We start from the raw sequence: 134,423 nt of genomic DNA, 5'->3' as shown, positions 1-134,423 counted from the left end.
AAAATCGATAACCGACAGTTATGCAGATTATGACAGACGAAGCAACACAGCTGTCCTCAGATCTGTATGCATCAATAGGAAAACAGGGTTGTTGCTGAAGCTTGAGAGGAGCTCATGAGCTGTGCTCCGTTTCCCATAGTAACAGTGTCCACTTCAGGTCCAGGACATCCCAGTTGTTGGTGTTGCTGCAAACCGCTCGAAGGCTTTTTCTCAAGTGAAGGGTCATGAATTGTGATCTTTGGTGTTTGGTGATCCCCTCCCTGTGAGGACACTGTGTCCTCTAATCTGTTTGGACCACCTGTTGGCCACCAGTTCTGTTGTATACACACCAACCATCCTCCTCCAGTAGTCTGAAGACCTCTGGGCCTGCAGCATGGAGCCTTTCAGAGGACGACAGTCCAGGGACACGAAGCCATGCTGTTAAGTTTATCGTCTTTTTACACCACAAACATGTGACTTTTTTAACGGGTTTTGGTCTAATCAACTGAGCCCAAAGCTTTCTCTGTGTGGGACAAACAAACATGGATCAAAATTCTCTGACATCCATTTAGTTTATACTTTCAGCAAAATTCAAACTAGAATAAAATGGAGCCAAAAAACAAAATGTCCCAGACATGTGGTGGTTAGTCTCCAGAACTAGAAGCAGTGATTGAAAACACAGAGAGCATTTTGTTCCACATTCTGACCTACTATGGTGTGACCCCGAGCTGTTGATTATACAATACATTATATATTGATGAATATATTGATTAGAAGCATTGTATAATCGTGACTGTGCTGTGGGTGTTGTCTTGTATGTACAGTAGCAGCGTGATGCTACAGAGGTGCCTGGTTCACCGACTCCTGTTACACTTTTTACAGTAAAAACAGCTAAAGCTTGAAGAGGTGTTTGTGACTGTTTCTGTGTCTGTTTACTACATCCAGGGCCTTCACCATTCAGCTGAAAACTATCTTGTTAAAGTCATACATGCTAGGGATTAAATGCTATTAGGATTTAGAAAAACATGTTGGGATCTGAGATGCTAATCAGCATATTCAGCATCGTTAAATCCGACCAAGTCATCAGGGTTCGATCCAAAAAGCCTCTCAAACTCTGATGATACAGTCATGACTGTGTTAAATATACAGTAAGCAGTGTTTTCCATTTATTTGTAAAATGACTTGGAAGCATTATTAGCAATCTTCCTTCAAGACAGTGAACGCCGACAGCCTTTAGTTTACTCACCAGTAAAAAGATCTAGTTGTTATTTACAGTGTTTTTATTGTATTTCATCACTTTTACGTGGGATCGTCCCGCTGATTAAGCAGTAAATACACTGTAAAACTTTTTCCTGTAAAATTACAGTAACTTACTGGCGAAACTGCTGCCAGTATTTTACTGTACAATTTACAGTATCTACTGTATCAAAGAATACAGCAGCTTACTGTAATCAAAGCATAGTCATTTGCTGTAATAATTCCAAATAATACAGTAAAATACTGGCAGCAGTTTCACCAGCAAGGTACTGTACAATTTACAGTATCTCTACTGTATCGGAGAAATACAGTAAGTTGTTGTAATCAAAATGTCCAATAATTTCCTGTAATAATTCCACAAATTACAGTATTTTAAGCATCTATAAAAACTAACAAGCAAATGAAAAATAACAATTCAGAACAATAAACACAACAACATGGCATATTCATATTATTCTTGTTTATTATAATAACCTGAGTTTGACGGCTGAAAACATTTGTACTTTTAAAAAAAAAGTTTCTGTTTCAAAATGAAATAGCCTCCCCGTTACACTGGGGGGGGTTCACTAGACAGAACCATGCTGTTGAACAATACTGTGTGCTGGCTCAATGTTGTCAATATTAAACATAGAAATAATGCCAGTTTGAACATTGTAAACAAAATGAAATAACAAATACAATTAAATAATTAAAGCCGCAAGCGGCATTTCACGGGTTATAGCCTTTATCGCTCAAAGCAACCCCCTAGTGGTCGATTTGAATGAAACTTTCAGCGGATGTTTCAACTACTCTTGTGAACATATGCTGCAAGTTTGGAGATGATGGGCCAAAGGCTTGTGAAGTTAGGTCTATTGATGTGCTGAGGCACGTCTCTTAGAAATGTATTGGTCAATATCTTCACAACGCAATAACAAATCAACAAGCTTAATGCAACTTTTGATGAGCCTGGTCCAATAATGATTCGCAGAAAATATTCCAGCAATCGGACCTACGGTTTAGGAGGAGATGTCAAAAATGTGTTTTTCAAAGAATTCAACATGGCGGAAAATCTAGTCAGTGGACTTTCGTGGTCCAAGAGACTTTTTTGTAGAGCACCATCAGCAGCACATGTCTGTCAAATGTCTAATTGATGGGACTTATGGTGTGAGGGGGCTGGCCTTGAAAAATGTTATAGCGCCACCATGTGGCCAATTGTTTTCATATTTTATGTGAAGCATTATGACATCATGTACAGTTATGGTACCAAGTTTCATGTCTCTAGCTCGTTCCAGCTCACAGCAAATTGAGCAAAGGCATAATTTAGCATAAAATGCTGAATAGGCCACGCCCACATGCACCGATCAATATCACACTTCAGATCTTGGTTAATACTTGCTCCCAGAGCATGTGCATCAAATTTGATAAAATTCTGTCCACCGGATCTTGCGATATAAGTTTTTGACAGTTTTGGCGCCCCCTATGGGTCAAGCGGACAATGCTTTGGTACGCCTATTCCCAAACACGTATTGAAGATATCTACCAAGATTTATGATGATTGGATTAATGGTCAATGAATTATGGCCAATTTCCTGCTAAGCTCCGACCATTGAAAAGTTTGTTGGTCAACAGCTTCATAACGCAATGAGGTATCAACACACTTTATGCAACTTTAGATGACATTAGTCCAATAATGATCCATTGAAAATTTGGTAGCAATCAGACCAACGGCTTAGGAGGAGATGTCAAAAATGTGTTTTTCAAAAAATCCAATATGGCGGAAAATATTTCCAGGTGCACTTTGGAGGTCCAAGAGGCTTTATTGTAGATCACACGGAGTTGCACATGTGTAACATTTCAAGTCAATCGGACTTACGGTTTGAGGGGCGTGGCCTTTCCAAAATCGCATGTTTGGGCGTTAATTACAGCGCCACCATGTGGCCGATTTGAATGAAACTTCAATCGGCCCCTTCGGGGCTATAACCCTAACAATAGCCCTTACAAATCAAACTACCATTGTGAATGAGTGAGACAGACATAAAGGGATTGTCAGTGATTGAGTGAGACACAGACATAGAGGGATTATCAGTGATTGAGTGAGACACAGACATAAAGGGATTGTCAGTGATTGAGTGAGACACAGACATAAAGGGATTGTCAGTGATTGAGTGAGACACAGACATAAAGGGATTGTCAGTGATTGAGTGAGATATGGAGGGTTTGTGTCTGTGCATTTGAACTCTACAGACGGAGTCAGGGATCTGATTGTTAAACTCACAAAGTCCCACTCGAAATCCATGAGCTTCCGCAGGAGGGTGCACACATGAGGATTCAGGGATGTCACTTTCTTATGGACCATTTTCCCGCTCTTCTTGCTGGTCACCTTTCCCTGTCGTTCCTTTGTCCCTCTCTCTGGGTTGATCCCGACACAGCTTCTACAAGGCATAGCAAGGTAAAACAAAAAGACACAAATGTGAATCAAACCACCTCTTACTTAATATTAGACCACCAAATATTGTTAGTATAAATAATACCTGATTTATTATAAGTCCCCAAATCGTTCTTTTTCATGCTTTATGTTTGTAATGCATAATATAGTAGATACACGTGGACATGGTGAAATATTTCTTGCTAATATAGCTTACTTGCCTGATGTTTTATGAGTGTCACACTTTTGGAATATGCATATAACATTGAGTGTTTTTTGGTAACTTGATGACTCTGATAATTATGTACATATGTACTAGGGCTGGGCGATATGACGATATATATATATATCATCAAACGATATAAGAAATGTCTATCGTTTAGATTTTATTGTTTTATTGACTATATTGTTTCTATCGTGATGTCAAAAAACGAGTGGTTGAACTGTTTTACGGCAATATTGATGTCATTTGGACGACTCTTTACGTCCCTAGCATGTGGGTGCCGGGCGCACATGGGAGAAGTTTGTCTTCAGGGCTTTCTGCCTGAAATATTCCTAGGTTTAGGCAACAAACAAACTTGGTTAGTAGTAGTTTGGGTTAAAATAAACCCTTTATTGTAGAAAGCCCTGAAGGCAACCTTCTCCCATGTGCGAGCCAGGCGGAGTTGTAGCTAACAGCTGTTTTACTTTGAGAAGGCACAACATGCAGAAACTCAGACTCAGCCCAACCAAAACAAGAAGAGCTCGTAAGAACGTCACACACAGACCCCGAAACAAGAAGAGCTCGTAAGAACGTCACACACAGACCCCAAAACAAGAAGAGCTCGTAAGAACGTCACACACAGACCCCAAAACAAGAAGAGCTCGTAAGAACGTCACACACAGACCCCGAAACAAGAAGAGCTCGTAAGAACGTCACACACAGACCCCAAAACAATCTTCTGCAAAGAATACCACAAGCAGAGTTGGAGTGCAGGCTATCTGTTGTCCGTAAAGTTCTTTATAAAATGATCAAATACTGGGTACATTTCATTTGTCAAGTATTTAATTCACACAGGAGTATACGAAAATAGACTTTACTATGTGCTTATTTCATATGGACTTTTTATTTATTGAATTACCAGAACATGTGCTACATTGTGATATATATCTTTATCGAGATATGAAATGATCTTTATCAGGGTAGAAGATTGTGTCCATATCGCCCAGCCCTAATAAGTGCATGTCTTTATTACATTTGCAGTGTTTCGCCATGTGCCGTTTTCAGTGCTGCAGTACATGCTATTTGTCCACTAGAGGGCTCTGTTGACCACAGTATTGCTCAATCTGGCTAAACCAGCAATTGAGTTGAAGTGTATTTCACATATAAACCAGAATGCCTACATTTAACTTAACCAGTCTATTTCATTTAATTATTCAAGACTAATAGCAATGGGTTATTAATTTATATATGAAATTATATTATTGAAGGCTAATACTGTTTTTATGTTTCTTGTCTATATTTTAGAACCACACATACACACCCAAACATCCAAGTGATCATTTAAGTTTATTTTGGAATGAACTCTCCATACCCTACTCTCTGATCGTATGTCTATCACACATAGATAGATGCAAGGATGGCTGCAAGGCCCAAACATCTGACACAAATGACTATATGGAATTCAAACTTACCTCTGTATGAATTCAAGTGTGCAGGCAGCGTGATCTTGATATTGGAGGTTGAAGTTGTGGTCCAAACAATGCTCCTTCACACACCAGCTGACCCTCGATGCTTACCATCCAACGCTGGTCGGAAATCATTGGACCTGAAACACAATGCACAAAGCTTTAGGCTGAATACCAAATTGACTATTTGACGTATTATCAAGTGGCCACTTACCGCTTTATTGTTTTTGTATGGTATTGGCATTTCCAACTGATATTTGAAAATCTTTCTAAAAAAATGGAAGCCTCTGCTAGATGATTCAGGATGTGAGATGCTCCTCATCTACTGCACTGCTCTTTGATGGATCCAGGTAGACATTTACATACTTGTCCAGACAGAGAGAGAGAGAAAAGATCAAACAAACTATTTACATATCAGAGAAGAATCAGAGAAATGATATTCCATAGCCTGCTGTGTATGTATTATAGAGTCAACTATTTATTAACCATCTAAAACTATGTATTTATTTATCCATTTCTGTATGCACAACTGTCAGTAGATTGATAAGAATGTAAAGGTGTGTGTATTATATACAATATAGAAGACATAACCATAGAAACTCACTACAACTGAACTCCCACTCCAGCGGCGAGCAGCGTCTTCCTGCCTGCCCCACACCTTCTGACTGCCTGCTGACAGGCTCAATAGAAAGACTCTGCCTATGTGCACTAGTACAGTGTAAGTAGAAACGTGGGGCTTAGTGCTTACCTAGAATGATCAACCAAGGGCTATCAGGAAGGGTGAGGGATGTCTTCACAGTCGCCGCTGTGTCTGACACCTATATAGGAGACAAAATAGGCATTGCAATTCTAAGTTAATGTTAATACAATTAAACAATGCTTTAACTATAGTTGTCATCAATTTCACTTTTAAAGAAATTATTTTAAAAATCCTACTGAGCTCCACTCATTGCATTTCAATCATTTCAAAGTCTTAATCTGAAATAAACTACATCAGTTATACTCACATCTGCCTGCAAGGTGAGGGCATCTCTCCTCTGTTTGAAGTGTGCCATCAGCAGATCCAGAATGTAGGGGAACGTTGGGAGAGGACCTTCTACACTTCATCGTTACTGGGATTTGCCTTGAAGTATTCTGAGATGATTCTGCCCCGGTCTTCAGGATATGCCTCCATTATTCTCAGGATCTGAATGTCTGGGAGCAGTTCAAAGTGTGCACACATGCTCCTCGGCAGAAACTTTTAATGTCCTCCAGAGGGGCGGCTGGTGTGGAATTGATCGATTTGCGTTGCAGATAATACGTTTTCTCCATCAAATTGTGTATTTCCCCCCTTCCTGCACCCCCCAAACCTTCATGTTTGAAGATATTTGTCATCTTTTGTTGCAGACCTTCAAGGCTATCTTCAGATTCTTCAGGTGGTAGCTCTGGCTGCCATCTTGTGCACCCATAGCTGTCTGCCGGTCCTCGGGCTGGGATAGCCCCTGTGGCATCCTTTGATGCTCTATGTCGAGTAAGGGTGTTGTTCCTGTTCAAGTGCTCTACACCTACTTTAACCTGGCTCAGAAGTGATTCATAGCCTCCACCAATCATTGTCTTGCCATCGTCCATGGTATCGGCAAAGGATTGGGGGTATTCTCTTATCCCGTTTCTGGTGATGATGAGGCATTGTGGTCTTGTAGGGTTAGCTTCGTGCTTTCTCATTTCATCGACTAGCACTCTCACAAACTGCTGTCTGTCAGATGGCGAGGGCCTCTTACCGCTCATAACCGTAGACAGCAGCTCCGGAGGCATTTTAGTTTTTCTTAATATGTGGACGTGGAGATGGTTGAGGAGAGGACGTGGAACTACTTGACAACGAAGGGCTTGTAACAGATGAGTTGCTGGAGGACAACTGCCTGGGTGGGGTCACAGCACTGCTCATTGGATCTGAAAAAGAGAAGAACACCAAGTCTTATTCTCACCAACTGTTCATTTTTTTGTTGAGAGAAATGATATGCACATTACCAGCATCAACTGAATTACTCCAGATAATTACCTTGTGATTTCCAGCAATCAAGGAGTTTCCTACACTGGATGGGCCTGATGAACTCCACCATATCCTCCTCTCGAACATACTTCAGGTCTTCTCTTCTTTCTACTCCCTGCAGTAACAGCTTTTCGGCCAATCATTTTATTTTTCTCTTCTGGAAGACTCGGGACTGTGGCCTGGATGAACTCCCAGATCCATGCAACAGCGTCGTCAGACATTACGCTATGGGACAGAATGGTGCAATGCAATTACAGACAAGCCCAGCATACTGTATTCTGGAAAGGGTAATAGTCTGCCAGCTCTCCCTGTTCAATACAACAGTATTGTGCTGTTGTATTCTCTGTGTTGGATAGACAATGCACCCCTTGGTCAACTAGACAGACAGATTGGCATTTTTCAGTCACAAAATATACCTGGGTACTTTTAGTAATGAGAATTAACTTAATTTTACCAAATACCAGTCCCTCGTCATTTTGTTCCAGAACAACACACATGCTCTTTTTGTAAAGTGTACCTTTTACTTGAACTTCGTGTGCAGAGACTGTGTTACCTGGTAGCAAACTAAGGTGGGCAACAGATTGTTTTATCTTGTCGTTGTAGTCATTCACATAGAAATCTGTGCTTCTTTCAACAACTATAGATGGTGGGAACACAGCACCAGCGCTTAAGTAAGCTTGTAGTAGTTGATGCCTTTCACTTAGAGTGGAGCACAAGTTCTTGAAGTTGTGCAGTTTCCGAGCACACTGTTTAAAGTATGTGTGCTTATTTTCAAAACGTAGGGTCCACAAGCGAATAAGTGGCCCGAAACACATTATGAAGTCTGGGTAATGCATTACATAATGGTGCTTTGGCTTAAAGGGATGGCTAGGGAAAGTCTCCTTTCTACTGACAATGTACTCATCTATCAGTACTTTCTAGTAGGCTATCTGGCCCGTGGTGATGGCAGGTGTACAAATTAGTTCGACAATTTGTCTAAGCTGCAATACAAGTTGCCACACTTCATTTTCCACTGGCCTGTCAATCTTGGCCCCTATCAAGACTGGCAGGACTTGGAGCAGTGTCCAATTCTGGACAGCGTGCCCACTTAACTTCTCACCTCCAGGATTAACATCACATGGTTTGTTATTGGCGTCATTGCCAAGATACCTGAAGTGATGTATGCGCTGATTTAATTGCAAGTAAGTGAACTCCTTCTGTTTAACAAGATGGCTGATATACAGTGCGAGGTCATATGATACGATGCCTTCAAAAAGATCATGGCCCAAGCAAGGAGGTAAACCAGGGTTACAAACATGAATGAAAGCAAGTTCATTAAACTTGGAATTAGATTTAATACCAACAGATTACCAACAGTAGGTCATTTGCAATTATCTGCTGCAGATTATTTTTATAGGACTCCACTGTTCGGGGAGAGGACCTTGCCAGTGGTGTGGAAATAAATGTTACACGATCTATGTCACAAAATCTGCAAAAGTAAGTGCTCCTGCTGAAATCTTCTACGAAACCGCCAATGCCGTGTGATCCAAGGTTATCTCCAGCAATGGCACATAGTGTTCCTTTCACCTGCCCATCAAGTGTAGCTATGCCATTTTCCTCTAGATCTTTGAGATCTGTAACAAGTGTACTGAATACTTTTTCTTTGCCAAGATACAAAGGCAATGGTTCAACATATCTGAACTCATTTCTAAAAAACGTTTTTCTTCTTTTATCCGTTTTTAAAGTACCAGTGTTGCAAGCCCAGAATAGATCCTCTGATTTCAAGGCATCTAATACATTCTTTACGTCACCATCAGGAATCCCTAAGGTTCCTAATTTTTCACTCAGTTTACTGATAGTGATCAAACAGCTGATAGTGATCAACCGCTGATAGTGATCAAACAGCTGATAGTCATCAAACAGCTGATGGTGATCAAACAACTGACAGTGATCAAACAGCTGATAGTGATCAAACAGCTGATAGTCATCAAACAGCTGATGGTGATCAAACAACTGACAGTGATCAACTGCTTGATAGTGATCAAACAGCTGATAGTCATCAAACAGCTGATGGTGATCAAACAGCTGATAGTGATCAAACAGCTGACAGCGATCAAACAGCTGATAGTGATCAACCGTTGATAGTGATCAACCGCTTATAGTGATCAAACAGCTGATAGTGATCAACCAGCTGATGGTGATCAAACAGCTGATAGTGTTCAAACAGCTGATAGTGATCAAACAGCTGATAGTGATCCAACAGCTGATAGTGATCAACAGCTGATAGTGATCAAACAGCTGATAGAGATCAACCAGCTGATAATGATCCAACAGCTGATAGTGATCAAACAGCTGATAGTGATCAACAGCTGATAATGATCCAACAGCTGATAGTGATCAACCGCTTATAGTGATCAACCGCTTATAGAGATCAAACAGCTGATAGTGATCCAATAGCTGATAGTGATCAAACAGCTGATAGTGATCAAACAGCTGATAGTGATCCAGGAAAGGAAAGTCATTTTCTCTGAATGATAAACCGACAGCGCACGGGGAAAGCGCCTGTGGGTGAAGCCGCCATCGTCTCCTGCAGACCACTGCTCATCTCCCTCCAGCCGCTACCGGGTGAGAGAGGAGGAGTCCAGTGCTCTGTACGTCTGCATGCACGCCATGGATGCGCGCTCGCACTGCAGAGGGCAGAGCTGATGCATGTCTGGAGAACCGGAGTTACGTTTAACATTTCTTGACTAATACAAGTGCTAAAAAACACTTTCATATAACGTTTGTCGTCCTTAAAAACAAGGTGAACATTTTTGCGTTTCAAATCGATTTTATATCGATATACGTCTCCCGTGAAGGACAACTTGCCGAGTACCTATCGATGTAGTTGTATCGTAGGAATATAAATCGATCCATTGATGTAGTAGATGAATTGTTACACCCCTACTTGATACCATTACAGGTACACTACAGGTACAGGCACCAACACAGAGGAAAGGGATTGTTTTCTAATGTGGGTGAACTGGCCCTTTAAAGGGACTGTTTGTAACTTTCAGAATGTCTTGTTAACAGCGACACCTGTGGCCGTTAAGTCAACGAAAGTCAGCGTCGGGCTCGCACTTGCTCACTCTAAATAGACATGAACGAGCATCGCTCAAAACACACGTCAGCTAAAAGCACAATATCACTCTATATTTCACCTGCATGGCAGTAATGTTAGCTGACCAGACCAAGGTCTCTCCATGAATCACTGCTGATCCTAGTGTTGGCTTTTCCTGCTTCAGCGTCAAAGAGAAGCGTTATCGTCTCCGACTGCGCCCACAGGGAGACACCGGCACCCGGTCAGAGACGATAACGTTTCTCTCTGCAGAGCCCCGTCACTTCACAAGACACGGGAAACCTCTGTTGGTCTGGAGGAGCTGCAGCAGTTATTTATGCACAAACGTCCACTGAACATTCACTAGATATTCTCAGAGCTAAACTAACTCTTCTGCAGTGTGGAGTGAGCAGCATACACGTGAGGTGGAGCGAGAACGCGCGCGCTGTGTGAGTGAAGGCAAGCAGGCAGAGGAGCGTTCTGAACAGCGTAGCCACACGTGAGCGATGCGAGCGATGCGAGCGATGCGAGCGATGCGAGCGATGCGAGCGCGCATATGCGAGGGCCCACGGGAAACCGACCCGGTAGATTTATACGTGTAAAAAGTTACAAACAGTCCCTTTAACTTTCCAACATAACAACGACCCAAAGGCTCCTCTCCCCCCCCCAGTGTAGTTTCATTTAGTGGCCCAGCCAGAGGTACTTTACCTGAGTATTACCAGGTAGTTTACCTGAGTATTACCAGGTACTTTACCAGAGTGTTACCAGGTACTTTACCTGAGTATTACCAGGTACTTTACCTGAGTATTACCAGGTACTTTACCTGAGTATTACCAGGTACTTTACCTGAGTATTACCAGGTACTTTACCTGAGTATTACCAGGTAGTTTACCTGAGTATTACCAGGTACTTTACCAGAGTGTTACCAGGTACTTTATCAGAGTGTTACCAGGTACTTTATCAGAGTGTTACCAGGTACTTTACCTGAGTGTTACCAGGTACTTTACCTGAGTGTTACCAGGTACTTTACCTGAGTATTATATTACCAGGTACTTTACCTGAGTATTACCATTATACACTACTTTATATTTACTCCACTACATTTCAGTTGAACATATTTGATTTTGTACTGCTATGAACAGATTATAGGCTACATTTCTTCACGTCTAATACAATTTTTTCACGATAATGGTAAAAATGAAATGAAATGAATCCTCTTAAATGATGTAATGCTTAAAATGTCAGTTCTGGTTGATTTGACAATCACACACACACAAGAGGAGAAAACATCTGTCCATCAATAAAACTATAATGCAACCCAGAAAGAGTCTAAGCCTAAACTCTGACTGGACTAATCCTGAGGAGAGAAACTCAGAACTCAGAGGAGGTTGAACCTGAACATAAAAAGCCATCATCAATGGAGCTCTGATACTACGATTCACCATGGCAACAGATCCTCTATTGTAATCCAGTCAATGTAGACCAGTGGTCTGCACCCTTTTTTCCTCTGAGAGCTAATTTGACACAATGAAACTGTCCCAAAGCTCCACACAGCGCCACCAAGTTGTACATCCTTAATAGCAGACATCATTTCTGTCTTACTCTCATGGTCCTTGAATAGCGTTTCAGTCACCGCAGTCATCGCTTCTATTACAATCCCTCCATCGGTGAAGGGTTTTGTGCTTCGTTAGGATGTGTCCCCTTTCAAAGAAAGCCTCTGCTGCCGCGCTGGCCTTCTTCTTCGTCGGTTTGGTAAACAGAGACTGTCGTCTTTTAAACCTTTGACTCAGCTCCTTTACCTTCTCTGCTCGTAGACCGCTACCAGACGGAAAGTCCTGTGAAAAGTTGCCGTGGACTTTGGTGATGTGGCGCTCAACGTTACATCTTCTACCGACTGACACGCTCACACCGCAAATGAGACACACACATTTGTTGTCATCAACCATTCCTCATTAAATTGGTATATTTTTTGCCTTTTCTTGGCCTGGCTATTTTCTGCGGTCGTTGTCAGATCTGGTGTGTGCTCGCTGGTCTGCTAACATCGCCGGATGTTACCGCGTCGCTGATGTCTTGAAATCTGAAAGCAGTTCAACTTCTTTAATTGTGGGCCGATCAGCAAATAATCCTTTGGTGTCAGAAGGGGGCGCGATGTCTGTGAATTTGATTGGATGGACATAAACTGGTTTACAATGTGACTTTGTGTGATCAAATGAATGTCCACATTCTTGTAACCTTTAGCGAGCCACTCAGAATCAGGTAGAGCTACTGGTTGGAGACCCCTGATGCAGAGATACCAGTGCATGTACTGAATATGTGTAGCAGTTGTGTACTCTCTCTTTGCGTTGTGTTATTAATGATGTCCACACACCGTCACGTTTGGCTCCAACTCGCCATTTATTCTGATAATACAGAGATGATGTTAGATCTCCCACAGTCAGTCTCACAGCGGCAAAGATGCACGGAGACGGCACATGCAGACTGTTTACAAGTTATTTACATACAAGCTAACATTAATACAAATATAAAAATATACAACATGTACCTGATAATACAGAGATGATGTTAGATCTCCCACAGTCAGTCTCACAGCGGCAAAGCTTCTCAAAGATGCTAAAACAAAATGATATCAGTTGAAGTTGCTGTTGATTAGCCAGCTAGCTTTAACTAAGCTAGCAAAGTCACCGACAACGTGGCATGTTCAACAAAGTACAATCAAAGAGGCAACTAATATCAACATTCAGCATTTTCTCTAGTACTTTGTAAGCTTAGCTCGACATACAATTTACAGAAACACAATTTTACCCATAAAAACAAGGCTTATGCTCTTTATATTTACGGAGCTAATTCAAAGTCAACCTACCACGGAGACGGCACATGCAGACTGTTGACCAGATGCGGGGTGCACCTGTCAAGTCTGCAGGGGCGCAGTAGAGGGCGCTAATGCTACGTACACACAACGGTCTCCATGGCAACCTCCATTATAATCAGATATCAGAGTAAATAATATATAAAATGAATAATAATAATTAAATAATAAAGTAAATAATATATAAAATGAATAATAATTAAATAATAAAGTAAATAACACAATATTGAAACAGATGACATATAATACATTCATTCAGTGTACGTACATATAAACATATTAAGACAGAGTTAGTAATGGCAAGTGTAATCATTAACTCCGCTACATATGCTGACTGTGAACATTTGCCTGAGTCACAGTGGGGAAATAGTACAATCAAGTTTCATTCAGTGTTGTTCAGTAATTCCCGGACTGACTGACTGAATGAGGAAGTAAAGCAGCGTGTCTGACTGGTTCTGTCAGAGGGAGGAGACGGAGAGAGCAGGTTGGTCCACAGAGGCCCAGAGCTGAAGTTAGCTCTCTTTCTGGAAGTATAAAGTCAGAGTTTCCCTCATCTCAGCGTTAACTAGTTTACAGTTTTCACTAATCCTGCTCTCTGAACCAGGGCCCAGTACTGGTCCCAGCTGCTCGGGGATATGCAGCAGCTCCATCACTCTGACTTCTCTCTACCAACGTGTGTGTGTGTGTGTGTGTGTGTGTGTGTGTGTGTATGCGCGTGCGTGCGTGCGCGCTTTGGTCCTGTAAGAAAACAAATGGTGTAGTGAAAAACTGAATGAGTGAATATTAATAATATGAATATTATCCACATGTAACACTGTTCTGTCAAACCCGGATGATCTTGAACGAGTGCAGATGTGTGTGCAGTAGCTGCTGGTGAGCAGCAGAAGGAGCTGTTGGAGCACATTCTGATTGGAGCTTCTTCACTAATCAGGTCTGTCCCTGGTCCAACTGGGGTTAATGTGTCCATTCTGTCTTTATCAAGGAAGTCTCTCTCTCTCTCTCTCTCTCTCTCTCTCTCTCTCTCTCTCTCTCTCTCTCTCTCTCTCTCTCTCTCTCTCTCTCTCTCTCTCTCTCTCTCTCTCTCTCTCTCTCTCTCTCTCTCTCTCTCTCACACACACTCACACTCACACTCACACCCCGCCGTCCCTCCCTTCCGACCATCTGCAGCCCGCTGGCAGTGACATGTAGCCGGACCTGGGTGCGACATGAACGGGGCTCAGCTCAGTGAACTCCCGGACGACTCGGAGCAGCTCGGGCCGTATGTGAGAGGCCTGAGGCGGAGAGCCCTGCAGGCCAGCGAGCTGTCCGCTGTCAGGACCTTCTCCGACCGGTTCCTCATCAGGTTCCTGCGGGCCAGAGACGTGGACGTGGAGCTCTCTGTGAAGGTACAGCGTGTTCTCCCGCACACATCCACACCTCACTCAACTAGTCCGGGAGAGTGGGAGAGATATGGACAGATTAATAACTCATAACAGAAATGTAGTTCAAACACCAACGAGGGCTCTTTCTAACCGCAGTGAGGTAGACAACGAGCTACAAACTCATTTATACCACAACGAGCCTTTAGTCCTCCAAGCTGGACACATTACATCGGTCTCTATGTGCAGCCGGCTGTGAGACGAGTGGTCAGGGACCGTCTACAAAGTGCAACGCCGAAAAGAGATGCTATAAAAAATATTCAATAACTTCACTGTTATACAGTGTAGTACCACCAAAATTACTTCACACATCAATGGTCTCCTCATAGTTGCACTACAACACTTAGTTTGGAATTATTCTTTTTTTTTTTTATAATTTTGGTGAATTTTTATTGGGAAAATAATTCAATAACTTCAGCATTATACAGTTTAGTCCCATCAAAATGACTGATATATTTGACTTCAGGTTAACATAAATCGTGATAAATCGCAATATCGTATCGCAATACTTGTAGAATCGCAATACTTAAAAATCGCAATACATATCGAATCGGCACCGAGGTATCGTGATAGTATGGAATGGGTAGATAGGTGTATCGTCCACCCTATCGGCTAATAGTGAATTGTTACAAACAAGCTAAAACAGAAGCTGTTTGTCTGGAGTCCAACTGGCAAACTGTTGTAAACTGATCAGCTGGCTTAGACAAAGACTGCTGTTGTAAACATTACTGTTGCTGCTCTAGAAACAACATTTAGCATAGTTATATTTAAAATATGAATAAATTCTAATCCTGAATTTATTCTTTTTTAAAATCATATATATTAAATAGTAATTATTTAGTTATGAAAAAGAACTATCGCTAAAGAACTGAACTGATGAGGAGTATCGATAATAGCAGTAGCATCGATAAAATCCTAACGATACCCATCTCAACTTCTGTTATGAATACAAAGCGCTATGATGTTATTTTGTTATTGCCAATCGTTCTGGACCTCTGACCTTGAATAAAAATCAGATGGGGACCTTTAAAGGGACTGTTTGTAAGATTCAGAAATGTCTTGTTAACAGCGACACCTGTGGCCGTTAAGTCAACGAAAGTCAGCGTGCTGTTGCTGGCACTTGTGTTCGCTCTACATAGACATGAACGGGCATCACTCAAAACAGTGAGGCGACACACGTCAACTAAAAGCACAATATCACTCTATATTTCAGCTGCTTGGCAGTAATGTTAGCTGACCAGACGAAGGTCTCTCCATGAATCAATGCTGATCCTAGCGTTGGCTTTTCCTGCCTCATAGTGGTTATTTGCATAAAAAACACCCAATCAAAATGATGAGAAAATAAATGATTGTATTTTTATTTAAATATGTGCCTTGATTAAAAAAAACCTTGGCATTAGTAGTTTAATGATGTATTATAATCTGTATAGAGCTAGTGTTAGGGAGTTTAAACAGGTCATAATTCCCTAATATCTATTTTATATTGCTGTGAAAACTTCTCCTTCAAACAACTGGATTTATTCAAGTTTCTCACCAAAGACTACATTTTACAGGATTACATTTGAACACATCATGATAGCGTTATAATTTACCTTTGCCCAATACTCATTTTACTGAATAGAACCTGAACACATCATAATGTTACTCAATGCTACCTCCGTTGAAGTTAGCTGTTAGCTCCGTTATTTAGCCAAGCAGGACTGTGCTGCCCACCGACATGTTTGGTGTGTGTGTGTGTGTGTGTGCATGCGTGCTTGCGTGCGTGCATGTGTGAGCGCACGCATGCGCTCAGCTGAGAGGTTGTGTCCCTGCCGAGTAGAGAGTGGAGAGTTTTCTTCAGTGACAAATATTAGCAAAATAATTGATGACAAAACACAGAATTGCATTGATTTCACAGACGGGACGTCCTCATTAGACGCGACGTCCTCATTAGACGGACTACTTCGTAAAAAACATCGGTGGCAGCAACTTGAAAAGCGCTGCATTGTCCATATCTGCCACCCAGATGTTTATTGGCCTAATGAATGAATGAATTATATTTATTCATATTAACCATCATTATGGCATTTCTTGATAAACAGTAAATAATAAATAATATCTAATGATTCTTAATTCCAAAAGTTTTGATCAGTCAGGAATAGGTGTGGTTTCAAATATGAATAGCTATATACAGAGTGTGTGCGCTAGAACGCACTAGAAGCCTGTTTCTCCTCTCACAGTAATTCACTACATGTTTACAATCAGGCAGGCAAACTCATTCAAGTATGTAACAATTAAGATCAGTGTATATGATGGAATAGTGGCATTAAAACGTGCCAGAGGAACCAAATGTGGGCTTTTACAGCCAGAAGTTTTCAGGGCATGCCCCCGGACCCCCCCTACTTTCTCCCACTGACTGGCTCAGATACTTGTACAGAGCTCTGTTGATCACACTGGACTATACCATTTTTCAACGCCACTTGTTGGATGTATTTATCATGTGTCCTCTGTCTTCTTACTCATTACACAGCGTTAGTGTTTTTAGGGAGTGGCTCGGTTGGTATACATACAGTAGGGGAGCATGACGATGGATGAGTGTGATCCATTATAGAACGTCTGGAGGGAATTTCTTCACATTTGGCACAAACATCCACTTGGACTCAAAGATGAACTGATCAGATTGTGGTGGCCAAAGGTCAAAGGTCACTGTGGCCTCACAAAATAGTTTTTTGTCCACTACTTAAGAATTCATATGGTAATTATGACAATTTCATATGAGTGTCCAACAGGATAACAGGAAGTGATGACCTTTTGGACAGACATGTACAGTATGTGAACTGACTGGTTGGCAGAGGCAAACTATTGCATTCCATTTAGCTGCTTCAGTTTCAGGCTCCTGGTACTGTGCATGTTGGTTCCTTGTCACACTGTCAGGACTCAGTGGGACACTAGAATAGAGCAGAGACATTGTTAAAGGGACTGTTTGTAACTTTTTAAGCGTATAAATGTACCGGGTCGGGACACATGCGCGCTCGCATATGCGCGTTCGCGTGTGGCCTCGCCCCTCCTCCTCTGCTTGCTTGCCTTCACTCAGACAGCGCGCGTTCTCGCTCAGCTCGCTCCACCTCTAGACGTGAACGCGCGCTCATTCCACACTGCAGAAGAGTTAGTAGCTCTGAGAATATCTAGTGAATACACAGTGGACGTTTGTGCAGAAATAATTGCTGCAGCTCCTCCAGACCAACAGAGGTTTCCCGTGTCTTGTGAAGTGACGGGGCTCTGCAGAGAGACACGTTGTAGTCTCGTTACCGACCGGGTGCCGGTGTCTCCTCTGCTCTCTCCTGCTGTGGGCGGAGAGAGCAGGGAGACACGCTGCAGAGCCTCGCTGCTTCAGCCTGCGTTGAGGCAGGAAAAGCCAACACTAGGATCAGATCTAAATCATGTTCATGGAGAGACCTTGGTCTGGTCAGCTAACATTACTGCCAAGCAGCTGAAATATAGAGTGATATTGTGGTTTTAGCTGACGTGTGTCGCCTCACTGTTTTGAGCGATGCTCGTTCAGGTATATTTAGAGCGAGCACAAGCGCGAGCCCGACGCTGACTTTCGTTGATTTCACGGCCACAGGTGTCGCTGTTAAGAAGCATTTCTGAAAGTTACAAATAGTCCCTTTAATATTATTAGTAACACCTACTGTGACAAGTCAAAGAGTCTGATGTCAAAAAGGTCTGTTAGGAACTAAAACACTAAATACTGCATTTGATTTCCATCTTGTGTCTCTTGGTACATTCACTTATAGTGTTGACTCTTTATGAACAAATATCAAATATAGATACACACATTGAAGTAATGAGTACATCCTGTATGTCTGTTTGCTGCGTCCTTGCCCTCTCACCGATGTGTTCAGTCATATCAAACCACACAGCTCAGACAAACAGTCCAGTCTTTTGCTCCAGTACTTTTGTCCCGGTTGGCAGTTGATTGACTTTCCTTTTACAGATCCAACGTTTAAAAACCCGTGAGTGTGAAAAGCACATTCCTTTTTAAGAAATAGTGAACCAGGGGTGTATTTGTTTCAGACTATATGGGTGTGCAGTTGCTGAAGTTTACAGAGACTTTATCATACTTCAGAGTATTGTTGCTGTATTATTCCAATCATTTTTAAGACTAATTGTAAAATCACAATGGTTTTTCATGTGAGCATGTTGAGTGTGTCAGTGTAGGTTATACACAGCTGGCTCAACAGGAAGGCTTAGTTGATTATTTTCATTTGAAAGCCGCTGGAGCTCACCCAACTGGGTCTAAGCTCAGCTGTCTGGATCACTGATAACATGCACAAACTGACTCTTGACTTCTACCACACAAATAGTTGAACTTGTTTTTATTACAACCTCACAGCCAGTGTGATCTCCAACAGCAGGAACATTTGCTGTGAAGGTTTAACAGGGTAGATTAAAGGTTCTAAACCATTTCATCTGTGTCAACTCCTGGAGGCTTATTGTACAAACCGTATATTCTTTAGTGCACCAGTATGTCAACTGCAGTCACAGGTGAAGATAATATAGTAGAATCCTATGAAATCCTCTGAATGTTGCATGTGTCCTGCAGCTCTTACTGAACTACCAGCGATGGAGGAGGGAAAATCCTGAGATCAGCACCTGTCTGTCTCCCTCCTCGGTGCTGGGCCTCCTCAACACAACGTACCATGCTGTCCTCCCACAGCGGGACCACACTGGCAGCAGGGTGCTCATCTACAGGATTGGTCAGTATACGTGTGCGCGCACGCGGCCCTGTTCAGACCAGAGGCCTGTACTATGAAGCCAGTTCAACATAGCCAAGCTATCTCCTCGTTATCTGGTTTAACTAACCCTAACAACCGAGATCACGCTTAGCGGTCCTACGACGCTGGTTATCAACTCGGTAAATCAACCCAGGGTTTCTCAGTCTGGCTGTGAGCGCGTTCACATGAACGGGGAGATCTTTGCAGCATCTGACCAATCACAGACATGGACAAGTCCACAGATCTGCAGAGGGAAGAGTAAACTATATTAGACAAATAGGAAGAAATTAAACACTTAATCAGACTAAAAGTAACACAGCTGAAGCTGCCAAATGCAGGAAGGACAGCTGGCTAAGGAAAAAACTCCCGATGTGTGAATGCGTAAATTAACAGACTTATTAATTTAACGGAACACTCAAAAGTAAAATATAGTTGTCTAGATATAAATAGCTTTTAAATGTAGAACGGATGACTGGATTACACCCAATCATGCCCAGTAATTATAATGTGGCGTGTATGACTAATTGAACCTTCTTTCAGCTGCGTCCCCGTCTCCGGCAGTGTGAAACAGACTCAAGAGGAAGTTAAAAAAATAAATATGAAAGTATAATTCAAAGTGGTAAACATCCACAGCATACATCCAGCTGTCCTTCCTGCATCTGTCAGTTTAAACTACTGTTTTCAGTCTGGGTTATGACTGTAACTTCTTCATATGCCACAGCGCGCTTGGTGGGATCTCTTGTTGGGTCTCTAAACTATGGTGTACGGTCTAAGACCTTCTCTATATATAAAGCGTCTTGAGATAACTTCTGTTATGATTTGACGCTATATAAAAATGAATTGAATTGAATTGAATATATGTGTAATATTATCATACGATCCGCGCATGAGCTTTGATTGGTCAGTAGACGGTGCTTTTATACGAGTTGATCTCTTATCTGGAACATAACCTGCTCCGGAGCAGGTCAGGTGTTCAGCATCAGTTACCATGGCGATCTACCCCGGTAAGAAGGGATTCAGCTCTGTAGGACGGAAAACCCTGAAGGGTTAACCCTGAAGTTACCTCGCTAACCCCAAATCCTGCTTCGTAGTACAGACTTCTGGTATCAACATGCGTCCTCAGTGATCCGATCACAAGTGGACAGCTTTAAGTACGTCTGTTCACACCTGGCATTAGAATGCGTCTCCAGTGTCCACCTGTGATCAGATCTCACTTCTGCTCTATATTCAAATAAACACACAGTAAACACACGGTTAATACAGCAGACGTTGTGATGTCATAATACATGAATGACAGTAGTAATATCCTACATATTCCTGAATTTGGGTACAGTTTATTAACATTAAAATATAAGGTTATTGTCCCCGGGGACATCGCCTCCTTTCCCAGGTAACAGAGCTTCAGAGAGCCGGCGATGAGGGCGAGCGAGCTTGTTTCAGCTCTGTGCAGAGCAACGGAACATAAACAGCAACACATCTCCGACAGTGTGATAATAAAGCACCTCCTGAGGTCTGATAGTCTGTAGACATGTAGCCTATACATCAGAGATCTTTGAATAAACTACAGTTGTACCGACAGGAGACAGCACAGCACAGACACCGTTTCCATGCTGCCAGGCAGACAAGCGCTCGCATTTCACCTGAGGAGCTCAGAGACCCAGAGACTCAGAGACCCAGAGACCTGCAGAACTGGGCTGTTTCAGGAGGGGTCTTAAAGAGACAGGCCTCTGAACCAGAGTTTTCAGACAGAGGGTGAGAGCGGCTGTATGCAGGCAGACAGTATGAGAAGAATAAAGGGTATTTTGAACATCACAGCATGTTAACATGTTCTAGTGGGGAATTCAAATACACATATGAACCTGGAAATGAGCATATGACCTTTAAGTTGATTACAGCTGTGTGAGGAGACTTAAATATGTTTTGCTGCTGCTCCCGTCCACAGCAGTACATCTCCTGTCTGTTTCTCTGAACCATCATCTACTGTAGGTAATACACTGACTATAGATGAGTAGCTCATACAACCACACTCCAAACAATCTGAACTATCCCTTTAAAACCTCATTGTACTCCATGAAAGTACAGGAACAAGTCTGTCTTCTCTGTCTGCAGGGCAGTGGAACCCAAAAGACTGGTCGGCCTTCCAGGTGTTCAGGGTCAGCCTGATGACATCAGAGATCATCTCCACGGAGACGGAGACGCAGAGACGGGGTCTGAAGGCCATATTTGACCTGCAGGGGTGGAGTTTAGGCCACGCCCTGCAGATCACCCCTTCCCTTGCCAGAAAGATATCCTCTATACTGTCGGTATGTATAACATCAAGCTTCAGGTTAGATTTACTGTCAATACAACTCCTCCTATGTGCTATAAAGCCCGACTCTTAACTCTTCATATGCTATGGTGCTATGCTTCATATGGGTCTTCATCCACAATAACGTTTTGTATTGCTATGCAGACGACACCCACCACTTTACAACAGACTCCCTCAAAAAAGGGAGAACTTGAGGTCTCAACTAACCATATTATGACAGCATGTTACACCACAGGAAGGACATCTGAATGTCATCACTGTTACTTTCCAGTCACATGTAAGGAACACAGCTGGAACAACGCACAATTACAGTCAGATTCTTTCTCTCTTTAACACATGCATTTGTTGCACAGTGGCTCGATTATTATAATGTGTAGCTTTGAGATCTGCCGAAATATTTTAAAAGAAAGAAATGAAAAAAAAGGATGAAGAACATTCTGATTGCATGGAGATTGTGGCAGTAACGTCCCTGTTTGGAAACATCCGCATTGTTTCTCCACTCTTTTATTCAGATTGTTCCTTTAAAATGTAACTCCTCTGCATATATAACCAAGACATCTTTATTATCATAGGCACAATCAACACAGTTCCATTTTTTCACATTTTGCAGAATGCCTTGTGCTTGTCCTCATTGATTGTGTATTTACCAGCACCCTTTGCTCCATAGCACAGCGTTTTTAACCTCTAAAGTCCCTTTCACACATGCACTGCAGCCCTGAACTCATCTCTAGACAGTACCCGGCAGAGCTGTATGTGACAACGCAAATGTCCCAATGGGTTGGACCGGACATTAAACAGACTTTACCCTGCCAGCTCCCTAGAGCAAAGTCTGACTGTACATAAAGACGGGCGACCTGACTACTCCCCTAAAGTGAAGCCCAAACATCTGGATGGCCCCATGGTGGCTGGCTGCAGTACAGGTCATAAACCCCGCCCCCTCCATGTTAGCTGATGGGACATGGGCCAAACTAAAAAGTCAAAGTACACGTCAAATAAATTTTTCCCGAAGATGGTTTCTGTCATTTTAGGTAGTTCTGATCACGCTGATGTTTGTTCAAGTGTTCACTTTTCTGATAAGTTTGGTTTTAGATGAGACGTCATGATTGACAGCTGCTCTGAGTGAAGAAGTCGCGGAGCCGAAGACTTTAACTTTCCATAACCGTCACCAGTCTGTGTAATAGAACAAGTGTCAGTGTGATCATAGATGTAGTTGTAGAGATATTAGGGTTAGTTGTTGTGTCTTTCTAGCCAGACAGGTACCGTGATGCTAACGTAGCAGCTAGGTGTCTCACACTAGCAACATGCAGCCGTTCTTGGCTCGTTGAGTGGGTGAGACCTCGATACCGCGACTTCAGCTCCCCGATCACTGCTGCACAGACTCTGACTCCAAATGACATCAAAATCTCAAGATGGCCGCTCTCGTATGAGTATATTTTGGCTTCACCTTTGTACAGTGGGATGAAGTGGAGAAGTGTCGTCCATCTATATACTGTACGTCTATGGTGATGTCCCATTGGGCCCGTGTGTGAATAGAACCGGTCGTTGTGCAGAGAATTCACAGCAAGCAAGTGGCCGTGTTGACGTTTCTATGTGACTGGTGCAAAACTGGAAGAATACAAACATCCGGGGGTGAAGAAAGGGCAGTTTTGCCAACTTGGCAACTTCGACACTAGATTTAGTGACTTTTCAGACCCTCTTATTGACTTTATTTCTAAAAATGATAAAAAACATATTTAGCAACTTATCCCCATGAAGGAAAAAGAGAGAAAGATGTTGTAATTCATTCCCACGCATGCTGCTCAGAGTAATGACAGTCCACGGCTCTTCTGCCAACAGCAAGCTTATGCAAACAGTGATGTCACCAATATGCAAATGAGTGTACGACGTCATCTGGTGACTTTTAGCGACTTTTGGTCGTTCATTGGAAAAGAGTTGTCAGCACTTGTAGAAGGTCATTTACACAAAGGTGCCGATGGAAATGTCTAACTGGAGAGATTCAGGGACTCCTGACAGGAAGGACCAACGGCCAAACCGTCAGACACTTCAACAACCGGCAAGAGACTCGGTTGTTTATGACCAAATTACAAGCCGGCTACGTGAGCGTGGTGTTTTTGTGTCCTACGTTCTGCATGCTGTACCCAGGTATCCCCCCTCGCCTTAACTAAACGGAGCATTTCCAGTAGGTGAAAAGGTGTCTGTTGTGTGCTACATGTGTGAAAGGGCAACTCTGGACAAAGACCTGATTCTCCAGACATTGCCCAGAGCTATATGAGAACTGCAGGGCTTGATTTGACCATTATTAGCTGTTACATATAGTTATCTTACTCACTTTGTTTCTACACCCGTGTGTGTGTGTGTGTGTGTGTGTGTGTGTGTGTGTGTGTGTGTGTGTGTGTGTGTGTGTGTGTGTGTGTGTGTGTGTGTGTGTGTGTGTGTGTGTGTGTGTGTGTGTGTGTGTGTGTGTGTGTGTGTTCAGGACGCTTTTCCACTGAAGGTCAGAGGAATCCATCTGGTTAACCAGCCGATGTTCTTCCGGCCAGTCTTCGCCATGATTCGTCCCTTCCTGCCAGATAAGATCAAACAGAGGGTCAGCATCCTGGTCACACTGCACTGCACAGACACTCATCTCTGTTCTCAGCATCCTGGTCACACTGCACTGCACAGACACTCATCTCTGTTCTCAGCATCCTGGTCACACTGCACTGCACAGACACTCATCTCTGTTCTCAGCATCCTGGTCACACTGCACTGCACAGACACTCATCTCTGTTCTCAGCATCCTGGTCACACTGCACTGCACAGACACTCATCTCTGTTCTCAGCATCCTGGTCACACTGCACTGCACAGACACTCATCTCTGTTCTCAGCATCCTGGTTACACTGCACAGACACTCATCTCTGTTCTCAGCATCCTGGTCACACTGCACTGCACAGACACTCATCTCTGTTCTCAGCATCCTGGTCACACTGCACTGCACAGACACTCATCTCTGTTCTTCTTCTCTCTTTCATATACAAAAACAGAGTGGAAAGGCCTTTAAACACCTCTCTCCCCACTGTAGATCCATATACACGGTGCTGATTTCCACGACACTTTAAGCGACTTCTTCTCACCGCCCGTCCTACCTCCAGAATATGGAGGGGAGGGGCCTGGCATAGAGGAGGCCTGTCAGGACTGGACCAATCAGCTGCTTCAATCAGAGAAGCTCCTGCAGCAGATTGCCACTCACCCAACAGGTGACATCGCCATTTCTCCTCAGGACTCCTTGATCCCAGAGGAAGTAGAGACGGAGCAGGAATGATGTGTTGGATCACACATTGACACTGCTGTATTTAGCTTTGGATCAAAACAGCCCAGCACTGTCTGGCAGCCATTTTGAGGCCTTAACTCGCGATTACTCACTGTGCAAGTTGTTGGCTGCATCAGGAGAGCTGTCTGTGCTGCTTTCAAACATTTCAGCACTGGTCCATCTGTTTACATGATGTTTGTCTGTTAGCTGACTTCCTGGTTACATTGCTCAGTGAAATCTGACCAAATGGAGAAGTTGCATCTTCTAACTGATTTACACATATTTGCTTTTTTTCCAAGGTTGACATGAAGAGGCCGATGTCAATCTTGTGTCTGTGTTTTAAGTACTAGGTTTGAGTCCCGATGTAGTTAGCCTAGCTTAGTTTGAAGACTGGAAATATGAGGAGACATCTAGCTTGGCTCTGTACGTAAAAAAGAAAACTAGCAACACCTGGACAGCGTACTAAATATCTCGTTTGTTTAACCTGTACTCAAAAAGAAATGGACGAAGAAGAAATGGGGCAACAAGAAAGAAAGTTGGGAGACAAGCTGCACAGAAGTGCTGGGTGTCATTTGTCAAGAAATAGTTCCAGCATGTAACTCTCTGTTTTGACATTTCTCTTCATTTCAATGTGGACCCAACAGGATGTAGAGTATTGTGTAAATAAGAACGCTTTTCTTTCCCTCCTGTTTTTACACTAAGCTAGGCCAACCATGTCGTGATGCCAGCTTTGTACTTAAAGCACCAACATGGAAGTGGTACCAATGTGCTTACAAAGCATATTTTTCACAATGTTGAAGTATTTTTATATAATTAATACATTTTTAATTCATGTATAAATTTGACTAGTACCTGCAGGTAGCTCAGTGTTAACAGTTTGTTCAGCTTAACTGAGACTAGATCTAAAGGTTCCCCAGTTTACTGTCACCTCCACTTGGAAACACACCTACCTTATCATGTCTGTCACAGCAACACAGGTTTATTCATGGATCCCTCTGGTTTAGTCCTTCTATAGGTAGACATTCACAACCCACAGCCGCTTCCCCAGTGGACCTCAGGGAGGGAGAGGAGGAGATTTGTGTAGCAGCTGCAGGGCACAACCTTCATCCAGAGGACCGAGCAACAAGCCCTCATCTGACTGTAAAATCCTGTGAACTCAGTTTAAGCAGCGCTGGGAGATGTGATGCTTTGTGGAAGCCAAACGGTTTACAACTGTGTTTTCATGTCACCATGGACAGCAACGCTGCAGAGGAGCATGAACTCTGACTTCCCTCCAGCTCATCACTCCATCCAGACCTTCATCTCATCAGTCAGCCAAACCAACCCCCCCCCACTCCTCTATCTATCCATGGTTGATCACTGGAGCTGTCTCAACGTTTACCAAATGTCTTCACTTCATGAAAAGAAACCTTTGACTATGTTAGTACACATATTATGCACATATCCCATAAACCCAGGTATTGTTCCAAAAAATATAAAGTTACTGTTCACACTGAGTTCATCATTATTTGTATTAATTGTTGTAAAACCTAGAATAGGTTCATAATAACCCAATGTTTAGGATGATTGCAGGTAGCCTGCATCATCGATGTCCACTGGTCAGACATGTCAATACATCAGCTGATTCTACTGATCAACATGTCAATGCATCAGCTGATTCTACTGATCAACATGTCAATGCATCAGCTGATTCTACTGATCAACATGTCAATGCATCAGCTGATTCTACTGATCAACATGTCAATGATCAGCTGATTCTACTGATCAACATGTCAATGATAAGCTGATTCTACTGATCAACATGTCAATGCATCAGCTGATTCTACTGATCAACATGTCAATACATCAGCTGATTCTACTGATCAACATGTCAATACATCAGCTGATTCTACTGAAGTATTGATCAACATGTTAATACATCAGCTGATTCTACTGAAGTATTGATCAACATGTCAATACATCAGCTGATTCTACTGATCAACATGTCAATACATCAGCTGATTCTACTGAAGTATTGATCAACATGTTAATACATCAGCTGATTCTACTGAAGTATTGATCAACATGTTAATACATCAGCTGATTCTACTGATCAACATGTCAATACATCAGCTGATTCTACTGATCAACATGTCAATGCATCAGCTGATTCTACTGATCAACATGTCAATGATCAGCTGATTCTACTGATCAACATGTCAATACATCAGCTGATTCTACTGAAGTATTGATCAACATGTTAATACATCAGCTGATTCTACTGATCAACATGTTAATACATCGGCTGATTCTACTGAAGTATTGATCAACATGTCAATGATCAGCTGATTCTACTGATCAACATGTCAATACATCAGCTGATTCTACTGATCAACATGTCAATGCATCAGCTGATTCTACTGAAGTATTGATCAACATGTCAATGATCAGCTGATTCTACTGATCAACATGTCAATACATCAGCTGATTCTACTGATCAACATGTCAATACATCAGCTGATTCTACTGATCAACATGTCAATACATCAGCTGATTCTACTGAAGTATTGATCAACATGTTAATGCAGAAGAGGTCATCACATTGAGGGGGCTTGCCAATGGACCGAGATGAGATTTAAATCTCAGAAAGCAGTTGACAGTGTCCCCTAAAGAGAACCTTTAGTGACATTTCCATACAATGAGCTCTTTTAAATATATGCAGTTGTTATCCATAGTGTATTTTACATAAAAAGTAATCATTTTGTGTCAGATGTATAGCTGATGAGAACAATAAGACTGAACAATGTGTCATGAGACCAAAATGATAAGCTGAAAAAGGCTAAAAAGCTCTTTGCAGAGTTGCATTCGTCTTCTCCACCACATTTATTTGTCAGTTGTAGTTACTGAAGATTTTAAAAACCTATAATGAGCATATGAAATACAATGCATTGTTATACAGTAAATGCAAAAAAAAACAACAGATTAGATATAATTGTTTTTCCTGCAGCCAGCTGCAACACCAAAATGCAGCTCTCATGTTACTGCATCAAAAAGAATACTCATATATAGTATAATATATCATGTAAATAATAACACTGACAAACCCAATTTGGCTGTATACTTTTACTTTTATAATTTAGTAATTTTTTTCTGATAATAATTTGCTACATACTTTTACTAATGTAAGATTTTGAATACCAGACTTCAACTTGTAACAGAGTGTTTATAAAATGTGGTATAGCTACTTTTACTGAGGTAAAAGCTCTTAATACATCTTCCACCACGGGGATAAAAACTCCTGCCACCATCGTTAAAAAGCTGTAAGCTTACTGTTTCTCTCTTGGTGCACCGTCACTGTTACAGACCTTTGGTCAGTAAACATGATCTACAACACTCCCTGGGATCAATCTGCAGCGTTAGCTCAACTCTGGTTCCCTGTTGACCAGATCAATAGAAAGAGAGTTACAGGCCCTCTGTCTGCACCGCTCAGTCTCTACATATTATTAGAGATCTCCTTCACTCCCCTCTTCACCTGGCTGTGGTACTTTATTGGGCTCTAAACCCTGCTAAAACTGGGACAACAGAAAATCTAAGTTATTTTCCAAACATTACTAGATTTGAACTGGCTGACGATGTTTCCTTCCTTACCAATACTATGATTGAAGATCATAACAAGACTTCTATATTTGAAGAGTTATGGACTGTATATGAACCGAGAAACTTCCCCCAACTCATTCAGACTTCTGATTCATACTTTCTAGACTTTCTAAAACGTACTTAGGAAGCCCTGTGTTGCTGACTACCGGTCAACAGACTGAAAATCATGGAGTCAACTGCAGAAATCTCTCCAACCACTAACTTCCCCTTAAGGCCACATTGCAATAGTGTTGGGTTGACGTTACACCACCAACCATACATACACAACTCCCTGAAACAGGCAACTGTTCTCTGTTTGAACAGCATAGTGACCCAGTGCACACCCAGACAGTTAATCATTAGACACCGTTAGAAACAGAAAGCATGCTGATGACAGAGCTTGCTCACCTGTGTACACTTATTGGTTTCAAGTGCCATGCTGAGTATCAACACCTACAACAGTAATTATCATATTTGTTTATAAGACTGGCAGCTTGTCTGGCTCCTACACGCTTCTAAACTCAGTTGTCTCATGTAAACACCCTTTCAATGGGAATAATTCACATACAATAGATGTGACTTTTGGACCTTCATATATGTCACATGTGAGAACAACAAATTTGCATTTAGTATCACGTGTGAAACAGCTTTGTGTGATGAATTCAGATGCAATTATAGTATTTTCCATAACTTGATTTCAACTTTCATTTCCAAAGTTGTATAAATGTGTGTTCATGCTAGATGTTCCATTTGAGCAGAGTGCTTTAATAGACTGGGACAGTTTCCATTTGTCACTATTGTCTTTTGATGTGATGCAAATAGACTTGATGAAATCTACAAGTTCATCAACAGCTTCCTGTGTCCACACGCTTCCTCTTAAAGACACTCACTGAGTTTCCTTTAGTGTATTACAAGGTGTACTCAAAATACCTGATAGAGATCCCACATTATTGTTTTATATTTTGAATGCATGTATCAATTATTGTTTTAAAGCAATACATTTACAGCATTATTCATCATATGTAAGATTGATAGCAGGTCCCTTCAATACAGCTTACTGTCTGTCAGAGGCTGTAGCAGGCTCACTTTTAGAGCTGTAGTGCAGGTAGTGGTGTCATATGAAACTAGAAACCATAAGTAAGGAGATTAAATAACTCTCCAAAGTTAGGCTACATTTTAGTGAGGAAAAACTGGCATGGTCATTTTCAAAGGGGTCCCTTGACCTCTGACCTCCAGATATGTGAATGTAAATGGGTTCTATGGGTACCCACGAGTCTCCCCTTTACAGATATGCCCACTTTATGATAATCACATGCAGTATAAATGTGTTATTGTCTCCTATTCTAAAATGGTATATCTGAATATTTCTGAATACTGGGGTCCCTAAACAGTGTTGAATTATATAAATTGGGTCTCACTGTAAAGCTGAGACTCTTGTGGATCCAATGAGCCCAACTGTATTCATGTGTGATGATGTTAGTCCCCATAGGAGACATTTCATTGACCTCCCTGTATAAAATGACCTGTGGTGACCTCTAGGATAATCACAGCCTCATGAAACTTTACAGCCACAAACTAGAGACCTAGAGCATTCAGAGGATGGATGGATCAGACTAGAGACCTAGAGCATTCAGAGAATGGATGGATCGAACTAGAGACCTAGAGCATTCAGAGGAGGGATGGATCAGACTAGAGACCTAGAGCATTCAGAGGATGGATGGATCAAACAAGAGACCTAGAGCATTCAGAGGATGGATGGATCAAACTAGAGACCTAGAGCATTCAGAGGATGGATGGATCAAACTAGAGACTTAGAGCATTCAGAGGATGGATGGATCAGACTAGAGACCTAGAGCATTCAGAAGATTGATGGATCAAACTAGAGACCTAGAGCATTCAGAGGATGGATGGATCAGACTAGAGTAGAGCATTCAGAGGATGGATGGATCAGACTAGAGACCTAGAGCATTCAGAGGATGGATGGCTCAAACTAGAGACCTAGAGCATTCAGAGGATGGATGGATCAGACTAGAGACCTAGAGCATTCAGAGGATGGATGGATCAAACTAGAGACCTAGAGCATTCAGAGGATGGATGGATCAGACTAGAGTAGAGCATTCAGAGGATGGATGGATCAAACTAGAGACCTAGAGCATTCAGAGGATGGATGGATCAAACTAGAGACCTAGAGCATTCAGAGGATGGATGGATCAGACTAGAGACCTAGAGCATTCAGAGGATGGATGGATCAAACTAGAGACCTAGAGCATTCAGAGGATGGATGGATCAAACAAGAGACCTAGAGCATTCAGAGGATGGATGGATCAAACTAGAGACCTAGAGCATTCAGAGGATGGATGGATCAAACTAGAGACCTAGAGCATTCAGAGGATGGATGGATCAGACTAGAGACCTAGAGCATTCAGAAGATTAATGGATCAAACTAGAGACCTAGAGCATTCAGAGGATGGATGGATCAGACTAGAGTAGATCATTCAGAGGATGGATGGATCAGACTAGAGACCTAGAGCATTCAGAGGATGGATGGATCAAACTAGAGACCTAGAGCATTCAGAGGATGGATGGATCAGACTAGAGACCTAGAGCATTCAGAGGATGGATGGATCAAACTAGAGACCTAGAGCATTCAGAGGATGGATGGATCAGACTAGAGTAGAGCATTCAGAGGATGGATGGATCAAACTAGAGACCTAGAGCATTCAGAGGATGGATGGATCAAACTAGAGACCTAGAGCATTCAGAGGATGGATGGATCAGACTAGAGACCTAGAGCATTCAGAGGATGGATGGATCAAACTAGAGACCTAGAGCATTCAGAGGAAGGATGGATCAAACTAGAGACCTAGAGCATTCAGAGGATGGATGGATCAGACTACAGACCTAGAGCATTCAGAGAATGGATGGATCAAACTAGAGACCTAGAGCATTCAGATGATGGATGGATCAAACTAGAGACCTAGAGCATTCAGAGGATGGATGGATCAAACTAGAGACCTAGAGCATTCAGAGGATGGATGGATCAAACTAGAGACCTAGAGCATTCAGAGGATGGATGGATCAGACTAGAGTAGAGCATTCAGAGGATGGATGGATCAGACTAGAGACCTAGAGCATTCAGAGGATGGATGGATCAAACTAGAGACCTAGAGCATTCAGAGGATGGATGGATCAGACTAGAGACCTAGAGCATTCAGAGGATGGATGGATCAAACTAGAGACCTAGAGCATCCAGAGGATGGATGGATCAGACTAGAGTAGAGCATTCAGAGGATGGATGGATCAAACTAGAGACCTAGAGCATTCAGATGATGGATGGATCAAACTAGAGACCTAGAGCATTCAGAGGATGGATGGATCAGACTAGAGACCTAGAGCATTCAGAGAATGTATGGATCAAACTAGAGACCTAGAGCATTCAGAGGATGGATGGATCAGACTAGAGACCTAGAGCATTCAGAGGATGGATGGATCAAACTAGAGACCTAGAGCATTCAGAGGATGGATGGATCAAACTAGAGACCTAGAGCATTCAGAGGATGGATGGATCAAACTAGAGACCTAGAGCATTCAGAGGATGGATGGATCAAACTAGAGACCTAGAGCATTCAGAGGATGGATGGATCAAACTAGAGACCTAGAGCATTCAGAGGATGGATGGATCAGACTAGAGACCTAGAGCATTCAGAGAATGGATGGATCAAACTAGAGACCTAGAGCATTCAGAGGATGGATGGATCAAACTAGAGACCTAGAGCATTCAGAGGAAGGATGGATCAAACTAGAGACCTAGAGCATTCAGAGGATGGATGGATCAGACTAGAGACCTAGAGCATTCAGAGGATGGATGGATCAAACTAGAGACCTAGAGCATTCAGAGGATGGATGGATAAGACTAGAGTAGAGCATTCAGAGGATGGATGGATCAAACTAGAGACCTAGAGCATTCAGAGGATGGATGGATCAGACTAGAGACCTAGAGCATTCAGAGGATGGATGGATCAAACTAGAGACCTAGAGCATTCAGAGGATGGATGGATCAGACTAGAGACCTAGAGCATTCAGAGGATGGATGGATCAAACTAGAGACCTAGAGCATTCAGAGGATGGATGGATGGATCAAACTAGAGACCTAGAGCATTCAGAGGATGGATGGATCAGACTAGAGACCTAGAGCATTCAGAGAATGTATGGATCAAACTAGAGACCTAGAGCATTCAGAGGATGGATGGATCAGACTAGAGACCTAGAGCATTCAGAGGATGGATGGATCAAACTAGAGACCTAGAGCATTCAGAGGATGGATGGATCAAACTAGAGACCTAGAGCATTCAGAGGATGGATCAAACTAGAGACCTAGAGCATTCAGAGGATGGATGGATCAAACTAGAGACCTAGAGCATTCAGAGGATGGATGGATCAAACTAGAGACCTAGAGCATTCAGAGGATGGATGGATCAGACTAGAGACCTAGAGCATTCAGAGAATGGATGGATCAAACTAGAGACCTAGAGCATTCAGAGGATGGATGGATCAGAGTAGAGACCTAGAGCATTCAGAGAATGGATGGATCAAACTAGAGACCTAGAGCATTCAGAGGATGGATGGATGGATCAAACTAGAGACCTAGAGCATTCAGAGGATGGATGGATCAAACTAGAGACCTAGATCATTCAGAGGATGGATGGATCAAACTAGAGACCTAGAGCATTCAGAGGATAGATGGATCAAACTAGAGACCTAGAGCATTCAGAGGATGGATGGCTTTCCTTGCTCGACTGACAATAAGGGGGTTTCTGAGCACATGGTTCATTCACGTGGAGTATTAACATTCAAATTTCCCTTTTCCAAAAATAAAAGCAAGCAGGAATCTTTTTTCACGTGGACTGACTTAAAAAATACATGACTTGAGAAAGACTGAAAGAGTCTTTATAATTTATAAGGTTAAGATCAAATTAAGAGCACAGCAGTGCTGTTTCTCATTCCTACAGAACATTTACTCAAGTATGTGTTTCAGTACATTTTTGGTACTTGTTCTTATACATATTTTAATTTTCTGCTACTCCATTACATTTCAGAGGCAAATATTGTAGCCTATTTTTTACTCAACTACATTTATTTAATAATTGAAGTTACTAGTTACTTTTCAGTATAATACAAACTATAATCAACAAATAAATGATGATGCATTATTACAGGATATAAGATAAGATTAAACATTTGATGTATATTTTAGCTTATATTTCAATATCAATGTATGAAGCTTTCTGTGTTTGTGTGGTTATAAAAATGCATTTGGAACAGGGGTTTTCTGCACAACAGGATAGTATGATCATGTGTTTCTTGCCATGGCTACTATGCCACAAAGTACATAGAATAAAAATCAACTATAGCTATATATTATATTATATTATATAGCAGCTCGGCCATGAAATAGTGGGGCATCTTTTCAGACTGACTGGGCTCCTGCTGCATCTCCTCAGTATGGATCTGGTGGTCAGCTGTGAACAGCAACGTTCCCTTAACTTGTCCTCCAAACTGATGGAGGAATCTGTGAGCAGATCCAGAGAGAGCACATCCACGTTGTGATGGCTGGAGAACAGCCACAGGTTGGCCCTGTATGGATGAAGTGGGTCAGAGAGGCCAGGCCTGTGCTCTGTCAGTCAGCAGGGGGCACAGAAGAGCTGCTGGATAGAGTGAGAGATGTAGAGACCATGGTACAGACCCAGAGTACACACTCACACGTCCACATACACACAGCCCAGTTATCTCATTGGTATTTTTTGATTCAGTTGTTTTTCTTTATTTTCTATTGATAATAAAATGGGCTGTTTGGACTAAATCAGGGGTCAGCAACCTTTACTATCAAAAGAGCCATTTTAGGCAAAAAAAAATAAAAAATCTGTCTGGAGCTGCAAAACATGTGATCATTGTGATGAAGGTAACACAGTTCATAGTCTAAGTATATAGTATATAAGTCTAATAGAGTGATGGCCAAAGAGACAATGTACTACGTAATATTAGGGCCTCATTGAGGGAAAAAACATCTGAGATTTACAGAATAAAGTCATAATATTACGGGAAAAAAGAAAATAACACGTAAAATTACTACTTTATAATATTATGACTTTATTCTTATAATACTAAAACTTTTTTTCTCTTAAACTTATGACTTTAATCTCATATTACAACTTTTTTCTTGTAAACCTATGACTTTAATATCATAATATTACGACTTCCTTTCTTGTAAACCTATGACTTTAATATCATAATATTACGACTTCCTTTCTTGTAAACCTATGACTTTAATATCATAATATTACGACTTCCTTTCTTGTAAACCTTTGACTTTATTTTCATAATATTACAACTTTTTTCTCGAAATCTCAGATTTGTCTTTTTTCTTCAATGTGGCCCTAATACTCCGTCATACCGTCGTACCATAAACCTAAAACAATGATGAATAAAAATGAAAATGTAAACAAAAAACTGTTCATTTCCATTTTTAAAAATCCACAGGGAGCCACTGGAGAGAGGCTCCAGAGTCGCAGGTTGCAGAACCTTGGACTAAGTCTTTGGAGCAACAGCTAGTTTAGTATATGCCATACACAACAGAAATGGGGAATTCTGTCATTAAACAGCCTGATGAACAATTCAAGTAGAAGAAAACCACACAATGTGTTAGGAAGGCTATAGGACCACATACAGCTGGCTGGCTATACAGTGACTGTGGCTGCTGCAACGTGCTGCCTTTTCTGTAGATCATCTTGTGTCAGGAAGGATACTCGAGAGCAAGAGCAGGAGAGGTTGATGCATTCCCTGTCAAAGCCTTGCAAAGATAGAAACATAAAGCTATGGACCTTCATTTGATAATAGTCTGCAGGTCCTGGAGACCAAAGCTACGGTCTCCCCCGCGTCCTCCACCCACGGCCAACACTGTTTAACAGACGGGCTTCACTAGATACAACTTAATGGTTTTGGTGCTTCCGTGTAGTTTGTGTTGGAGTCTGAGTCTGAACTGCGTAGGCACACGCGAGCGCATATGCGATCGCGCATGGGACACCGACCCGGGTGATTTATACGTCTAAGAAGTTACAAACAGTCCCTTTAAACTAAACCCACTACAACCTCTGAAAAAGTTAAGTCACAGAGGGCGCCCTCAAGGAGTGGAAGAGGTTAAATATTAGTTAAGCTAAGTACGTTTAGTTAAAGGTTGTATGTGTCTCTGCTCAAGGGGAAGCATTTGTGAAGCCAGCTAGCAATGATAAAGTTTCAGGGAGTCCTATAAACATCAGCTGACGTGGAGGTAATCATATTACTGGCAGCCAGCATTAGCTGAACTTTAACATAGCTACAGAAAAATACTAGATATCCATAAATCTTCTTGGTTGTTAAAAATATTGTTTCTCAACCAAAGGAAAATGGCTGTACTTCTCCAGAGGAAGAATAACCAATAAAATATAGATTATTGATTGGGTGAATTAGCATATGATCAACAGCAAATGACAGTGGTGGTCTCATGATGAAGAATTATTGTAATAATTCTCATTTAGCTGCTCTTGTTTCAGGGTCCTGTTGTTGTGCGTGGACCCGTCAGTAACACCTGGGAATCCTACAAGAAGTCTGAATGTGTTCAGTGAAAAGGCCTACTGCCCATGGCCTGCAACAATAGTCAGAAACACTTGTGATGCAACGTCATGCATTATTCATAAGTATTCATCGTCATTAAAAGCCGATAGACCTACTGGAGGCCCACATCAAATGAAGTGATTTTAAAGGTTGTTGTTTTAAAAGATTTTGACTGCAGTATTATATCCTCCATCAATTACGAAGGCCATAAATCTATATGCTGTAGCTGTGACATGTTTCTGTGTTTCTATATGTGAGATTATAATCAAAGTAGGTGGTGAGAGCAGAGAGAACAGGGAGCAGGGATGTAGCCATGGATGTGGCTCTACCCTGGGTCTACCATGTTGCCACGTCCAGAGGAGCGGAGGGGGCGGGGCTAAGATAACACTAACCACACGGATGAATAAACGCGACGCCTCTCGGCGTCTATTGGTCAGAAAGCTCTCCTGCTCCGCCTACTGTTATGAGGCAGGTCTGTGATTGGTTTAGAGAGCTGTCGGCCCCAAGGTGGATGGGTGCTTCTGGCTTTTATGAGGCAGGAGAAGAGATTGTGATTTCTTTCCACTGCTAGAAACACTAGCTGCTCTCCTCTCCTCTCAGAGCTCCACCAGCCCACTGACACACACTCAACATGGCTGCAAAGAAGAACGCTAAAGTGCACGTCAAGTCCAAAGGTAGGTCGCTGCTTTGGTTCCGTCGCTGGGTCGAAGCTCTGGGTCTCTGGGTGGAGGTGGTTGGATGGTTGCAGCCTGCAGCGCTCACAGGAAGAGAAGAGAGGAGAAGAGAAGGCCTTCACAGTTAATCTGGTGGCAAGCTGCTGCTTCTCTCAGGGCCCTGCTGCTAGCTGCTGCTAATACTACTAAAGCTAAAGCTCCAGTCAGCTAGCTGCTGCTCGGCTAGCTGACTGGAGCTTCACTCCATGTTATCTCCGTGTGTCGCTGCTCCGTGCTCCAGAGCTGGTTGAACGTACTGAAGCTGTTTTTTTGGAGCATGTAAACACTTTATTTAAACCCAGCCTGTCTCCTGTTAATGCCTTCATGTAGTGCACGTTAAATCACTGTCGTTTACGCGCAGCGCGTTCGACGTCAACACAGATCTAGTTCCATCCTACCGGGAGCAGAGTTCCTACCGAGATCCTGCCTTCAGCTGGCCAATACCACTTTATTGTATATGATCATGACTTGCCAGAGGCTCTGTGTAACACCATGTCCTGGTTAAAAAGCACCATGTCCTGGTTAAACAGCACGATGTCCTGGTGTCCTGGTTAAACAGCAACATGGCCGTGTAGGGATCAGCAGCTGTTGTCCCGTCTGGTTGGTCATGGCGACTCTGGGATTAACGTGGAACACTGGTTAACGTGTCTCTCATGTGGGTTTCTAGCCCTGTGCAGAGCCCTGCCTGGAGGCCCGTCCGCCGCCAGCTTCTTTGCTTGAGAGGACGAGTTGGACCAGATTAGCCAGAAGTGTGTGTGTGTGTGTGTGTGTGCACCCCCCCGGGGCGCAGAGCACCCCGCCCCCAATCTAGTCCAGTCCCTCTTCTAAATGCTCACGTGTCACTATGAGAAGCCGTGGGTGGGGTTCTACGTGGCTCTCGGGGGTCTCCGTTAGTACCTGGGACCCGGTGGCGGGGTTCTACGTTGCTCTTGGGGGTCTCCGTTAGTACCCGGACCCCGGTATTGGCTCTTGGAGAGAGCATTGCGCGCGGATCCATTCAAACAGCGCGTGATGCTCCTGAATGTTTCATCGCTCTGCACACATCCAATGCGTGACGTCACTCTTGAAACCATTAAACAAAGTGAGCATGTTGCCTGTTGAGTCTCCTGCTTAGACAGCAATAGTGACCCGTAAAGGCTCCTGATGACGCTGAGGATCCCTCAGGACGATCCGACGTGTGGCTGGAGGAGCAGGGAGCCATGTTGTGTGTTCATACAAACTATACGAGGAAAGTGTGGTTCAACTTTGAGTACACTGTGTCCTCTACCTACTGCACAGGACACAGGAGCCCCCCTATAGTAGATGTGAATAGGATGCTATCTGGATACCACAGCAACACTATATGGGACAGTAGAGTCTCCACAGCAAACATGTGGCTTCTGTAAGCGTTGGCTGTATTTGTTGATAGTGAAAGTCAGACCTACACCAACTTCCAGATTAATGGGAGCTGAAACTGACGGCATACAGAAAAATGTAATGCAGCTTCAAAATGTACACTTTTCATCAGATGATAGCCTGGTCTGCAGAGCCCAAACTGTGTCCTGTTGTAGCAGATCAAAGGTGTTACAGTTGAAGTCCAGGGAACAAAATGTTCTGTTTTTCATGTCTTCTTCCTAACCCCGCCCACCACGGGCCCTATGCATGCTGTATGGTTCAACAGGCTGTGAACAGCAGCTAGTACAAAGGATCTGATCTATGAAGGAAGACTGGTTTTGGAACAATGCTCATTTTCCAGCAGTGGATGAGATTTTTTTAAATTCAACTTGGATAGAATTGTATATTTGTCATTTAATTGATGAATGAAATCTATGGCCTAATGTTTTATTCTTTCAAAGGGATAAAAAGCTACTATAGCTGTATTTCAGACCCAGTATTATATTTACAAGGAGACATAATGACAGGTAGTTGCTATCTGTATCAGCCAAGTAGGTTCTAAGTAGCGTAGCTCCTAACTGTGCAGCTTTGAAGGTTGCAGACTGGATTGTGTTGATACGTGGGAATGACAGGCTGTGTCAGTATGTGAGAGCCCCGCCAAAGGTGGATGCTGCAACACCCCTGGGGACCGTTTTAATGTCGGTCCGTCCTCTGTCAGGAAGTTTCTTTCCTCGAGGGCGTTTCAACAGGTGATTCCTTGCCCTTTGCACGGGTGAAAATCAAGTGGGGTTTTCTGGAGAGGTAGTGGGTTAACTAGGCTAACCCACAACTGAAAGAGAAAGGCCTGTGTGTACTTTCTTTGTTTATTTGAGTTACATCATATGATCAAACACTGAAAAAGGCTTATCAAATATTGATTTAGTCTTGATAGGAGAGTGTAAACAGTGAGTTTTATGCCAGGTGTTCTGAACATCCCACTAAACTGTTTACAGGCATTCAGTGTGAACTAAGATGTGCTGATCTTATGGTGGATTGAATCATGGACATCAAAGAACTAGCGTGAGCCGATTGTTGCGTCGGCTCACGTCACTTTTTTTGGCCTAAAAGTCAAACAAACACACCGCAAAGACGACAGCCGACGGCCAGTTAGCACGTACGTTCTGCGCCTGCGTGAGAGGAAATGACACTCCACACCAGCAGGCGGCGGTAGTCTGTATTCATCATTCAAAAGGAGGACGGCGAATATACAAGCTCTTGTTATGATGCGTACAGATAAAGAGCCTTCTGTGTGTTTCCTCTTGACTTTACTCGTTGGCTTGCTTTCCTCATCTATTTCTCTTCTCGTGCACTGATTCCTTTTAAGCTGAACAGCCAATCAGGGATTTCTCTCACCGACTGGTGCGGGACAGACATTTTAACTAAATCTTCATATTTCACCCATTTACTTTATTGTTTTTTGTTTGTTTGTCCCTTTTTTCACTTTTCTGAATCATTTCAATCCCTCAGGCCTCCTCCCCCCCTCTCCAAGTGGCTGGGAGTTTCTGAAGTGTGCGCAGGTGGAAGGGTAAAAGCCTGTCTGTTCCTCTGGGACTGCTGTGTGATGCTGTGTAGTGTTCTTTGCATGTGCACAGTGTGCTCTTAACTAAATCCTGTAGATGGAAACCTCACCATGTTTTGGCCTAGTGCTGCATCATGATGCCTGCTGTTGAATCAAACCTTACAGCACAAGTATAGTAAAATATGAGAACAGGAACCTTTTAAAAGTGTGATGATCAGACCAATCTTCATGATGATTGGTGTTAGGATGCTGAGACAATGTGATCTACAGGATTTCATTGTTGAGCTTTACTGTGACAACTCTGGGAGTGAGTTCCCAGCTGCCATACAGACCGTACAGAGTAGGCCAGCCAAAGTATTTGGGAAAAGGACAGGGAATTTTGTGATCCGTCCTGCGAATGCAGGTATTGTTTTCTTGCATTTTTAAATACTTGCCATTTAAACAATGTGTTGCATGATTTAAATACAGTGTAAACGACGGTGGGAATATATCAGAAACGGCACATGATAAATAAAAAGTCTTGTTAAAATGCTGAAACTACTGTGCTGTTTATGATCAGCTTGTTTGCAGTGAGCCAATGATATGATCTAATTAGCGTGACAGTAGCTCAGCCAACAACAGCTCTGGCTAATACTAGAGCCTTTCTGGGGATTTCTCCCAACAAAGCCAATCATGTTATTTGTTTCCTGCCTTTTTTGTAGTGCCTAGATCACAGCCTCCATCACTGGAATGTACTGTGCTATGTCATAGATCCTGGTGCCATGAAACTGAACCCATCAGGTCCCTATCAGTAAAGTTCTGCACTATTAGTGGGGCAGTTAAGCATAACAATTGTGCATTTTGCATTAAAAACAACACATTTGGCACTGATGTAGGTTTATATGTTATGAAAAGATATAGATATTAGGGCACAACAAATTTGGCTCATGCGGGCCCGGCAGCCATTTTTTTTTTGCTGGTTGTCATTCTATCATGAAGGCAAAGGGGTGAAGTTTGACCCTGAAGGGACCTTCATGCTCCTTTTATTTGGTTTTAACATTTTTCTTTAAAAAGTACCCTTAAAAGCATCTGATCTAATCAGCTTGAACACATCTTGGAAATCATCAAGACTCATCAACTCTTTTTTTTTTTGCAACATTTAGGAATATTAAGCGCCTCTGTGGCAACCATTTTGAAAAATGGCTGCCACGGCCCCTCAGTGGCCAAATTTGAATATGAATATTTCAGTGTAACTGCCCCACTATAGTGACTGTGATTGGGGGCTGTGGCAGCCATTTTTCAAAATGGCCACCAGAGAGGCGCTGAATATTCCTAAAGGTTGCAGAAAACTGATTTTATGTCTCTTAATGACTTCCAATATGTGTTCAAGCTCATCAGATCCGATGTCAGAAGATCACATACATGATTTTAAAAGCTTTTAACCTGAGGAAAATGTGGAAACTAAATACAAGGAGTATGAAGGTCACTTCAGGGTCAAACTTCACCCCCTTGCCGTCATGATAGAATGACAACCAGCAAAAGAAAATGATTGCCACGGCCCTCAGGGGCCTGCTAAGATACTGTAGTAAGAGTTGACTTTCACTTTGACATCAGTAGCAGGGCAGTTAAGCATAACAATTGTGCATTTTATGATAAAAGCAACACATTTGGCACTGATGTAGGTTTATATGTTATGAAAAGATATAGATATTAGGGCACAACAAATTTGGCTCCTGAGGGCCGTGGTGGCCATTTTCTTTTGCTGGTTGTCCTATCATGAAGATATGGGGGTGAAGTTTGACCCTGAAGTGACCTTCATGCCCCTTTTATTTGTTTTTTCCCTTAAAAAATAGAGGTAATAAAAACCTGAGATCTTCTGACATCTGATCTAATCAGCTTGAACACATCTTAGAAATTATCAAGAGTCATAAAATAATTTTTTCTGCAACCTTTAGGAATATTTAGTGCCTCTTTGGCTGCCATTGCCCTCAGGGGCCAAATTTGCAGCGCTCTGATATCTATATATTTTCATAACATATAAACCTACATCTGTGCCAAATGTGTTGTTTTTATTGCAAAATGCACAAGTGTTTTGAATATTTCAGTTTAGCTGCCCCACTATAAAGGAGTGGATGTAGTTGGCTGCTAGGTGGATGTCAGTCATCCACATGTTTGCTGAGCTGTTCCCCACAGTGAGAAATGTACCTGATTGGTGTCAGGAGGAGGATACATATTGATTCCATTAACATTGTCTTAAAGGGTATTTGGAAGACAGAAGTTCTCCTGGGCCTCACTTCTCCAAAGCAGCTGACCTAAAGTTGGATAAGGGTCAGAGGTTGGCATTAAGACCACAGTGTCAAAGCTCAGTGAATGTGAGTGAGTCAAAGGCAGACAAACCTGCATTTGTGTGTACACACATGAACATACAGGTTCGTTGAAAGCCAGAGGGAAGAGAAGTCCGTTTGAAGGAGGTGCACAACAGTCATTACATAACTCTTAGGAGGAGTTGCTCTGACTGAACAATGTGTACCAAGCTCCACACACACACACAGAGAGAGAGAGACACAGAGAGACACACAGAGAGAGACACACACACACACACACACACACAGAGAGAGAGAGATGCGGTCCGATGACAATGAAGTATATAGAAGAACAGAGCGGTATGTTCGTGCATGGTTTCTATGTTCTCTTTTGATTTGTGCATGAAGGAGGTGTTAGTATTGGCTTGTGTGAGATGTGAACTCGGTTAACACGGTGTGAGTTTCACATTGATGTGTCTAATTGGTCTTAATTAAAGCAGCAGTCTTGCTTTGTATTCTTGAAAACAAGCCATAATAATTCATTCTAGGTTGATCGAGTTATTTATGAGTTGTATTCCTTTGTTTTATATTCACTGTTCAAAGTGTTGCTGATTTGAATAACAATGACCTTAGAGTGTCAAATACGTCACCATGCAGGTAGTGTCTTCAGTAACCGTATGAGCCCTGTGGATTGTCTGTAGCTAACAGCCCTCCTGCTACAGCAGTGGCAGACGATGATATGGGAGTTTTATCAGCTCTGTAATTTTGCAGTTTGTTATTGCTGCACTTTAAAAAGTATATCCTTTATCTCAAACTCTTGTCAAATGGGGACAAATATTTAGTTTGAATGTGCGACCACACACATATTGCTAATGCCTATGGGTTTGTATGTGTTCTCTGGTAAAACCATTTACTTTTCCCATAAGTCAAGCTTTAGAGGCTGACTGACTCATCATGTCAGAAGAAGGTTTATAGTTGGTGGTTTAATCTAGTCTGTGTGAGCAGGTACTGTATGTGAGTATCACCTGTAGAGCACAGAAACAACCCTCGTACCCCCTCTGCTATGTTAATAAGTGAAGTGGGCTTGTGAGTGCCCCAGGCCACAGAAACCTCATATTAATGGCTGACGTAGCTGTGAGGAGGTTTGGGTTGTCTTAAGTTTTCTGAAACTTTCAGCATGTGCAGGAATTGTCCGCATTTTATCAATGCAGATACTACTTATCGATACTTATTAGTACTTATTGACACTCACCCATAATTTTGCAAATAAGAGGGACCTGTTCAGAAAGCAATGGAGTCCTTTTTTTATTTTGGCATTTTCAGTCCAAAATCGCATCGATGTTACCGCAGCGCCATCTAGTGGTGGTTGTCAGAGTTTTGTCCCTTTGCTTCTATACTCTTTGGTATTGGAACTCGATACCTTGATAACCCAGTACCAAGTAGTATATACCAGTATCAAAAGTTCTCCAGTCAAACAATACCCGCTATCGGCTCAGGCAGAGGAAAGCTGGCAGTGTCCGGGCAGCCTGTTCTTCCCTCTCTCTGTGTGTCAGGGCCAGCTGGTCTAACAGCACTATAAATAGCTGTCTTTGACCTCCAGAGCCTTATCGGGCTCAGAGAAAAAAGTGACAGAGCAAGGATTACTGACAGATGAGCATGAGAAAGAAAGCCAGTCAATAGAGAAAGAGGGAGGGACAGAAAGAGCCAGAGAGGAGACGAGGCGAGTCCAGGAGGCCCTTAGCTCGGACTGCATGCTGTCTTTGTGGCCAGTTAACCTGTTATTAGCTTAGCTGGCAGGGATGGGTGATCCATCGAACCCGGTCGAGTCCGTCACATCTCCTGTCGTCACGGCGATACCCACGGTGATAGCTGGGGAAGTGCAAGGTGAGGAAAGTCTCCGTTCAAGGGCTGCTAAGGAGAGCTGAGAAGGACAAAGGAGCAGTGTGGAGGTCATTGTGTGGCCTGGTTGGTTGGTTGCTTGCTTGCTTGGTTGTTTGGTTGGTTGCAGGGTTAACGTTTAACCGCCATTTCAACTTATTCGATGTGTTTAAGTTTTCAATCTCTTTAGCTCAGTGAGTGTTGTGTCAGTAGTGCATAAACACATACTATTGTACTACACAGTATTTTGATGGGAATATATAACCAAATGGTGTTTTTTACAGATTCTTACGTTTGGTAACATTCAGGTGAGCCAGATCATTTCAGTTTAACTTCAAATAGTACCTGTTTCTGTGCACTATTACTGTGCTTCCAGCTGCTCATAGTGTCTTTGATAGCCCATATATCCCTGCTTCAGTATTTGTGCTAAACACTGAACAGATGAATCTGTAATAGATGTGCAGAAACAACAAGGCTGATATTAATATTCTCAGCTGACTGGGTAAAATGACAAACAAAAGAGGATTCCCCACAATGTTGGAGGCTTTAAAGATGCGTTTCCACCAAGCAGTTCAGTTCAGTATCGACACACACACACACACACACACACACACACCTACAGCTACCTTACATTAGAACGGGTGTTTTTGTTTTTCCATTGGAAAGCGTTGTGGACAGTACCTGGTACTTTTTAGACTTGCATTTCAGTGTATTTCAGGTTTTTGGTGGATTTTGAGCTGTACAATTGAACTAGAAAAGTCTGTAACTCAAAGTTTGATCATGGTGTATTGAGTTTATCAAGCTAGGGAATCAGTTGATTTTATTTGTTTGTTCAGAGGTAACACCGTGTGTGCAGATTGAGTGTTCGACTATATATATTTTATTATACCTTGCTATGTGAGTATTTTGAACTATGCTCTTTGAGTGTGTGTCTGAGTTTAACCTAGCACCATGTAACAGACTTCAACACCTGTTCATCCTTTCTGCCACTATACTCCCATCATGCATTGTGGGGTGTCGCCAGCCATGGAATAGCTTCTTGGATGTGGTTTATTTTTCAGTTTCCATCAGCTCTGCTCCTTTCCGCAGAGACATTCTGAGGGATTAGTGCAGATACAGATCATCTCATACGATTCCTAATGGATTATAAATTCATAGTATCTTAATGTGCTGTGTGGTCTGTATCAGGTCTGTCCACCTGACACCTGGTTGGTTCTTTTCTTAGGAGGCTGGGGTCAAAGTGTTTTGCTTAGGAGCGGAGTAGGGATGCTAATTTTGATTATTTATTCTTTTTAACCAATAACTTACCCTCGTCAACCCACTATTAACCGTTAACCAGCAAGATTAGTGCGTCTCATGCAGCGGTGCGCCAGCTGCAGTGTATGAGCACAACAGACAACTGAGTCTCCAGTTCACCGTCAGGAGAGTTACTGTAGCAGCCACGCTGCTGCGTGAGGACACATGCAGCCGCTTTAGTCTCCACCACATTATTTAGTTTAGCTGTGAGGTTGTCAGCTTTGTCTGACCGCCGTAACATTACTTGTTCTGCTTTGTGTAACTTTAGCGAGTGTTCGACAGACCGTGTGTATGTTTGTGCTACGTTAGCAGCTGTAGCATTGCCGGTGGCTTCGTGCTCGCCGTTGTCGCACCACGGTCTGTCAACGCAGCGTAATGTGTCTTGTGTGGCGGCGGTGAGTGTGGGGTTGTTGGTGGCGTTCTAGCTGTGAACGTAGCTGTAGCAGTGTGAGTACAGTTCATTTGTTGGTGAATAAATGCTACAACTCCTCAGATCCGAGCCAACTTCCTGTATCTGTAACTCCGGCTCAGACTCTCTTAAGGTGGACTGTTAAGGTAGACCAGCTATTCTCCTTTAAGTGACAAGCCACTCTTCTGAGTTTTGCTCAGCTTTTTATTTAATTTTTTATATTTCTTTTAACCGGTTAACAGATAGTGTTAATCGGTCAAAAACAGTTAATTATTAACACCCCTCATGGGGATGAAATCTGTCCACAGACGGAGAGAAATATTATCACCTGGCAAAGTCCTCAAAACCTGCTCTGTTGTAGTTCCTGCTACAGTAGGTGTCTCCAGGACCACATTGCCATGTCATCACGTTGCCATGGTGACACACACACTGACTCACAAGGTGAAAACATAACGGCTGGTAATGATGCATCTCAATGACACGGTACATTCTTCCAGCTCTGGTTTTTCATTTGTGTTCCCCGTACTGCCAACTAAATGGGATCACTCACCCAGCTGACATGGTTTGACTAAAAGATAACTGTTCCATAAAAGCTGTCCACCTTTGACCTTCTGTTCCGCCCACATTAAGACTTTGACATCTATTAGGTTAATTCAACTGTAATTACTTGTTTGCCAGGGCATACCCAACATCTCTTACTGAATGGATAGGGATGAATACATATACCATTCTACTGCTGCATCCAAGTCCCGGCTCCGTTGCACTGGCTTTGATTGTGCAGGGTTTTTCCTGCATAATGAATAACGAGGGGGCCGCCTCCGTCAAATTTCATCCTGCCTCAAGCTCTGGACAAAACTGTGACGCGTGTCCTCATGAAAGCGTTGCACTTGGTGGATTTCTGTCCTTTTGTAACGGCAAAGGTTGCAGCGGTGTTTCTGCTGGTAACATCTGCACAACAGCAAAATAACATCACTCCCTTTCCCTGCCGTTTGATGTTTTAATATAGTTTTATATCTCCAGCTGGCATTGAATACCGTTGCATTGCCTCTGCGACAGTGTGCTCACTGTGCAGCGACCGTCTCTAGCTCAGTTTGGTTCGGAGGCGTGGACTGGTGCTCACTGTACCCTCTCTCCCTGCGGGGAGGGACGGGTCCCCTGCACCGGGCACGATTGTTTACTGGGCGGACATTCCTCAGTGCGTCAGGGTTCTGCAGCGATGACCGCAACCGACCTGTCTTGAAACACAAACTCGTTTACCATGCTTTGTGGGTGACTTATTTGTATTAAGAGCAAAGTAGCTAGTAACTAGTATTGCCAAATTAATGTCTTGAAGTTAAAAGTACAACATTTCTCTCTGCAATGTAGCAGATGTAGCAATGTAGTGGAGTAGAAGTGGGCTAGAAAAGTACAAGTACCTCACTACAGTACAAAGCCTAAATGTCGGCTACATTCCACCACGGCGAGAGCACAAGATCTAGCCTAGACTCTTCATAGATTTAGCCTAGTCTCATCATAGATCTGGCCTAGACTCTTAATAGATCTAGCCTAGTCTCATCATAGGTCTAGCCTAGACTCATCATAGGTCTAGCTTAGACTCTTCATAGGTCTAGCCTAGACTCATCATAGGTCTAGCCTAAACTCTTCATAGATCTAGCCTAGTCTCATCATAGATCTGGCCTAGACTCTTAATAGATCTAGCCTAGTCTCATCATAGGTCTAGCCTAAACTCTTCATAGATCTAGCCTAGTCTCATCATAGGTCTAGCCTAGACTCTTCATAGGTCTAGCCTAGACTCTTCATAGGTCTAGCCTAGACTCTTCATAGGTCTAGCCTAGACTCTTCATAGGTCTAGCCTGGACTCTTCCAATGATCTAGCCTCTTAATTTTGCTCCAGTGCACCAGATTGATTCATTTAACTTTAAAAAAAATTCTTCTGGGAGAGCATATAACATTGGCTGCCAGCTTATCACAGTCTAACCACTGACAATACTGCTGTTTATGCAACACAAACACACACACACACATTGTTTTCTGCTGTTCTCTTTTTCATAGACGTTATGTCATTATTTGAAGTGAACCTGACCTCATATACTGTCTTTGGGTTGCAGATGGTACTAAAACCCAATCAGCCAATAAGAATGGAAAGAAGTCTGACTCTGGGTCCAGCAGCAGCTTCTTCACCTGGTTCATTGTCCTGGCCCTGCTGGGTGTCTGGACGTCTGTAGCCGTGGTCTACTTCGACCTGGTCGACTATCAGGGAGTCCTTGGTGAGTACTTTGCAACACACACACACTTGTATTAATGAGTAGCTGAATGTGTACTTCCACTTTCTGTAGTATTTTCCACCTCATGCACCTTGCTGGAAAGGTATGGTAGCAACTAGTTTGGCATTGGTCTTTAAATGCTTGTATATAGTCTGTCTACAAACACATGCCCTTGTCATCTGTCCCTGAAGTCAACTTCAGCCCTGAATAAGAACCAGTGATATTTACCATTGTCAGAAAAACAAATGTCACATCAGCATTCATTACCAACCTGACCTGAGTCTACTTCAATCCACTGTCCAAATACAATACTGGCAGCAGATGAGTCAGTCAAATCAAGTGAGAACATCCGTTAATTTAAATAGATCGATTGTCGTGGGTCCTGTTTCAGAAGACCTGAGGCCTGTACTACGAAGCCAGTTCAACATACCGTGTATCTTCTCCTCACCTGGCTTAACTAACCTTAACAACCACAAACATGGACAAATGTACTGTCAGCAGAGCGGCACATTTTACTAACTAAAATATTAGACAAACACAAAGAAGTTAAACACATAATCCAGAATAAAAGTAACACAGCTGAAGCTGCAAAATGCAGGAAGGACAGCTGGCAAAAGAAAAAATCACCGATATGTGACTGTGTAAATTAACAGAGCGATAATATCACTGCCCATCTAGAGCACGATAGATCTGACTATAATTATGTGTTTGTGTATTCTGTTAAATTAATATGATGCTTATAGATATAATAGAATAAACTATATTATTCCCTTTAGGGAAATTGGGTCGTGTATGACACTTTTATCCTTCTGTCAGCTGCGTCCCGCCTCCGGAGATGTGAAACAGACTTGGGAGCAAATAAAATAAATATACTGGAAAAACAAAATTCGTAAACTTGTGTTTGGTGGATTATTTCTCTGTTGTTACAATGCTAATTGGCATTGTATTTTACATCGTTGGAAAGCCTGTTTATTTACCTTCGCAATGATGTCCAACTTGTAAGGATCATGTATTTGTGGGATGAGCAGCACAGCTGATTATGTGGGTAGTGCCCAAGAAAAATGTTCCAAAATGCTCTGCCAATGGTAAACAGTGTATTCTCATAAGGCTACCAGGAAGCCTGCAATGACTGCCCTTCACCGTCAGGCCCGTTTGCGCTGGTGTCGACAACACAGACAATGGAACCTGAACATGTGGGGGAATGTCATGTTCAGTGATGAGTCCAGGTTCTGTCTACGAAAGTTGGATGGCAGGGTCAAAGTATGGAGACGACGCGGAGAACGCTATGCTGATTGTTGAACCGCTTTTGGTGGGGGCAGTGTCATGGTGTGGGGCGGCATCTCCCTCACTGGCAAAACAAGGCTTGTCATCATTGAAGGCCATCTCAATGCAGTGAGATATCGGGATGAGATTCTGCAGCCAGTGGCGATCCCATACCTCCAAAATCTGGGACCTAACTTCGTCCTCCAAGATGACAACGCTCGCCCCCACAGAGCCAGGGTTATCACAGACTACCTCCACAATGTGGGAGTAGAGTGAATGGAACGGCCTGCCAAGAGTCCACACCTCAACCCAATTCAACACTTGTAGGATCAGCTTGGGCGTGTTAGAGTGACCAACACAACCACGCTGGCTGACCTGCAACCAATCCTGGTTGAGGAATGGAACGCCATCCCACAGCAACGTGTGACCAGGTTGGTGACCAGCATGAGGAGGAGGTGCCAGGCTGGTGTGGCTGCATATGGATCTTCCACCGCTACTGAGGCTTCTGACGGTGTATTAAATGAATAAAGTGTAAAATAGCCAATATGTCTTGTTTGTTCCTTGTTACTGATAGAGTTCAATCATCCAATCCACCAAACAACTCAAAACAAGAGTCAACACCAACAGGAGAATACACTGTTTACCATTGGCAGAGCATTTTGGCAAATTTTTCTTGGGTGCTACCCACATAATCAGCTGTGCTGCTCATCCCACAAATGCATGATCCTTACAAGTTGGACATCATTGCGAAGGTAAATAAACAGGCTTTCCAACGATGTAAAATACAATGCCAATTAGCATTGTAATAACAGAAAAATAATCGACCAAACACAAGTTTCCGAACTTTGTTTTTCCAGTTTATAAGAAAATAATTCAAAGCAGTATGCAGGCTTACTTTCATATCTTATCTTATCTTATAATCAGCCACAGTCTACATAAAAGTACCGGTAACAAAGTAACCACGGCAATGCATACAGTCTCAGGACTGTCAGCGCACGACTCAACGTATTTATTATTTCATTTTTTTTAATTTGCTCCTAAATCTGTTTCACACAGTCGGTGATTTTTTTGCCAGCTGTTCTTCCTGCATTTATCAGTTTAAACTGTTGTTTTTAGGGATGCACCGATACCACTTTTTGTCAGCCCAAGTACAAGTACTTACATTTGGGTACTCACCGATACCGAGTACCGATGCGAGTCCTTCTCTGAGCCAAAGACCCTCGTTAACAGCCAGCTGGAGGGTGTGAGCGACACGTCAGGCTGGGGAGTCCCGCATACGAGGCGGTGCGCCGCCACCGACTCTAGGTTGGCTTGGAAAGGCTCGGGGTGAGGTGCTTCCCGGGGCCGTGGCCAAAGTGTCACCGGGGCGGACTGTCCTTAGTGCGACCCAACCGCGTCGTGCCCCCATAGCGCGGCGCTGCCCACGTAAAAGGCGTCATTGAATTAGTGAAAACTCTTTTTAGTTGGTTAACCCTGAGATGAGGGACACTCTGGGTTTACAGCTCCAGAGAGAGAGCTAAACTCTGGGTCAGTTACCATGGTAACTGACTCTGTGAACCTAATCTTCTCGCTGGCAGGTTTTCTTCAACCAACTGAGTTTCTCTCTGTCTCCTCCCTCTGACAGAGCCAAACACGCAGCTTTATTTCCTCATTCATTCAGTCAGAGGTTGACCGTATGTCAGAATCTAAATCCTGGTTGGATATTAGTTTGTTACTCTGGACTGTCTAAAGTGACTCTTTTATGTGTTGTCAGTCATTTCTTTGAACATTCAAATATCACACGGCATCAAGTCTCCCTCAGCTCAGAATCAAACCTCTGCATGTCCTTCTTCTTTATAACACTGTGACTCTGAACACAGACAGCTGTCAGTCTGTTAGAGCAGCTCCACTAACATGTTTATTGCTCATAATGTGTAATCTCAGTTTAAACAGTAAAGATCAGCATGAAGCTCAGACGCGTAGGATCAATGAATATGATCTCTCTGGTCCCACTGATGGAACAGAATTCCTCTAATATTGTATATGATGTGTTAATATCTGTGAGTGAGCAGGATGGTGGTGCAGCTGCAGAACGGAGTTGGAAAGAGTTTTTTAAATAGGCTGCGTATAGTCTGAACAGGTTTTAACAGCATTTCACTGACTGGGTTTAAATTGAAACATTTGTTGAAGTAGCTGATATATATATATATATATATATATAGTCACTGTTGAGCCGAGATCCAAACAGATGTCTACTATTTAACATCTACTCTATTTAACCTTTAAATCACCAAACACATTATTACTGGATCAGGCAGCTGTCAATCACTCGTGAACTCCAGTCAAACTAGGCAGCGCTGATCAAATATGAATCAATATTCTGTTACTATAATGCTTTTTTTTCCGGCCTCAAATGTTTTCAGAAACATCTTGTAGTGTACTGTTCAGCTGTACATTTATTTATTTATTTATATATATAAATAAAAAAAACATTTGTCACATTTGATTGTAAAGTGTTTTTGTTAACAGTAAGATGGTTCAATTTATTACAGTGCCATATCATGAACAACATACAGCATTGTTGTGTCATTGGTGTGGAGCAGTGTCTCTACTGCAGCTACCTCTCAACTACTGATTGGTTCTGTTAGATGCATGTCTGTTACCTTTGATCACAGTATACTCTCTGTCACTAATCTGCACCTGTAATGACTGATGTTGAACATGTGTAGTACTCAATTACTTATGTGTGAATTCTGATTCTAGCTATTGTTCCAATATCTATGTTTTGTGTTTGCATGCAGACAAGGCTAAGGGCTTACAAATTAACCTGTCTGAGGCCTTGCAAGGTAAAAATCCCAATGCATACTTCTCTTCCAGCCTGTATTAACATCAATGGGTGGTGTCTTGTGCCTTTTATTGTTGTGCTCTCCAGATACTTCCCTCACTCTCTCACACCCTTGTCTCAGAGCCCTGAATCTAAAAACATGAAGGCAATAAATGTTCCAGATGTGTCAGACTAACAGCTGTCAGTCACAGGCCTTATTGTTCTCTGGTCCTGAGTGTTGTTGAACCTGGGTCAGTGTATTCTTCATCTAAGCCTGTCATACAAATGTAAACTGTCTGCATTTTATTTTTGTAAAATTACAGACAGAAAAAAGTCATGCAGTTTAAAGAAATGGATCGATATCATTTAGCACAAGTCATGGTAAACATGTCATCCTCCTTGTTAAAGTGATGGAAGTTGTGTTCCTTGTTCAGCTGGAACAAATCTGCTGCACCGGAACAAACCTTTTCTCAGCTGGTTTAGATCCAGGGCTTCTGTCAGACATCCTGTCCATTCTGTCCTTCACTCACTCTGTAGCTGGCAGCGCTGATGCTACCATCCTAAACCTAGAACACGAGTTCACAACAGCTTTTTGGGGGGTAGGCTCCTCTAAAGCCTAGTTCACACTATACGACTTTCAAAGTGTTCAGATCTCTGTACTGTTCACACAACTCAACTAGCTGTCTTGTAATCAGGAGTCTTTAGTCGTTGTGGTTTTCACACTATATGACAGAACAGAGACAGGAGGTCACACACTACAAGATCTTTCACCCTGATGAGTTCTCCAAACTACGTTGTCGTGAAAACACGCATGAAAAATACACGGTAAATGACGTGATGGCATGCACGAGACATTTTGCTGATTTTGTCGGCACGTGTTCATAAAATGGCCTGTTTCCACACGTCTTTTTTTACCTTTTATTCCTCTAGGAGAGGTGTCAGCAACCTGCGGCTCCGGCGCCACATCCGTCTATTTAGCCCCTCCAGTAACTCCCTGTGGATTTATAAAAATGGAAATGAATAACAGTTTTGTGTTTACATTTTCATTTTTATTCATCATTGTTGAAGGTCTATGGAACGACGGTGTATTAGGGCCACATTGAGGAAAAAAATAAATTGGAGCTTTAGAGAATAAAGTCATAGGTTTACGAGAAAATAAGTCGTATTATGAGAATAAAATCAGAAGTTTATAGTAGTAATGGTAGGAAGTATAAGTAGTAGTTTTGTGTTATTTTCTTTTTTTTTAGTAAAGTTATGACTTGATAGTAAAGGTTGCTGACCCCTGCTCTAGGTGCAACAGGAACTTTGCTCTGTTGTAAATGCAGCACATACAGTAGGCTAAGTTCCTGTTGTTCCAGGAGACCCCTCCTCCCCCAGGTTTACCCTCAACCCATGGGGAAAATCTGGGCTAAAGCTGTGTAGTGTGAACTAGCTGTGAGTGTTTGTTAATGTCACTAAAACAAACGGTGTTCCTACAGGGTCATGTTGTTTCTTCTTCTTTAGTAATAGAAATTCTAGCTAAAAAGCCCTGACTGTTGCCATCTCCTGTTTTCCCCTCCTAGACTCAGTGTATCCCGTATCCCCTCACATTTAAAGAGCTCCACCAAGCTTCACGCTGACTGTAACCTTTGCCAACCTTCCCATTTAAAGTGGCAATCTGGAAGAGTTTCATTTAAATAGATGCCTGTTAAGTCACCATCTTTGGCCGCAGGAGGTAACACAATGGTGATTGAGCCTACGGCCCACTGATGAAAGTTTAGCAATATTTATATTATTGCAGTATTATGAACTGGGTTCCTGTGCTGATATTCCCTGAGAAAATGCTGTATTACAGTTTTTCTCAATTGTATAAAAATAGAACTATGCACACAAGGCTGGAAACTTGAAGCTCCTATATCAACAACGAGACTCCAGACTGCTAAACTCTAAGAACAATTCAAATAGAGACTCAAAATCAACCAGGACTGCCACTTTAAATAAGGAGAGCACAGACACAATGAGCTTGTTTTATGAAGGAACAGTTGAAAACTCTATGATGAGAGACCGAAGATAATCAGTGGCCAGTCTCCTACAAGCTTGGTCCATGTCTTTAAGTGTCTGTCTGTGTTGAATGATGCATGTAAATGTCCAGTTATCAATGTGTCTTTGTAGTTCCTGTGAGAACCAACAATAAGTCCAACTGTGTGTTTGTTACTGCTGTAGGTAAACTGGTGGCATACGATACAGATGGCGATGGTGATTTTGATGTCGAGGATGCAAAAGTTCTTCTAGGCAAGTAGATTTATCTCTAATTTACAACTCATTTTAGTGTAGTGTGTCTAGTGTACTATCAGTGTCTGTCTCCAGTGCCCAACATCTGGAAATCTCCTCTGCATTTATTGGTGACATGGGACATGATTTCCCACTCATGATGCAGTTGGAACTGCTTTGTTTTGAGTTTGAGCATTTCTGCAGGCCACTGATAAAGTGTGTTTTGTGTTTGTTAATTCATTAATTCAATGGCAGTTTGGGTTTATTTTGCATGACTGACCGCTGCCACAGAGGCAATCTCATCAATGAAAAGCTGAGCTCCCCAAACACTTCTGACCTTAGTACGTACGTCTGTGAATGTTTGTGTGTTTTCATAACTGGTTTGTAATCTAAAATGTCCCCACATTAAAGAGTATGAAAGTTTGAATTAGTCTAAGACCCCTGAGGCTTAGGCCTCTACCAAAGAAGGTAGTTGCTTCGTAGTATGGCTATAACGAACTAATGTCATTCGTTAAACAACCTGTTATTAAAGGATGGAACTCGTGAGGTTCATCAGGATCAGAGGTTGGTTTAATTTACCCGAACTAGGGATTTTAATAATTAACTGTTTAATCGTTAACCGACATTAAGCATTTTAACCGATTAACACCATCGGTTAAAACGGTTAAAAGAAATGTTAATAATTAATAAAAAAGTTGAAAAACTTGTCACTTAAAGGAGAATAGCTGGTCCACCTTAACAAAAAAAAAAATATCCAATTGCGATTATTTTGACTGATATTGCAATTGCGATATGATTTGCAATATTAGAGGGGATTTTAACTTTTACGTCAGTATTCTCATTTTCATTGAAAAACATGAACCTGATTGTGGTGTAATTTTTGCAGGGATCTGTACCAAACAAAGATGTTTTCTTAAGTCTGTAGAATAGGGTGTGTAAAGCCAGGACATCTCTGCAGCACTACAATATTTAATTTAAAATGGTATTTTGACACATTTGCCTTTAACAAATATTGCACCTCCTGCAACTTGAGAATTGCACTAGGCCATATTGGGATTTTGATTATCGATTGAAGATTAATTGTGCAGCCCTCCTCACCTCTGTGTGAAGCTCAAAGCATTCAAGACAGCTGGGAGCTTGATAAGAAAGTTCCCAGTTGTCGTCGGTGCTGTTACTCCCCATGTGATGTCTGCTGCATGTTGCATGGTTTTATACAAGATCAGCTTCAAGTCTTTGTTTTTCTATCTTGTTTCTATAACTCCCAAACCTACTGAAAAGTGTACACTAGTTTTGACATGTTGGACCACAGCTGTATGCCAACGGCTTAATTCCAACAGAAGACTCAAGATTTTGAACTTGGCATGACAAGATGCCATTCGCAGAATCTCAGAGAACCTGAAAACATTTTTTGTATCACTTAATATTAAGTACCCAGTAAAATGGCTGAAATTCGACCGCCACGAGAATCACAAGTTAGGGTTTGTCTTTGTTCACGTTTTTAGATGGAGGCTGGTGAGGATCAAAAGCAGACAGTTTGTTCTCGTCTCAATCTTTGGATGGCATACTTGTACTATGTGTGAATCTACACTCTTTGCTGTTTTTTTAATATTCAAAATACTCACCATTTTGCTGTTAATAGAAGCATTTAGGATGCTGCCATTACACGCAGCAATCTTTGCTTAAATGTTCCCGTTCTCAAGTGCTCTTACGTGACCGTTTTTGCTCCATACTATCAGTTCTTTAGATGAAGCTCTAGGCAGTCTGATCTGTCACCAAAGTTCATCCGTCTTCAGAAAGGTGGTTCTTTACTCTCCCACTAGCAATCCATCATCCATGCCTCTGCAACCACCCTACCCTACCTATTGGCTTTAACAAATTGTTAAAAACTTCAACTTTCTGTTTGCTTCCTGGATTTCTAGTGCATGCTCACACGCATATGCTGTACTTCTCTCGCCCTTTTCTTATGATCCCTTTCTGAATCTCCCCTTTGTGTCTTCTTTGTCTCACTCTTATTGTGTGTTGGAGTTGGTCTCTCTTAAGCTCAGTATCCTTTCATTGCCTTTTATAGAACCGTAGGAGCTGTCTGTATCAAATTGCACTGTAATGGCTGACAAAAGTTGCTGTGCAGTGCAAAGTGATTTATCATTGGAACATTTTCAACACACTCTTAAAGGGTAATGTTGGTATTTTTCAGCCTGGAGCCTATTCTCCCATGTTTCTGTGTCTAAGTGACTAATGGGAACAACACTTTCTGAAGCTGGAGACGGCAGTAGCTAAACGGGCTGTAATGTAATCGCTGGAGGCAACTCCTCACCGTCAGTTTACGTCCACTAGAAGTTGTTGTTGTTGCCGCTGACAGGCTCAGACTGTTATTAGAAGTGTCTGACAGCATTATGGAAAGAACCCTACAGAGAAATAAAACATTTCTCTGACCTTTCACTTGATCCCGTCTGTTCGTTTGCTCTGAGAAGTCTCCTTCTGAAACCTTGCATCTCATCCACATTGTGGAAATCCTCTAAATACTCAGCCATGACAATGGAAATCTTTTAGATACCACTAAGCTACGCTCTCTGTACTCCAACTCTCACTCACGCTTCCACCGTTGTCTTCTGGCAACAAGTCACATGACACAATGACAAACAGGAAGTGAAAGGTCAGAGAAATGTTTTATTTCTCTGTAGGGTTCTTTCCATAATGCTGTCAGACACTTCTAATAACAGTCTGAGCCTGTCGGTGGCAACCCAGTAGCACAAAGCACACCCACTGAGCTGAAGAATGATAGCCGATTCAAACTGAAATTGCAAACGTTACTTTTGTGACGGCTATTTTGCTTTGTTTATATGATTGTTGCATGTAATGGAGTTGTTTTTGGAGTTCTATTACTAAGAGAGCTTATGAAACGTAGTGAACTACCCGTTAACCGATTTCCCAGCTGGAGATGCGTTCGTGCGGTGTCGGCCAGCCTACGTCCCTTCAGCGTCCCTGTTGGCGGTGTGAATGCAAATAGGAAAAAAAGGCTCTTGAAGGTATGTAGTTCTTAGGGAGTCCCCAGTGGGCAGTTCCTCTTATGGAGTCCCCAAAGCCGTTTGATCCAAATTAGACACAAAAACATGCAAAAAATAGGGTCCAGGTTGAAGAATACTGAAGTTGTCCTTAATAGTTTACAATTAACCCCTTTGAAACTTAAGTATCACCAGAATACTGTTAACAGTTGAGCATGTCCCACTGTCTGCTGACAGATTCTAGCTTTCCACCATAGCGCATGTGTATTTACTGGCATGTGGCTGTGTCCACATGGAAATCCAGCTTGAGTTTTTCTCTGCTTTAACTCTTGTCTGTTATTCTAAGGCTGTCTCCACCAGCCAGGAGTGTGACCCGAACGGTCCGGTCAGTGCAGAGAACTCCGCTAAAACCAGGTTCAGGATCACTGCTCTGCATTTTGAAATGATTGCTCAAGTTGGCACAAAGACATTTTGTTGGTGATCATGTGTAGACATCAGGACTCCAGCTGCTTATGATAAAGCCTTAGTAGTTCCCTCGCTGCCTAACATACGCTTAAAACTTCTCTTACCTTCTCCTCTTGTTTCTTTCCCTCTTTCCTCCTCTGCTCTTAACCCTCTTTCATTACATTTCTCTCTTTTCTCCATTTGATTCCACCTTTCTCTCTCGCTGCCTTTTCATTAGTTTTTTCCACTTCTTTCCCCACACTGTTCCATCTCACTTCCACATGTTGTGCTGCCAAACTTTACCCTCCATCCACCCATGCCCCCCACCACCACCTCTTGTTTGCGTAGGCCTGACCAGTGAGGGCGATGATCAGGGTGAATCCGAGGTTCTGGATTGGTTAGAAGAAGTGGAGGGCGGCGGCTCTGATTGGTTAAACGGTTTCTTCACTTTCCTGTACGGTCTGATAAACCCCCTGGAGTCCCTGGAGGAGGAGGAGGAGCACAGTGCCTCAGGAGGACTCGTAGAGGCACAGGAGGAGGACGAGGAGGACGAGGATGAGGGAGGGTTCAGAAAAAGAAGAGCGAATGATGATGGAAGTCAGGGGCAGAAGATCGTCATAGTTGGCCTCCATAACCAATAGCCTCAGGCCAACTGCAGCACCCCAGTTATCCTCTAATGCACTTGATTTCAACCAAAGGGCCTCAGCATCCAACAGCCCAAGCCACAGTGTCTGGGAAACTGTTCCTACAATATGTTCTCTGCTGACTTTGGCAGGTTTTGGAACCTGAACCCAGCCAGTAGCTTTGGATGTGAATATCTCACCTTGTGTTGTAGGCCCCACCCATCCCAGGTTTCACCTACTGGAATCCCCAAATATTGTCAAACTTGACATACAACTTAATTCTTGTATCAGGAGGGTGAAAACCTTTTGAAGAGTTTTCTATCATGTTGATCCCTGTGCTGGGATATGGACGTGATACTCAGGAACACTTTTTGAAGTCTTCTCTTAAATGTTTTTTTTAGAATCTATTAGCATTATTTTTGTGCACAGACCCGTTGGAGACAGCCAGCATGACTAAACAAGACAAAATGCATAGATAATTTGCACTCGGACAGCTGCTCCGTCGCCCCTTTCTCTGACATTTTGACTTTTCCTATTGCTGCATGCCCTACATGTTGATCCTCAACATTTACTCTGGATTCTGGGACTATAAGCATGGATTTGTTCTCTTTTAAACCTCAAGTTTAAGGCACTTGGTTTTGTCTTGGACTGTATTTCTACCTGGTATTAACATGTGATCTGGGTACGGAATGCATCGAGATAAAGAGAACACCTCACCAGGTGAGAAAGCACAGCCTTGATCAGATACTAATACCCAGGTAATGTATCCACATACAGATTGCATGTTGATACCAGGTGGGAATAGGGTCTTGAACTCATGTATGAATGGCACTGAAGGTTTGTAGGATTGCCTTTTCTAATGTGTCAGTATATATTGAGCCAAGTTGACGCGTCCTATGCCTCAGGTTCCTGTGTATTCTATAGGAGTTGTAGTTTGTCTTATGTCATCCCTCTGCTCAGCCACACCGTATATAACTGTATAGACCTTTTTCATGGCAGACATTTTGACATGCCATAGGAGGAAAAGCACACATATAAATAATATCAATTTCATGTTTGATTGTGCTTTTCCTACTATGACAAGTCAAAATGTCTGCTGTGAAAAAACATGCTTCAAATGTCTTCCACCCTAAGTAGTTGTCAGCCATGAAGCCAACTTGTTTAATCCCAGGCTCAGGTTTGTGACTATGCACCGGCAGAATCCATTCATGCCATTCCAGCGTGTTTGTGTTGTGGCTTATCGATGAGAGATGAGTGCACTGCAGTAGAAACAGGGATGTTTGATTGATTACTTGGACAGCTGAAACCAACAGAAGGTGTATTCTTTTTTTGTGCACGTGAGAGAAGGTGTGTTCTTATGTGTTAGCAGGTATGTCATGAACTTGATGGCTGTTATGAATGCATGGATGACACCTGATTTAGAAACAGGCTCTTCCTGCTCTGTTGTGGGGTGAGTCTAGCTGGGACTCTTTAGAAGAATGAATGTACACGATGCTACTGGAAGATACAGGACATGCATAAATCCATAGCTACTGTTATGCAGCAACATTTCTGTCCCCATGAATAACTTCCTCATATATTCTTTAAAATGTGTCAAATATTCATAACAAATGGCTTGAATTATAGATTAAGGTCTTATTTATAACAAACAAAGAATAATGCATGTTAAAAATACTTTTTTTCCCCAAAGTCTTGAGGCTGAAATGTTGCTGTGAATCAGGAATAACCCCTCTGTAACTTGAGTAACTGGTGAGAGAGCCCTCTTCTTGTACAGTCAGCCTGAAAATCCCTCTGCCTCCAGTCCCAGTCCTACTCTACCATACTGGTTTTGTTACCAGTTGTCCTGGCGTCGACATCAACTTCTATCCAATATCTGCTTTGTAATCGGTTTCTGGCAAACCCCGACTTTATTCTGGCTATCTAAACTTAGACTTTTCTGAGGTTCTATTTACATACTGACATAAGCTAACATGAAATCAGATGCCCTCTTTTGAAAAAACTGTGGCCTCTGACTCTTGTAGATATGGTGTTGTGTGCTGTTATAACATCAAATCAGGTCATGTAACTCCAGTGGCTACAGTTCAAGTTACTACGTAGTTTTTGTCAGCAAGAGCTATAACGTTACTCCGCTGTGTGGCATAAAGTATTATTAGTATATGCTGGTCATGGGGTGAATTGTTGGAAACTGTCATAAGAGAATTAGAATGGCTTTATTGACCCAGTATGTGTGCACATACAAGGAATTTGACTCCGGTTTTTCATTGCTCTCAATGAGCGCATGCATATTAGATTAGTAAAGAACTACCAGTGAATCATGCCCTATTCTAGCCTTGGCTTGCATGTGGTATAGGATGAGTATTTTCTATTGAGCTCGTATGGTATGGTTCTATCCTTTCTTCTGTCATCCCCGTGTGCGTGTGTGTTCATATAAACACCAGCTGAGCAGATTGGAGAGCATGAAGAGAGGAAACGAACTAGACGCAGAGGTAGCACACATCACTCCTCCTGCCTCTGCCTCCACACGCTTCATTCATCCAGACTAGTGTCCTCCACTTAAAAAGCAGTTTACTATTCACCACTGAGTTGTTAGTGGCAATATTGACCTTTTATGGTCATTTTGATCTCATATGGCATAATTGTGAAATTCCTCATGTTTTTTTTTACTAATTCTATTTACTCTGGCTAACTAGTGTCGGGGATAATGCTTTTGTGTGTTGTTACTCTGTGTGTTCCCAGTCCGACCTGAACTCCCAGTGCCTATGTTCAGGAGGAGAGAGAGGAAAAAAGCAGGCACCAGAGGAACTAAGTATCTGGCAGGAATGAGAGCAGTGTCTCTGGGCTCAGGTGCGCCGCTGGCTGTGGCCTGTCAATATGAACATGTACAACATGATGTGATGGGGAACACAACAGTGGTGATCACCATTGAAACATTTTTCAATGTACAGTATGCAAATAGTTAATTAATTTGTCCTACAACTTCAGTCATCATTTGATAGAGGTGAAAATGTGTGTGTTCTCCACTACATCCAAGGGTACCCTTTTTTTAATCTTGCAAAGTAGATGTGTGTGTGCTGCTGCAGAAGGGGGTGTGACAGTGGAGACAAAAGCATTATTTTCTGCAAGCCTCAGGTTGTCTCACAATTTGGCTTCCAATCATCTATCAGAGTGCTATAGACCTTTTTCACACTGAGCACAGCTCTCATTGATAGCAGTAAAAATGACTGCATTTCATTCAGGTGAACTAGTTCAGGGTCCTGGTATTGTGCATGCTGGCTTACTGTCATGGGACTTACTGGGACACCTGATGGAACTGAGCCACAAATGTTTCAACTGTGCTTTTCCTGCAATGACGAGTCCAGATGTCTGCAGTGAAAAAGGTCTATGGCTGCAATCACACCAAATAAATCCAGTCCTCCCGTTCATTTGAGTGTGGGTAGTGTGTTTAACCTGCGGTGGTGGGGGCTAGAAGGGATGCTGAAAAAAAACATACGCAGCGGGCCTGCAGCAAAAAGTTGAAACGGACTCAACTTTTGGAGAAACGCAACTTCACGTCACGTAAGCGGTATTCCAGAGCTATACAACCCAGCCATGAGGGAACCGGAGACGTTAATGGTCCGTTAAGTGACACCACACCACCCTGTGCTTTAACGCTGCAACGCTGCAATGCCTGATTTGGTGTGAATGCTGCCTACACCAGGCTTAAGTCAGATTCTGCACAGCTGGACTTGAGTTTTGTCTCTCAATGTAAAGCCAGGCTTAGTTTATACAGCAACAGTGCCTCTGCTACAGTCAGTCAGTGTGGTTTGCTGCAGCGTGAGGCTGAGAGTGGCTTCATGCAGTATTTCTAGTGGACTTGATAGTATTTGGAGCTGTGTAAATGGCTTGTGCATAAAGTGCAACTGGCATTGGACCGTAGGAATGATGAACAGTTGTGTTCATGGACTGACCGCTTCATGGTGTGTAACAACGACAAAGGTATAACCTGTAAAAGAACCCCGTGTTGTAACTCTTGCCTTGTTTGTGTGCAATAATCAGATGAGAAACCTGGAGATGCAGCCAGGAGAGGAGCAAAGAAAGGTATCGTCATGCAGCCACATGCATGAAGCGGTGTGATGTTGCAGTGTGAGCCAGACTAATGGATGAAGTTTCATCTACTCACAACTCATTGTGATTTTAAATCCTGCTGAGTTTGTTTTTATGAACGAGTTATTAACCTGCATTGAAAGGGTTGATTTGCGGTGATTTAAATAGCTATCTAAATGCTGCTGTGTTTAACTTGAGTAGTTTCATGTAGGTCATTTATGTTTTAAGAAAGTGGTGTAAATCAGTTTAATACTGTTTCACACCAGTTTAAACGGAGTATAACGGCAGTGTGGTTTACACACTGCTTGCAGGAGAAAGTGAGAGGAGTATGGCATGGAACCGGTCTATGGTTCGAGTTCATCCTGACATGCACCCTGATGTGTGGCGATGTCCAATAACAGAGTGAATTTGAGCATGGTCTTTGTCCTATAAAAACTCATTTTAAGAGGTGAAACACCAAACAGTGTTGTTGCTCATCCATCCCAGAAACCTCTCCAACCAAGGATGTGGGCTGGAAGCTTCGGGAGGCTCTAAAGCAGCAGCTGGCCATCATCCACGAACGTGTGGAGGCCAAGAAGCTCGCCAAGCTGGCTCTGGCTGAGGTCAGACTGCTCCTGGCCAAAGAGGAGGAGGAGAAGGAGCTGGAGCTAGGGAGAAAGGAAATAACAGCCAGAGTGAAGGAAAGAGTAGCCACCAGGCTGCAAGAGGAAGAGGAGAAAATAGAAAAAGAAGAGATGGAGAAGGCTCTGAAGAAACTAAGGAAAGAAAAAGCAAAACAACTGGATGAGGAAAAGGAAAAGGAAGAGGAGAGCAAGGAGGAGAAGGAAGGGGAGAAGAAATCCCAGAAAGGAGTGGAGAAAGAGGAGAAGTCAGAGAAAAAGGTAAAGGGGGAGGGAAAGAAGGAACAGGAGGAAGACAAGGGGAGAGGGAAAGAGTCTGCCAAAGAAAGACGAAAGAGAAACAAAGCTGAGAAATCTGACAGAAGAGGCAGGAAATGAAGTTAGAATATTTTCATCCCATAGGAAGCCGTTTTAACTTCAGGGCAGGGGATCGAACATTATTTTGGTTCTGACCAAAACGTGTCTGCTGCACCCAGGTATCAAAAAGCCCCATTCATAATCTTGTTACTTCTTCTTCAGTTCCTGATTTAAATCAACATGTTTCCATTGGAAACGGTTTAGCGTGTGTTTGGACATCATTCAACCCAACAGGATAGACGTTTGGCTTCTTTTGTCAAAAGAAGGTAAAAAGGAATTTGTAGAAAAATGTTTATCCTTCTCAAAGTTCTGCATAGAAACTCAGGTATTCTATCGGCACTATAATTCAAAGATTTGAAATGATGCCCAGCCCTGTTTGGCCTGTGTTTAGATGGAGTAGTTCCCAACTGGTCCATCCTCTCCTCAGTCATAGTCATGGAGCACGCCTCAGCTAATTCATCACTTAATGAATATTATTTCACAAACTTCAAACAAAATAATGTGCAGTTAACCCACAAATGAAAAGGTATTGTAGCAAAGTAGATGTTAATAGGCCTAACGACAACCATGCTTTGGTGTGTGTGTGTGTGTGTGAGCCAGTTTGAGTAGTGAGCAGGGATGGGAGTGATGTCGGAACAAGCACTGAAAGATACTGGAGTGGTGATACCCAGTGTGATGTCGTGTTCATGTCTAGATTTGATTACATTGAAAAAAATGTCTATTAATAATAGTGATGTGAGTTTTTATCAATTTAGGGAGATTTGTGTTCTATCATAAATGTGTCAATAAAGTTTCTGGATCCCCGTTAGTGCCTCTTTTCAATGTGAAAGCCAATTGTCTGTGTGTGTGGTTCCACCAGGATGCATGCTGGGAAGAAGAACAGAGATGGAGATCATACTGTGACTCTTTATGAACTCAGGAAACATCCAGTTTAGACTTGCACTGTTTTTTAAAGGTTACTTCTCTTGGGATAAAACTAATTAATTTCCAGCACATTGCATTAGTGACCATTCATTTGAAAATGTAACACAAATGATGAATCCTTATGACAATATTGTGTTTGAGATATCCAGAAAAGCTCCGTCAGTCAGCAAAAGAAACCCTATGCCTTACTCAGTGGATATGACAACCTTATTTGCTGCACAAATTGCTGTACGATCACCTACATGATCACGCCCCATTGTCAACTATCTTTATGTATTGTATCCTCTTCATACGTACATGTGTGTAGCACGTCCATTAATGTGGCCAGTCATTAAATATGGGCTGATATTTTTCAGTATGATCCAGGACTCTGTGTACACACGTACATATCCTGTCTATAATGTACACATACTGTATGATACCTGTCAGCAACATGTGCATTCATCTCATGTAGGGCTGAAAGAGAAGGCTGTTGTGGTCACCTCCCGTCATGAAGAGGCCGCTGCCCCGGTGGAGACGGCTGAACCAGAAGGTACCACTCACTCACTCACTGGTAGACAATGATTGGAGAGGCAACACCGCTGTTGGATGGTGACACATTCCCACTGTTTATTGGGCTTGTTATCGGAGAGCGTACGGCAGCACCGTCCATCTCATTGGGTGGAATAGAACCTGAGTGGTCTTACATTTTGGCTTATTTTGAGAATGACATCAAGAAGTTGTTTAAATGTGTAATTGTATAAAAAGTGAAAAGATGTACTGTAGTTTAACATCTTTATAGTTCTACTCAGTTGGGGACATTTGCCTGTGTCTATGTATAGCAATGAATAATCTCACCACTGTAAATATGTGATGATAAATGAGTTGAGACTGACTGTAGAGATGATCAAATCAGTCAGGTCAGACCTGTTTGAGTCGTCTATTCATCTGTGAATAGCATGTTTTGTTCAGAGTAACAACTTAATTTAAATATCATGTAGAGACAGTTTTTAGACTTTTTAAAGCATATTTAAATGTTGTCACTGATTTGCAGTAGCATACATAGATATTCAATGAAAAGGGCACCAACATGAGCTGGGATTAAATCATGTAAAAAGACCATTTCATTCCATTTTCTGCTGGTTCTTGGCAGTTTTATACTTTGTTATATTAAAACTTTTAGCAAACTTGCAGGTGGGATTGATGGAAAAGATGCTAACCAGATAGAGAAATGCAGTGTTGGCAAAAATGAACCAAAATGAAGCTGGACTCCGCTCAGCAGTTGTACTGAAGAGGCCCTTTTAGCAGACGTGCTCCCTCATATACAGTATACCCTCTGCCAAAGAGTCCTAGGAGGAAATGCACTAAACATGAATGGATCCACTCTTTGAAAAGTGACCAGCATGTCATCAAGGTCTTAATAATGTTATAAGGTACATGTGTGTTTGACAAGTCAAAGGTCATTTTGGCTAATGTTTGATAGGTGGACAATGAATTCGATTTAATTAGAGAAATTGAAACAGAAATAAAAGCAACACAAAGCTGAAGCTCATTCTGCTGCTGTGTGAATGAATGAAGGATATTCCTATCTTATTGAAATACTTATGCTTATTATATATTTTATTTATTATACGCTTGGCAGTGGACCACCTAACATACTGATGAGTCCTCAGAGTCCAGCTGCTTATTTTCATCATCTGCTTGCTTTTTGAATGAAAAAATGGAAACCATTAGCATTTCTGATCTGTCCCTGCCTACTCATTCTGCCACATAATCACATGACCCTCCCCCACCCCCCTCTCTCCTCAGCTGTTTTTGAGCCTGAACCTGTTTATGTGGAGGATGTGATTGAAGCTGCCGTAGCCGAGGACACTTCTGCACCACCACCAGGTACCTGAGTAGGAATGTCTTCATGTGACAATAGTGCTGTAAATCATGTCCTTCATCAATGCAGGCAGATGGTTAATACATGTCTAGTTCCACTACAGGATAGCTAGGAGCATCTCTGCACTATTATGAAAACCTGCGCTGTCTAGCAGCACTACATATTTACAGTCATATCCTCATTAAATGTAATCATTTCCTTCTCAACACCGTTGAGTTCTTTGGAGTGCCTCGATGATATTGTACGTAATGAATGCTGTCTAGTTCTGCCGTGTCATCTTTGAGAACACTTAATACCCCACTGATTACCTGATGATGGAAGTCCAGGTGTGGTATGGGGCTAACATTAGTTTCACTTCTGCATTGAAGATGTCCCACGTTGACACCAACAGGACTGTCCCCAGTACAAGGCTGGGCCTGAACTGCCTCCTGCAGGATGGACCCCGCAAACACACTTTGCCAAGCTGTGGTCTGTGTGTGTGACACAGAATCTGTACAACTCTCTGCTTCTCCCCCTAGAGCCTGAACCTGAGGTAGCAGCCGAGTCTGAACCTGAACCTGAGCCCGAGGCCGAGCCCGAGGCTGAACCAGAACCTGTGGAGACTCCTGAGGTTGGTACAGGCCTGGTTGGTCATTATAAAACAGCCAATTCTTTTCAAAAAGTTCTCTGCTGAGAGTTGAACAATCAAATGTACACATACACAGTATAGTTAGTGAAACCCTTTAAGGGAATCAGTTGTAACTCTATATTATACTGTTACATAGTATAGTAGCTTGATACTTACATTACTTGCATAAACACAAGTGTGAACCTGTTGATGACATTTGTGCGGTGTATTCCTTTTCAGGTGATTGAGGAGGATCCAGAGGTGCTGGAGGAGGAGGAAGAGGAGGCGGCTCCTGCAGTGGAGGAGGAGGAGGTTCCTGCAGTGGAGGAAGAGGAGGAGGTTCCTGCAGTGGAGGAAGAGGAGGAGGTTCCTGCAGTGGAGGAAGAGGAGGAGGCTCTTGCAGTGGAGGAAGAGGAGGAGGCTCTTGCAGTGGAGGAAGAGGAGGAGGCTCCTGCAGTGGAGGAGGAGGAGGAGGAGGAGGAGGCTCCTGCAGTGGAAGAGGAAGAGGCTCCTGCAGTGGAAGAGGAAGAGGAAGAGGAGGAGGCAGCTCCTGCAGTGGAAGAGGAGGAGGAGGAGGAGGAGGCGGCTCCTGCAGTGGAGGAGGAGGTACTGTATGTAATTTGAGTTATTGTGTGTTGCATCATAATTGCATAGTGATTTCATATAGACTGTGCGCCACTGGCAAACTGGAATGTCTTCATCTTGATGTTTGGTGGGATAAAGGCAGAGAACAAAATGACGTAACGACAATCAATGGAAACCAAAATCATCAACCACTGAGGGCTGGATTCAAAACCACACCCTCAAAGTAAAGAATGTAAATCAGGCTGATCCAGCTCATCATGGGAATCAGTAGTGGGTACGGCCCCCGCCTGTCTGTATACACTCCCACAACATCTGGGCATGCTCCTGATGAGTCACCGAATGGTGTCCTGGGGGACCTCCTCCCAGACCTGGATCAGGGCATCAGTGAACTCCTGGACAGTCTGTGGCGGTACTTAGCGGCGTCGGATGCACCGATACATAACGTCCCGTAGGTGGTCAGTTGGATTGAGGTCAGGGGAACGTGAGGGCCAGTCAATGGCATCGATGCCTTCGTCATCCAGGATCTGCCTACACACTCTGGCCACATGAGGCCGGGCATTGTCCTGCAACAGGAGGAACCCGGGGCCCACTGCACCAGGAGGAACCCGGGGCCCACTGCACCAGGAGGAACCCGGGGCCCACTGCACCAGGAGGAACCCGGGGCCCACTGCACCAGGAGGAACCCGGGGTCCACTGCACCAGGAGGAACCCGGGGCCCGGGGCCCGCTGCACCAGGAGGAACCCGGGGCCCGGGGCCCGCTGCACCAGGAGGAACCCAGGGCTCGCTGCACCAGGAGGAACCCGGGGCCCGCTGCACCAGGAGGAACCCAGGGCCCGCTGCACCAGGAGGAACCCAGGGCCCACTGCACCAGGAGGAACCCAGGGCCCACTGCACCAGGAGGAACCCAGGGCCCACTGCACCAGCGTAAAGTCTGACAATCGCTCTGAGGATTTCATCCCGGTACCTAACAGCAGTCAGGGAACCGTTGGCAGTATGCCTCCCCAGACCATCACTGACCCAGCACCAAAGCGGTCATGCTGGATGATGTTACAGGCAGCATAACGTTCACCACAGCGTCTCCAGACTCTTTCACACCGGTCACATGTGCTCAATGTGAACCTGCTCTCATCTGTGAAGAGAACGGGGCGCCAATGGCGGACCTGCCACTTCTGGTGTTCTCTGGCAAATGCCAATGGAGCTGCACGTTGCTGGGCTAAAGTATTCCTTGAGCAGGCCTGTACAGATGTGTCCCAGGTTGTAGCTGTGATCACGACCTGCTGGACCTTCACTTTTTAACAATGATAATGTCCAACTATCATTCAGCACCAGAAGGTGCCGTCATGGCCGACTTTCTGATCACATAATCACACAAAACGTTTTCCTCTGGTTTTGTCAAATATATGTATAGAAGTTTTAACAGCTAATAAAAACGTTTAAAGCCATACCTATTTCTAACCTGTGATCATGTTGCTTGATTCAGGCTGTTCCAGTTGAGGAGGTCGCAGAGATAATGGCAGATCAGCCTGAAGAGGAGGCCGTGGAAGAGGAGGAACCTGCTGCGGCTGAGGAGACCGAGGAGGAGGCTGCTGCTGAAGAGGTGGCATCAGACGTTGACACTTTAGAGGAAGAGAGCACTCCCACAGAAGAAGCTGTCGAGGAGATGGAGGAAGAGGCAGCTCCTTTAGAGGAACCTGCTGAGGAGCCCACTGAAGAGGAGGAAGCTCCAACAGAAGAAACTGTAGAACAGGAGTCAGCGCCTTCAGAGGAACCTGCTGAAGAGGACGCAGCCCCAACAGAAGAAACTGAGGAGGAGTCGGCTGTAGAAGAGGACGCAGCCCCAACAGAAGAGGCACCGGAGGAGGCCGCAGACACAGAGGCAACTCCTGAAGAAGTGGTAGTGGAGGAGCAAACAGTACCAGGTAAAGAGGAAAGCATAGACGTAAAAAGACGAGGTGGTAGGGCTGTCCACGTTTGAATATTCATTCTAAAAAATCACAGGTTTGATCTATTTGAATATCTCAGATGTAAAGATATGCTGGCTCCCTCTGTGCCCGCTGAGCAGATGAGTGGCTCTCCCTCTTCAGAGGCATGCCATTAAATCAGCTAAATAAGAAACAACGGCCATGTACTCAGCCAGTCGCCTATAGACCATATATTTGTTCAAACCCTAAATTAGCTGGCAGCTGGCTGGAGGGAGGTCGTCTGAAAGTTTCCTACTGGCTGTTGGCTATAATGTAAGTCAATTCCAGTAAATATCACAATATGAAATGTGTTTCCTGTTTAAAAAGTACAACTGTCAGAAGATATCCAGTACTACTCCCACATCTTTTCCTTGGTCCCTGATCTGGAGCTCACAGCTGATGGGTCCGTGGTGTGTCTACATGACATAACGTAGCGTTAGCTGTTAGGACACGGTGTCTCTCTCTGCGCCCGACTTCTCTCCATCATGACAGTTGTTGTGAATTATTCCTCGTTCATCTTCACCTATCGTTACATTTCATTTTCACTTGATGGAAGAGACGTTGTGTGACTCCCGCCTGCGATGCATTCAGTGCGCTCAAGGCAGACAGCCGCGGTAGACCTGCTTGTTTTCACAATTGAATATTAATTTTCATATTCAAATGTCTGTTTTATTTAATGTTCAAATCTATATTAGAATTTAGAATATTTGTTGACAGCCCTACAAGGTATAGCAGTTGTATTTTGGTGGTGTTCAGTTTTTGACTTTAAAATAGACCACATTGTGGGAGATAGCTTCTTCAGTGTTGGGTGACAGGATTGATACCACTGTTCCTGTTAAAGAGGAACTCGGCACAGTCTGTTTAAAGGCCATGATTATCTGTGAAAGAAGTTGTATAAAGCCAAGTGTCTCCAGAGGCAGCTGTGTTAAGTCCTTTATGAATGTCTTTAAGTAGTCTAAAGACTCCAGGTTTGAAAGTGGAAACGGTGTTGGGTTGTGGAGAAAGAGCTGAGTTCACCAGACCTCTGTAGGCCGCTGCTCATCTCTGCCAGAGGCTTAGCCACATTAGCCGCTACTAGCACAACACATCACGTCATTTATCTTCTTTTTTTTAAACTAGGAGTGCAACACTAAATTGGTGGGGTGCTCTTTTAATGTGAGCTACAGCCAAGAGCCCATTAGCTTAGCACCAGAAACGGGTGGAGACAATTTGCCTGGTTCTGTCCAGTTGTAACAAATCGACCTACTACCACCTCCAATTAATGAAAGCACTTCTATATAAGCGGTCCGTTCAGGAGCTTCGGAGGTGCTGGTAGCATTAGTTTATCATCTGACAGAGCCAGGCTAGCCGTTTCCTGCTTTCATGCCGGCCGTAGCCTTCGATTTAATGGAAAGATCTGAACCGTGTTCTGTCTCCTCTCTGGGAAATCAGCTTATTTGCTTTCTTTATATGTGAAAGTCTAGTGTATGAGCAGGGCAAACAGGAAGAGAAGTGTTGACACAGATGGTTGTTGACACCTTTAGAAGTAGTGTAGTAATAACTCATTTGACCAGGGTCAATGAAAACACTATTGTGTGTGCATTAGTGTGCTAGTAGACCAGAAGTATTGTTCAGACATGATATGCTGAAGTGGTACACGAAGCCAACGATCACTGAACACCGTGTCTGCTGAGCTGTTGGTGTGAAGCGATGGAGCTGGTGATGGGGGAGTGATGTAGTAAACTGGTTCTGTTCTCAGGAGCATACAGTTGGTTCACGGCTTCAAATGTTCTTTATTCCACAGTCACAGAGACAGAAGAAGAAGAAGTAGAACACGAAGAAGAGGAGGCAGCAGAAGAAGGTGGGTACACACACACACACACACACTAAAGTCCTGCACCAGAACCAGGTGATGGATGAACAGTACATTTAAAGGAGGCAGAGCTTTGTGAGAAGACATGGTTTGATTCTTTCTGTGTTTGTGTTTTCAGTAGCAGAGTTTGTTGAGACAGAGGAACCGCTTCAGGATGAGCCCACAGGTAAACCCCTTCATGCTCATAGTGATGACTGTGTACTGTACTCTATAGGACCTAACACCTTTGTCCTGTTTGGGCCTCCGGTCCACACTTAGTTGTTATTGTCTTTAACCGTTAATCTGCCCATCATTTCCTCCATTCATCGGCCAATTAAATGTCACAAAACACTAGAAACTCCTGGTTATTTTCTAAAGCAAACAGGTGACGTCTTCAGATGCTTTGTTTTGTTCGAGCAATATTCCAAAACCCAAAGACCCATTATTCACATTCCAGTGTTCTAAAACGGAGAACAACAGAAAGGAGTGTTTGGACAATATTCTATATCTTTGTTATTAGCAGTATTTGATCTGTCGATGGACTCATTTCTGACGTGTTTCCTGCTTGTATTTGTAAGCAGTGTTTTTAAATGCAGGCGGCTCAGTGTGGACGTAGTACAACTTAAATCTGTCCCTGTTCCCACTCTTATCCTGGCTTACATAATGTCATCCAACGGCATGAGGCCAGAGCAGCTGCCTGCTATCTAGTGTCCGCTCTGCTGTCAACGTGGAGCTGATAGTCAGCTGCACTTTGAACACAGTATCTGTTCCTGATGCTCCAGTTGCATCAGTAGTAAAGGAGAAGCCCCTCACACTCAAAACCCCCCCATGGTGAACTGCCATTCATTATCACATGGTAACAGCACATCTGTTCCAATTCAAACATACACAACCTATGAAAGGAAGGAAAAGGATTCAGTAGCTTGTAACTTCTTGTTCTTTGTGTGCTTTCAACAGAAACGTAGAGGCTGCCGTGGTCGTCGTGGTGACGGAGCAGGGACCCACTGACCTTGCATCAGCACCATCTGAGCGTGCTCAGAGCGATGATGCACCTCTCCACCTCCAGTGAAACAATTGAGTTGTTATGATGCCCACCCCCCCCCTCCGACCCCCCCCTGCTTTCACACCTTCCTTTAATGTTCCTCTTGGTGTAAATGTGAGATAACGGATGAATTATTTACTAATGCGGTACTCCTGTTTGTCTTTGACTCCCCATTCTTTCCTTCTTCTTTAAGTAGAGTGCCCATTTCCATCTGTGTTCAGGGTGATGTAGTTCTGTGTGACTGTGTCCAGATGGTCAGGCCATGTGAACTCTATGTGCTCTACTTGCAACCAGTCTATCTGCAAGAGCTGTAACATTAAACCGGTCTGGAACTTTATTTTGAAGTCTCTCAGTGATGTAGTTTGGCTTCCTGCAGCTGAACCAGCAGGTTCAGGTCGATACACTGAGCTATTTGACTTTGCAGGTTCAGAAGCTTCACAGATTCAAAACTTAGCTGGCGCAACAAAAGCGGAAGTGTTGCTCTGAAGGAACGCTGCATAATGTTTCCCTCCTGCTGATAAAAAGCAGCTTGATGGGGGTCACAAAAAATCTCTCAAGTTTAGTAACCAAACTAAAACTCTAATGTTCTGCCCCTCTTTAGAAGAACGTCTCCATTGAGCTGTGTGTAGTTCTGGTCACAGTGTTGTAGATTCTATGCAAACCCCTCCCACCCACCCCTCCAGCCAGTTTATGTACCACTCGGTGTGTGTCGACAGGACGAGCCGTATGCTAGCATGTGAATTCAGAGGAAGCTTGTGTGAGAGCGAGAGCATGTGTGTGGATGTGTCCCTATGTGTCCCATGATGAGCATGTGCTTATGTTGACTAGTCAGTCCTTTCTGTGAGCCGTAGACGTCATCATCTTCTTTACCTCCGTGTGTTTGTGTTCTGTAGATTCCTAGCTGTTCTTGTTTGTTTTTCATATTTCCAGATGCGGTTAGCGAGACCATCTAACTAGACTATCAGATTCTTTCTAATATGAAGTTGTAACTTTAAGCTTCAGCTCTTTGAGTTTAAACTGTGATGTAAATTAGGACATCGTGGACGGTGCAAAGCCGTCCCACTGTGGTGTAAAGATTCTTTTTTCAACTCCACCAGCTTATACATGGATGTGGCCTCTAGCAGGCTGATTCAGACAGGACAGTGACACTGAAGCATTTCAACCCTGTGTGATCCAGATCATCTCTGGCCTACAGAGGGTTAAATGGATCCTGTGGAAGTGGGGTAGAACCAGCTGCCTGACACCAGTTAACTGAACCAACAGCGTTGTTTTTATCATCAGTGGCATGTGTTCCATTTACTTAAAGGGAAACCTCACTGTTCCCTTTTGATTTGTGACATCACAAGTAGTCTTGGTGTGTTTTGAATCATTGATCCATGGTAGCAGGTCCCATCATACCCCATCATACCCCATCAGGCCCCTGCAGACCCCATCAGGCCCATACAGACCCAGAAGATCAGAGAGCAAAACATCATCTTACACATCTTTCCATCACAAAACTAATATTGTGGAATTAAGAAAGCCAGATGAGAGCGTTGTGTATCTTCTCTTGAAGGTGATGTGCAGGTCAACGTGCTCTGGTGTCCCTCTGGTGTCCCTCTGGTGTCCCTCTGGTGTCCCTCTTGTATTCTAGTAACCGGGACACCTGGAGAGCTTTGGGACAATGGGTGCAGCACTGTGGATAACACATCTCTGTTGTGATACTGACGTTTTAGGATTCATTCCAACACAACACTACTGTTAGTGGAAGAAGAGAGACCAAGTCAAACATACCTCTTTATTTACTATTCTGTCTTTTGGTGTCACAGTCCCACTCTGTGTTTCTGCTCCTGACATATTGTAACTATCAGATTGTTTTTACGGTGTGCAGTAGTGGTTTTTGTAGGATGTCTCGTCCACTAGCTGGTCTTTTCTACTTCCTGACACTTTGTAAGTCAATGTGAACTGTAAAACCTTTTTAACATTGAAGATTACAATCTTTACCAAGAGAGAGCTTCTAGATTTTTAAAAGCAACATTTTTAAAAAGGACTTGGAGAAATAAAATAAAATTTAAAAAAAACGATTTTTCTGAAAATGCTTTAAAAGCTTTTTACAAAGCCATAAGCGGTTTGACAGGCAGGTGTACGGGGCTGTGCTACTTCAGGACAACTTTTACTCTCCAACAATAGAAAAGGAGGAGCAATAAAATAAAGCCGCAGAGCAACCGCACCGCAGCAAGCCGGTGAAACCGATTGTGATCTTTTCATGACTGATCTTTGATCTTTGTCATGAACCTGCTGTGATGACATGGACCGCTCTGCTCCCAGAGAGGTGGCAGTTGTTCCCTTAGTGTCTGCTGGAGACAGCAGACTGAGCTCCACAGTAGTCTGGGGAGAGAAAGTTGTTGGTTAAAACCTGCCCAGCTCTTTGCCTCAGTGTTGTCTGCAGATCTAATACTGTCTGGAGATGATGGGGATTAAATTATTGTGAAGTAATGATGGATTGTGAAGATTTGAAGTGTCACAGTTTCTGTAAATGATCTATTGCTGCAATAAAAGGTTTGGGACAACACGGCAATGACTCCGGTCTTTTTGTGTATGTGGTTCGACACCACTGGTTTCCACTAAAGTCCTTATGATGACAAGCATTAGGCTAAATAGGATGAACATGTGTTGCTCAATAATGAAAACGTTATTACTGTCCGATGCAACCCACGGGGGGGGGGCTCTGACCGGCTGAGTGGAATCCTCCGGAGATCCATTACGCACGGGAGAGGCTGTGCTAACGCAGATCCATCAGCCTCAAAATGCCGTCGTTTAGGAGGAGAGCGCCCATAAACATGGAAGTAGGCTACGTCTACACTCGCACACAGAGGGATGATGAGAGGAGACGCCACAGAGGCGTGTGATCTCTCTGGTCACGGTGGTCACACGCGTGCTGCAGGTTGATCATACAGAATGCCTGAGAGCCTGGGTCTTTCCCATTAGTGCTTTTATACGGCTTGACTCCTCGACTCGCGTCTTAGTCCCGCCCACGGGAGATGCGAGCGGAGGAGGCGAGGAAAAGACTCGAGGAGAGGAAACGAGTAAATATGTTTTTAGAGACATGAGACGTCGTTTCCTCTGAAGCGTCACGTGAAGCGACGTCCGTCCCTGATGACAGCAGCAGCTGATCACAGCTGGATCAGCTGTCAGTCAGCTTCAACAGCTGTTTATGTCTGTTTCTTTATTAGTATTAGATCAGTTCAGAGTTATCAGAGCAGCAGTGTTTCCTCTCTGTTGAACAAACACCTGCACATGAATAACAGCTGCAGTCTGTATTTCTACTGTGGACTGAGTCCTGCTTAGAGGACCAGGAACCATCTCTACTGGCACAATATCTTTATATTATTTATTCATTATTATCGTCTGTATTAATTTATATTCTGACAGTAGACGTTATGTATTAGTCTGAATGTTTGAGGGAAAAGTGAAATGATATAACTCATATCAAACCCGACGCTCAGGAATTATCAGCCTCATGTGACTAAATGGAAATGAGGATAAATGATGTAAAAGGTATAAAAGACACTCTCCTTCTCTCTCTGACTTTAACTGGATACTTAATAAAAGTGAATGAGTGAAATAACAGATCATCAAAAGAAAACTTTCTAATAAATGAAGAAAGTTATTTTAAGTCTGTTCGTTGTCAGCTTTTATAAACCCCTCTCGGTGTCAGACTCCTTCAGTGACGGTGTGTGAAGCAGAGCTACTGCAGGTCCTTCTGCTGCTGGAACACTTCACCATCAACATGGTCCGTCTGTTGTTCACACCTACAGTTAACACAGATTATAACTAGATGGTGAATAAAAAGACAACTAAAATATAAAACTCTTAATCTCTGATCTGTCTTCACTCTGGTATGAAACTCTAGTGATGTTGATGTATCAGATCAGTCTGATCGGCGCAGCGTCCAATCAATAACTGATATCCAGTAAGGGGGCGTGTCGGTCGGTGATAAACTTCCGTGCAGGAAACACTGGAGGATGCAGTGGTGTATCCTCGCTCATAGCTCCTCCAGCAAGCCTCCTCGCTCCTCCATCCTCGCTCCTCAATGCACATTTTATGAATTGGGACGTCCTTCGAGATGGAGGACTGAGATCGATTTCCGGGTCACAGCCAAAGGATCGAGGAGCGAGGAGACGAGGAGGCGAAAAATGCTGAAATGAGAAGGACCTCCTTACTTCATTATACGTCATTCTATTCATCATATTCTGAATTGAGTGTTTTCCTGAACATGAATAAAAACATTGTTTTGGCGCCGACACTGTGTTTAAGTGAGGAGGAGCTGCTGCTGCGTCCCTGTGTGTGGAACCAGCAGAGCGTATTGTGAACCTGCCTGTAGACTCATCTTACTATCTGAATAATGAGCCCTTTAAATACTGGACCAGACTGTAGACCAGGTTTCTGTTGGTCAATGACACAATCGCCCTCTGCTGCCTCAAGATAGCGATGCGCCAACAAAGCACCAGACCACACCTCATTTTAAGACCAACACGCTCATGGGCGTACAGGTGGACGCTGCATGTCGTCCCCTCTTAGTCCTCTCTCCTGTCGATCTGTCCTGACTATCCATTAAAGGCAGAAAGTAATAAGTGTGACTCTTGCTACAAGAATGCTCAAAATAAAAATAAAACACAACTCATCAATTCAGTTTCATCTGTTAAATGTTGTATTTAAAGCAAGTAATAAGGAGAAGCCTGGAGAGCATTTAACTTGACTTATAGGACCAACCAAAGCCGAGGAAGTCCATCTGCATCCCAGCAGGTCAAAGAGCTCGTCGAATAAGATTCATCTCAATTCACTCAACTTTCTGTCGCACCAAATCTGGCCACAAGACGTCACCATATCTCTGACTCCCAGAGCTCTAAAGCAGTCTTCCTCAGTGTGGAGCCCTTCATCATGCACAATAATCCGTCAACATTTCTGCATACACAGGAACCATTAACACTGAAATATAATATTTAAAATTCAGCAATGGTTTCTTGACGTGGCGTGCGTGGCCCGAGCTGCCAGGACACTGACGTCATGTCTTTGGCTTTGTTTCGGGGAATTTGAGGATTTTAATGACGTGATGATTTTTTGGGGTTATTTTCTACAGTAACATACAAATCATATATGGTGTGTTTTTTTTAAAGAATAATATTCATTCTTCTTTGGCAAAACGATTAAATAGAATTCAAATGAAATGAAGCGATTTAAACCCTTAAAGCTCCAACTCTTGACAAACTCAGCCAGTATGTTTAGTCTGATGCTTTCAGCGGTAAAGACCAATGTACACTAAAGTTTTATGCCAAATTGAACTTGTGTTACTTCTAGATCTGGACACATCATTTTCTTTGTACTGATGCATCGTTTGCAGAGAGAGACCCGAAGGCCTTGGGTCTCATCTGTCTATGTTTCTGAACTATCCCAGAGCCGCAGAGCAGATGATGGCCTCCAGAATATCCACCTGAAAGAAAAGATCCAGAGAGACGCAGTGAGTTGTCTGACGTGAGCTGGCCATCATGTATCCATGTAACTGCATCAAATGCCTCCCAGCTAATGCACAGTAACAGGGACAACAGGATGTAACAACCATGGAATACACGGGGTTCAATAAAAGATCAACTGCACAAACAGTTCCAGTAGTGCTAACCCTAGACCAGAGGTTTAAACTGGGATTATGTCCTTCTGATATTCCAGTAGTGCTAACCCTAGACCAGAGGTTTAAACTGGGATTATGTCCATTTGATATTCCAGTAGTGCTAACCCTAGACTAGAGGTTTAAACTGGGATTATGTCCATTTGATATTCCAGTAGTGCTAACCCTAGACCAGAGGTTTAAACTGGGATTATGTCCATCTGATATTCCAGTACTGCTGACCCTAGACTAGATATTTAAACTGTGATTATGTCCAGCCGATATTCCAGTAGTGCTAACCCTAGACTAGAGGTTTAAACTGTGATTATGTCCAGCCGATATTCCAGTAGTGCTAACCCTAGACTAGAGGTTTAAACTGTGATTATGTCCAACCGATATTCCAGTAGTGTTAACCTCTCCTCCTCTTTAAACCACTAAAAGCAGCGGGAAAGTGTTCTTCTCCAGGAACGATATACAGTAGTACTAACAATATACAGCACAGCAAACTTCAATATAGGACGACAGTATCCCACTCATTAAATCATTAACCTGAATTTATCATCTATTGCCCCTAATCTGCTTTCAGGACATATGATGTTGATTTTACCTTCCAGTGTGTGTGTTTTAGAAGACAATTCTATCTGTGTAGCTGGGCTACATCTACAGTAAGGTGTAGAACAAAAACACACGTATTCCCTTGACCGTCAGGAGGATACCCAGCTGTGCAATCCATGCAGAATTACATGCTGTACATCTGCTAGATTAGAGAGTGCTCATGCAGTTTACATCTGCTGATTGATAACATGGGGCACTTCTGCCTCCAGCATCCTAAGGACTTTCTATGCATTAATTTCTTTTCCTTACAGTTGACTGGCAGCTCTAGCCCTGCAGAAAGCCCACCTGTCCCTCACTTTTACCTGGCTGCTGTCTCCCACACTGATGTTCTTGAGCTGGTAGACAGTCACTTGTCCATCACTGTCTCCTACCAGGACACAGTCTGCCTGTGTGGCAAACAGCAGGGACTTCATCTTCACATCAGTGGCAGCAGGCTGCACGATGATTGGGTCCAAGCTGAAGGAAGAGAGAAGTGTATATTGTGGACAACCGGTTTCACATCAGAGAGACACATGAGAGACAGAGTGAGTCTCACTCACATGCTTGAATTCAGGTCCCAGATCTCCAGCTGTCCCTCATTAACGGCTCCGAATACTGTGGCCCACTTTGGGGACCACTTGATGTCGCACACTGCTCTCTGGGTGGAGGTGAAGCTTAACATGGGGCTATGGTGGTCCTGCTTCCACAGCTGGACGGTCCAGTCAGAGGAGCAGCTCAGGAACACATCGGGACTGAGTGGACTCCATGTGATACAGTTCACAGGACACTGAGGGGCAAGATGGGACAGTTACAGAAGTTCCCTCTGATTACTCAACCGCACAACAACATCTGCAACAGGTGGTCATACAATTAGATTTAAAGGGGAACTAAAATTCATCCATGTTATTTCTATGGTCTAAGACGGACCAGAAAATATTAATAAGCATGAACAACTCTCTCCCAAATCCAAAACCTGGAGTGCTAAAACTCCAACTTGTGATGTCATAGGGTATAAAGAGTGGAGCTGCTCCATAGACAATGAATGGGAGAGATGTTGTAGATGACATTGAGAGCACCCAGAGGAATGTTCTGAGTATATGGGAACATTTTCTGTTTCCCAGATGAGATCACTACAGTAGAATAAAGCTCATTTGGGTATAAAAAAGAAAACACAATCAGTCTCCCATTCATTGTCTATGGAAGAGCTCCAGATATTATACACTATGACATCACCAGTTTGAGACTTCCTTCTCTGGTTTCTGGCTTTGAGATAGAGGAGCTCATGTTCACTAATATTGATTGAACTTTCCTAGGCCATGGAAATAACATATTGGAATTATTAATGCAGGTTGTGTTACCTTTTATAGCATCTAACAGGAAAACAAAATTACAAAAATGTATAACAATGACAGAGACATTAAAGAGAGACAGAAAGACAAGATGAGCAGAGAAAAGGTAACTATTGTATGAACTCCAGGAGATATTATATGTAGTATAACCTGAAGAGATGGATTTTCAGCATACAGCAGAATGATGGGATGATTCAGCAGTATTGACCTCTACACTGGGATTAGTTCAAGTTTCCCTGTGGAGTCTTCATTATAAAGAAGTATTGTCTAACCAAATGACATGATTCATCTGCAGTGTTTACACTGGCTTTATCTCTTCTATTGGGGCATTGCTTCCTTTGACAGTGTATTGATGTGGATCTGTGTGGGACTGCTAGACGTCATGCAGCTCTTCTCACTTTTTTCATTTGCACAAGGCCAGATTTGAGGTTTTATTTACACATGGGTGATTTGACATGTGAGGCATACTGTGGATACAACTGGGGAGATGTTTCCGGCTGAGGTAAGAAAGCTCTGAATGATGAGCTTTGATACATCAACCATAACTGCCCCCCTGAGCTTGTGGCATGCACGTCCTTCATTGTGCATATGGCAGTAAATCCTGTTCATCAAAAGATGACTCCACCACAGTGCTACTATTCAAGGACTCCACATACCTGCAAATCAAAATGAATAAAAAGTAGCAGCATTACATTTACTGCAATTTATAGAAAACAGCTGAGGGCCGGTAAGCAATGCATTGTGGGACAGAGCATTAATGGATTTAGCCAGCTCACTCTTGATGAAATGAAATGTGAGCGTCTGAGGAATAATAAGCAAAGGCCTTGTGGTCTCATGTGTCTTACTTGCTTATCAGAAGGAGTGGTGATGGACTTACAAAGTGCTTCCTGTACGTCTCCAGAAACTGCTGACTGTTGGAACAGGAGCACTGATGAATGAGACCTTCCCATGTGCCAACCAAGTAGACACTGGGATCCTAATGATGATAACAACAATCATTTATGAAGTCACCAAAATACAAACTTAGAAATATTACTGAAATTGTCAGTGTCAGCAATAATTGACCCTTGGCTAAGCCCCGCCCCCGCTGCTACTCCGTCAAGCCGTCAGAGCTACCGTTACCATGGCGACACACCGTCACTGACCTCCCTGCAGATCATTTTTGGAAAAATGAAAAAGTGATCTCAGAGAGAAGCAGACAGAAGGGTCTACACTATATCAGGATGTGAAACTGAATGAGCATTGATAACAGGTTAAAAAGATAAGGATAGAAGCTAAAGCTACAGATCACTGTGTAACAATGTAAGGCATTAAAGGCTGCGACAATCATGACTAATTACATTCACTACTTTTTCCCCCTTTAATCACAGGACTATGCCCCTCATGACGTACTGACAGTTTGGGAGTCCTGTAGAGAGTTTCCCTTGTCTGGGCCTATGTACGGTACATTATTTTTCAACTTTAGTTTTGAACCTGAACCATCTCTATCACATCATGTTGCTCGTCACAGACTATTATAATGTAAAATGTGGAGCACAGACCACAGAGCACAGGGAGTTATAAGTGGAGCTAAATGCCTGTTGATGCGCAGAAGGAACTGTGTCGTATAATTAATCAAAATGACACGTTTGATGTGCACATAAGCACGGAGGGTTCTGTGAATCAAAACTACACTTAATGTAACCAGTTCGTGCCTAATTGTGGCTTGACAGCATCACTCTAGTTACAGACTGCAGTGGGTTGCGCTGTGCTGGCTCTCTTATCTCATTCGCACAAATTAATTAATGAGTGGAATATGATAAACGTCTATGTAAGTATAATATTATTATTTTAATTGTAGTGAAAACCGGGACAATTTGTAAGTGACTGTTGAATTGATTGGCCAGTCCGCGTTCAAAGGGCGGGACTTAGCAAAGGGTCAATTGGCAGCTGTTTTACAGCCACAGCTCTGCATTAGCACAAAAGCTATCTGTTAATATGTATGTAGTGTTATACAGAAACAAGCTTTGAAGCCCAGCAACTCCACTCAGCTGAAGGCATCTATCACTGTTAACAACTTACTGTTGGATGGAAGTCAAAACACAGACCAGGAGTCAGTGGTGACACAACACTGTCTGTCCTGGTCCCTCCAGCTTTCTTCTTGGTATTATGAATCCTCTTGAGCTTCATCAGGTCTATGGATGGATGGATGGATGGATGGATGGATGGATGGATGGATGGATAGCAATGCAAGTTAAAATAAATAAAAGAAACTAGAAAATTTCGCAAGAAATTTTGACCAGTGTGCCTGGTGCTGGGAGGATGGGTGGGGGCTAGGGGTGGTGTGTGTGTGGAGGGGGGGGGCAGATTCAGACTGTCTGAGGTCCATAGTGAGGTCATCACTGTAGGTCCTTTCGCTGCGTGCGTGTCTGTCAGCGGTTGCCATGGTGATTGGGGGGCCGTGAGGAGTGTTTAGTTTCCTGTTATCATACAATAAGAGTTGAGGGGTTTTATTTTGAAAACTAGGTGAATACCTAGTTTCCTGTTATCATACAATGAGAGTTTGGGGCTTTTAATCACAGGTGTAATTAATAACATTAATTATGGCCCTGATCCATTGAAGCCCTGGTTTAGAGCATGCTGGCTCACTGAACTGGCGTGATACAGTAAATAGAGTGTGTGTGTGTGTGTGTGTGTGTGTGTCAACCTGCTCTGATTACTTCATGTCTGTCACCTGAGGACCAGCAATCAACGGTTACCAAGGAAACCTTTGATCTTCCCTGCTTTGATGTTACTGCTAATCTCCAGTTAGACAGTTTTACATGGACTCGAAGAGAGAAATAGCTATTGAACAAGTGCCTCTCCGACAAAAAACGTGACTCCTATCGCTAAGATTGTTTAGGATACGAATAAGGACTCCCAGATGAAGATATGGTGTGAACATTTTGTGTGTAGTGTTAAAAATGTGACCTCAGCAGCAGTTTCTAAATCTAGAAACTTTTGCTCTGATCCCAAAAAATCTTCCAAATTTAGTATGGGCCCCTATGGGAGCATTGTCTGGAGTTGCTGTCACTTCCATGCATTTATCGCCAAATGTGTAAGTCCGACAGATTCCATAGCTACATGACTGCGACCAGCACAACATTTTCTACAATTTGATGAAAAAAAATATCTCTGAAGAGTGAAAATTGTGGGCCATAGAGCAATGTGTTCGGAACATTTTCAAAAGATTTTAAAGCTTTCCCGCACTCTAGCGATGACATCACGCACTCTAGCCCTTAACGACCCACGCAATACACACCCATTATAAAATCTGAAACGGTCTGAAAATTTCACAAAATGTAAACTGCGATTTCGTGAAAACCGTGCAAGCTGTCAAAATGGCCATTTGGCCCGATAAAGTCCCAAGTCTCGTGACCCGTTTAAACTTTTAATCATGTTTCTATGTTAAAGTATGGCGACTCTGTATGGCCCCAAAGAGGAGTGCTTTTTAACTCTCTTCACGTTGATTTTCCATTTATTCCTATGGAGAAAAAAATCGCACTTTGCCTTGTGCTTCGGCGCACTGGAATGAGGTGTATTGACAGAATTGCCATTGACTACATGTTGTCACCCTGTGCTTTAAACTCTACTCTAATATCTTCTATTAGTTTTATCTAATAGTTCACATAGCTTCTAAAAGAGCAGTTAGAAAGGTGTTTCTCCTTGTGAACGGGTTACATTACAATTCTGGTTACTTGGTAAATGGACTTGGACTTATATAGCGCTTTTCTAGTCAAAGCGCTTTACACTACATGTCAGCATTCACCCATTCATACACTGATGGCAGAGGCTGCTAAGGTGCCAACTTTGCCCATCAGGATCTAATCTAAATACTCATTCACACACCGATGGCTATGCCTTCGGGAGCAATTTGGGGTTAAGTGTCTTGCTCAAGGACACATCGACATGTGACCCGGAGCAGCCAGGGATCGAACCACCGACCTTCCGATTGGTGGACAATCTGCTCTACCCTCTGAGCCACAGCCGCCCCGTCTGAGCCACAGCCGCCTCTTCAAGTTACTTCTGAACTTATGTTTACTCTTAGAGTCTTTATCACTATGCGTGTCAAGCTGAAGTGACGATGGTGTTGCTGAGTACAGTACCTATGCAGTCGAGGCCGTTGCTGCACACGAGCCACTTGCTGATCCTCCCGTCTGCAGCCACAGAAAACAGCCATTCTGCCTTCTCTCCTCCCGTCAAGCTCAACTCCTGTTGGGTCCACCTGAGCTGCCACACTGGATCCAAGTGCCTGTTGGGACATTCACTGAACACACACACACACACACACACACACACACACACACACACACACACACACACACACACACACACACACACACACAAAAGTAAAGAGCAATAACGTGAGTAGCACCAGTAACCATTATTTTCAGTGTGATGTAAAAGCTGCACTGTCGACACACACACACACACACACACACACACACACACTGACCTGCTGCTGATGACACCTGACTTGTTGTCTTGACTCTTCACGTTGTAGATAGCGATGCTGCCATCTTGCATGCCCACAGCCAGGTGACTGGGTTTATTGGATGAGAAATCCAGGGAAGTCACCGCGCTGTCACCGTGGATGACGCGCTCAGGCCACTGCAAAGGGGACACATGACAACATCTGGAATGGACAGCTGGAGCTCAATCCTCAGTCTACATTCTGCATACTGCTGGACAGACACCGAGCACCGGAGCTAAATAAAGGTTATAACAAAGTCATACTGTGGGATTTTTGAGAGACCAGCAGCATACCAGGCCTGGTTTCTGGTCACTGGAGCCAGACTCACCATAGCCCACAGCCAGGAGGTCCTAGCAGGGAGAGCAGAGCACACACACAGTTTCAACTGTCAACACTTTTCATTGGGACCATTTTTGTTAGAAAGTAGTTCCAGTGAAAACTACTGGCAGTACTTTCTGGGGATTATCCAGCATAACTGGAACATTGGGCCTCATCCCCAGTCGTTCACCAGCTGTTCTTAAGAAGATATTTCTACTTGAAACCCACTTACTGAGTTTTCACCAGTGTTTTCTTATTTGGGATTTGTTCTTAGGTGAGAACAGAATCTACGCACACTTAAGAGAGCACACTTGTTTGTGCAAAATAACTGATTATTGCTGTTTCTTCTACATCTACAGCTGTATAACATAGGATTCAATTTACAATAACATTTTTATGATTTATAACACTACTTTGCTTTATTATGCCTCTGCGCCGGCGCCGGCGCCAGCTGTGGCCCGTGGTCGGTCCATTCTATTGAACAGGATATCTCAGGAACGCCTGGAGGGAATTTCTTCAAATATGGCACAAATATCCACCTGGACTCAAAGATGAACTGTTTAGATTTTGGTGGTCAAAGGTCAAAGGTCACTGTGACCTCATAAAAATGTTTTTGGCCATAACTGAGAGTTTGTAAATGGATGCTTCGATATAGTTTTAGTGTTGTTAAACGCAATTCATCAAGACTTTTCTCTGTTTTTGGATTCTTCTTCTTCGTTCACAACAACGTTTTCTTCACGAATTCCATGTCACACGGGGTGAGTCATTGATATACAAATGGAAAAGGTGTTTTTTGTGATCTTGGTGAACTTTAAAGAAGAATACAGACAACAAAATGTTGTCATCCGCAATGACATACTGCAGACATGTATGTTACAATCTTCTTACAGTATGTTCAATCTTCCCACGTTGCTAATAAGTCGTGAACACCATTAAATGGACATCCTAAAATACTGGCAGACATGATAGAAGCATTCCAAAACACCACCAAAGAAGATGACATGACAGTGACTGAGGTGTACAGCAGCAGGTGTGTCTGTGGTACCGGGTTCTTCTTGTTCCATGCCATGCAGCTGATGCTGCGTCCTCTGCTGAGCTCACAGCTGAAGGCCCAGAGTCGCTCCACAGCTGGAGATGGGGGGCTCTCTGTATCCTCCTCCCTCTGCTCCACCAGAGGGTCTGGGTCTGACACAACCATTAAAAAAACAATACCTCAAACTTTATTTCATTCATCAGATACATAAAGGTAATTTGACCTCTGCATTTAACCCACCCGAAGAATAAGGATGAAGCACCCAGGGAGCAACATGGGGTTCAGTGTCTCGCTCAAGGACACTTGGACATGCAGACAGTAGGAGCCAGGGATGGAACCACCATCCTTGTGGTTAAGGACAACCCATTCTACCCACTGAGCTAAAGCTGGCCCATAACATTACAGAGGACCTGTTATCTCTTTCGTGTGGTGTTTTTTTGTGTAAAAAGTTACAAAGCCCAAAGTCCAGGCCAAAGGGAGTTCATCTCCCCCACACAAACACTGCTTCTGAACTGCCTAAATCGCCTCGATTGAAGTCCTGCATTTTCTTCTGTAATGTGGTGATGTCACAAAGTAACACGTTTGCATAATACCTGCCTAGCAGCTAGTTTGGCACGTCCTCAAACAAAGCTAGTTAGAGTGGAGCTGGAGCTGCAGCACAGCCGGTAAGGGAAAAGTAAAGTGTTTAGTGAACATTAAAGCTTGTAAACATGTTCTAGTAGTAGTCTACTCCGTTTGTGCGTTCGAGTGGAGGGTCCGCCATATTAAGTGCCATCCCAAACCAGTTAGCGGGGAGTGGAAGTGGGTTATAAAACCCTCCAACAGCGAGCTGCATCGATGATGACTAACCAGCTGCCCTTACTGACGATGTGCAATGCCGTTTAGTGTTCGTCATGGAGCACGATCCAATATAAATTCTGTGCGACTACCAGTACAAACACTTTATTATCATACAGACGTTAACAACTTTAATTAGACGGCTGTGTTGAATACTCGATTCTGATTGGTCAATCACGGCGTTCTGCGGTCTGTAATTTCTTTATAGCAGACCGTTGCTATGTATAACAGACCATTGCTATGTATAACAGACCGTTGCTATGAGCGCAGCTCTGATGATGGATTCTGGCGGACCATTTTTCTGTCAAAATATTGATTTCTTCAGTAAGTAGCCGTTGCCGATGCTGCACCCCTCCACTCCGTGTCGGGGTGCAGCATCGCCCTGAATGGGATTCTTTCACTACAATGACCCGCTAGCTGTACATTATCCCTTACAAAGTAAATAGATTGTATTTAGGATCAAATATACCCTTGTCTAGTCTAGAAAACGGTAGACATGTTCATTAGATTGGAAATTGTTGTATATTTATACATATTTATATACAAGGGCTGCACGGTGGTGCAGTGGTTAGCACTGTTGCCTCACAGCAAGAGGGAAATATATACCCTGATCATCCATAACATTAAGACCACTGACAGGTGAAGTGAATATCATTGATTATCTGGTTACCACGGCACCTGGTAGTGGGGGGGATATATTAGACAGCAGGTGAACATTTTGAACTTTGAACTTTGTGTTGGAAGCAGAAGAAATGGGCCAGCGTAAGGATGTGAGTGACTTTGACGAGGGCCAGATAGTGCTGTCTAGACGACCGGGTCAGAGCATCTCCAGAACTGCAGCTCTTGTGGGATGTTCCCGTTCTGCAGTGGTCAGGACCTACCAAAAGTGGTCCAAGGAAGGAGAACCGGTAAACCGGCGACAGGGTCAGACCCGAGGCTCATTGATGCACGTGGGGATTGAAGGCTGGACCGTGTTGTCTGATCCAATAGAAGAGCTACTGGAGCTCAAACTGATGAAAAAGTGAATGCTGGTTCTGATAGATGCCCGTGCTGACCTAAAGTTATGGCTGATCGGTGTATATATATATTCTAGAATCGATCCCCCCCTCCGGGGATCGATAAAGTATTTCTGATTCTGATATTTATTTCCTTGCTGGAGAGATGGAAGTTCGTCCCGTAGTAGCTGCTGTATTTCTACCCTACAGCTTGAACAAGCAGCTTCTTTGAGCTGTGAGTGTGACTACTAACAGAGTTCTCTCCGTCATGGAGTGGGAGGGTGGAGGGACCGGACTGGAATTGGGCCATTTATACTCACCTCTTTATTCAAATGGTCACATTTTATCCATTAGTATCTATGAACACTTCATCTGACCTCACCAATGGTTGGGAGGCAATACGTGTGTGTGTGTGTGTGTGTGTGTGTGTGTGTGTGTGTGTGTGTGTGTGATAATGAGCTGAGTTTCCTCCCACGGGATCAATAAAGATTGTGATTCTTACCTTCTATAACGGGCAGCTGTCTGTAAGCAGCCAGCTTGGGTTGGAACGTGTTTCCCAGAATGCTCCTCTCCATTACTAGTAAGCAGTGTTGGAATTTCTCCGACAGCATGATCAGCTGAAGGTCTGACTCAGCGTTCAAACTGATCCCAATCGCCTCCACTTCTTTCAGTGAGCTAGCAGCACTGGCTGAAGAGACATACAGGAAGATGATACATGCAAGTTACTGCAGAACTATCTTCAACTCCATTTTTACAACTGTAACAATTCATATTACTTCAGTTGTGAATCTTGAAAGGAAGAATATACTGTATATGCGTTGTAGTGATATAGTGTCTGAAAGAATATCAAAGAGTATCTGAGAGGTCATGTTTATTTATTTATTGTTGAATAATCCACCACAAACATATTTCTTATCATTCTTGGCTATTGGGAGTGAAATGAAGCCCAATAAACCCCAGACTGAAGCAGCATCCTGTCCTTCGTTGTTACCTGTACTGGCTGTGCTGCCCACCGACACGCTCCTCTCTGCCCCTCTGCTGGTGTCCACAACAGCCTCTGGATAGTCAGCCCTGCCTAGTTCAGGGCTACACACCTTTTGATCCTGCTCGGGGCTGAGCAAAGTGTCATACATGTCCCAGGTGGTAACAGTCGTGGCTGTAGGCATGGAAACATGAAAAGACAAACACTATTATTAGGGATTGGTTCCATCAAGATAGAAAACTACCTGGAGGTTTAAAGAGGACATGAAATATGCATGATATTGGCACTTGTATTATTACGCACTGAAGCTGTTAGAAATCTAAATCTGTTAAGCTGCACTAATCAATGTTAACAATGTTAGGGCAGCTGTGTCCCAACTCACAGAGCTCACAGCTTAACTCAGACAGCTGAGGCTGGACTCTGCAGTACTTGATTCTTATTTTTTCTTGCACCAAAACACTGAGGCAAATATCCTGTATGTGAAAACCTGATTCTGATTTTAAGTCATTGTTTTAATTAGGGCCCGAGCAGCGACAACGTCGGGCCAGCGAAGGCCCTATTGAAACTGAAAGGATTCCTATTATTATTATTTTTCTCCTCCCAAATGAATCGCCTTTTTGACGACCTTAACATGCCCCAAAAGTTGTTAAACTTGGCACACTTATCAGACGTGGTCAAAAATTTGATATTTTAAGGGTCTCAGGCTTGGCTGTTGCAAAATGACTCGCTAGCGCTTTGGAAAAATTGAGCCTCTCGCTCCGGTTTCACCTACATGTATGAAATTTGGCAGACAAATGTAACGTGGAGACGCACAAAAAAGCCTCTTGGAGGTATGCCCAAAACTCAACAGGAAGTCAGCCATCTTGAATTTATTGTGCGATTTTCGCCCATTTTTAGCGTTTTATAGGCCGTGTACTTTAACAAGCTCCTCCTACAGATTTGATCAGATCGACTTGAAATTTGGTCAGGACCATCTTAAGACCTTGAGGATGAAAAGTTATTAAAATGGTGAGTTTTCACTGAAAGAACGTGACCGTGGCGTGGCGTGGCGTGGCGTGGCGGCCATTTTGAGCCATTCGCCATGAAACAGGAAGTTGTTGTAACTCAACTGTACATAGTCCGATCTGCCTGAAATTTCTCAGGCATGCTGAGGGTCCATGCAAAAAATATACTCATAGTCCCGCCCCAAGACATTAGCCACGCCCCCCTTCATAACTCATGAACTGTTTGTCGTAGAGTCTTGTGGGAGGTGTCATATAACTCAGCAGAGAGTTCTTGTTAAGTTGGTATTGTTACCAACTGTGTCGCCCCCTACACATTAGCCACGCCCCCTTTCATAACTCGTGAACTGTTTGTCGTAGAGTCTTGTGGCAGGCGTCAGAGTTTCGGTTTCACTGTGCCTGGCCGCGTCAGTCGGCTGCTCGCAGCTTTAATTGTCTTTGTCTCTGCCCTCCTCTGCCTTGTTTCCAACAACAGGAAGCTGCGTTCAGTGGAAAAAGCTCTGATAAAGCCACTGTACACTAGCTGCCCAGACCCAAACAGCAGACAGACTGGTGAACATCACCCAAAGAGCCAGATGTTATTCTCAGGACATAATGGAGAATAAAGCTAAATAGAGTTGATAGGAGAGTGAATATTGGACTTAGATTCACCAGGTGGCCAGAAACACGACTCCAAATGACTGCTGACCTTGCTCTGTGTCTGCCAGAGGTGTAAATAAGCAACTGTAGCCTCTTGTTAACCACATCAACTTTACAATGGGAACATTTGTCAGTGCTGTTTCCAGCTTGTTCTCCTGCCCCCAAGTGGCCATAGGAGAAATCACTGAATGCAGCTTTAACTTTGCAAGCTCCGAGGGAAAATAATGAGCCTAACCTGTGTCTACCATGACTGTGCTGTCGCTCTGGACCTGTTTGTTTTTAGCTGCTCCATTCAATGTCTGCACGGATCGATCCACATACTTATCATTGCCCATTCCATTTCTGCAAACCTCAGCATACTGATTGTTTCTCTCTCTGTAAAACAAGGTGAAGATGACGGCAGTTTGTTAAAACCAAAGAATACACATCAATCGATAGAATTTACTTCTATTCTACAGTCACATACTGCATTAGCATGGGTGTCCCAGGGCAGCTCCAGAGAGAAATATTTGTCGATCTCTGTCTTGTTCGCAGTTAAAAAAGAATGACGAGTGGTGTGTCTTTCCTGTGTGTTATACACTCACATGATAGCTTCTGAGTCATCAGCATCCACTGACACAAAGGTGCTGGGTATGTCCAGCAGTGAAATGCTGTCTGTCTCAGAGATGTAGACATCTGTGACCTCTTTCAACATGTCTTCTGTCACAGGTTCTTTCACAGTGTCTCTTTTCCCCTGCACATCTGGCAGAGAACACAAGACATAAAACAAAACCTTGAACTAAATACCACAGATAGTGGTACTGTATGTCACAACTATCTGCTACAGACAACCGTGACATTCAATCAGAATCAAATGCTGTAGATTTAACTGTATTTTGATGCATTTAGTTTAAATCAACTTATTGCCATACCAACATTAATGATGGAGCTTAATAAAATAGATGAATATAGCAGTCAAAGTGAATGAACTTTGGAACCTGGGAAGTTGAAGGGCATGTCCCTTTTGGAAAATGTATCCTCCATCTCCTCATGCATGGACTCGATGGTAGACTGGCTGGATATCCTGCTGCTTCCTAATATGGACCTGGAAAACAATGAGGACACTTTTACAGGGTGACACCGTGTTGTAGCACTGGCCTGATGGGCTACGGAAGGCAGAGAAAGGGATGTCACTAAACACTACAGATAAAATGATCATTTCCCTGGCCAACATCCCCTCTCTTATCAATCAGTCATACATTGAAATATGTAAAGGCAATTTCATTGATTCATTGTTGATTCATATTTAATAAAGCAGCATCTGGTAAACAATCACAAGTCATATATTTAACAAAATTGCTCGTGGTACAGGTAGCAGGTAGCAGGTAGCCTACCTTGAGAAGAGCATGGTGAAGCTGCCAGTGGCTGCTGTCTGGTCTGATGCTGATCCAGCACAGATTTCATCCAGGAACAACCTGCTGGCTTTGACCTGCACAGCTGCTGCAGCTGCTGCATCTGCCCGGTAAAGCGGCTGAGGAGTGACGTCATTGTCTTCTTCATCCAACACCTGCAAACACGAGACCGATAAGCCCCGGATGTCCCCCATCACTGCTCTGTGTTAGCCTACTGCTGCTAAGATCAGCCTGTTGCTCTCCCAGAACTTACCCGGACAGCTTGTCTCGGAGTGGGAATGAGGACTTTGCTGCCAGCGGCCAGGCTCAGACGTCTTCTGCTCGGGGACAGGACGCTGGTTGTGTCTCTGCTACTTTGGCTGACTCCATGTACGCCTGATACTGAAATATTAATAGTTCGAGAGGAGCTAGGAGACAGCAAAATAACAGCCATCAGAACAGTTAGGAGGCTAAAGCTGAACAGGCTCAATAATCATCATAATCATAATAATCATAATCATCATAATGAGTAATAATAAATGAGTGAAACCAGGTGGACTTACGGCCTCAGAACCAGAGTGCGTCTCTTCTTCTTCTCTTCTTTTAGCACAGAGCTGACGGACATTATCGCACCGTTGTTGTTGGCCTGGGACTTCCCTACTGTTACCATAGCAACGTGACGCCCAGCGTCCCCCTGCTGGACAGACGCTGTTATGTACCACCTGTGTGTTTTTCGACATCATATTCAGAAATGCAGAAAAACATTACAGGCTACTAAAGGAGAGAGAGGCAGTTCTCCTCACAGGGAGAGTCAGAGGAGCCTGAACACCTGAACACCTGAACATCAGAGCACCTGAGCACCTGAACATCTGAACATCAGAACATCAGAGCACCTGAACACCTGAACACCTGAACATCAGAGCACCTGAACACCTGAACACTTGAACATCAGAGCACCTGAACACCTGAACACCTGAACATCAGAGCACCTGAACACTTGAACATCAGAGCACCTGAACACCTGAACACCTGAACACCTGAACACCTGAACATCAGAGCACCTGAACACTTGAACATCAGAGCACCTGAACACTTGAACATCAGAGCACCTGAACATCAGAGCACCTGAGCACCTGAACATCTGAACACCTGAACATCAGAGCACCTGAGCACCTGAGCACCTGAACACCTGAACACCTGAGCACCTGAACACCTGAACATCAGAGCACCTGAGCACCTGAATACCTGAACACCTGAGCACCTGAGCACCTGAGCACCTGAGCACCTGAACACCTGAACACCTGAGCACCTGCTGATGTGATGAGACATGCAGGTAATGTCCTCCTGCTAGGCCTACGCACAGCACCTTCACCTTCACCTTCACCGCGTACCTGCTGCGGCTACAGTGCGTGTACAAGTGTGCACGTGTATTTTGGCGGGCTGTTCCAAACGCCACATCAACACACTACACCTTACAGTGTGATAGATAACTAGTGGACACATACTGTAGGAGCTGTAGTGTTGGAGACCCCCGCCTCACAGTTAGATAGATAACTAGTGGACACATACTGTAGGAGCTGTAGTGTTGGAGACCCCCGCCTCACAGTTAGATAGATAACTAGTGGACACATACTGTAGGAGCTGTAGTGTTGGAGACCCCCGCCTCACAGTTAGATAGATAACTAGTGGACACATACTGTAGGAGCTGTAGTGTTGGAGACCCCCGCCTCACAGTGTGATAGATAACTAGTGGACACATACTGTAGGAGCTGTAGTGTTGGAGACCCCTGCCTTACAGTTAAATCATCATCATCATCATTATTATAAAAATGTGATTGAGCAGCTGTTAATATCAATTCTATATATTTTGGTGACCTGTTCTTTGAACTTTTTTAAACTGTGCCACTTTAACAGTCAAAATCACAACAGATCAGATTCCGGAAACAAAATTGGAAACAAAATTAAAGAAATTAACAAAACACACGACGCTCCATGCTACACACGTTGCCTCCATGTTTGCTGAAGAAGAACCGCCACCTCCTTCTATCACAGATGATCATCATCTGATTCATCACAATAGATCCAAAAATAACTGCTCACAATATTCATTTGACATCCATTCATAGAAAATATTTACATCACCAAAATAAATTAGCAAATTGTGAGAATATAATTTGTAATCAACATAAAATAATGTCTCTAGCATATATTATTATAGGCTTATATATTATTTATATTATAATAAACTTTGGTTGTTAAAGATTTAGCGTAAGCTGAAAATGAAAATATCACCACACAAACAGCAATGGAGTACAAAATATAACCATCATTAAAACTAGGACATCAGGTCAGCTCCTAATAGACTCAGGTAACCAAGGTAACCAGCCTACGACCCGAACACACACCGTTGGAGAAACACTGCACACTATGTGAAAACGCACAGCAATCAGTACACTGCACACACGATGATTGATTGGTAATAAACCGTGAGTCCAATCACCAAAATAATATTATAATCAGAGAGAAGAGACTCTGCCGAAAGCATTGATGCCATTTGTATGTGTGTGGAGTCAAAAATGTGCTCATGGGATCAGGTTCGAGAAGTGCCTTTGTCTGCTTTCACTCAGACATGTCTCGTCTGATTTAACATTGAATTCAGTTGGAGATTTGCTTGGACTTCCTCTCACTTTGGGGATCCTAGAGCCAAATGTGTAAGTCTGTTTGTGCGATCAGCACAATATTTTTACAATTTGAATAAGAGTGAACCTTGTGTGATTGGTGTGTTCCTGTAAAGCCCCTTTGAGATGACATACTGTGATGTGAGGCTAGCCGCAGCCACGAGCACAAAACTAAACTAATAAACAACGACACGTTCTCTCCATCACAGAAACACTTCACTCATACTCTGGAATAGTAACCTTTCCTGCAATGTTCCGCCATTGAATCAGGGTTTCACCAAATGGACGTGCACACGCATCTGTATTTCTATAACAGCCAATAGGAACGCTCTCTCTCTGAAATGACCTGTGATTGGCCAAAGTCTCCCATCACGAGCTAGATGTTCTAAAGCCTGAAAACAGAGCCATGAGGAGGAGCAGAAGTCTAGTTTTCTCTCAGAACACTTGAACTACAATATGCTGAAAGGTTATTATGGGATTTTTGCCCAATGATGCCAAAAACATTCTGCCTATCCGTGCTTTAAATAACTGTCTTATTGTTTCCCTAACCCTTACACAGTATCTTTGCCACAGGTCTCTCCCTGTATCCCCCAGGCACACCTCCCAGTTGGAAGTCTTTAGTCCTATGTAATGTGCTATGATGGCCAACAGATGGTGTCGTTTACTTTGATAATATGTGTGCTGAGGCTGGTACTGGTCTTCCTGCCAAGCCCAGACAAGAAATGCCAGAAAGGTCAGGGGCTTGGATTAATCTTACCAAATTAATACCTTTGAGGGAGCATTTATTTCACCAACAAAAAACTGTTATAAAAGACACAGTTGTGACATACAGGGGGAAAAGAACTGACCTTTCATTTTCATTTTAATGACAAATGCTGAAATTGTCATTTGTGGATATTTTACATGTGCTGCATTTCCTGTCTTCATGTTTTTAAATATGACATGTTGCATATTTTGCCAGAAGAATAGGCCTATAGACTGTTGTACCTGCTCAACATTCTTCTCGCCTAAAGATGGGTACCTGTCACTGACACACATTGTTTAACATGTAACAATCCTAAGTGTCTGTGATTCACATTGATGGATTGAAGGCAGATGCTAGGGACAACATTCAAGACAAACTGTAGAGGTCTTTTACAGACAATATTCTGTCTTCCCATGAGCCAACAGTGGAAGAAGTAGCTGTATTTATTGACGGTTCATTAAAGAATAACAGTTAACAGTTGAGCCAGTGTATCTCCAGATTTGTGGCAGCTGGCACACCAGCCAGCGACATTTTATATGCGTATTCCAGGAGTAGCAAAATATGTCATTTAGGAGATTAAAATGTTGTCAAGTCAAACTTTATTTGTATAGCACGTTTAAAACAACCACAGTTAACCAAAGTGCTGAACATGTACATAATAAAAATGAATACAAAGCAAACAGCAATATGAACAGAGTAAAAACAATAAGCATAATGTGCTTATAACACCAGTAAAAGAGCAGCAGCGCAATAGAGAATAAACTTTTTATTATATATATATTTATTAAGTTCCCCCCCCACGTAAGATAATTGCATGAATAAACTTAGCATATATGATAACAAAATAACAGCAGTCACAATTGTGATAAATACAAGTGAAGAAAATTTAAAATAAAGAAAAAAAAAGAAAAAAAGAGAAAGTAAAAAAATAATAGAAAAGGAAGAAAGAGCATATATATTCATATTTATACATATATACATATATTCATATATACATACAAAGACATTTAAATAAGTAAAAACAAATAAAGAGAGAATTACAGAAGTAATAGTATTACAAGAGATAGACAAGCTATTTACATTCAGTATATTCTCTAAAACGGTCTGACCATGGACAACACCATTAAGAGAAGTACCAGGATGTAAAAAGGTTACAAAGTCACCCCAACATTTATCAAAGAGCCATGGTTTCTTCTAGAGATTAAACGTAATCTTTTCTGAAGGTAAATATGATGAGAGCTCTTTAAGCCAAAAAGATACACTAGGGGGCTCCTCATCTTTCCATCGAATGCCGCGATAAGGGGTAGTCTGGGAAAGTGAATATTGCCCCTCAGATTGACTGGTAAAACGAAGTGGTCCCCGGGTAGTGTCAGTCTCGGGTTTGTTGGGATTTCCACCTGCACAATACTTTTAATGATGTCCAGGATAGATCTCCAGTATTGCTCCAGGCATCTGCATGTCCAGAACATCTGTAAAAGAGTCCCTGTTTCAGACTAACATCTAGGGCAATATTCTGAATAGCTACTATTTATCTTATTGATTGAGGAGTCAGGTAAACCCTGTGAATAAGGTTGAACTGTAAGAGTTTGTGTTGATTGTTATAGGAAAATGACTGAGAGCTATCACAGATGGACTTCCACTCAAAGTCCTCGAAGGCATTGCCAATGTCTATTTCCCATTTAACCTTTACATTAAGAGCTTTACTTTCTGTGAGGCTCATGAGTCTGTTATAGATAAAGGATAAAAAACCTCTTGGATTAAATTTTTCTGGCATCATAGTATCTATTTGAAAATCCTCCAAAGGGGCAAGTTTTCCTCCAAGCTGCACTCTAATGTAATCTATAACTTGTAAATATTTTAAAAAGTGTGCTGAAGGAAGCCCAAAAGATGATTTCGATTGTTCAAAGGATCTCAAGTTGTCATGCTCAAACAGGTGTCCAAACGTACATATAAATCTGTTATACCAGTCTTTAGTAATGCCATCTCTCAATGCCCCCGTGGGGTCGACCTGTAAATCCATACCATATTTTAGATGTGTGTTTTACCAATGGATTTAGAGTAACACTTTTCTGAATGTGGTAGGAGGAAATAAATGGAAAACTTGACAGCACTTCTATTGTGTGAGACTGTTCAATTTGTTTCCATGCCGGAGGGTGTTCTAATTTTTTAATCCATGTGCAAATAGCTCTGGATTGAGCATCTTTATAGTATAACTGAAAGTCAGGTAAATTATTATAGATAAAGTATCTGTATCATTCTCATTAATTTTGGACCAAAATTCATTTATTGTAAAACTGCAAAAAGAAAGGACCATTCTAAACAGTCAAATGCCTTTTCAGCATCTAAAGAGATGGTAACTACAGGGGTTTTAATCTCTTTAGCACAGTGAATTAAGTTGAGGAACCTTCGAATATTATCAGAAGAAAAACGATTTTGAATGAAGCCTGTCTGATCTTTATTTATAAGACTAGGTATTGCATTCTCCAGTCTAGTGGCTATAACCTTGGTAAATACCTTATATTCTGATGAGAGGAGGGCAATGGGCCTATAGGATCCACAAGGTTTGGGTTCTTGCCTGGTTTCAGCAGAGCTATATAATCAGAGCCTGTTTTAATGTTTTAGGTAGCTGGTGAATCTCGATGTATGCTTAAACATATCCATTAGTGGTCTAATCAGAATAGATGCAAAAGCTTTATAAAAGTCCATAGGGAATCCATCTGGCCCTGGCGATTTTCCTCCTGAAAGCCTTCCTATTACATCTAGAACTTCCTGTTTAGTAATGTCCGCCTCTAGATTGTCCCGTGTCCCCACAGTCAACCCGGGAATGGCCCGGGTCCCTCTAGGAAAGTCCCTCTAGGAAACTATCTATTTTACGGGTATCTACCCCCTTAGAAGAGTATAAGTCCAGATAGGAGTCCTTAAAGGTCTCATTGATAAGTTTAGGATCATGGACTACAGTGGCCCCGTCTTTGATCCTAACTGAGGAGATACATCTTGAGCTGTCCTCATTTCGGATCTGCCAGGCTAATAATGTACCACATTTGTCCCCATGTTCGTAATACTGCCGTTTAGTTCTGGCCATGGCATTTTCTACCATCTGAGTGGTTAGCAGGTCATACTCAATCCTTTTATTGTTTAGAATTTCATAAGTTCTCTCATTTTGCATTTGAAAATGTTCCATTTCAAGAACCCTAATCTCTGATTCAAGTGTTTTGGTTTTCAACAGATGCTGCTTCTTTTTCCATGATGTATAACTTATAGTCTCACCTCTCAAATAAGCCTTTAAGGATTCCCAGACAATGATTGGTGAGGCAGTCCCTTTGTTAATGCTAAGAAAGCTCTCAATGTTGTTTCTAATAACTTTGACATAATCTGCGTCATTGAGCAGCTGTATAGGGAATCGCCATAGTCTAACGCTACTGGCAATGTACTTTTGAGCTATCAGGAGCATGAGAGGGGCATGGTCTGAATGAGTCATAGCTAGGTATTCACATGAGGATATCAGGTGGACTTTTTCAACATGAGCAAGAAAGATATCAATTCTGGAATAACTTTTGATAGCATGTGAGTAGAAAGAGTACTCACGCAGCAGTTTATGCGTTTCTCTCCAGACATCTACAAGTTTGAAGTCAGCCATTTCTTTTTTAAGTGTGGGTTAGAATTTTGGTGTTAGATTAGATGGATCTAAAACTAAATTATTATCTCCACCTATAATAAGCTCTTTAGAAGAGCATGTAAGTGTGAAAAACAAACTTTGGAAGAATTGTGGTCAGTCATAGTTTGGGCCATAAATATTAAGTAATGTAATAGGTTAATTTGCTATAAAGCCTTTAATTATCAAATATCTGCCCTGTTTGTCTTTAACGTTAACCACATGTAAAGGGACATTTTTACCTATTAAAGTGGCAACTCCCCTAGGTTGGGATGTGAAGGATGAATAAAAGATCTGCCCCAGCCATTGACGGGTCAATTTGGCATGTTCAGCATCAGTTAAGTGGGTCTCCTGTAACAGAGCTACATCTATTTTATGATTTTTCAGATAGTGAAGTACCTTTTTACATTTTGACAGTTCGTTAATGCCATTAGTATTCCAAGTCAAATACCTAAGAGCTACAGTTGTCATTTTCCCTATCTATTTCTCCTATTAGCTAGTATTGTCGTATGAGGAGTTTTCAGAGGGAACCCAAACGCAGAGTGACAGGCAGGACAGGTAGTTTTGAAAATAAAGCGAGCTTTAATAGAGCTGAACAAATCCAAAACACAAAAGGCAGGGAGGGGAACCAAGTACAAAACAACAAATAGAAACAAACAACAAAAACCAAACAGAGGATCAAAACCAAAAATCACATACCAGGGAAAACACGAGGAACACCAGGATTATAGCAGGAGGAAACAAGGAACACGGAGGACAAGGTGGACGGGGCTGGAGAGACAAGCGAACCGACAAGGACAGAGGGGAAACACACAGGCTTAAATACCATACATGACTACACACAGGTGAAACAAATCAGGGCGGGGCAGACAATCAACAAAAGGCGGGAAAACAAACAAAGGAGGGAAGTAAAACCAGACAAGACACAGGAGGAGTGAATTACCAAAATAAAACAGGAAACACCGGAATAATCTAAAAATACACCAAATCCAAAATCACAAAAGTAAATAATAAGAGGCTGGCATAGCCAGAACATGACAAGTATGATACAATTAAACCATTTAGAGTGTCTAGTCCCAGCTACTGCCACATCTAAGCAAGCCATTTCCATGTCCTGTTCGTTGGAGGTAAGTAAAAGATAAAAAAATAAAATAATAAATAATAATAATAATAAAAATATGGTCAAACTAAGCCCTGTGCGCCCCCGTTCCTCCCGACTACCTCCGCAACTGAGGAGGTGCCAAACCCTGTTTCTTCTTGACGCTTTTTTAATGCAGCTGTTACTCATACAGCTACATTATTAAAGGGTACCAATCCTCCTCAAAAATAAAGAAATCTATTAACCTAGTCCACTAGACACTTAACCCAGTTTACAACAAAAATGTACACTCAGTTAAAGGGACTATTTGAAACTTTCAGAAATGCTTGTTATAAGCGACACCTGTGGCCGTTAAGTCAACGAAAGTCAGCGTCAGGCTCGCGCTTGCTCGCTCTAACACAGGCAGAGGAGCAGTGACTCCGGCCACACGCGAGCGCGCATATGCGAGCAATGAAGAGAGGGTGTCTGCCTCCCAGACTGAAACTGGGAGCTGGTTCCAGAGAAGAGGAGCTTGATAGCTGAAGGCTCTCGCTCCCATTCTACTTTTGGAGACTCTAGGAACCTCAAGTACCCCTGCTGCATTCTGGGAGCGCAGTGCTCTAGTGGGGTAATAGGGTACTATGAGCTCTTTAAGATATGATGGGGCCTGACCGTTTAGCGCTTTGTAGGTGAGGAGGACGATTTTAAATTCTATTCTTGATTTTACAGGGAGCCAGTGTAGAGAAGCTAATACAGGTGTAATATGATCTATTTTTCTAGTTCTTGTCAGCACACGTGCTGCAGCATTCTGGATCAACTGGAGAGTCTTAAGAGACTTATTGGAGCAGCCTGATAATAAGGAATTTCAGTAATCGAGTCTAGAGGTAACAAATGCATGGACTAATTTTTCTGCATCATTTTGAGACAGGATGTGTCTGATCTTTGCAATGTTACGTAGATGAAAGAAGGCAGTCCTTGAGGTTTGTTTTATGTGAGAGTTAAAGGACATATCCTGATCAAAGATAACTCCCAGATTCCTTACGGTGGTGCTGGAGGTCAGGGCAATGCCATCTAGAGTAACTATATCATTAGATAATTTGTTTCGGAGGCGTTCAGGGCCAAGTACAATAACTTCAGTTTTGTCTGAGTTTAACATCAGGAAATTGCAGGTCATCCAGGTTTTTATGTCCTTAAGGCATGCTTGAAGTTTAGTTAACTGGTTCGTCTGGCTTGATCGATAGATATAATTGGGTATCATCTGCATAACAATGAAAGTTTATGGAGTGTTTTCTAATAACATTGCCTAAGAGAAGCATATATAAGGTAAATAGAATTGGTCCAAGTACAGAACCCTGTGGAACTCCGTGACTAACTTTGGCGTGCATGGAGGACTCATCGTTAACATGAGATCGATCTGATAAATAGGTCTTAAACCAACTTAGTGCAGTTCCTTTAATGCCAATTAAATGTTCCAGTCTTTGTAATAGGATGTGATGGTCAATAGTGTGGAAAGCAGACAAGTCCTTTGTCCGATGCCATTAGAAGGTCATTTGTAATTTTCACTAGTGCTGTCTCTGTGCTATGGTGCACTCTAAATCCTGACTGATAATCCTCCAATAAATGATTGTTCTGTAGAAAGTCACACAGCTGACTGGCAACTGCTTTCTCGAGTATTTTGGAGGTAAAGGGAAGGTTAGATATAGGTCTATAGTTGGCTAGGACCTCTGGATCAAGAGTGGGCTTTTTAAGAAGAGGTTTAATTACAGCTACTTTAAAGGACTGTGGTACATAGCCTGTTAGTAAAGACACATTGATCATATCCAGTAAAGAGGTGCTAACTAAAGGTAAAACTTCTTTAAGCAGTCTAGTTGGAATAGGCTCAAGGAGACCGGTAGATGATTTAGATGAAGAGATCAGTGAAGTCAGTTTGTGGAGGTCGATAGGAGAAAAGCAGTCTAAATATATATCAGGTTGTACAGCTGTTTCTAAGTTTCCTAAGTTTGAGGATAAATCGGTACCAGTTGACGGTAGGAGGTGATTAATTTTGTCTCTAATAGTTATGATTTTATCATTAAAGAAACTCATGAAGTCACTACTACTGAGGGTTGTAGGAATACATGGCTCAATAGAGCTGTGGCTCTCTGTCAGCCTGGCTACAGTGCTGAATAGAAACCTGGGGTTGTTCTTATTTTTCTCTATTAATGATGAGTAATGGGCTGCTCTGGCATCACGCAGAGCCTTCCTATATGTTTTAAGACTATCTTGCCAGACTAAATGAGATTCTTCCTGTTTGGTGGAACGCCATATCCTTTCCAGTTTCCTCGATGCTTGCTTTAGTTTGCGTGTTTGAGGGTTATACCATGGAGCTGACTTCCTTTGTTTTATTAACTTCTTTTTTAGAGGGGCAACAGAATCAAGTGTGACTCGCAGTGAGTCTGTAGCACTATCTACAAAATGATCAATTTGGGTGGGGCTAAAGTTAGCATACGAGCCCTCTGTTATATTGAGACATGGTATTGAATTTAATGCTGATGGAATCGCTTCCTTAAATTTAGCTACAACACTATCGGATAGACATCTAGTGTACACACTTTTGTCTGATGGTGTGTAGTCTAGTAAAGTTAGAGAAGTTAGTAAAGTAAGACGAGAAGTTAGAAGTTAGTTAGAAGACGAGCAGCTGCATTTTTTACTAACTGCAGCCGGTGAAGAGACGATTTCTTTGTATGTGAGTGTAGAACACTCACATACAAAGAATTACAGTAGTCTAACAGAGAGGTAATAAAAGCATGGGTAACTCTGTCGAGATCTTTGGGAGACAAACAGGCCTTTAACTTGACTAAAAGTCTTAACTGGAAAAAGCTGTTTTTTACAGCTGAGCCAACTTGTTTATTAAATTTGAAGGAGCTGTCAAACATTACGCCAATATTTTTAACAAAAGGTCCATTATGAGAAGCCAAAGGACCAAGAGTACCAACCGAGATATTTATTAGGTCAGGTCGTCCAAACATAATGATCTCTGTCTTATTTTCATTAAGAATGAGGACATTTAAGTCCATCCAGGGTTTGATATCTTTTACACAGTTCAACAAAGGCTGACATGAATCTTTACTATTTGTTTTTACAGTCAAATAGATTTGTAAGTCATCAGCAAAACAATGAAAAATAATATTATTTTTCTTAAAAATGGATCCAAAAGGCAGCATTTACAATGAAAATAGGATAGGGCCCAAAATGGAGCCCTGAGGAACCCCACAGGTCAGTGGTGCTGCAGCTGCGGAATATTCCTCTAGGTGAACTGAGAAAGTCGTATCTGACAGGTATGACTGGAACCATTTGAGGGCAGTCCCTTTAATGCCCACACAATGTTCAAGGCGTGATAAAAGGATCCCATGATCCACTGTGTCAAAGGCAGCGGTCAGGTCTAAATGCACCAGAATAACAGAGTTCCCTGAGTTAAGAGAAGGTCATTAAAATCTCTTAAAGGAGCTGTTACAGTACCATGGTGTGGTTTAAAGCCAGACTGAAACTTCTCATTAATGTCATGGTTATCTAAAAATGTTTACAACCGAATAAAAAGGACTTTCTCCAGAGCTTTAGACAGAAAAGGTAGCTTTGAAATAGGCCTGAAATTATAGAGAGCAAACAGGCCCAGGCTTTTGTTTTTGATAAGAGGCTAAAGGCAGCTGGAACACACCCTGAAAGTCTGAGAAGTGATTATCAATGCAAGAATACTTGACTCAACAGTATTAAATACTTCTTTTAGTAGCTGAGAAGGGATACTATCCAGGCCGCAGATGATGCACTACCTCTGATAATGAGGACGATGAGGCTCAAACTGATCAAAGACCGCTGGGCAGATCGGGCGGCTGTGACTCAGACGTAGAGCAGGCCGCCCACCAATCGGAAGATCGTCAGGTTGAACCTGAGCTCCTCCAGTCCACATGTTGAAGTGTCTTTGAGCAAGACACTGAACCCCAAACTGCTCCTGAAGGCTGAGCCATCGGTGTGTGAATGAGTATTTAGATCAGATCCTGATGGGCAGGTTGGCTCCTTGCATGGCAGCCTCTGCCATCACTGTATGAATGTGTATGTGAATGTGTGTGTGAATGCTGACATGAAGTGTAAAGAGCTTTCAGTGGTCGGAGGACTAGGGAGATATAGAAAAAAGAGATATAGAAATCCAAGTCCATTTATATGTGTCACAGATTTCAGTGATAGCTACACATATACCATAAGACAACACCAGGTTCAGTGTGTGACCTTTTCATGTGTCGAGCCCGACTGAGTCAGATTAAGAGAGTCAATATCATTAAGAAAATCTTTGACCAGAGGTCTGGATTCACCACATACATGTATATTAAAATCCACTAGAATTAAAAAGCAATCATAATTTAACAGGATCCCAGTCACGAGGTCCACAAAGTCCTGAATAAAATCCTTATTGAACTTTGGTGGACCACCACCAGCACGGGAAAAGGAGAGTTGGTCTCAAAAAGCTGCAGCTCACAGCTGGAGTAGGTGACAGATGAAGTCTGCCGACAGTGAAAGTTGGATTCAAATACAGACGCCAGCCCTCCACTCTTGCCAGTGGTTCGAGGGGAGCTCAGGAAATCACAGCCAGGAGGAAGAAGAAGAAGAAGGGGTGCACTCACCAGCATGAAGCCAGGTTTCCGTCAGAGGCATCAAATCCAACGTGTGGGAGGTGAAGAAGTCACTGAGCAAGAAAGTCTTGTTTGCTAGTGATTTAGCATTGATCAGAGCCATATGAAGGGTACGCTCCACTGTCAGAGCCGCGACCGAGACGGGGAATGGGGCCAGAAATAAAAACGGACTTTCCATAGTCCTTTAAAAGGTTAAAAAGGAGGTTAAAATAATTTCCGGTGCGCTCAGACTCCCAACAGGATGTGTCATTCATCCCCACATGCAGCATTCTTTTGATGGGTGTCGGGGGTGAGGGCAGGAGGTCCTTGGGCCTCATGTATAAACGGTGCACACGTACTAAATTGTTGTGTACGCTGTTTTCCACGCTCACGCCGGGATGTATAAAAATTAACGTGACGTGAGAATGTGCAGACCGTACTGCAAACTCTAGACCAGTCGTGAGAATGTGCGGGCCGTCCTGCAAACTCTGTCATTTGGCAGTGTCAAACTACAAAGTACTGAAACTCACTAAATGTGTAAAAATAATTTTTCCACTCAACTTACTGAGCTTTGTTTATGAAGTGGGATTAAAAAAAACGTCAGGGACTGCACACTTGCTGAGGCGCACTGACATCCATGACGCACGGGGAGCGAGGCACACAGACCCATTTCTACTGGGAAGAGAAGGAATAAGTCACGTGTGATGCGTTATGAAGTTGAGAAGGTGTAGACAATTAGATGTAGCCTATAAAAGGCTGCGTAAACATGATAGCGCGTACTTGCTAAACAGTGGCTGCTTTGGCACTGCTGGAGGACATTGCTGGAGGACACTGCTGGAGGACACTGCTGGAGGACATTGCTGGAGGACACTGCTGGAGGACACTGCTGGAGGACATTGCCAATGGCAGAGTTGGGAGGGAGCATGTGTTTAGGGATCACACTGACCTGTTGGCCCAAGATGACGACTGTCTTATGAGCCGATTCTGATTGCCAAGAGCAATCATTTTACAGCTCTGTACTGAACTGGGTCCAGCTTTGGAGAGGGAGACTGCGAGAAATCACGCCTTGCCAGTGCCGATTCAAGTCCTCACCACACCGGGTTCCTTACAACAGGAGCTTTTCAAAGGGAGCTGGCTGATCGGTCGGGTATCTCCCAGTCATCGCTGAGCCGCGCCATGCCAGCCGTATGGGACGGCCTCATCTGTATGTCGCCAAGATACATAAAATTCCCCTACACTGTGGCTGAACAGGCAAACATTAAAGTGCAAGTTGCAGCGATGAGCCGATTTCCAAATGTAATGGGAGCGATCGACTGCACTCACATTGCTACAAGGGCACCATCAGAGAATGAATTTGCTGATGTTAACAGGAAGCATTTTCACTCCATAAACGTGCAAGTGATTTGTGATTCACAAATGTGTCTCACAAATGTTGTGGCACGGTGGCCTGTTTCAACTCATGATTCATTCATCCTGTGGAGTAGTAGTGTTGGGAACAGACTTCAAGCAGGGGCTGTGCAGGATGGTTGGCTTCTAGGCAATGTATACTTTTTGTTGCTCTTAAATATAAACTTGATTCTTAACTGATTTAAACTACTTTCGGGCCGTGTGTAAAATGGCACAGGGACACCTTCAAATGTGTATATGACATGAGATTATGACAATTCTCTCATAGAAATGGTAATCTACAAGACTATTCACTAAATAAATCTCATATTACAGGACATGACATTCATAACATTCATGATGGTGCGTTTGTAGTACCATTTGAGCATGTGGTTATTATGACTTTAGGTGACCGTGGTTACCCGCTCAAAACGTGGCTCCTCACCCCGCTCACCAACAGCCAGACAGCGCGATACAATGACGTCCATGCTCGGGCACGGTCAGTTATTGAACGGACCATAGGGCAGCTGAAAGGCCGCTGCTTGGATTGCACTGGCGGTGTCCTGCTATACACCCCACAGAAGGTCTGTCGCATTGTACAAGCGTGTAGCGAGCTGCACAATGTGGCGAACCACCGTGGTGGGCCTGTGCCCCAGGAGCTACAAATGGATGAACCGGACCCTGGCCCACCTAACAATGAGCCAAATGCAGCAGCTGTACAGTACCGTTTGGATGTGATACACAGAATGTGAAGCAACGAGGTAAGTTGAGACAAACATTTATTTTTTAACATGGTCTTTTAATGTTTGGCTTATCTCACCAAGGACGCCATTCATTGTTTTTAATTCCTTGCATATATCCTTCATTATATTTACAGTCTCTCTCTGTGATTCCAGCACAGCGTTGGTGAGGACGCGGCCAGACTGACGCCCTTCAGCAGTCGAGGCCCGGGGCGCAGCGGATCCGTGCGCCTCCGGGAGCGCACAGTCAGCTGCTGAGGAGACGCTGGCCTCAGATCCATGGCTTCCCTCTCTTCCTCCTGGCTCTGCCTGGCTCAGGTTGGCGGATGGAGATGCGCTCCTGACGCTGCATTCCCCAGTTTCCACATTATCTATGACAATAAAGGACATTACTTTCTGTAACTCGATGTCTCCTGCCTGCTTATTAAAGTGGAATGTAACATGTGACTAACAGATGTGATGTTGTACGTGGTGTGTGAATTCAGCAGCAGGGTTTGAGTCATGCTGTATTTTATGTACTTACCAGGAGTAACACACATATCAGAATCGCCCTCAGGATGGCAGAATGCCAGAAAGTCTGGTTTCTCCAACAATGGCAGCCACTAGTTCCTCGTCAGCTCCGGCTTTCCTGGGCCCCCACCTGTGGCTATAACACTCTGCCAATGCGCAGCTACCCTTCGCTTGACTTGACTTTGATGTCAGACCCTTTTTTTTATTTCAGCGGTTGTCCGTGTCTCTGATCCTGCTGCATTAACTGCTATTGTGACACACTGCCACTCAGTCATTTTATGTTTGTTGCTGATTCCTGAAGAAAGACCACCAAATAAAATATGTTTTTTGAGCCTCCACCTCAGTAACAAGCACTTCAATTTCACACTCAGTGAAATTCTTCTTTTTTGTTCCTTTTCCAGCTGATTTGCCGTTGTTATTTGGACAATAGGTGACAGCATGGCGCGTTTTTATAGTCATTTGCATAGTTATTAATGGGAGGAGACAAGGCGGACCAAGCGGCACGTGCAGCTGCGCTCAATTTCACGTCAATTGGGATGTGTAAAGGAAAGGTGCGCAGGAACAGGCGTACGCACGGTTTTATACATGTGGACATTTTTCCAATTTTGTGAGTACTTCATCTTCCAGTGTGAAAGCTGCACAGTCTTTTATACATAAGGCCCCTGGAGTTTATCAGAAATGACGGGGACTGTGGCACCAGGGAGACAGTGTATGATGGCATTTATTAAGGGGATTTCCCTGGTTAGTGTAGTGGGGGGAAGAGAGGACGAGGAGATGATGATGTGTTTGAGCTGTCAGTATAGTGCAGCAGACACCCAGCTGCCTCTGTCAGGTTTGTGGACGGAGGCAGACCTACTGAGCGTCCGATGATGGCCTCATGCAGCATCATATGGCGATGCATTCTCAATGTATTAATCATTGCTACTTTATTTCTCTCCCAAGATCCCAGCACACCAGTGATCCCAGTAAAATAAAAGGTCTACAAGCATCGTGGTGTCCTCTCCCTGTTGTTTCATGAATATACAGAACATTATATAGTTACTGGTCCAGTGAGGCGAAATACATAAGAACATGGACTAACTGTAAAAAACACTTTGCTGCCTGAACAGACTGACTGAACAGAATAAATGACCTTTTCAGCGTCCAGCCACAGAAACCTACACTAGCTCTGTCCAAAGGTAACAAACCCTGACCAGCACCTCCACAACTCATTCATTAACACATCACGTCTCATTTGTTCAACACGTATAAAAAAACAGAACTTTTCTCACAGGGTGATGTGCCTGACTATTTCTAGGCTTGTAACTTCCAGGAATCTCAGCTGGTTGCCTGGCAACTGGTCAGTAGTAATAGTCAGTTAAAAGTAGTCCGCTATAACAGAGTGAGAACATTCCCAGCCACAGAGACAGCATATTTTTCACCTTTAATTTTCAGCATCCAACCTGTGTATAATTTACTACATCTTTTTTCTGAATTTGTGTCCACATTTGCTTCTTGAAATGTGTTAGCCACGAATGATCTGCACTGCCAACGTTCAGTTGTGCTGCTTTGAGCATATATAGTGTTTTTCATGTCACATGGACAGACTTACACTCTGAAGTGTTCTCACTGTTTATTCCAGGCATGATCATATATGACCATTATCTGGTCATCATTATGCTAATCAAGCCAATCAAAGCTGTTCTTCTTAAGTCTTAATATTTAAATATATACTTTAACTGTACAAAACCAAAGTAGGAACATTAAAATGAATAGTTTGACCAAAAGTAGTGGAAGTAGTCACCATGACATCACTCATTGGTTTGTGGACTGCCGTTTTGAAGCCTCGAGTTCTGCATTTTGCCCGTCACCCCCCCCCCCCCCCCCCCCCCCCCCCAACCTTGTTTTTATTACAAGATGAAGTTGTAATAAAAAGATGTGAGAATAGACTAGATTTGAAGTGATAATCATCTGAACGTTAGTTGTTTGAGACTGGCTTGACACATATTACAATCATTTTATTGACGGCCCCTCTAATCCATTGTCTTCCCTTCTGATCTGCATTCTAACACTACAGTGGTGGCTAAGGAGCTCCGTTTTCACACCAGACTGCTTTCTGATGGCATTAGCCGCCAGCGCTCCTTCCAGTCCTTAACAGTCCTTAACAGGCCTTCAGGAAACATGTGGAGGAGACTTTGACCCAGCTGAGAGGATCTTCCTGCCGTCAGCAGATTTCTCTCTACAGGACACTGGCAGCTGATGGAAAAAGCCCTTCAAGTGACACAGAACAACACAGACGGGCCGGATCGCATCTCACCACTCTCCATCCTCCCATTACCCCCCAGCTCCTCTCCTTCCCTGACTTTCCTCTTTTCAGTCCTCTCTTTGGCTCCGTTCCCTCGTTCTCTCTCCTCCATCCCCACTCTCACTCTGCAGGAACAACAGGATTTCTTTAAAGGAAGAGATAAAGCTTTATGATGGTGTTTAAAGGTCTCATATTATGCTCATTTCCAGGTTCATAGATGTATTTTAATGTTGTACTAGAACATGTTTACATGCTGAAATGTTCAAAAAAACCTTTATTCTTCTCATACTGTCTGCCTCGGTCTGCCTGCATGAAGCCTCATTCACCCTCTGTCTGAAAAACTCTGAATCAGAGCCTGTCTCCTCCCTCCTTGCTCTGATTGGTCAGCGTTTCCTGCTGTCCGCTGTCAATCAAACGCCCTCAACACAGCGTCACTTTCTCCCCCTCCTTTCAGCTCGCCCTGAGCTAGAGAGAGAGAGAGAGCAGGAAGAGTTTCACATATAAACTACTTAAAAGTTTATAAACCAGAAACTTCACCCAGCGCACATTACCGGAGGAATCTGATCGGAAATCGGCGAGAAATGAACAACATCTGCGGCCAAAATTCAGGTTTTCCTGATGGTTTTTCTCAGGTAACTATGCTATTTATAGCTCTGTTAGTTAGCTCAGTATTTACGTTCTGCATAAACTGTTAAAAATGCTGTGTATAATTAATATTGTCATCTGTCTACTAAAATAAAGTTTGACTGTGAAACAGAAATGTGTTGTGTTGCTTACAGTCACTATTTACTACCTGTACTCTTCTACATGCATGACATCAAATTAATATTTCATATCACCTGTTTAAACAGTGTAATTACATGAAGCCTTTGTGAAAGAACATGTTATATTTAGATGATGGGAGTACATGAAGACTGTTCTGCTTGTTCTTGCAGACTAACAGAAGTAGGAGCAGACGTTGCTTATAGTTACGAGGCGGAAGTGAGAGAGCCACTCTGTGGGCGGGGTCACCTAGCTGGAGGTTCTCTAATGTTCCACCAGGAAACCCTTATGTGGCCTGAAAAATGTTACCAACGTCACCAACGTAAGGAAGTGCTGCTCAGCGTTTTTTCAGACCCACTTTCGGACAGATGGAGCAGGAGAAAAAAAAAGAGAGGATGGTCTTTTATGATACTAGGGGGGCCTGTAGACACACTGGGGACAGATATTGATGTTTAAAAGACATGGAAAAGTGCATTTTGCATAATAGGTGACCTTTAAATTGGTTGAAACTGATGAAAAAAGCTACTTACCTCTTCCAATTTCAGGACCTTCCTGAGTACATCATTGACCATGTGGTCAATGATGTACTCAGCGTATATGTACTCAACCAATATATAACACAGTGAAGACACCATTTTCAAATATGTTAACATGCGTGTCCACGTATTTAATGATCATATTTGACATTTTTTTGTGAAATATTTATTTTTACTCTATTTTAAAGGGCCAGTGTTTAACATTTCGAGGGATTTATTTGCAGAAATAGATATAATATTCATAACTACGTTTTCATTAGTGTACTGTATAATCACATGAAACTAAGACTCGTTGTGTTTCCGTTAGCTTAATATTAGTCCTTCATATCTCCATAGGGAGCAGGTTCTCTTCACAGAGTCCTCCATGCTGCTCCTCCATGTTTCTACAGTAGCCCAGAACAGACAAACCAAACTCTGGCTCTAGAGAGAGACTTTTATGTTTTTATGTTACCTGAAGGCCACCGTAGTTCTCCGACATGCTTGTGAAAGTGTGGTAACGTGAGCTGCAGAGTGCTAAACCGTGGTACCGCCAGCTGCTGTCTGACTATTGTTATTACAACATGTTCTCATCCAACTCGTCACATACTGACGCTTTGTCAGACCCCTCGGCGTCGCAGTAAACATGTGCTTAATGTTGTGAATTAAACAAAAACACTTAGTGAGGTTTAGGCTATGACTATGTTTTTACAGTGACAATGTGACTGGACATTGTGACCCCGGCACCATGATGTTGAAGGTCCCCTAAACTTAGCTAGCAATTATAACCCATGATTATTCCCTAAAACTGGGTCACAACTCCAGCCAGCAACTAGTATTCATTGCCTGTTCTTTTGTCCCTGCCACAATACTGATCCAGCCACTCCCTCCTGCTCCTCCAGTAACCCATCATGTCCATCACTTGAACTTCTCTGTCCTCCAGCCCACCAGTCCACCAGTCCACCAGTCCACCATCCCACCAGTCCACCATCCCACCAGCCCACCAGCCCACCAGCCCACCAGCCCACCAGTCCACCAGCCCAACAGCCCACCAGCGTCTTTCAGGTTGGCTTGTCTCAGTAAAGGTTACTTCAGTACTACAGTTATGTGTTGGACCCTATTAGCTGAGACAACCTGTGGTCACAGCAGCATGTGGATTCATGTGTTGCAGCAGCATAACGACGGAGAAGTAAGTACATATAAATAGAGGAAAAATAAGAATAAATGAAAAGGAAGTGGAATAAAATAAAAATTACATAATACAATAAAAACTTGACAAGAAAAGCAATATTTACAGTGTTGCACCTTAAACTAAAAGTGCAGTACTGTGTATTACACAAAGTGAATACTGCAATCACATGGAATCAGGCAGACGGTAGACGTTGGACCAGATATCTTAGTGGATGAGAGCAGGATGGTAAAATTAAGCGAGGCCGGCCGAGAATACTGGCAACGGTAACGGTAGACGACACTGATGTCCAAAGTTAAAGTATTTGAACTTTTTGTCGTCCTGGGAGACAGAGTTTACAACCAGATGTTACGATGCTCCCTCACCAAGGAGAACGTTTTTTAAGTGTCAAATAGAATATTAAGAGAAAGCTGCATTTTATAGCTACATACATTCTAAAATAATTACATAAAATAGTGGACACAAAATAATTTGATTTAAAGTAATTTTTAAAGGATACCGGTGTTCTCCCATTGTTACTAATACTTGACCCAGTTGGTCGCACTTTATATCAAATTAGACAAAAACGGTAAACTATTAATACATAATAAGCCGTACTTTGCATCAAGTTAGACAATTAACTAGAAATAATATAATTTTTATTAGACAGTAAACAAAAACAGTTATACCCTATTAGACCCAATATACCCGAAATATGATGTAATCAGAAAAACGCCTTTTTACTTAATATATACTTGGACCCTATTAAACAAAATTAGCCTAAAAAAACAAATTTGAGATCCCAATACACTATTAAAGAACATTTTACAACATCATAGTCGACGATGCCATATAAGATCCAGAATGTGCTACATTTAGATGCTATTAACAAACAAATGTTTGTTAATAGCATGTTGATAGCATTTAATGCTATCAACATGGCCTATGATAGCTTAATTAGACAACACAGGCTGTAATTAGACGTAATGCCTATTGTATCGGCCTTTATAATAAGAAAAAACACTGAGAACTTTATTTGTCCTTTATTTAACATAGTTTCACTTTATTACGTTGTCATTTGTTGCTCATTAGAAGAAAACTGTCCACTAAAGTCAAACCACATCTGGTCACAACGTCACACGTCCCTTGTAGCCTGATGTCCTCCAGAGTCCCCTGGAGTTACATGCTTCCTCGATGCTCTGCTCCCATACCAGTGAAGACATCAGACCATTTAATGCCAGGTCACTATCATCCGACCCTCGTAACATAGGCGATGGAGGCTGCCACAACATTTCATCTTTATTTCACACTGGTCGGCTCTTATTAGACTTTGTTAGAGGGTAATGTGTGACACATTACAATAGAAGTGTACTGTAAACTAAAGTGAAATCCATCCTATATTTCCCACTGTTAGACCCTTATTAGTCTTCACTAGAGGGTCATCTGTGACACATTACAATAGAACTGACAGACCACAGATGCACAGAAGATGCTCGTTTGGGAGCCCAGTTTGTATGAATACCATAGACAAGACAAGACACAGGTAAGTTTTAAATGAGATATTGTATTGCAATAACATAAAAAACAACACATAAATACAAGTGTGAAATGTCTTTTCAGTTCTTTCAGTTTCCAGAGTCCAGAGTTCAATGCTTTCAAGTGGGAAGGAAGGGGGAAGCAAGGAAGTTCAGTACATTCCTACCACACATTGTGGAAGAGAATATGTGGTTCAGTTAAAGTATAATCCAGGTTTCAGGGATTCATGGGTAGCTCGCCAGGTATCCAGGTGGTCCAGGCAACACCTGACAGGCCAACACAAAAACCTGAGCAGCCTTCCGCTTCCTGTTAAATGCTCCCCCTCCATTGACACTTTTAGGACAAACCTCAAGATCTACTTATTTCCAATGGCCTTTGGTTCTTAGTGATTTGGCTTTAATGTCGTAATGTTTTGGTATTTATAAACTTTTATTTTTATAAATTGCTCTTACAAGTTTTATTCTGTCTCTGTTTTAGATTTGTACACATATTATAATATTGCCTTACATTTTTCGATTGCAACCTGTTGGTGTTTTGTTGCTTTTGTTGATGATATTTGACTTGCTGTTCACTCTAACTTGTACAGAACGCTGGTTAACTCCAGTTGTTTTAAACGTGCAATAAAAATAAACTTGACTTGACCAGCCAGATCAGCCCAGGAGTCTGGATGACCTTATCCACTCAAGACAGTAACGTAGGTTAGATAGCTAGCAATGTGTCCGTGTTTGTATGCAAGCTAACATTAACTAACGTTAACCAGCTAAAACCACAATATCACAACATATTTCACATGATTAACGTGATGCCAGTCGTTCAATCACGTTCAGTCTCGTGTATCGTGACCATTTTGGCCAATGCGAGCTTGCACCTGCGGAGATACGAGTGCAAGCAACAGGATGCTACTGCTGTTCACTTAACGGCCACCGGTGTCATTAAAGTCCAGATGAAATGAAAAGTACCTTTTAATCCCTTTTAGATCACATCCCCGGTGAAATTGTGCACCTATTTAACAATATGTGCATAACAAATTACAAAAAATCAATTTCTTCATATTTTTATATAAAACTCCAATCATCTTTTCTTCCTGTAAAACAAAATATGATGTGTGCTTACGTAAACTAGTACCTGCCAATTTCAACCAATAATATCTTGACATCCATTCATCAATCAATCTTTGACTTTTAGCGACAAGGATGGTGTGGAGCCACATCCTCTGTATCAGTATCACGCTACATTCTAAGCAGAATTTGATTTAAATCCGTCTTGTAACTGTACATCGTTCAAATATTCTGTTTCACTGGGGAATACTAACAGTACAGAATCTAAAGACACCCTCACTTCTGTTTCACTGGTACTTTAATAACAAGGATTTGTGGAAGTAACACGGATAACCTTCAAAGGTACAAGGTGTAGGATTTGGTGGCATTTAGTGGTGTGGGTGTGAGTGGTGAGTACCCCTCTGCTCACTCCATCTTTTCCAAGACTGCTGTAACATGAGCCCTCAAGTGGTAAACCATGGTAGAGGCCATCCATACCATAATAACATTACTTTAGGAACAACAGAAGTCGGACGGCAGCTGGCGCTATCACGCTTTAGCTCTCTGCAGCTCACGTTACCGCAGATACATAAGCATGTCATAAACTACGGTGGCCTTCAGGTAACGTAAAGCTAACGAAAGCTAAGCTAACGAAAACACAACAACTCTTATTTTCAGGTGATTATACACTAATTATACACTAGATCCCCAGACATGCTACTGGCCCTTTAAGAGGACTGTATAAAGATGTGCTGTGGTTATGGGCATCTGGACTTGTACTCTCACCCCCGGGTGCCAGTTTGGTGTGTTATTACTGATTAGTGACAAACAGAGTTTTGAGCAGATTGGTGTGTGGGTGAACTTGCCTGTTTGATCTTCACTAGAGGACATACCTCTTCACCAAATGAGAACTGAACCTGTTTTGCTGTCTTTGCTGCTCCTGTCTTGATATGGTTACTGAAGGGAAAACATCTTCACACAGAAGAGAGAAATCTAAAACTGTGTCCTGAACAGCAGAGAGTTAGTGAGAACTTCATCCAGAGAAAGCTGGTGACCTCCACCTTACCACAAAATATGATAAAGATACTATTGGATGGAGTTCTCAGGGATACAGTCTGGAGAGTCAAGGTGATGAAATGGTCTTCCAATGTCTCCTATAACAGTCCCCTTGCCTACAAACTCTCCAAACATGTTTGTGGTGATGACTGATGATGAAACATGATGATTGTGCATGCACCCAGTCTAAAGAAATTAGATACCTCAATGGTTTGGACTGAGACTTAAAAGACCCAAGGTCATGACAACAGTGGACCAAGCCAAGGACCTGGAATTGTGTCAATGTCAGGCTCTCACTGCAGGAGTTGGTCATGTTTCCACCTGACTCCACTAGAGTGTCCCTGAGCAGAATATGTTATAGCTACACCTATCATCCATCTGTCCATCTGTCTGTCCTCACACTCACCACTTCCACCAGTCCTAATAATTAAATCCTCCAGGCTCATATCACACAATACCAGTTGTGTGAAGGGATGCGTATCAATGTTTACCAACCCTCACAAATGGCAAACAGGCATGGCAGAACTGTGTGTGTGTGTGTGTGTGTGTGTGTGTGTGTGTGTGTGTGTGTGTGTAGACAGAGCAGCTGCTACTCTCTGGGTGTCTCCTAGGACCACAGCAGGTCTCTGAATGTTTGTTGTGTGTGTGTGTGTGTGTGTGTGTGTGTGTGTATGTGTGTTTGCTTAGAGAGATATATGAAGGACACTTCAATGAGAAACCATCAAAACATCAGACAAAGGCCTCACATGCACGCCACACATGCACGCACGCACACACACACACACACACACACACACACACACACACACACACACACACACACACACACACAGTTACATTTACAGGAATTATTCCTCATACTGTGATAGTCTCTGAGCTGTGTTTCCCTCTAGTGTTGGATATCTGTCAGTAACAGACAAACACATCTGAATAGGATTGAATAGTTGGTGTAAGACTAAAAAACAAACTAACCTCCGAGTAACATGAAAAGCTATATTTGAGGTTTTGATCTATGTTAACCAGGTGTTTTGAGCTCACTGAATGATGTTCTCAAGTCTTGGTTTGGCTGCTTCTCTTCTGTTTAGCCTTTTTCTTGCAGGATAATTCATTGTGAATGGAGGCCATTGTTGTAAACAGAACCCCTCAGTGTGTGTTAAAGATGTGACATTTAGCATGTGAAGAACATCCATTCTCTCAGTTTATTGTTCTGCTGTTTGTGCGGTTAGCTCTCACCGCTCAAGGTCAGGAAGCATTTCTATTCAGAGCTTTATTATTAGACTAGATGATGAGCTCTGACAATGGCTGAGAGACAGATCGATCCACCTGGCTGGGGCTCTTTCACTCACTGCTCTCTCAATCAATATTCACTGTCAGACTCAGCACCAGCCCAACATGTCCTGTCTGCTCTGATTGAAGGCCAGAGGAGGGGAAGAGAAGTGTTTTTACTTCATGAAAGGTAAGTTAGCAAATATATCAGGCAGGATTTTAGAAATATTCAAATAAATGTATATGATACACTTCGGAGAAAGTATATATTTAAAGAGAAAACTATGACTTTGTGACGTCATGTAGTTTCAAATTGGCCCGTTTTTGATGTAATACTCACAAAGAGCCTACAAACTTGTACTCTTCAATGGATGATTTTGAAACACTGCACAATAATGTTCCAATCACCCGATCCGAGGAAGGAGCTGCAAGGCATACTTAGCTTGAGATCTTTACCCTCCCTTGACAGTGTTACTACCTTAACATGAGGTCTAGGGGAGCACTAGCAGTAACATTCAAAGTTTATCCATCCTTTGAAAAATGATGGGACTGACACAGTAGGAAAATAGCTACTGAAGCACCTATAACAAAGAGTGTCATTTATTAACATAAAAATAAGACAAATACTCAGAAGCAAATAAGGTATCAAGGTCTCCAAGGCCAAAACAAGCAAATAAACCCACACTAACTAGAATATAAAGAATCCATTACTCTACTGAAAACAATACAATACTATTCTCCCTACCTAGCCACAAAACAGGAGAAAAGGAGTGAGAAAAGAAAGCCAGAGTAGCTCTACGAGGCTTTGTTAACAAAGTCACAACGTTTATCAGAAACAAAGAAGCAAGGTTGAGCAGAGCTGTGTCAGAATGCTATCACAGAAAACAGTTTCACCAATTACTCAACCAAAGGACAGCAGCACCAGTAAAAGACAGCTCAGGGGCCAAGAGGGACAGGAACACTGAATCTGGCAGTAGATATACAGCTCCACTGATTGTTGAACGAGATCCGGTGATAGCACTGAGAAGGGGCGTGGCAGACCTGAAACACAGAGAGAGCTGTCTTTCAACAAGAGGCCAGATGAAACCAGTGGATGTAATACCCCTCCCATAAGACCAGACGTAGTGTTTGAAATCAATTCACCATATAACTTTTACACTGCAACACAACACATGCCAAATTGGTGCAAACTACACTGGGGGATAATGTATCTGCAATAACATTGTCAACACCTTTTTTTGTGTCTGATGTCAAGGTTATACTCCAGAGGTCTGTACTACGAAGCAGGATTTAGTGAGGTGAGGTAACTTCAGGGTTAACCCTTCAGGGTTTTCAGTCCTACGAAGGTGGATCACTTCTTACCGGGGTAGATCGCCATGGTAACTGATGCTGAACAGCCAACCTGCTCCGCAGCAGGTTATGTTCCAGATAAGAGATCAACTCATATGAAAGCACCTCCTACTGACCAATCAGAGCTCAGTGCGGGGATTGTATGGTAATATTACACAAATATGAAGATATCAGCTGGACATATCCCGGTTTAAAACATGTACAACAACATTTTACAACTAGAAACAACAAGAATCCGTTCTGGGCGACTGTAGAAACATGGCGGCCAGCTCCGTGAAGAGGACCCGCTCCGTATGGAGATAAACCAGGTTCATTGTAAAGTAACGGAAACACAGAGATTCTTAGTTTCAGGTGATTAAACACTAAAGAAAACATACTTATTAATATTATATTCCATTTCTGCCAATATATCCCCCTAAATGCTACACACTGTTCCTTTAAGTAAAGTGAAAACATATCATTAAATCTGTACAAGAACAACACGTAAAATGTAACAACCAGGAATTCTAGGTTCAAAACCCTGTTTCAAAGAGTTAACAGTAGAGAGAAGAACAATGAAATGAAAACTGAAACAATGGAGTATTAAAGGGGGGGGGAGGGAAGATTTTTTCTAAAATATGTCTTTAATTTCGAACCATCCAAAGGACGTGTCGAACCACAAACCATGCCCTCATCCATCGGGTATCTCGTCCAAAAAGCTGCTTGATGTGCAGGAAAGGCCACTAGTGGGTCCAGCTACTTTGTTCAGCCTCATAATGCTGATTCAGCAGTTTGGGTTTTTCTCAAGCTGCAAATTATCAGCTAAAGAATCTCAAATATATATAAAGCTCTCTGAGGAAGTTTAAACTCTATTGAAAGTGCCAAACATTGACATGTCAACAGACAGAATTAACTCAATAATGGTTGACAGTATATTTAGAGGTAAGTTAGTGCTAGCAACTGAGAGAGTGTCAGGGTCAGCATGACAGAGACTGATACTAGGGCCTGTATGAGGGCCAACATGAGGAACAGTATCGGGATCTGCATGTGGGACTAGGTTGAGTCCAGTCTGAGGGACTGTACTGAGGTCAGTCTGAGGGACTGTACTGAGGCCAGTCTGAGAGACTGTCCTGAGGCCATTCTGAGGGACTGCATTGAGGCCAATCTGAGGGACTGCATTGAGGCCAGTCTGAAGGACTGTACTGAGGTCAGTCTGAGGGACCGCATTGAGGCCAGTCTGATGGACTGCATTGAGGCCAGTCTGAGGGACTGCATTGAGGCCAGTCTGAGAGACCGCATTGAGGCCAGTTTGAGGGACTGTACTGAGGCCAGTCTGAGGGACTGTACTGAGGCCAGTCTGAGGGACTGCTTTGAGGCCTGTCTGAGGGACCGCATTGAGGCCTTTCTGAGGGACTGCATTGACACCAGTCTGAGGGACTGCACTGAGGCCAGTCTGACGGACTGCATTGAGGCCAGTTTGAGGGACCGCATTGAGGCCAGTCTGAGGGACTGCATTGAGGCCAGTCTGAGGGACTGCATTGAGGCCAGTCTGAGAGACCGCATTGAGGCCAGTCTGAGGGACTGTACTGAGGCCAGTCTGAGGGACTGCTTTGAGGCCTGTCTGAGAGACCGCATTGAGGCCATTCTGAGGGACTGCATTGAGGCCAGTCTGAGGGACTGCATTGAGACCAGTCTGAGGGACTGCATTGAGGCCAGTTTGAGGGGCCGCATTGAGGCCAGTCTGAAGGACTGTCCTGAGGTCAGTCTGAGGGACTGCATTGAGGCCAGTCTGAGGGACTGTACTGAGGTCAGTCTGAGGGACCGCATTGAGTCTAGTCTGAGGGACTGCATTGAGGCCAGTCTGAGGGACCGCATTTAGTCCAGTCTGAGGGACTGTCCTGAGGCCAGTCTGAGGGACTGCATTGACGCCAGTCTGAGAGACTACATTGAGGCCAGTTTGAGGGACCGCATTGAGGCCAGTCTGAGGGACTGCATTGAGGCCAGTTTGAGGGACTGCATTGAGGCCAGTCTGAGGGACTGTACTGAGGCCAGTCTGAGGGACTGTACTGAGGTCAGTCTGAGGGACCGCATTGAGTCTAGTCTGAGCGACTGCATTGAGGCCAGTCTGAGGGACCGCATTTAGTCCAGTCTGAGGGACTGCATTGAGGCCAGTTTGAGGGACTGCATTGAGGTCTGTCTGAGGGACCGCATTGAGACCAGTCTGAGGGACTGTATTGAGACCAGTCTGAGGGACTGCATTGAGGCCAGTTTAAGGGACTGCATTGAGGCCAGTTTGAGGGACTGTACTGAGGTCAGTCTGAGGGACTGCATTGAGGCCAATCTGAGGGACTGCATTGAGGCCAGTCTGAGAGACTGTACTGAGGTCAGTCTGAGGGACCGCATTGAGGCCAGTCTGATGGACCGCATTGAGTCCAGTCTGAGGGACTGCATTGAATCCAGTCTGAGGGACTGTCCTGAGGCCAGTCTGAGGGACTGCATTGAGGCTAGTCTGAGAGACCGCATTGAGGCCAGTTTGAGGGACTGTACTGAGGCCAGTCTGAGGGACTGTACTGAGGCCAGTCTGAGGGACTGCATTGAGGCCTGTCTGAGGGACCGCATTGAGGCCATTCTGAGGGACTGCACTGAGGCCAGTCTGAGGGACTGCATTGAGGCCAGTCTGGGGGACTGCATTGAGGCCAGTTTGAGAGACCGCATTGAGGCCAGTCTGAGGGACTGCATTGAGGCCAGTCTGAGGGACTGCATTGAGGCCAGTCTGAGAGACCGCATTGAGGCCAGTTTGAGGGACTGTACTGAGGCCAGTCTGAGGGACTGTACTGAGAACAGTCTGAGGGACTGCTTTGAGGCCTGTCTGAGGGACCGCATTGAGGCCATTCTGAGGGACTGCATTGAGGCCAGTCTGAGAGTCCGCATTGAGGCCAGTTTGAGGGACTGTACTGAGGCCAGTCTGAGGGACTGTACTGAGGCCAGTCTGAGGGACTGCTTTGAGGCCTGTCTGAGGGACCGCATTGAGGCCATTCTGAGGGACTGCATTGAGGCCAGTCTGAGGGACCGCATTTAGTCCAGTCTGAGGGACTGTCCTGAGGCCAGTCTGAGGGACTGTCCTGAGGCCAGTCTGAGGGACTGCATTGAAGCCAGTTTGAGGGACCGCATTGAGGCCAGTCTGAGGGACTGCATTGGCGCCAGTCTGAGGGACTGCATTGAGGCCAGTTTGAGGGACTGTACTGAGGCCAGTCTGAGGGACTGCATTGAGGCCAGTTTGAGGGACCGCATTGAGAACAGTCTGAGGGACTGCATTGAGGCCAGTCTGAGGGACTGCATTGAGGCCAGTTTGAGGGACTGCATTGAGGCCAGTCTGAGGGACTGTACTGAGGCCAGTCTGAGGGACTGTCCTGAGGTCAGTCTGATGGACCGCATTGAGTCTAGTCTGATGGACTGCATTGAGGCCAGTCTGAGGGACCGCATTTAGTCCAGTCTGAGGGACTGTCCTGAGGCCAGTCTGAGGGACTGCATTGAGGCCAGTTTGAGGGACTGTACTGAGGCCAGTCTGAAGGACTGTACTGAGGCCAGTCTGAGGGACCGCATCGAGGCCAGTCTGAGGGACTGCATTGAGGCCAGTCTGAGGGACTGCATTGAGGCCAGTCTGAGGGACTGCATTGAGGCCAGTTTAAGGGACTGCATTGAGGCCAGTCTGAGGGACTGTACTGAGGCCAGTCTGAGGGACTGCTTTGAGGCCTGTCTGAGGGACCGCATTGAGGCCATTCTTAGGGAATGCATTGAGGCCAGTCTGAGGGACGGCATTGAGGCCAGTCTGAGGGACTGCATTGAGGCCAGTTTGAGGGGCCGCATTGAGGCCAGTCTGAGGGACTGCATTGAGGCCAGTCTGAGGGACTGTACTGAGGCCAGTCTGAGGGACCGCATTGAGTCTAGTCTGAGGGACTGCATTGAGGCCAGTCTGAGGGACTGCACTGAGGCCAGTCTGAGGGACTGCATTGAGGCCAGTCTGAGGGACCGCATTTAGTCCAGTCTGAGGGACTGTCCTGAGGCCAGTCTGAGGGACTGCATTGAGGCCAGTTTGAGGGACTGCATTGAGGCTTGTCTGAGGGACCGCATTGAGACCAGTCTGAGGGACTGTCCTGAGGCCAGTCTGAGGGACTGCATTGAGGCCAGTTTGAGGGACTGCATTGAGGCCTGTCTGAGGGACCGCATTGAGACCAGTCTGAGGGACTGCATTGAGGCCAGTCTGAGGGACTGCATTGAGCCCAGTTTGAGGGACCGCATTGAGGCCAGTCTGAGGGACTGCATTGAGACCAGTCTGAGGGACTGTATTGAGACTAGTCTGAGGGACTGCATTGAGGCCAGTTTAAGGGACTGCATTGAGGCCAGTCTGAGGGACTGTACTGAGGTCAGTCTGAGCGACTGCATTGAGGCCAGTCTGAGAGACTGTACTGAGGTCAGTCTGAGGGACCGCTTTGAGGCCAGTCTGATGGACCGCATTGAGTCCAGTCTGAGGGACTGCATTGATTCCAGTCTGAGGGACTGTCCTGAGGCCAGTCTGAGGGACTGCATTGAGGCCTGTCTGAGGGACCGCATTGAGGCCATTCTGAGGGACTGCACTGAGGCCAGTCTGAGGGACTGCATTGAGGCCAGTCTGAGGGACTGCATTGAGGCCAGTCTGAGGGACTGCATTGAGGCCAGTCTGAGGGACTGCATTGAGGCCAGTCTTAGAGACCGCATTGAGGCCAGTTTGAGGGACTGTACTGAGGCCAGTCTGAGGGACTGTACTGAGGCCAGTCTGAGGGACTGCTTTGAGGCCTGTCTGAGGGACCGCATTGAGGCCAGTCTGAGGGACTGCATTGAGGCCAGTCTGAGGGACCGCATTTAGTCCAGTCTGAGGGACTGTCCTGAGGCCAGTCTGAGGGACTGCTTTGAGGCCTGTCTGAGGGACCGCATTGAGGCCAGTCTGAGGGACTGCATTGAAGCCAGTTTGAGGGACTGCATTGAAGCCAGTTTGAGGGCCCGCATTGAGGCCAGTCCGAGGGACTGCATTGAGGCCAGTTTGAGGGACCGCATTGAGGCCAGTCTGAGGGACTGCATTGAGGCCAGTCTGAGGGACTGCATTGAGGCCAGTTTGAGGGACTGCATTGAGGCCAGTCTGAGGGACTGCATTGAGGCCAGTTTGAGGGGCCGCATTGAGGCCAGTCTGAGGGACTGCATTGAGGCCAGTCTGAGGGACTGTACTGAGGCCAGTCTGAGGGACCGCATTGAGTCTAGTCTGAGGGACTGTACTGAGGCCAGTCTGAGGGACTGCTTTGAGGCCTGTCTGAGGGACCGCATTGAGGCCATTCTGAGGGACTGCATTGAGGCCAGTCTGAGGGACTGCATTGAGGCCAGTCTGAGGGACTGCATTGAAGCCAGTTTGAGGGACCGCATTGAGGCCAGTCTGAGGGACTGCATTGACGCCAGTCTGAGGGACTAAATTGAGGCCAGTTTGAGGGACTGTACTGAGGCCAGTCTGAGGGACTGCATTGAGGCCAGTTTGAGGGACCGCATTGAGAACAGTCTGAAGGACTGTACTGAGGCCAGTCTGAGGGACCGCATCGAGGCCAGTCTGAGGGACTGCATTGAGGCCAGTCTGAGGGACTGCATTGAGGCCAGTCTGAGGGACTGCATTGAGGCCAGTTTAAGGGACAGCATTGAGGCCAGTCTGAGGGACTGTACTGAGGCCAGTCTGAGGGACTGCTTTGAGGCCTGTCTGAGGGATCGCATTGAGGCCATTCTTAGGGAATGCATTGAGGCCAGTCTGAGGGACGGCATTGAGGCCAGTCTGAGGGACTGCATTGAGGTCAGTTTGAGGGGCCGCATTGAGGCCAGTCTGAGGGACTGCATTGAGGCCAGTCTGAGGGACTGCATTGAGGCCAGTTTGAGGGACCGCATTGAGGCCAGTCTGAGGGACTGCATTGAGGCCAGTCTGAGGGACTGCATTGAGGCCAGTTTGAGGGACTGCATTGAGGCCAGTCTGAGGGACTGCATTGAGGCCAGTTTGAGGGGCCGCATTGAGGCCAGTCTGAGGGACTGCATTGAGGCCAGTCTGAGGGACTGTACTGAGGCCAGTCTGAGGGACCGCATTGAGTCTAGTCTGAGGGACTGTACTGAGGCCAGTCTGAGGGACTGCTTTGAGGCCTGTCTGAGGGACCGCATTGAGGCCATTCTGAGGGACTGCATTGAGGCCAGTCTGAGGGACTGCATTGAGGCCAGTCTGAGGGACTGCATTGAAGCCAGTTTGAGGGACCGCATTGAGGCCAGTCTGAGGGACTGCATTGACGCCAGTCTGAGGGACTAAATTGAGGCCAGTTTGAGGGACTGTACTGAGGCCAGTCTGAGGGACTGCATTGAGGCCAGTTTGAGGGACCGCATTGAGAACAGTCTGAAGGACTGTACTGAGGCCAGTCTGAGGGACCGCATCGAGGCCAGTCTGAGGGACTGCATTGAGGCCAGTCTGAGGGACTGCATTGAGGCCAGTCTGAGGGACTGCATTGAGGCCAGTTTAAGGGACAGCATTGAGGCCAGTCTGAGGGACTGTACTGAGGCCAGTCTGAGGGACTGCTTTGAGGCCTGTCTGAGGGATCGCATTGAGGCCATTCTTAGGGAATGCATTGAGGCCAGTCTGAGGGACGGCATTGAGGCCAGTCTGAGGGACTGCATTGAGGTCAGTTTGAGGGGCCGCATTGAGGCCAGTCTGAGGGACTGCATTGAGGCCAGTCTGAGGGACTGTACTGAGGCCAGTCTGAGGGACCGCATTGAGTCTAGTCTGAGGGACTGCATTGAGGCCAGTCTGAGGGACTGCACTGAGGCCAGTCTGAGGGACTGCATTGAGGCCAGTCTGAGGGACCGCATTTAGTCCAGTCTGAGGGACTGTCCTGAGGCCAGTCTGAGGGACTGCATTGAGGCCAGTTTGAGGGACTGCATTGAGGCCTGTCTGAGGGACCGCATTGAGACCAGTCTGAGGGACTGCATTGAGGCCAGTCTGAGGGACTGCATTGAGCCCAGTTTGAGGGACCGCATTGAGGCCAGTCTGAGGGACTGCATTGAGACCAGTCTGAGGGACTGTATTGAGACTAGTCTGAGGGACTGCATTGAGGCCAGTTTAAGGGACTGCATTGAGGCCAGTCTGAGGGACTGTACTGAGGTCAGTCTGAGGGACTGCATTGAGGCCAGTCTGAGAGACTGTACTGAGGTCAGTCTGAGGGACCGCATTGAGGCCAGTCTGATGGACCGCATTGAGTCCAGTCTGAGGGACTGCATTGATTCCAGTCTGAGGGACTGTCCTGAGGCCAGTCTGAGGGACTGCATTGAGGCTAGTCTGAGAGACCGCATTGAGGCCAGTTTGAGGGACTGTACTGAGGCCAGTCTGAGGGACTGTACTGAGGTCAGTCTGAGGGACTGTACTGAGGCCAGTCTGAGGGACTGCATTGAGGCCTGTCTGAGGGACCGCATTGAGGCCATTCTGAGGGACTGCATTGAGGCCAGTCTGAGGGACTGCATTGAGGCCAGTCTGAGGGACTGCATTGAGGCCAGTCTGAGGGACTGCATTGAGGCCAGTCTTAGAGACCGCATTGAGGCCAGTTTGAGGGACTGTACTGAGGCCAGTCTGAGGGACTGTACTGAGGCCAGTCTGAGGGACTGCTTTGAGGCCTGTCTGAGGGACCGCATTGAGGCCATTCTGAGGGACTGCATTGAGGCCAGTCTGAGGGACTGCATTGAGGCCAGTCTGAGGGACCGCATTTAGTCCAGTCTGAGGGACTGTCCTGAGGCCAGTCTGAGGGACTGCTTTGAGGCCTGTCTGAGGGACCGCATTGAGGCCAGTCTGAGGGACTGCATTGAAGCCAGTTTGAGGGACTGCATTGAAGCCAGTTTGAGGGCCCGCATTGAGGCCAGTCCGAGGGACTGCATTGAGGCCAGTTTGAGGGACCGCATTGAGGCCAGTCTGAGGGACTGCATTGAGGCCAGTTTGAGGGACTGCATTGAGGCCAGTCTGAGGGACTGCATTGAGGCCAGTTTGAGGGGCCGCATTGAGGCCAGTCTGAGGGACTGCATTGAGGCCAGTCTGAGGGACTGTACTGAGGCCAGTCTGAGGGACCGCATTGAGTCTAGTCTGAGGGACTGTACTGAGGCCAGTCTGAGGGACTGCTTTGAGGCCTGTCTGAGGGACCGCATTGAGGCCATTCTGAGGGACTGCATTGAGGCCAGTCTGAGGGACTGCATTGAGGCCAGTCTGAGGGACTGCATTGAAGCCAGTTTGAGGGACCGCATTGAGGCCAGTCTGAGGGACTGCATTGATGCCAGTCTGAGGGACTAAATTGAGGCCAGTTTGAGGGACCACATTGAGAACAGTCTGAGGGACTGCATTGAGGCCAGTCTGAGGGACTGCATTGAGGCCAGTTTGAGGGACTGCATTGAGGCCAGTCTGAGGGACTGTACTGAGGCCAGTCTGAGGGACTGTCCTGAGGTCAGTCTGATGGACCGCATTGAGTCTAGTCTGATGGACTGCATTGAGGCCAGTCTGAGGGACCGCATTTAGTCCAGTCTGAGGGACGGCATTGAGGCCAGTTTGAGGGGCCGCATTGAGGCCAGTCTGAGGGACTGCATTGAGGCCAGTTTGCGGGACCGCATTGAGGCCAGTCTGAGGGACTGCACTGAGGCCAGTCTGAGGGACTGCATTGAGGCCAGTTTGAGGGACTGCATTGAGGCCAGTCTGAGGGACTGTACTGAGGCCAGTCTGAGGGACTGTACTGAGGTCAGTCTGAGGGACCGCATTGAGTCTAGTCTGAGCGACTGCATTGAGGCCAGTCTGAGGGACCGCATTTAGTCCAGTCTGAGGGACTGTCCTGAGGCCAGTCTGAGGGACTGCATTGAGGCCAGTTTGAGGGACTGCATTGAGGCCTGTCTGAGGGACCGCATTGAGACCAGTCTGAGGGACTGCATTGAGGCCAGTCTGAGGGACTGCATTGAGGCCAGTTTGAGGGACTGCATTGACGCCAGTCTGAGAGACTGCATTGAGGCCAGTTTGAGGGACCGCATTGAGGCCAGTCTGAGGGACTGTCCTGAGGCCAGTCTGAGGGACTGCATTGACGCCAGTCTGAGAGACTGCATTGAGGCCAGTTTGAGGGACCGCATTGAGGCCAGTCTGAGGGACTGCATTGAGGCCAGTTTGAGGGACTGCATTGAGGCCTGTCTGAGGGACTGTACTGAGGTCAGTTTGAGGGACCGCATTAAGTCTAGTCTGAGCGACTGCATTGAGGCCAGTCTGAGGGACCGCATTTAGTCCAGTCTGAGGGACTGTCCTGAGGCCAGTCTGAGGGACTGCATTGAGGCCAGTTTCAGGGACTGCATTGAGGCCTGTCTGAGGGACCGCATTGAGACCAGTCTGAGGGACTGCATTGAGGCCAGTCTGAGGGACCGCATTTAGTCCAGTCTGAGGGACTGTCCTGAGGCCAGTCTGAGGGACTGCATTGAGGCCAGTTTGAGGGACTGCATTGAGGCCTGTCTGAGGGACCGCATTGAGACCAGTCTGAGGGACTGCATTGAGGCCAGTCTGAGGGACTGCATTGAGGCCAGTTTGAGGGACTGCATTGACGCCAGTCTGAGAGACTGCATTGAGGCCAGTTTGAGGGACCGCATTGAGGCCAGTCTGAGGGACTGTCCTGAGGCCAGTCTGAGGGACTGCATTGACGCCAGTCTGAGAGACTGCATTGAGGCCAGTTTGAGGGACCGCATTGAGGCCAGTCTGAGGGACTGCATTGAGGCCAGTTTGAGGGACTGCATTGAGGCCTGTCTGAGGGACTGTACTGAGGTCAGTTTGAGGGACCGCATTAAGTCTAGTCTGAGCGACTGCATTGAGGCCAGTCTGAGGGACCGCATTTAGTCCAGTCTGAGGGACTGTCCTGAGGCCAGTCTGAGGGACTGCATTGAGGCCAGTTTCAGGGACTGCATTGAGGCCTGTCTGAGGGACCGCATTGAGACCAGTCTGAGGGACTGCATTGAGGCCAGTCTGAGGGACTGCATTGAGCCCAGTTTAAGGGACCGCATTGAGGCCAGTCTGAGGGACTGCATTGAGACCAGTCTGAGGGACTGTATTGAGACTAGTCTGAGTGACTGCATTGAGGCCAGTTTAAGGGACTGCATTGAGGCCAGTCTGAGGGACTGTACTGAGGTCAGTCTGAGGGACTGCATTGAGGCCAATCTGAGGGACTGCATTGAGGCCAGTCTGAGAGACTGTACTGAGGTCAGTCTGAGGGACTGCATTGAGTCCAGTCTGAGGGACTGTCCTGAGGCCAGTCTGAGGGACTGCATTGAGGCTATTCTGAGAGACCGCATTGAGGCCAGTTTGAGGGACTGTACTGAGGCCAGTCTGAGGGACTGTACTGAGGCCAGTCTGAGGGACTGTACTGAGGCCAGTCTGAGGGACTGCATTGAGGCCTGTCTGAGGGACCGCATTGAGGCCATTCTGAGAGACTGCACTGAGGCCAGTCTGAGGGACTGCATTGAGGCCAGTCTGAGGGACTGCATTGAGGGCAGTTTGAGAGAAGCATTGAGGCCAGTCTGAGGGACTGCATTGAGGCCAGTCTGAGGGACTGCATTGAGGCCAGTCTGAGAGACCGCATTGAGGCCAGTTTGAGGGACTGTACTGAGGCCAGTATGAGGGACTGTACTGAGGCCAGTCTGAGGGACTGCTTTGAGGCCTGTCTGAGGGACCGCATTGAGGCCATTCTGAGGGACTGCATTGAGGCCAGTCTGAGGGACTGCATTGAGGCCAGTCTGAGAGACCGCATTGAGGCCAGTTTGAGGGACTGTACTGAGGCCAGTCTGAGGGACTGCTTTGAGGCCTGTCTGAGGGACCGCATTGAGGCCATTCTGAGGGACTGCATTGAGGCCAGTCTGAGGGACTGCATTGAGGCCAGTCTGAGGGACCGCATTTAGTCCAGTCTGAGGGACTGTCCTGAGGCCAGTCTGAGGGACTGCTTTGAGGCCTGTCTGAGGGACTGCATTGAGGCCAGTCTGAGGGACTGCATTGAAGCCAGTTTGAGGGACCGCATTGAGGCCAGTCTGAGGGACTGCATTGAGGCCAGTTTGAGGGACCGCATTGAGGCCAGTCTGAGGGACTGCATTGAGGCCAGTCTGAGGGACTGCATTGAGGCCAGTTTGAGGCACTGCATTGAGGCCAGTCTGAGGGACTGTACTGAGGCCAGTCTGAGGGACTGTCCTGAGGTCAGTCTGAGGGACCGCATTGAGTCTAGTCTGAGGGATTGCATTGAGGCCAGTCTGAGGGACCGCATTTAGTCCAGTCTGAGGGACTGTCCTGAGGCCAGTTTGAGGGACTGTACTGAGGCCAGTCTGAAGGACTGTACTGAGGCCAGTCTGAGGGACCGCATCGAGGCCAGTCTGAGGGACTGCATTGAGGCCAGTCTGAGGGACTGCATTGAGGCCAGTTTAAGGGACTGCATTGAGGCCAGTCTGAGGGACTGCATTGAGACCAGTCTGAGGGACTGAATTGAGGCCAGTTTAAGGGACTGCATTGAGGACAGTCAGAGGGACTGCATTGAGGCCAATCTGAGGGACTGCATTGAGGCCAGTTTGAGGGACTGCATTGAGGCCAGTCTGAGGGACTGTACTGAGGACAGTCTGAGGGACTGTCCTGAGGTCAGTCTGAGGGACCGCATTGAGTCTAGTCTGAGGGATTGCATTGAGGCCAGTCTGAGGGACCGCATTTAGTCCAGTCTGAGGGACTGTCCTGAGGCCAGTCTGAGGGACTGCATTGAGGCCAGTTTGAGGGACTGTACTGAGGCCAGTCTGAAGGACTGTACTGAGGCCAGTCTGAAGGACTGTACTGAGGCCAGTCTGAGGGACCGCATCAAGGCCAGTCTGAGGGACCGCATTGAGGCCAGTCTGAAGGACTGCATTGAGGCCAGTTTAAGGGACTGCATTGAGGCCAGTCTGAGGGACTGTACTGAGGCCAGTCTGAGGGACTGCTTTGAGGCCTGTCTGAGGGACCGCATTGAGGCCATTCTGAGGGAATGCATTGAGGCCAGTCTGAGGGACGGCATTGAGACCAGTTTGAGGGACTGGATTTAGGCCAGTTTGAGGGACCGCATTGAGGCCAGTCTGAGGGACTGCATTGAGACCAGTCTGAGGGACTGCATTTAGGCCAGTTTAAGGGACTGCATTGAGGCCAGTCAGAGGGACTGTACTGAGGTCAGTCTGAGGGACCGCATTGAGTCTAGTCTGAGGGACTGCATTGAGGCCAGTCTGAGGGACCGCATTTAGTCCAGTCTGAGGGACTGTCCTGAGGCCAGTCTGAGGGACTGCATTGACGCCAGTCTGAGAGACTGCATTGAGGCCAGTTTGAGGGATCGCATTGAGGCCAGTCTGAGGGACTGCATTGAGGCAAGTTTGAGGGACTGCATTGAGGCCAGTCTGAGGGACTGTACTGAGGTCAGTCTGAGGGACCGCATTGAGTCTAGTCTGAGCGACTGCATTGAGGCCAGTCTGAGGGACCGCATTTAGTCCAGTCTGAGGGACTGTCCTGAGGCCAGTCTGAGGGACTGCATTGAGGCCAGTTTGAGGGACTGCATTGAGGCCTGTCTGAGGGACTGCATTGAGACCAGTCTGAGGGACTGCATTGAGGCCAGTCTGAGGGACTGCATTGAGCCCAGTTTGAGGGACCGCATTGAGGCCAGTCTGAGGGACTGCATTGAGACCAGTCTGAGGGACTGTATTGAGACTAGTCTGAGGGACTGCATTGAGGCCAGTTTAAGGGACTGCATTGAGGCCAGTCTGAGGGACTGTACTGAGGTCAGTCTGAGGGACCGCATTGAGGCCAGTCTAATGGACCGCATTGAGTCCAGTCTGAGGGACTGCATTGAGTCCAGTCTGAGGGACTGTCCTGAGGCCAGTCTGAGGGACTGCATTGAGGCTAGTCTGAGAGACCGCATTGAGGCCAGTTTGAGGGACTGTACTGAGGCCAGTCTGAGGGACTGTACTGAGGCCAGTCTGAGGGACTGTACTGAGGCCAGTCTGAGGGACTGCATTGAGGCCTGTCTGAGGGACCGCATTGAGGCCATTCTGAGGGACTGCACTGAGGCCAGTCTGAGGGACTGCATTGAGGCCAGTCTGAGGGACTGCATTGAGGCCAGTTTGAGAGACCGCATTGAGGCCAGTCTGAGGGACTGCATTGAGGCCAGTCTGAGGGACTGTACTGAGGCCAGTCTGAGGGACTGTACTGAGGCCAGTCTGAGGGACTGTACTGAGGCCAGTCTGAGGGACTGCATTGAGGCCTGTCTGAGGGACCGCATTGAGGCCATTCTGAGGGACTGCACTGAGGCCAGTCTGAGGGACTGCATTGAGGCCAGTCTGAGGGACTGCATTGAGGCCAGTTTGAGAGACCGCATTGAGGCCAGTCTGAGGGACTGCATTGAGGCCAGTCTGAGGGACTGCATTGAGGCCAGTCTGAGAGACCTCATTGAGGCCAGTTTGAGGGACTGTACTGAGGCCAGTTTGAGGGACTGTACTGAGGCCAGTCTGAGGGACTGCTTTGAGGCCTGTCTGAGGGACCGCATTGAGGCCATTCTGAGGGACTCGATTGAGGCCATTCTGAGGGACTGCATTGAGGCCAGTCTGAGAGACCGCATTGAGGCCAGTTTGAGGGACTGTACTGAGGCCAGTATGAGGGACTGTACTGAGGCCAGTCTGAGGGACTGCTTTGAGGCCTGTCTGAGGGACCGCATTGAGGCCATTCTGAGGGACTGCATTGAGGCCAGTCTGAGGGACTGCATTGAGGCCAGTCTGAGGGACCGCATTTAGTCCAGTCTGAGGGACTGTCCTGAGGCCAGTCTGAGGGACTGCTTTGAGGCCTGTCTGAGGGACCGCATTGAGGCCATTCGGAGGGACTGCATTGAGGCCAGTCTGAGGGACTGCATTGAGGCCAGTCTGAGGGACTGCATTGAAGCCAGTTTGAGGGACCGCATTGAGGCCAGTCTGAGGGACTGCATTGAGGCCAGTTTGAGGGACCGCATTGAGGCCAGTCTGAGGGACTGCATTGAGGCCAGTTTGAGGGACTGCATTGAGGCCAGTCTGAGGGACTGTACTGAGGCCAGTCTGAGGGACTGTCCTGAGGTCAGTCTGAGGGACCGCATTGAGTCTAGTCTGAGGGATTGCATTGAGGCCAGTCTGAGGGACCGCATTTAGTCCAGTCTGAGGGACTGTCCTGAGGCCAGTCTGAGGGACTGCATTGAGGCCAGTCTGAGGGACCGCATCGAGGCCAGTCTGAGGGACTGCATTGAGGCCAGTCTGAGGTACTGCATTGAGGCCAGTTTAAGGGACTGCATTGAGGCCAGTCAGAGGGACTGTACTGAGGTCAGTCTGAGGGACCGCATTGAGTCTAGTCTGAGGGACTGCATTGAGGCCAGTCTGAGGGACCGCATTTAGTCCAGTCTGAGGGACTGTCCTGAGGCCAGTCTGAGGGACTGCATTGACGCCAGTCTGAGAGACCGCATCGAGGCCAGTCTGAGGGACTGCATTTAGGCCAGTCTGAGGGACTGCATTGAGGCCAGTCTGAGGGACTGTACTGAGGCCAGTCTGAGGGACTGCTTTGAGGCCTGTCTGAGGCACCGCATTGAGGCCATTCTGAGGGACTGCATTGAGGCCAGTCTGAGGGACGGCATTGAGACCAGTCTGAGGGACTGCATTGAGGCCAGTTTGAGGGGCCGCATTGAGGCCAGTTTGAGGGATTGCATTGAGGCCAGTCTGAGGGACTGCATTGAGACCAGTCTGAGGGACTGAATTGAGGCCAGTTTAAGGGACTGCATTGAGGCCAGTCAGAGGGACTGCATTGAGGCCAGTCTGAGGGACTGCATTGAGGCCAGTTTGAGGGACTGCATTGAGGCCAGTTTGAGGGACTGTACTGAGGCCAGTCTGAGGGACTGTACTGAGGCCAGTCTGAGGGACCGCATTGAGGCCATTCTGAGGGACTGCACTGAGTCTAGTCTGAGGGACTGCATTGAGGCCAGTCTGAGGGACCGCATTTAGTCCAGTCTGAGGGACTGTCCTGAGGCCAGTCTGAGGGACTGCATTGAGACCAGTCTGAGGGACTGCATTGAGGCCAGTTTGAGGGGCCGCATTGAGGCCAGTTTGAGGGATTGCATTGAGGCCAGTCTGAGGGACTGCATTGAGACCAGTCTGAGGGACTGAATTGAGGCCAGTTTAAGGGACTGCATTGAGGCCAGTCAGAGGGACTGCATTGAGGCCAGTCTGAGGGACTGCATTGAGGCCAGTTTGAGGGACTGCAATGAGGCCTGTCTGAGGGACCGCATTGAGGCCATTCTGAGGGACTGCACTGAGGCCAGTCTGAGGGACTGCATTGAGGCCAGTCTGAGGGACTGCATTGAGGCCAGTTTGAGAGACCGCATTGAGGCCAGTCTGAGGGACTGCATTGAGGCCAGTCTGAGGGACTGTACTGAGGCCAGTCTGAGGGACTGTACTGAGGCCAGTCTGAGGGACTGTACTGAGGCCAGTCTGAGGGACTGCATTGAGGCCTGTCTGAGGGACCGCATTGAGGCCATTCTGAGGGACTGCACTGAGGCCAGTCTGAGGGACTGCATTGAGGCCAGTCTGAGGGACTGCATTGAGGCCAGTTTGAGAGACCGCATTGAGGCCAGTCTGAGGGACTGCATTGAGGCCAGTCTGAGGGACTGCATTGAGGCCAGTCTGAGAGACCTCATTGAGGCCAGTTTGAGGGACTGTACTGAGGCCAGTTTGAGGGACTGTACTGAGGCCAGTCTGAGGGACTGCTTTGAGGCCTGTCTGAGGGACCGCATTGAGGCCATTCTGAGGGACTCCATTGAGGCCATTCTGAGGGACTGCATTGAGGCCAGTCTGAGAGACCGCATTGAGGCCAGTTTGAGGGACTGTACTGAGGCCAGTATGAGGGACTGTACTGAGGCCAGTCTGAGGGACTGCTTTGAGGCCTGTCTGAGGGACCGCATTGAGGCCATTCTGAGGGACTGCATTGAGGCCAGTCTGAGGGACTGCATTGAGGCCAGTCTGAGGGACCGCATTGAGGCCTGTCTGAGGGACTGCATTGAGACCAGTCTGAGGGACTGTATTGAGACTAGTCTGAGGGACTGCATTGAGGCCAGTTTAAGGGACTGCATTGAGGCCAGTCTGAGGGACTGCATTGAGGCCAGTCTGAGGGACTGCATTGAGCCCAGTTTGAGGGACCGCATTGAGGCCAGTCTGAGGGACTGCATTGAGACCAGTCTGAGGGACTGTATTGAGACTAGTCTGAGGGACTGCATTGAGGCCAGTTTAAGGGACTGCATTGAGGCCAGTCTGAGGGACTGTACTGAGGTCAGTCTGAGGGACCGCATTGAGG

The 134,423-nt window shown here is 44.4% G+C and overlaps 4 protein-coding genes and 1 long non-coding RNA gene across 29 annotated transcripts in view; 4 read left to right on the top strand and 1 right to left on the bottom strand.

Moving 5' to 3' along the window:
* The window catches only part of LOC141777808 (uncharacterized), a 3,985-nt gene extending 3,103 nt beyond the window's left edge, over nucleotides 1-882 (top strand). The window contains exon 2 of the long non-coding RNA XR_012595977.1: nucleotides 1-882. This exon is cut by the window's left edge and continues 1,718 nt beyond it. This is a non-coding gene — a long non-coding RNA (uncharacterized LOC141777808).
* Nucleotides 883-14,395: 13,513 nt separating this feature from the next.
* Nucleotides 14,396-26,546, top strand: ttpa (tocopherol (alpha) transfer protein). The gene is made up of 5 exons (XM_074652395.1): nucleotides 14,396-14,661; nucleotides 19,280-19,433; nucleotides 21,561-21,754; nucleotides 24,236-24,346; nucleotides 24,823-26,546. The coding sequence occupies exons 1-5, from the start codon at nucleotides 14,482-14,484 to the stop codon at nucleotides 25,060-25,062; spliced, it is 879 nt and encodes a 292-aa protein (XP_074508496.1). The 5' UTR covers nucleotides 14,396-14,481; the 3' UTR covers nucleotides 25,063-26,546.
* Nucleotides 26,547-36,819: 10,273 nt separating this feature from the next.
* LOC141777804 (uncharacterized) lies at nucleotides 36,820-74,899 on the top strand. 19 transcript variants are annotated; one of them, XM_074652383.1, is made up of 14 exons: nucleotides 43,925-44,123; nucleotides 47,931-48,089; nucleotides 52,130-52,174; nucleotides 54,355-54,423; nucleotides 64,910-64,987; nucleotides 66,244-66,324; nucleotides 66,838-66,929; nucleotides 67,167-67,355; nucleotides 67,392-67,418; nucleotides 67,458-67,532; nucleotides 68,993-69,431; nucleotides 71,257-71,313; nucleotides 71,444-71,491; nucleotides 72,262-74,899. In XM_074652383.1, exons 1-14 carry the CDS (start codon nucleotides 44,039-44,041, stop codon nucleotides 72,267-72,269), a joined length of 1,452 nt encoding a protein of 483 aa, XP_074508484.1. In that variant the 5' UTR covers nucleotides 43,925-44,038; the 3' UTR covers nucleotides 72,270-74,899. The 19 variants fall into 19 exon arrangements, with proteins under 19 accessions (XP_074508482.1, XP_074508480.1, XP_074508487.1 ...); XM_074652388.1 differs by having other exon boundaries at nucleotides 43,926-44,123; nucleotides 67,494-67,532; XM_074652375.1 differs by having other exon boundaries at nucleotides 43,924-44,123; nucleotides 67,167-67,433; nucleotides 67,464-67,532.
* On the top strand, nucleotides 58,496-64,339 carry LOC141777806 (uncharacterized). 2 transcript variants are annotated; one of them, XM_074652394.1, is made up of 4 exons: nucleotides 58,496-60,957; nucleotides 61,208-61,315; nucleotides 62,507-62,548; nucleotides 63,041-64,339. In XM_074652394.1, the coding sequence occupies exons 2-4, from the start codon at nucleotides 61,231-61,233 to the stop codon at nucleotides 63,550-63,552; spliced, it is 639 nt and encodes a 212-aa protein (XP_074508495.1). In that variant the 5' UTR covers nucleotides 58,496-60,957; nucleotides 61,208-61,230; the 3' UTR covers nucleotides 63,553-64,339. The 2 variants fall into 2 exon arrangements, with proteins under 2 accessions (XP_074508495.1, XP_074508494.1); XM_074652393.1 differs by having other exon boundaries at nucleotides 58,496-61,315.
* A 1,031-nt stretch (nucleotides 74,900-75,930) lies between the features above and the next one.
* dnai4 (dynein axonemal intermediate chain 4) lies at nucleotides 75,931-92,280 on the bottom strand. Of its 6 annotated transcripts, XR_012595975.1 has the most exons (18): nucleotides 92,161-92,280; nucleotides 91,872-92,025; nucleotides 91,601-91,773; nucleotides 91,205-91,311; nucleotides 90,812-90,968; nucleotides 90,463-90,602; nucleotides 88,597-88,761; nucleotides 88,108-88,293; nucleotides 85,786-85,925; nucleotides 84,686-84,772; nucleotides 84,405-84,559; nucleotides 84,055-84,215; nucleotides 81,992-82,104; nucleotides 80,808-80,906; nucleotides 79,142-79,368; nucleotides 78,905-79,058; nucleotides 77,678-77,816; nucleotides 76,376-76,524 (listed from the first exon to the last, which is right to left on the bottom strand). XR_012595975.1 is itself a non-coding variant. In XM_074652365.1 (17 exons), exons 1-17 carry the CDS (start codon nucleotides 92,265-92,267, stop codon nucleotides 76,282-76,284), a joined length of 2,568 nt encoding a protein of 855 aa, XP_074508466.1. In that variant the 5' UTR covers nucleotides 92,268-92,280; the 3' UTR covers nucleotides 75,932-76,281. The 6 variants fall into 6 exon arrangements, 5 of the variants coding, with proteins under 5 accessions (XP_074508467.1, XP_074508466.1, XP_074508468.1 ...); XM_074652365.1 differs by lacking the exon at nucleotides 77,678-77,816 and having other exon boundaries at nucleotides 75,932-76,524; XM_074652367.1 differs by lacking the exon at nucleotides 76,376-76,524 and having other exon boundaries at nucleotides 77,018-77,816.
* Nucleotides 92,281-134,423: the final 42,143 nt, after the last annotated feature.

Source organism: Sebastes fasciatus, chromosome 11 (assembly GCF_043250625.1).
Source record: "Sebastes fasciatus isolate fSebFas1 chromosome 11, fSebFas1.pri, whole genome shotgun sequence".
Classification (NCBI taxonomy): Eukaryota; Metazoa; Chordata; class Actinopteri; order Perciformes; family Sebastidae; genus Sebastes; species Sebastes fasciatus.
This window is presented reverse-complemented; position numbering and strand designations above follow the sequence as displayed.

Coding starts and splice junctions, on each gene's coding strand:
- LOC141777806 (XM_074652394.1), top strand. CDS start 61,231: ATGTTCAGGAGGAGAGAGAGGAAAAAAGCAGGCACCAGAGGAACTAAG. Junction 61,316..62,506: donor AGCAGTGTCTCTGGGCTCAG/GTGCGCCGCTGG, acceptor TGCAATAATCAG/ATGAGAAACCTGGAGATGCA. Junction 62,549..63,040: donor CAGGAGAGGAGCAAAGAAAG/GTATCGTCATGC, acceptor CATCCATCCCAG/AAACCTCTCCAACCAAGGAT.
- ttpa (XM_074652395.1), top strand. CDS start 14,482: ATGAACGGGGCTCAGCTCAGTGAACTCCCGGACGACTCGGAGCAGCTC. Junction 14,662..19,279: donor ACGTGGAGCTCTCTGTGAAG/GTACAGCGTGTT, acceptor TGTGTCCTGCAG/CTCTTACTGAACTACCAGCG. Junction 21,755..24,235: donor AGATATCCTCTATACTGTCG/GTATGTATAACA, acceptor GTGTGTGTTCAG/GACGCTTTTCCACTGAAGGT.
- LOC141777804 (XM_074652373.1), top strand. CDS start 44,039: ATGGGTGATCCATCGAACCCGGTCGAGTCCGTCACATCTCCTGTCGTC. Junction 44,124..47,930: donor GATAGCTGGGGAAGTGCAAG/GTGAGGAAAGTC, acceptor TTTGGGTTGCAG/ATGGTACTAAAACCCAATCA. Junction 52,175..54,354: donor CCTGTCTGAGGCCTTGCAAG/GTAAAAATCCCA, acceptor TTACTGCTGTAG/GTAAACTGGTGGCATACGAT.
- dnai4 (XM_074652365.1), bottom strand. CDS start 92,267: ATGGTAACAGTAGGGAAGTCCCAGGCCAACAACAACGGTGCGATAATG. Junction 84,560..84,685: donor GGTCTCTCAAAAATCCCACA/GTATGACTTTGT, acceptor TCCCCTTTGCAG/TGGCCTGAGCGCGTCATCCA. Junction 76,525..78,904: donor GTGTGGGAGACAGCAGCCAG/GTAAAAGTGAGG, acceptor TTCTCATTTCAG/CATTTTTCGCCTCCTCGTCT.